We start from the raw sequence: 144,179 nt of genomic DNA, 5'->3' as shown, positions 1-144,179 counted from the left end.
CAGCAACTTCACAAAATTGAAGATGATGAAGGTGGGGCACCATTTTTCCCAACGGCACAAATCGTGAACAGCTTGCAGCACTTCACAAGTTCTCTCTTCCTTGCCACAGGCTGCTGGATCTACATGTTAACAGCAATGTACATCATTAAATTTACTGCTGTTCTGGCAGCAAAATCAGGGCATTATTTTTAAAACCAGAACAATTCACGCTGAAATTGAGAATCCATTTCAAAGTTGAGAAATAAATCTAAACTCCGTTCATTACACTGTGTAATTCACTGCAGAAAAAAATCATGTAGCACTGCCTTACAAACCAAAGATGTTGTACAGTGAAGTCAAAGAGACCTCTTTACCTCCAAAACAGCATCAAGTGCAAGAGAAACTTGGAAACTTTTCAATAGTTTGTCGTACTTCTTCAGGTGAAACCTCACTGGCTTACTGACCAAAAGATCATCCTGTAATAAAATTAACATGAAAATAAATTAGTTGCAGGATATTAATGAAAATATAAAATGCTGGATAATATTTTAGCAAAGAATGATAATATTTCAAAGAACATAATAAGAATTCATACTTTCATCATGAAATGAGATCCATTTATTTGTAAACATGGAAAATATGTGAATGTTATTGAAAAAAGAGCTTTCAGAAATGAGCCACATCCAAATGGCAACAGTGAATTGCAGAGTAAGATGCAAGTGTCGAAGTCAAGACACATTATTTAACGTAACAAAACCAAGAGTGGAAGTCCAAACAACAGACAATGATTAGAATTTACAAGTAGGCAAGCATGGGTGAGGTGGGGTGGACAGAAACAGTAAATGCATATAGCAAAGGTCGCAAATCAATATCCAGATGAACATGGTTTCAAAAAGGATTGTTTGAGGACAGTTCTGTAAAAATTTTCCTGTAAATTTTTTGTGTTAAACCTTGAAGAATTTTCTGTCCACTTTAATAGGTGTTCCATTGCATTTCACAAACAAAACCAAAATTAAGTAAATCTGATCACAAAAAGAGAAAGTTCAACATACAATGTGGAGCATCAGTTATTGGTCACATGCCAAAGTACATTATTTAAGATATTTCTACAAGTAGACAAACAAAATAAAAAAGCCATTATTATACATGCTGTATAAACATTTCACCTTTTTTGGCATGTAATCTTTTCCTTTTACGAAATATCTGTAAGATGGTCCCCTTTTCCTGTTTCCTTGCTTATTTTCATTGCGTTTCCGATGACGGATATTCAAGACACTGTTAGTCATTCCAACAACAATAGCTTCATCTTCAGGCTAGAATAAAATTTAAATTAAGGAATGTATTTTTGTAACAGTGGACTGAACCACTAGCATTCATTAATTTTCTTAACCTGCATACTGCAGAAGAAATGTGATGTTAAAATTGGCTTCACCACAGTAATAAATTTTACTGTACATTTGGTGTTATAAATGAGTAACAAGGTGTAGAGTTGGATGAACATTGCAGGCTAAGCGGCATCAGAGGAGCAGGAAGGCTGACATTTCGGCTCTTCAAGAAGGGTCCAGACCCGAAACGTCAGCTGTCCTGCTCCTCTGATGCTGCTTGCCTGCTATGTTCATCCAGCTCTACACCTTGTTATCTCAGATTCTCCAGCATCAGCAGTTCCTACTGTCTCTGAATCAATATTATAAATGGTTCAGTTGTTGTAAAATACTTTAAGTGACTCTGCATATGCTTAGAAAAGATCATAATTACCCATGAAGTTACAAATGCATATCATACTTACTGCTAAAGACAAGCTCAAAATAGCTGCTGCGTAATCCAGACTATGGACTACTTTGTACGTGGATGTACTGTAGATTTTCACATGCCTGCAAATTTAAAGTTTAAAATATTATAAGCTTATAAGTAAATAAAGCTTAATTCTTGTATTATGAATGGGAGGTTTTATAAGATGGTTATGTTTTGGACTGTCTGTGTCTCTCAGGATGCCCCAGACAAGGGGATGGTATGAAGGTGTGTTGGACTCTGCCCAGCGATATGCCAGATGATGGTCCCCCTAGCGACAGAAAGTTCAGGTCAAGATTTAGCGAAACTAAGTAGTACACTTCACACTTGTACACAGTGGGCGAGCTGTTCTTGTTTGTGTAGATTCCAGGCACTCTGATTAAAAAGAAATCTGAACACAGAGTGATTGATAATTATTCTCTCTCTTCAGAAGAATCAGAGGATGAACAGCTGATATTGTCTGTTAACTTCCAAAGAGAATGCAGATAGTAAGGTGAGAAAACAGAACCTGTGGAAATATAAGGACCTGGAAAGATTTAACCTGTTGAGGCCACCGAAAAGCATGTTTAAGTGAGCCATATAGCTGGAGATGTTTCCAGAATTCTCAGAAGACTGGGAAGAAGTTTTGACGGTCACTAGGCATTACAGCACAGCACAACAGACAGGGGAGAATACATTGGAAGCGGAGAACAATTTTGGACTGTTCCTGTAAAGACTGCAATTATGCAGAAACTGAAAAAATATGTATAAATGCAATTTGGGATGTTTTTGCAATAATTTAGGGTTTTAATGGGGTTAGGATGAGGGTTAGAGTTTGGCAACATAATGTTTAGCTAACGTTGAATTTATCCTACTTGCTAGAATAAAGTCTTACAAGTTAATATTGTGGGTTCCTTCATATTGGTCACTGTGAATTCAGATTTTTTTTTAAGTCATTGTTCTCTACCAGGACTGCAAGTACTTGGGGGGAAAAAACACTTTCATCATATGCGTAAAACGCCAACATTACAATTATATTCACCATAAAAGTTTTATATACGTAAGCTCTTCAATTACAAAATCACAGACTTTTAAAGCACCGAAAGAGGACTGTCAGTCCACTACAACTGCACGTTCTAGGAGAGTTATCCATTGCCTTTCTTGTTTTTAAATTTTTGTCCACTCCACTTTAAAAGCAACTATCAGTTTCTGTTTCTACCACCACAAATCTTGATTTGTAAACTATCAGCATGTAATCTAGCATGGTTTTATATGGACTGCATTGGAAATTTCTATTTACAAACTCAATTTTAAACAAACCAGAAAAAACCTATTTTAGAAAAAAAAACAGGAACTACATCATGCACATGCAGATACTACTTCAATTCCGTTGAATTGATAAACAGCTTCCTACCTATCAAGTGAGCCTGACAGCAGCCTCTGTCCTGAGCTATTTAGACATAAGCAGGTGACGGTCTTGTGGTGGTTTCGTAACGAAACCAGCAGCTGTCCTCCTTTCAACATATCCCACACTTTAACATACCGCCCACCTTTGTGAAAAGAAAATGCAGTCAATTAGGTGGACAAGTTAACCAACATGTACTTATACACTTGTGAAATGGTCGATGTCATGTAAAAGTTAACACCAACCTTTGGTGAAAAATTTATTCAATTTTTTCATACACCTTGTGCATAAATCAACCTGCAGCATTTGGTGAAAATAAAATGCAAACTCCCTATATTTACTACCCACTCACTGTGGAAGTTAAACTGATCATACAGTAAACTATTTGATAGAATCGCAGAAGAGCACATTGAAAGCAACTGTTCAGTTTCTCAGATCTGCACATTTCAACACATGTCAAGGCTAGCACCTCTTGAATGCATGCTACTTTTGGGGGTAGTAATAGGAGAGGTGGGGATGAATGGGAACAGTCTCCAACATGGCAAATCTGCAATCGTGAAACAATGGAAGAAGGTGGATTTCAACCTCTCCATAATGTTGTGTAAAAGCTGGCCCTTTACTTCTACAATGAAAATTTCATCTTAGAAACTCAAGCTTTATTCAGTTATCTCAAGTACATAAAAGGTATAGTTATCAAGACGGTGGGCAAGTTTCATTACAAATTGGTGAACGATAACTAGATTTCATAAAGGAATATAGTAAAAGAAATTCACAAGCTACATTGAAGTTGATACTCAAAATGTCCATAGCTACAGCAGGGCCTTTGCAATTGTAGAAAAAATTACAAAAGAAACAAAAACATTTTATGGACTGTGAAGACTGGAAATATGCTAATAAGCGTTGGTCTATTTTCCAGGCTACATGGCACCTTAAAAGGTACCTGAGGCCATAGATTGATCAACTGACAACGGAGACCATGCATTAGGGGAAAAAGATGTGAATGGCAGTCAATTTAATGAAAACTAGTAGGCTGCCTTAGCTGGCTCCTTCATGTTTGCCACCACAGCTAATTTAAAAACACCGCTCATTAAGGACACTAAATTTCTAAACAACTAAAGTATACTGACCTGCTGATACTAGAAGTCCACCTGATGGAAAAAGCAACACACTCTCTACTGGCTGTCCATGTTCCATAGTTATTACACTTTTATCCATACGAGCATCAAACATTTTCACCGTATGATCATAAGAACCTGTGAATAAGATGAATATTAGAGATTACTGGGAGACTAGATTCCATGTATAGTACAAAAATGGCACAATGTTGTTCACATTGATGCATACATTGAAGCAGTCTACGCCCAAACGTAACCAGACTTCGACAACATTCAAGCTTGGTCTGATATTCGGCAAGTAGTAATGGTGCCGCAGAGCAATATCTATCTCCAGCAAGAGAGAATCCAACCATCGCCACTTGAGATTCAATGGCATCAGCACAGCTGAATCCTCAGCTAAGCACATCCTGGGGTTACCACTGAGACATCCATATAAATACCTGTAGCCATAAAGCAGGCCGAGTCCAGGAATCTTGTCGTGTGTAATTATCCACTAAGTCCTCAAAGCCTGTTCAACCTACAAAGCAGAAGTCACAAGAGTGTAATACAACACTCTCCACCTGCCTGGATGAGTGTAGCTCTAATCAATGCTCAAGATGCTCGCTGGACCAAGCAACAACTTGATTGACACCCAAGTAACTCCCTCTGCCACCAATACACAGTGGCAGTAGCGTGTAAAGATGCACTGCAATAAGTAACTAAGGATCATTAGATTGTACTTTCCAAACTAGCGTCTCTACCACTTAGACACAGGGACACCAAAATCTGCATGCTCCCCTCTAAGCCACATAATATCCTGATTAAGCAATATACCATTACTCTTTCACTGTTACAGAGTCAAAACCTGGAACTCCCACTCCATAGCACTGTGAACATCCCACTAAATGGACGGCAGCATTTTAAAGAGGCTGTTTACCAATACCTTCACAATGGCAATTAGACACGGGTAATAAGTACTGATCTAGTCAGTGACGTCCAACTCCAATTAACTTTTTTAAAATCCCAACTCAAAGAATAGTGATTAGTAAAAAGATTTTGTTCCATTTCAACACAAGCATGTAATTGCCGTAGGAGCAACTAGAGCATAAAGAGCAGAAGCATGAAATTATATTGCACTTACAAACAGCCAAACACTGAAAAACTGACTGGAATGTATTAGCATCCAAGGAGTCAGGCACATTGAGTGAAGAGGTGATGTTGAGGAGTTGTTTGCGTAGAAGTAGAAACAAAGAAAGAAATGATTACTGAACACAATTACTTGCAGATTGTTGTTCCAATAGTAATTACATACCTGTAACAAACAGGTCTGCATTCAAATTGCTGGTACAACCGCATCGTATATAATCAGTGTGTTCTGTAAAGGAGTGAAGCTCTGTCGAACTCGGAATATCCCAAAGCCGGACTGAATAATCATCTGATCCAGACATCAAACGATATTTGTCAGAGGTGAATGCAGTGACTTGAACTGCTCTGAAAAATAGATTTTATTGAGACTCAGTGATCTTTTGTACCTACAAAATTTTTATAAAGGATAAACAAATTTATTTTGGATTTTAATCATGGAATCGGGGCTCTCTCCACTTGCCATTCTATCTGATGAAAAGTCATCAATCTGAAAAGTTAATTGTGTCTCTGAAATTCTGTCTGACCTGCTGCCTCCTAATATTTTCCTTTTTTTTTCAGATTGTTAGCATCCAAGTTATTTTGTTTTTGCCTAATTTTAACCAGATTAGAACTTCTCATGACCTGCTTTTAATGGCAGAAAAACATTACAGAAGTGAGTAAGAGGAAGGCGCAGCGGGAATAAATTCTGGATTGCTGTGAAAAGATGCTGGCAGACATAATAAGCCAAATCACCTTCATTTTACAAGATTTCTCAAAATTTCAACTTCTATGATCCAGTGACTTTCACAACCAAACATTTCAGCCATCCATTTGTTCTGATCAGCTTTACAGCTCATGCTGGAGCCATCGTTTCCTGGCCTTTGACGCATAACTCCCAGGTAAAAGTTGGAACACAAAATGAACTAATCTTCACTGGGCCAAACAAAATTTGGAACTCGGGTGTAAAAGAGAATATCTACTCTAAGCAAAATATTGCTTTACACATTTCTTCCAAAGTGAAACCTCACTTTCAAAATGAAGTCTTTTGTACAGACAAAGCAGAACCTTTGTTAACAAATGCCCATCAAAACTTTTACATGTGCATACATAACTGTACTTAGTCAGACATAAATTACCTTCTCCTTTAAATCCAGTTTCAGCAAACAACTTACTTAGTGTGTCCACTGTATTGTCTAAGAGCTGCTCGACCACCAACATCAAAAAGGCGAACAATACCATCCTCACTGCCTGCAGCAAGCAGCTTTCCATCATCCCTGTATGTACCACAATATGCTGTGTCCTTAAATCTGGAGAATGTTTTTAAGGGTTCTTGAGAATATCGACCATATATGTTGATCTAAACCAAAAAAATGTAGTTGTTATTAAACCTATCCAGCAGGACCTTCATTGCAGCAGCTGATTTAAACAATGTGTGAGAAAGGTATCAAGTCATACAAGTTACCAAGTTTCTTATTCAAAACCCTAACTGAGCACCACCTGACCTTACCCCTAGACTTATACACAATAAGATCAAGATCACAATAAGATCAAGATCACAATAAGACATCAAGATGGAAAACACTGACAGACTCTGGTCATATTACTGCACCCATCATGTCCTCTCTTTTGCAAGCAGCTCAATTTCCCAACAAATAGGAGGCCAAAGAGTGTACTGTGATGTAAAGTATGAAATCTACATTTAGGTTTGTACCACTCAGAATCATAGACTTATACAGCACAGAAACAGATGCTTCATCTTCTTTTATAATTGGCATTTTGAGGTAATGGCATATGAGTTTAGATCTAAGTGAATAAAGGGGTTTAATGATTAACTTGCCCATACTTCTGGAGCCATGTCTTTTTAAAAATCAGTGCAAAAGGGAGAATCCTGTAGGTGATAATTTGTTTGCATCGGCAGTGACAGCATAAACGTTGAGTATTAACTTGCTTTCAGCGAGCAGGATCAGGAATTGATCTTTCTTCGTAGGCAAAAACACAGCTTGGAAAGCTTTCGATTTCAGTTTGCAGAAATCTTGATTCAAGTGAAATAGTTCCTCCTAGAGAAAGGAGTTAGTTCAGAAAATTCGGAAATAATTTACCTCAGGTTTTTGTTTGAACATTCCGGACCGGGGTGCTTGGTTAGAACACTTAAGAGTTTTTACAACTTCAAATAACACTAAGTTTTGCTGTGTGACTTGTCAAGGAATGGGCTGCTAAATTCTCAAGACCATGAACTGAAAAAAAAGTTGTCAAACTACAGATGTGACAGAGAATTATCTCTAGTGTTTGAGTCCTGTAAAAGATGATGTTGGAATACATGGGATTATATTTTTACTGTATGTTTCAAAATATTTCAAACTGTGCTATATGCAAATAGGGCGGTATAGTTACACAATAGTTAGTGCTGCTGCCTCAGTTTGGGTTCGATTCCAGCCTTGGGAGACCGCGTGACTTTGCACATTCTCCCCATGTCTGCTAGGTTTTCTCTCACAGTCCAAGATGTGCAGGTTAGATGGACTGGCCATTCTAAATTGCCCCTTAGCGTCCAGGGATTAGCCACTGCATGGTGAGGGGATGGTTGGGTCTGTATTGGATGCTCTTCAAAAGATTGGTGCAGACTTGATGGGCCAAATGGGCTCTAGCTGTACTGTAGGGATTCTGTGTTTATGTAAACAGCTCTGGTTTATTCTGCTTTAATTCATTCATGGGACATGGGTGTCACTGGTTGGTCCAGCATTTATTGCCATAAGGGTAATGAAGTGTCACCCATTCTGTTGTGGGTCTGGAGTCACATATACGCCATACAAGTTTCCTTCCCTCAAGGACATTTGCGAACCATTTGGGTTTTTCTGAAAACTATTCCAGGGTCATCATTAGACCCTTAATTCTATATTTTTATTCAATTCAGATTCTAAAACCTGCCATGGCTGTATTTGAATCCATGTCCCCATATGATTACTTGGGTCCCTGGATTAATAGCCTTACAATAATGCCACTTGGTCACGTATTCTACATTATCTTCTTTTCTTTTGCATAATCAATTTCTAGTTTATCGTTAAAACCAAATTGCAGTATTGCATACTTGTGTTTCAATGAAAGTCCGCCTCAATAAATAAAAAAAATCAAGCCAAATTTCAGCCTGGGATCTGACTTGTGCAGTATTAACATCAGCTGGGATCATAAAAATACATGAGGTAGGATACTCAATTAACAAATATGGCTTCAGTGCTTTTAAGATAATAAAATGTGAGGCTGGATGAACACAGCAGGCCAAGCAGCATCTCAGGAGCACAAAAGCTGACGTTTCGGGCCTAGACCCTTCATCAGAGAGGGGGATGGGGGGAGGGAACTGGAATAAATAGGGAGAGAGGGGGAGGCGGACCGAAGATGGAGAGCAAAGAAGATAGGTGGAGAGGGTGTAGGTGGGGAGGTAGGGAGGGGATAGGTCAGTCCAGGGAAGATGGACAGGTCAAGGAGGTGGGATGAGGTTAGTAGGTAGCTGGGGGTGCGGCTTGGGGTGGGAGGAAGGGATGGGTGAGAGGAAGAACCGGTTAGGGAGGCAGAGACAGGTTGGACTGGTTTTGGGATGCAGTGGGTGGGGGGGAAGAGCTGGGCTGGTTGTGTGGTGCAGTGGGGGGAGGGGATGAACTGGGCTGGTTTAGGGATGCAGTGGGGGAAGGGGAGATTTTGAAACTGGTGAAGTCCACATTGATACCATATGGCTGCAGGGTTCCCAGGCGGAATATGAGTTGCTGTTCCTGCAACTTTCGGGTGGCATCATTGTGGCAGTGCAGGAGGCCCATGATGGACATGTCATCAAGAGAATGGGAGGGGGAGTGGAAATGGTTTGCGACTGGGAGGTGCAGTTGTTTGTTGCGAACTGAGCGGAGGTGTTCTGCAAAGCGGTCCCCAAGCCTCCGCTTGGTTTCCCCAATGTAGAGAAAGCCGCACCGGGTACAGTGGATGCAGTATACCACATTGGCAGATGTGCAGGTGAACCTCTGCTTAATGTGGAATGTCATCTTGGGGCCTGGGATGGGGGTGAGGGAGGAGGTGTGGGGACAAGTGTAGCATTTCCTGCGGTTGCAGGGGAAGGTGCCGGGTGTGGTGGGGTTGGAGGGCAGTGTGGAGCGAACAAGGGAGTCACGGAGAGAGTGGTCTCTCCGGAAAGCAGACAGGGGTGGGGATGGAAAAATGTCTTGGGTGGTGGGGTCGGATTGTAAATGGCGGAAGTGTCGGAGGATAATGCGTTGTATCCGGAGGTTGGTAGGGTGGTGTGTGAGAACGAGGGGGATCCCACCGAACTCATCTCCGCCTATCTGGACTCCATTTTCTCCCCTTTGGTCCAGGAACTCCCCACCTATGTCCGTGACACCACCCACGCCCTCCACCTCCTCCAGGACTTCCAATTCCCTGGCCCCCAACACCTCATATTCACCATGGACGTCCAGTCCCTGTACACCTGCATTCCGCATGGAGATGGCCTCAAGGCCCTCCGCTTCTTCCTGTCCCGCAGGCCCGACCAGGCCCCCTCCACCGACACTCTCATCCGCCTAGCGGAACTCGTCCTCACACTCAACAACTTCTCTTTTGACTCCTCCCACTTCCTACAGACTAAGGGGGTGGCCATGGGCACCCGCATGGGCCCCAGCTATGCCTGCCTCTTTGTAGGTTACGTGGAACAGTCCATCTTCCGCACCTACACAGGCCCCAAACCCCACCTCTTCCTCCGGTACATTGATGACTGTATCGGCGCCGCCTCTTGCTCCCCAGAGGAGCTCGAACAGTTCATCCACTTCACCAACACCTTCCACCCCAACCTTCAGTTCACCTGGGCCATCTCCAGCACATCCCTCACCTTCCTGGACCTCTCAGTCTCCATCTCAGGCAACCAGCTTGTAACTGATGTCCATTTCAAGCCCACCGACTCCCACAGCTACCTAGAATACACCTCCTCCCACCCACCCTCCTGCAAAAACTCCATCCCCTATTCCCAATTCCTCCGCCTCCGCCGCATCTGCTCCCACGATAAGACATTCCACTCCCGCACATCCCAGATGTCCAAGTTCTTTAAGGACCGCAACTTCCCCCCCACGGTGATTGAGAACGCCCTTGACCGCGTCTCCCGCATTTCCCGCGACACATCCCTCACACCCCGCCCCCGCCACAACCGCCCCAAGAGGATCCCCCTCGTTCTCACACACCACCCTACCAACCTCCGGATACAACGCATTATCCTCCGACACTTCCGCCATTTACAATCCGACCCCACCACCCAAGACATTTTTCCATCCCCACCCCTGTCTGCTTTCCGGAGAGACCACTCTCTCCGTGACTCCCTTGTTCGCTCCACACTGCCCTCCAACCCCACCACACCCGGCACCTTCCCCTGCAACCGCAGGAAATGCTACACTTGTCCCCACACCTCCTCCCTCACCCCCATCCCAGGCCCCAAGATGACATTCCACATTAAGCAGAGGTTCACCTGCACATCTGCCAATGTGGTATACTGCATCCACTGTACCCGGTGCGGCTTTCTCTACATTGGGGAAACCAAGCGGAGGCTTGGGGACCGCTTTGCAGAACACCTCCGCTCAGTTCGCAACAAACAACTGCACCTCCCAGTCGCAAACCATTTCCACTCCCCCTCCCATTCTCTTGATGACATGTCCATCATGGGCCTCCTGCACTGCCACAATGATGCCACCCGAAAGTTGCAGGAACAGCAACTCATATTCCGCCTGGGAACCCTGCAGCCATATGGTATCAATGTGGACTTCACCAGTTTCAAAATCTCCCCTTCCCCCACTGCATCCCTAAACCAGCCCAGTTCATCCCTTCCCCCCACTGCACCACACAACCAGCCCAGCTCTTCCCCCCACCCACTGCATCCCAAAACCAGTCCAACCTGTCTCTGCCTCCCTAACCGGTTCTTCCTCTCACCCATCCCTTCCTCCCACCCCAAGCCGCACCCCCAGCTACCTACTAACCTCATCCCACCTCCTTGACCTGTCCGTCTTCCCTGGACTGACCTATCCCCTCCCTACCTCCCCACCTACACCCTCTCCACCTATCTTCTTTGCTCTCCATCTTCGGTCCGCCTCCCCCTCTCTCCCTATTTATTCCAGTTCCCTCCCCCCATCCCCCTCTCTGATGAAGGGTCTAGGCCCGAAACGTCAGCTTTTGTGCTCCTGAGATGCTGCTTGGCCTGCTGTGTTCATCCAGCCTCACATTTTATTATCTTGGAATCTCCAGCATCTGCAGTTCCCATTATCTCTGGCTTCAGTGCTTTTGTAGCTTTGTCACATCCAAGTCAGAAAGTTTTGGGATCAAACCCCACTCCACAGAATATTGTACATAACCCACTTGAGCACTGGGAGGTTGCTATATCATCAGAGGTGCTGTCTTTTGAAAATTACCAAGGGGTCTTATATAAGATTGTAGAATGACAGGTGTCTTAGTATATATCTATGCATGATTTTTATCTTAGTAAATCAAGGTTATATAGTCACATCTCATTGGTGTTTCTTGGACCGTGCTATTTGCAAATTGTTTGCTTTGTTCCCTTTTTTGCACGTGACTACTTTTTAAGAATTTCTTAATTGGCTGAAAGGCATTTTGGGATATTCGGTGGTCATGGAAGATGCTTGAAAAAAAATCAACCTCTTTCTGCAAAAAGGTATTTGACCTGTCATAAACTCTACGCATTTCATTCAATCTCTGTTAAAGCTGTATGAAACTTCTTCCAAATCCTGAAGTACCATCCAGAAAAATGCCTTAATGTTAAGATCATGCAACAAATATGATCAATTATATTCCACAAAGATTCCAACATTCCACTTCCTACTGTTATAACTTTCAATTTAAGTGAACATATTTGGACATCCACATTGACTTTTTATTAATAGAAACTATTTTTGACACTTCAAACACAGAAACTGAAGGACAAGAATTTCTAAACTGAAATATTAGCAAGAGAAACTATACTTTTCATAATAGAACACTTAGGTAGAATGGTTAACAAGCAAATATTGCTTCAAATTTGAATACCTCTGGAAAATCAGAGACAGATCATCACCATCATATGTTAGCGAAAAATTACTATTTAAGCATGGTCAGTCAAATCAAATTTAATTCAATTGTTTTTACACAAACGTGCTCTTCTGCACTCACCCTTGTAGAAGCAGTTACTGCATAATTGTAGGGAGCAATTGGAGAAAAATTTATGTTTGTCACGGCACCAAACTCTTTTATTTGAACAGGACTCTGAAACAAAGATAAGATTAAGCTGTTATTGCTATTTCCATCAATGTACAGTTTCAGTGAATTTGGAGTCTTGATGGATTCCGCTGCATAAAAACATATGGTACCTCAATATTCAGTGTCATGAACAGTGGCTTTTAAATATCAAGACTGACATAACTCGCAGTTAGTATACTAAATGAACATGAAAAAATCTCACAATGAAATGTGTGATTTCACCAGAACTTAACCAGCATTTTACATTAGAGTCCAAAGTGCTGAAAAAACTGGAACTGGTGATTTTTAGGAGTGTCACAGCAAAGCATTCAGTTGTAGCTGAAAGCACTGTCATCATTGTTTGTATAATAGTGGTATTGTGGGAAATCAGATAATTGGCTTAAATGCAGAGTCTAGTTTTACAAAATCCATGAATGTTAACAATTGAACTAGAGTTTACATTAGAATGTCTGGAGACTGGAACCTGAATGGGAAGATGAGTAATGGAACAAGGATGGAAATTAATAATATGAAAGTAGAATGCAAAAGTGGAAGGTATGGGGAGAAAGGCTAATTGCAAATTGGATTGAGATACCAACAAAACTCTGTAAAACAAGTCAAACAGGCATGTCTAAAGTAATCAAATTTGAATGCATGGAGCATTTGCACTGAAGTAAATGGATTCACCAGCCCAGATAACTGTAAATGGGTACAATTGGCTTACTGTTAGGACATGGCTGCAGGATGACCAAGGATGGGAACTGAGCATCCAAGGGCATTTAATTTTTAGGAAGTTCGGTCAAAAAGGAAAAGGAGATGGGATGGCATGGATAGTGAAAGATTAATACAAGAGTGAGAAAGAGAAAGATTGATGCAGAAAATCCAGATGTGGAATCAGTCTGGGTAGAGCTTGAATACAAAAAGTTTAAAAAACATCGGTGAATGTTATCTGTAGGTTTCCAAACAGTAGTGGTAACGTGGGGAATGGTATTAAACAGAAAGAGTTGCATGCAACAATGGTGCTACAGTAATCATCGGTAACTTTAATCTACATATCGACAGGGCAAACCACATTAGCAAAAATATTATAGTGGATGAATTCCTGGTGCAAGTAAAAGACTTGTTTTAGACCAGTATATTGAGTAACAAAGTATTCAGATTTGGTTTTGTGCGATGACAAGGGTTTAATTAATAATCTTAGAGGTCCATTTAGAAAAAGGTGACCATAACATGATTAGAATTTTCATTGGATAGAAAGTGAATTAGTCCAATATGAAACTAACATCCCATATCTAAACAAAGGTATAGGACCAAGAAGATATAGGAAGTGATTTGCAATAGACAGGGTAGGGTTGACAGTGGTAAAGAGGATGCAAGAAAACTTCAAGGTGATCTAGAAAAGGTGAGTGAGTGGACGGATGGTAGGTGCAATATGATAACTAAAAAAAAACTGCAGATGGTGGAGACCAGAAACAAAAACAGAAATTGCTAGAGAAACTCAGCAGGTCTTGCAACATTGGTGTGAAGAAAACACAGTTAATGTTCTGAAGAATCATCAGGCTCAAAATGTTAATTCTGCTTTCTTCCCATAAGTGCTGCCAAAGCTGCAGAGTGTCTCCAGGAATTTCTGTTTTTGTTGCAGCTGCAATATGATGTAGATAAGGGTGAAGTTGTGCATTCCAGTAGGTGATATAGAATCGAACAGTAGGAGTTAAATGGTGATAGATTGCAAAATGTGGATGTACAAAGGGAACTTCTTACTCTTGCACCAATCTCCTAAAACAAGCATGTGGATGCAGCAAGCAGTTATGCAGGCTACAAGGAAGGCATATTGGTCTTCAGGGGAAGAGGTTTTGAGTACAGATGCAAGAAAGTCTCACAGCAGCTGTACAGGTCCTTGTCGAGACCATACCCGAAGTGATGTTTGCACTTTTGGCCTTCTTACTTAAGGAGATACATTTGCTGTAGAGGGAGTGTGGAGAAGGCTCACCAGATTGTTTCCTAAGATGGCAGATTTGTTGTATGAGGAGAGCTTGGGCCAACTCAGCCTGTATTTACTGGAGATTAGAAGAACAAGACAGCATCTCGTTGATACACAAAATTTTGACAGACTGTCTGCAGACTCTCCAAATAAACAGTAGGACATTTCAGTCACTGAATATATTTAGTAAAGAAATAGATAGATTTCTAGAGACTGACGGTATCAAGGACAACACAGGAGTATGTAATTGCAATAGCGGATCAGCCATGATCATGTTGAATGGTGCATCAGGCTCAATGGATAAACAGCCTTCTCTATCTCCTTTTTCTATTTGCACCAGCAACTATAGACTATAATATGATCATAGATAATAAAATGTGACGCTGGATGAACACAGCAGGCCAAGCAGCATCTCAGGAGCACAAAAGCTGACGTTTCGGGCCTAGACCCTTCATCAGAGAGGGGGATGGGGTGGGGGTTCTGGAATAAATAGGGAGAGAGGGGGAGGCGGACCGAAGATGGAGAGAAAAGAAAATAGGTGGAGAGTATAGGTGGGGAGGTAGGGAGGGGATAGGTCAGTCCAGGGAAGACGGACAGGTCAAGGAGGTGGGATGAGGTTAGTAGGTTGGAGATGGAGGTGCGGCTTGGGGTGGGAGGAAGGGATGGGTGAGAGGAAGAACACATTAGGGAAGCAGAGAGAGGTTGGACTGGTTTTGGGATGCAGTGGGTGGAGGGGAAGAGCTGGGCTGGTTGTGTGGTGCAGTGAAGGGAGGGGACGAACTGGGCTGGTTTTGGGATGCAGTGGGGGAAGGGGAGATTTTGAAGCTGCTGAAGTCCACATTGATACCATTGGGCTGCAGGGTTCCCAAACAGGATATGAGTTGCTGTTCCTGCAACCTTCAGGTGGCATCATTGTGGCACTGCAGGAGGCCCATGATGGACATGTCATCTAAAGAATGGGAAGGGGAGTGGAAATGGTTTGCGACTGGGAGGTGCAGTTGTCTCTGCTTCCCTAACCTGTTCTTCCTCTCACTCATCCCTTCCTCCCACCCCAAGCCGCACCTCCATCTCCTACCTACTAACCTCATCCCACCTCCTTGACCTGTCCGTCTTCCCTGGACTGACCTATCCCCTTCCTACCTCCCCACCTGTACTTTCCTCTCCACCTATCTTCTTTTCTCTCCATCTTCGGTCCGCCTCCCCCTCTCTCCCTATTTATTCCAGAACCCTCACCCCATCCCCCTCTCTGATGAAGGGTCTAGGCCCGAAAAGTCAGCTTTTGTGCTCCTGAGATGCTGCTGGGCCTGCTATGTTCATCCAGCCTCACATTTTATTATCTTGGATTCTCCAGCATCTGCAGTTCCCAGTATCACTGATACTATAATATGATCATATATTGGTTGTGCGTTTTGAACAACAAATATCATCATTTCTTATCTTACCTTGTAATTTTTCCAGTATAGCGTGTCCCTTGTGACCTTGTTCCCAAGTTTTGGGTAGTTCTGAATCACAGTTGGTTTGTAAGACGACATTGTCTTTCAATTTTCAATCGAGCAGAAATTACAGTCTTCTCTCGGGCACTGGGGAAAACAAAACATTCTTAATACAAGTTAGATTGTGGCCAGTATTGCTGTCTTACCAGGGGACTTAAATTGTCTTTTTGTAAGTTTCTTTCAACTACTACCATACAAAACTAAACATTTATAATTAACCTGACATGCTGACCAACTATCTGACTTCTGTCATCTTGAGAGTTTCTGGACATAGTTTGGAGGTCTACCATACTGTCATAAATATTGATTGTTTGGTGTACTTTTAAGCAATGTTTAATGTCAGTTTCAGCCTCTCCTTTAATTCAACAAGAATTTGGTCTACTACTGGAATTTTTACAGAAGCTCAAGTACCTACATCAAACAGTTCATCAAGAAAGAGAAGAAACTACGTTTTAAAAATGATCAGAGAAAAGGAGACAACTTCGAAAAGGATGAACCTCTTATTCATTTGGTCATTTTCACACCAGTATTAGTTGTGCTGTCAACATCTACTTATTTCTTTTGTTTCCTTAAAACCTCCTTCTGTGTGTCCCTCAATGTTATTTGTTAATCTATTTTTGTTTCTTCCTTTATATTTCTCTTTCAATTATTGCAGGGATAAGATCTTCAGGTCTTTGTTTCCAATGTCCATACTTGGCTACATTTTGCTCTTCAATTGTATTTAGCAACCATTTTGATTCCTGAATTTTTACTCTTGATCTAATTAATTTCTGTACATTTACCACCATACACACTGATGTTATAAACAACTCTATACTTAAACATGTCATAGTAAAACAAAGTCATGATGGGGAGCAGCAGAATCAAAGTAAAGTTCAAAAAAGTGCTTTTGAGGCTATGAAAAAAAGTGAAGGGATTCCAGAGATTTTAGACAGCTGAAAATATAAGATGCATTCCATTCCTGTTAACATAAATTTCTCCATAATGCAGTAACTCTCTTTCAGTTTCAAAGTTTCACAGTTGATAGGACTTGAGACCCTACATCTACCTTCAGTGGTCTTGGACATAAACACAAGATATGGAGAAATTTCTTTTCCCAGAATGTGGGAACCTTTATTGTAAGTAGTGGTTGAGGCCAGCAGTTTCAATGTTTTCAAAGGAAAATATGTTACGCATATGAAAGATAAAGCATTTGAAAGAGATGCTGAAAGGTTCAGATGATGTAGATGGAATGGGAACAGACTGATAATAGTACAATCATTAGACTAAGTAAAGTTGACGTTTCGGGTCGAGACTCTTCTTCAGAAATGGAGGAGGGGAAGGGATTGTGAAATAAATAGGGAGGGGGGAGGTAGATAGAAGATGGATAAAGGAGAAGATAGGGTGAGAGGGGAAAGACAGGTCAAAGAGGTGGGGTTAGAGCCAGTGAAGGCAAATGTAGGTGGGGAGTTAAGGAGGGGATACGTCAGTCCAGGGAGGACGGACAGGTCAAGGAGGCGGGATGAGGTTAGATGAGGGCTGAGGTTGAATCCACTTCACTAACACGTTCCACCCCAACCTTAAGTTTACCTGGACCATCTCTGACACCTCTCTCTCTTTCCTGGACCTCTCTGTCTCTATCTCTGGCATCCACCTGGGAACCAATATCCACTTTAAGCCTACCGACTCCCACAACTACCTAAAATACTTCTCCTCTCATCCACCTTCCTGTAAAAAAGCCGCCCCCTACTCCTAATTCCTTTGTCTCTGCCGCATTTGCTCCCGAGATGAGGCATTCTACTCCTGAACATCCCGGATGTCCTCTTTTTTCAAGGACTGCAACTTCCCCTCCACAGTGATCGAAAAAGCCCTCGACTGTGTCTCCTGCAACTCATCCCTCACACCCCCTATCCACAATAATACCCAAAACAGAATTCCCCCTCGTCTTCACGTACCACCTCCAAATCCAATGCATCATCCTCTGACATTTCCACCATCTGCAATCTGACCACACTACCAAAGACAATTTTCCCTCCCCACCCTTATGTGCTTTCCAGAGGGACCATTCTCTCCGGGACTCCCTTATCCGCTCCACACTCCCCTCCAACCCCACCACCCCCGGGACTTTTCCCTGCAACCGAGGCAAGTGCTACACCTGCCCCTACACCTCCCCCCTCACCCCCATCCCAGGCCCTAGGAAGACCTTCCACATCAAACAGATGTTCACCTGCACATCTGTTAATGTGATATACTGTATCCACTGTTCCCGTTGTGGCTTCCTGCACATTGGGGAAACCAAGCGGAGATTCGGGGGCCGTTTTGCGGAACACCTATGCTCGGTTCGTAACAAGCAACTGCACCGCACAGTCATGAACCATTTCAACTCTCCCCCACCACTACTCCTCGGACGACGTGTCCATTCTGGGCCTTCCATATTGCCCATGATGATGCCACCCGAAAGATGCAGGAACAGCATCTCATATTTTGCTTGGGAACCCTGCAGCCCAAGGGTGTCAATGTGGACTTCACAAGCTTCAAAATCTCCCCTGCCCTGATCACATCCCAAAACCAGCCCAGCTAGTCTCTGCCTCCCTAACCATTCCTCCCACCTCAAGCCTCACCCCTATCTCCTACCCACTTACCTCATCCCACCTCATTGACCTGTCCATCCTCCCAGGACTGATCTATCCCCTCCTTAACTCCCCACCTACATTCACCTTCACCAGGTCTAACTCCGCCTCTTTGACCTGTTTGTCTCCTCTCACCCTATCTTCTCCTTCATCCATCTTCTATCCGCCTCCCCCCTCCTTATTTATTTCAGAATACTCTTTCCCTCCCCCATTCTGAAGAAGGGTCTAGGCCCGAAGCATCAACTTTCCTGCTACGCTGATGTTGCTTGGCCTGCTGTGTTTATCCAGCTTCACATCATGTTACGTCAGATTCACCAGCGTCGGCAGTTCCTACTATCTCTCCCAATCATTAAACTTGTTTGGTCAAATTAGTTATTAATTTTTTAAAAAATGGTTATAGTGTAGGCAAGTAGGACTAGTGTAGGCAGTACAGACTAAATGGGGACAAGGGCATCTTCTGTACTTATTTTGCTTCTAATTAACCCGTTCAGAGATGTTATTACACAGCTCTGGAGCAAGTAGGACTTGAACCTAGGCTTCCCAGTTCAGGGGTAAGGACACTACCACTGTTCCACAAGAAGGACTCTTCTGTACTGTATGATTCTGATTCTATAGTTCTGATACTAACTGTTTCTTCTAAGTAGTCTTTATTACCCATTATCCAGATCGTCTACTCAAACTACTAATTCCACTTTTTTAAACACTCCCATTCAAAAGTGTTCTGAAAACTCATCATACAGACCACCTTTTAGGATACCATTTCTTAAGCCTTTTCCACCAGGACCTGTGCTCTGCTTATCTTTTTATCTATTTCCCCTGATACATAAAATACCTCTTCAAACTTTTGGTATCAAAGATGACATTTGATTGCCAGTCAGAGGTGTTACGAATCACGATTTATCAATGATATACATCACCTGTCAGGCTGTTGCACACTGATGTAACGAGAATGTCTCTTTGCAGCTTCTTGCTATGCTCCTCACAGTTCAGTATCATTAACAAACTAAGACACATCACTTTCAGTCTATTCGTCAGTCATTAATATAGTTGTTTGCACTAAGCCTTGCAGCACTCTATTAGTCATAGCCTGTTAACTTGGATGTGCCCCAATTATCCCACTCTATAAGTTAACCAATCTTCTATCCACTGCAAATAAACTACTATTTACGATGAACGAAAGCTAAATATTGGTCAAGGCACCGGGGTGGGGGTCAAAAAACCTTCCGTCCTTAACTGGAAATAGTGTAATAAGTCCTTTACATCCACGTGAGGACACGTGGGCCTCATGTTAATTGTCACATTCAAAAGACGGCACCTCCAACAGTCACGTACCAAAGTATCACCATAGATCATGTGTTCAAACATCCACAGTCAATCCATAGCTCCCTGCCTCTACGGTAAGAGTGATGGCCACTGAGTCCAAGATGGCATTTCAATGACTGAATTCACCACTAGCCTGCTGATGTTACCAGAGCAGATGTCCATCCCAAATAAATAAAGTGTCTACTCCAAGATTACCTTTATGTTGTTATTATGAAGAATAAAACAGTGCATTAAGGTACCAACACAGAAGTATTGGCAAGAATGGTTCTGGTGCTGAAGTGCTTTGCTGTTATATGTAGATTGAAGAAGCTCGAATTATTTTCCTTAGAGATTAATGGGTCAGATAGGCTGAAAAGTGCTGAACGGAGCTTAATCCTGAAATGTGAGAGGTGATGTATTTTGGGAGGATTAACGAGGCAAGAAAGTATATGATGAATGGCAAGACCCTAGGAAGTAGAGGATCAGAAGTTTGTTGATGCACATGTCCATAGATCCTTGAAGGCAGCTGCACAGATAGAGAAAATGGTTACAAAGGCATGTAGGGTACTTGCCTTTATAGTCAAAACAATGAATGCAAGATACACACAGCAGATATATGAGAACACAAACACTGCAAGTTCCCCTCAAGCCATTCACCATACTAACTTGCAATATATTGCTGCTCCTTTGCTGTCACTGGGTCTAAGTCCTGGAATTTCAACCCACCCCCCCACCAATTCCATTGTGGGTCTACCTACAGCACATGAACTGCAGTAGTTCAAGGAGGCAGTTTGCCACCTTCATGAGGACAAATAGGGGCAGACAATAAATACTGGTCTGCTTGCAATGCCTACATCGCATGAGAAAATTTTTTTTAAAAAAGCAAGAAGTTATTGATAGCATTATATATAATGTTGGCTTTTTTTGATTCCTTCACAGCATGAGAGTGTCATGTACTAAGCAGCACTTATTGCCCATCCCCAATTGTCCAGAGAACAGTTAAGAGTCAACCACATTGCAATGGGTCTGGAGTCATGTGTAGGCCAGATTGGTAAGGTTCTTCCCTAAAGGACATTAGTGAGCCAGATGGGTTTTTCCAACAATTGACAACGGATTCATGGTCACCATTAGACTCTTAATTTCAGATAGTTTTTGAATTCAAATTCTACCATCTGCCGTGACAGGAATTGAACGTGGGTCACCAGAAAGTTATCTGGGTCTCTGGATTAACAGTCCAGCAATAATACCACTAGCCATTGCCTCCCAGGCTACAGTTGGAGTATCGTATGCAATTATGGTTTCCCCGGTGTAGGAAGGACGATGGCACTCAAGAGGATGCATAAGAGATTTCTTTTTAAAATTTGCTCGTGGGATGTGAACATCACTGGCTGGGCTAGCATTTATTGTCCATCCCTACTTGCCCTTAAGATGTAGTGATGAACTGCCTTCTTGAACTGCTGCAGTCCATGTGCTGCGGACACATCCACAATGCCATTAGGGATGGAATTCCAGGATTTTGACGAAACTGAAGGAACAGCAATATATTTCCAAGTCTGCATAGCGTGTTACTTGGAGGGGAACTTGGGGTGATGATGCTGTTACCAGGTAATTAATGCCTTTATCATTCTAGATGATAGAGAATGCTGGTTTCTTGTACTGAACATGTGCAGTGGAGGAAATGGTGCTTATGGATGTAGTTCCTAACAAATGGGCCTGCCTTGTCCTAGATGGTGTCAAGGATGTTGATAGTAAGACGTTTAGTAACGATAATGCTATTCAATATCAAGGGGTGATGATTACATTGTCTCTTATTGGAGGTAGTCATTGCCTGTCATCTGAATGGCACAAATTGTTCTAAACAGATATCAGCCCAAGCTGAATATCCTTCGGGTCTTGCTGAGTTTGGAGGTGGACTGCTTCAGTATCTAAGGGGTCAGGAATAGTGCTGAACATTGTACAATCATTAGCAAACATGACCACTTCTGACCTTTGATGCAGAGGTGGTCAGTGATGAAGCAGCTGAAGATGGTTGGGGCTCAGACTCTAGCATCATGAACAGCTGCGAAATATCCTGGAGCCAAGATGACTGAGCTCCAACAAGTGAAACTATCTTCCTTTCTTCTAAGTGCAACTACAACCAGTGGACAAATTCTGCCCCACACCAATTCCCATTGATTCCAGTTGTGGTCAGGCTCATTAATGCCATGCTCGGTCAAATGTGGCCTTGACGATAGGGACAGTCACTCTCACGCCTGGAATTCAGCTCTTTTCTTCAAGTTTGGACCAAGGCTGTAATAAGATTTTTGTTGGTAAAGTGTTGGAAAAGGTTATAAGGGATAGGATTTATAATCATCTAGAAAAGAATAAATTGATTAGGGATAGTCAGCACCGTTTTGTGAAGGGAAGGTCGTGCCTCACAAACCTTATTGAGTTCTTTGAGAAGGTGACCAAACAGGTAGATGAGAGTAAACCGGTTGATGTGGTGTATATGGATTTCAGCAAGGCGTTTGATAAGGTTCCCCACAATAGGCTATTGTACAAAATGCGGAGGAATGGAATTGTGGGAGATATAGAAATTTGGATCAGAAATTGGCTTGCTGAAAGAAGACAGAGGGTGGTAGTTCCGGAAGCAAGAGATTATGGTGAAGCTGTACAAAACTCTGGTGCGGCCGCACTTGGACTATTGTGTACTGGTCAACGCGTTATAAGAAGGATGTGGAAGCTTTGGAAAGGGTGCAGAGGAGATTTACTAGGATGTTGCCTGGTGTGGAGGGAAGATCTTACAAGGAAAGGCTGAGGGACTTGAGGCTGTTTTCATTAGAGAGAAGAAGGTTGAGAGGTGACTTAATTGAAACATATAAAATAATCAGAGGGTTAGATAGGGTGCATAGGGAGAGCCTTTTTCCTAGGATGGTGACGGTGAGCACGAAGGGGCATAGCTTTAAATTGAGGGGTGAAAGATATAGGACAGACGTCAGAGGTAGTTTCTTTACTCAGAGAATAGTAAGGGAATGGAATGCTTTGCCTGCAACGGTAGTAGATTCGCCAACTTTAGGTACATTTAAGTCGTCAATGGACAAGCATATAGACGTACATGGAATAGTGTAGGTTAGATGGGCTATAGATAGGTATGACAGGTCAGCACAACATCGAGGGCCGAAGGGCCTGTACTGTGCTGTAATGTTCTATGTAAGATCAGGGAGCTGCGTAGCTCTGGCAGAACTCAAACTGGGCATCAATCAGCACGTTATTGCTGACTAAGTGCTGCTTGATAGCACTATTGATGACATCTATCATTTTACTGATGATCAATAGTAGACTGATGGGGTAGTACAAACAACAAAGAAAATTACAGCACAAGAACAGGTCCTCCGGCCCTCAAAGCCTGCGCCGATTGCCGACCTCTGTCTAAACCTGTCACATCTATTTTCTAAGGGTCTGTATCACTTTGCTCCCTGCCCATCCATGTACCTGTCCAAATATATCTTAAAAGATGCTAACGCATCCGCATCTACGACCTCCACTGGCAACGAGTTCCAGGCACCCACCACCCTCTGCATAAAGAACTTTCCACATATATCACCCATAAATTTTTCCCCTCTCACTTTGAACTCATGACCCCTAGTAATTGAGTCCCCCACTCTGGGAAAAAGCTTCTTGCTATCCACCTCCTCTATACTCATGATTTTGTAGACCTCAATCAGGTCCCCCCTCAATCTCCATCTTTCTAATGAAAATAATCCTAATCTATTCAACCTTTCTTCATAGCTAGCACCCTCCATACCAGACAACATCCTGGTGAACCTCCTCTGCACCCTCTCCAAAGCATCCACATGTTTTTGGTAATTAGGTGACCTGAACTGTACACAGTATTCCAAATGTGGTCAAACCAAAGTCTTATACAACTGTAAGATAATAAAATGTGAGGCTAGATGAACACAGCAGGCCAAGCAGCATCTCAGGAGCACAAAAGCTGACGTTTCGGGCCTAGACCCTTCATCAGAGCTCTGATGAAGGGTCTAGGCCCGAAACGTCAGCTTTTGTGCTCCTGAGATGCTGCTTGGCCTGCTGTGTTCATCCAGCCTCACATTTTATTATCTTGGAATCTCCAGCATCTGCAGTTCCCATTATCTCTTATACAACTGTAACTGTAATTGACCACATTGGATTTGTCCTGCTTTTTATGTACAGAACATATCTGGACAATTTTCCACATTGCCAGGCAGATGCCAGTGTTGTAGCTGTACTGAAGCTGCTTGGTTAGTTCTATTGCAAGAACGTTCATCAGGATGTTGCCTCAGCTGGAGCAATTCAGCAATGAAGAAATATGTGATGGGTGGGATTGCTTAGTTAGATGGCTTGGCATAATGTTCAGGTAGAGTGCACACACCCAGTCTGATTGAGGTATACAAAGTTCGAATTGGCAGAAATGTGACAGATTAGGAGAAACTTTTCTCCTTGGTATAGGGGTCAATAAGCAGGGGCAGAATTTTAAAGTATGGAGCAGAAGGCTTAGCATAGATTTGAGGACTTTTTTTCACACCCAGAAGGTCAGCGGTGTCTGGAACTCATTGCCTAAAGGATGATAGAGAGAAGAACTCTCAACACGTTGAAGTTGTATCGAGATGACAACTTGAACTGTCATAGCATACAGGGGTCCAGGCTAAGTGCTGGGAAAGGAAAATGGGATTAAAAAGAAGCATGTTTAATGCCTAACACAGACAGATTGGGCCAAAGGGCCCCTTCTCGCTCTGCAAAAACTCTACGAATCTATAAAAAAGAGATCCTAAAATTTAGCCAGACAGAAACTGTTCCCATCTGCAGGACGTCGGAGAATGAGAAAAGAATCCAAAAAATGAGCTTTCAGAAATAAAATACAGTGAGATTCTGTAATGCACGCTGAAGTGAGTGCACGCAGATTCAACCCATTGCCTAGCCACGGGGAAAAGGTTTGAAATGGGCCACACCACCCCACACGCTGCTTGACACGATCTTAAGGCAACTCCAGCGCCAGCGACCGGGCTCGCGAGATCCCTGCAACCGCTTATCACGCAAGGCCATTCGAACGACGCCCAGCTTCTTTCAAACACTAACCGTCAGCAGCACCCTGCTCACGCCGTCACTCACGCGGCTCCACTGACTGCTCTTCACCACCACCGACCGGCCACCATGTCACCCTTCACGTCACTTCCGCCCCTCACAAATCAACATTATCTGCACTAACTGACAGACGCCAGTGTTTGATGCCTGTTTCTGTCTGAAAGAATCAAATGGATTCTTCTTTTCAAAGCCCCACCACTTTTCACGTTCAAGCCGTTGGAAGCATAAGATGAGACCTCTGGCTTAGCTGAGCCGGCGTTTTCAACTTGATGGGGGAAATGGTGCCCCGCACAAAGATGGCGCTCAGAAGCTACGTGTTTTTGATAAAAAGCGCTGGATATTCTCAACAAAACATCCGTCCGCAGAACAAGAAAGAAACTTAATGCTTCAGGCGATGAGTTTTTGTCGCTGTTCTTTTATCTAAAAAAAACTTGGCCCTTTCCTGTCAGAAGAGACTGGTGCAAATTTTGAACAAACTTTATCGACACTGAAGCCAGGCTTCATGGGATAGGGAAGAGGAATCCGAGACTGGCGATGCCATTTAAACAGTGGACCTTTAGGTTGGGTCGATCCTCAAAGGTAAGTAGTAGTATTTAAAAACAAAAATCACATCGGCTTTTGTTACTTTCCGTACCGTAAATTTGAACAGCTAGCTGGTCCGTTCAGCAGCCCTGTAGTAGATGTATTTTTGAACCCATAGGCGTCCTATATCAGTATGTCTTGAAATCAGACGTGTGGTTATACATTGAGAGGGGGGCCTAAGTTGATGCAGAGCTGTAAGGAAACGGGGAGTTAGTGTTACACCTACATTGGTGCAAAGAATATTTGGGAGAGGTCTATTCATAAATCTGAAAATAGCTTCGGTACGTGTTTTCAAACTTTTGTACCTCCTGCCCGACGGAAGAGGGTGGATGAGACTATAACGGGGATAGGAAGAGTCTTTGATGAAAAGGGTCCAGACTCGAAACGTCAGCATTCCTGCTCCTCTGCTACTCGCCCTGCTGTGTTCATCCAGCTCTACACCTTGTTATCTCAGAGGATCTTGTGAGCCCGCATTGATAATTCGCTGGATAGACATCTTCAGGTCCAGATAAAAACTGAAAGAACTGAAAATTGTGTAAATCAGAAACAAAAATAGATTGCTGGAAAAGTTCAGCAGGTCTGTCAGCATCTGTGGAGAAAAGTCAGTTAATGTTTTGGGTTGAGTGACCCTTCCTCTGATTTCTGTTTCCAGATCCAGGTTGGACTTAACCCATTGGAGGGTGCTGCTCTGGCTCCATGTATGGTTCCATGTGTGTCTGCACCTGAATGGCCCTTAAGCTAGCCCATGCTGTATCCATGCTGTCTCTTTGCAAAAGCTCTGTAACTAGTTCCTCTTCTGCCTGTTTCCCATAGCCTGACCAGTGTTTTCCCTTCAGGCATTCATCTCAGATTCCTGATCACGGAATCACTGAATTGTTTTGGTGCAGGAGAAGGCCATTTGACTGATTGTGACTCCTCATACCCCAGCATGTTGTTTCTGTTCAAATAATCATCCTGTGCCCTCTTGAATGCTTGAATTGAATCTACTTCCCCCATACTCCCAAGCAGGGCATTTTCAAACCCTACCATTTGCTGTTTTCTCACTTCACGTTTGCTTCTTTTGAAAAACATTTGGAAACTGTCACATAGTTTCTCAATTCTTTTATGAGCAGGAAGAACTTTTCCTAACTACTCTGTTGAGACCCTTCATGATCTTGAAAACTTGCATCAATCTCCCCTCAGCCTCATTAACCATTACTCTTTGTTTCCTATAACTGAGCTAATTTTGTATCCATATTGCTACTGTCAATTTCATCCCTGTTCCAATGCTATCTGCCTCTCCCAGCATTTTGTGCGCCCTGGCATTATTTTCTAAAAATCTTTCCTGGTTCCAACATTTCTACTGATTGAATTTAAACCCTCCAAAGTAGCTCTAGAAAAGACCCTGAAAGGAACTCGCTCCCAGTCCCAGTCCTGTTCAGGTGCACTTTGTACAGGTGCCATCTCTCCTGAGCCAGTCCCAAGCATCTAGACCCATCCTTCCTGCACCATGTTTCCAGCCACATGTTCATCTGTCTGATTTTCCTATTTCTGTGCTCACTTGCACGTGGTGCTGGGAGTAATTTAACAATTACCACTTTATAAGTACTGTTTGCAAGCCTTCTACCCAGCTCCTTAAATTCTGATTGCAGGATCCTCCTTCCTACCAATGCTGTTAGTACAAAAATGGACCATGACCTCTGGCTGTTCGCTTTCCCTTAAAAGAATGTCCTGCAACCATTCTGTGACTACCTTGACCATTGCACCAAAGCAGCAACACACCACCTGGAGCCACATTGCAGAAACACCTGTCTGTTCCCCTATCGAAAGAATCCTCTTTGCATACTGCCTTTCCACTCGTCTTACCCTCTTGTACAGCTGTTGCACCCTTGGTTCCATGGGCTTGGCTCTACATGTATCCTACTAAGGATCCATTGCCTCACCAACATGTGGAACAGAAATATAGTTGGTAAATAAGACCTCTGGGGATTCCAGCACTTGCAGCCTGTTTTCCTTGGACTGTCTGGCAATCACCCAATCGATATCTGCCTATTTGCCCTAACTTTATGTGGCCACCTCTTGATGGACTTCAGCAAAACATTTGACAAGTTTCCACATGGTAGTCAGGTTACTAAAGTTAAATCACGTGGGATTGGGAGGAGCCAGCCAAATAGATACAAAATTGGCTTGAAGTTAGGAGACAGAGGATGGTGGTGAAAGAACGTTTTTTTTAGACTGAAGGCCGACGACCAGTGGTATGCCGCAAGGTTTAGTGTTGAGTCCACTGCTTTTTGTCATTTATGTAAATGATTTGGATATGAAATTTTGGTGATATCGTTAGTAAGTTTACAGATGACACCAAAATAGATGGTGTAGTGGACAGTGAAGAAGATTATCTCAGAGTACAACGGGACCTTGATGAGCTGTGCCAATGATCTGTGGAGTGGCAGATGGAATGTAATTTAGATAAATGTGAGGTATTGCATTTTGGTAAGGCAAACCAGGCAGGATTTTTTCAGTTAACGGTAGGTCCCTGGGGAGTATTGCCAAACAGAAACCTTGAGGGTGCAAATGCATTGTTCCTTGAAAGTGGAATTGCAGGAAGGCAGGATGGTGAAGAAGGTATTTGGCACACTTGCCTTCGCTGGTCATAACTTTGAGTGGAGGAGTTGCGATGTTATGTTGTGACTGTACAGGACATTGCTGAGGCCACTTTTGGAATACTGCATACAGTTCTGGTTGCCTTCTAAAGGATGGATGTTGTTAAATTTGGTGGGTGCAGAAAGGATTTACAAGGATGTTTCTGGGGCAGGAGGGTTTGAGCTACAGGGAGAGTCTGAATAGTGTGGGGCTTCTTTTCCTTGGAGTGTCAGAGACTGAGAGGTGCCCTTTATAGAGGTTTATAAAATCATGAGGGGCATAGATAGGGTGAATAACCAAGGTTTTTTTTCCCCTAGGGTGGGGGAGTCCAAAACTGGAGGACCTAGGCTTAAGATGAGAGGGGAAAAATTTTTAAAGGACTTGGGGCGGAGGAATGTAACTTTTTTGCACAGTTGTTGGTGCATGTATGGAGCAATCTGCCAGAGGAAGTGGTGGGAGTGGGTACAATTCCGACATTTAAAAGGCTTCTGTATAAGTGTGTGAATAGGAAGGTTTAGAGGGATTTGGGCCAAATGTTGACAAGTTGGCCAAGGTCAGATTGGTGTGGATGAGTTGGACTGAAGCATCTGTTTCCATGTTCTATGACTCTCTTGCAATGTCTCTATGTAGTTCTTTGCTTTGTGGGTGTACCCCAGTGACTCTGACCACTGTTCAAGCTCTGAAACCTGGAGCTTGAACTTGTACAACTGATGATACTTTCTGCATATCAACTTGTCTAAATCACAAGAAATGCTTATGACTTCACATATGCCACAGGAGGCTTCCCGCTTGGCCGAGCTTTTAGTTACTTTAACTTTAACCTTACCATTTGTATTACAAACTGAAGATGTGTAGAAAGTACCCTTCAGCTTTGCTCACTAATCAGTTGCTTCTCATGTGTCTGTAAGGTTTTACTTCACCTTTGCTAGTTTAGAAGAAGAAACCAGAAACTATTTATGTTCCACACAGGCTACGAGGGGTTTTACAAGTTAACAGATGCTCAGGATATCATGATGGAAAGGCCTTAGATATTGGCCTATCTCTTTTTATCCTCATATTTTTACCAAAAATGTACTTTGTTCATAAATTATCCATAAGCTCATTGTTCAACAGCTCAAATCAGAGCTTGTAGAAAATGTAATTTTAAAAATCACGTTTTATTTGAGCATTGCACTCTTGGGTGCCCTCAACCAAAAGCCAAAATTGGAACGTTTTACCAATATGACCAGAAAATGTATACATTTTAAGATAAGTTATGAGGAGTCTATAAGTTAATACATTAGGTCCGAGATGCACTGGAAGATCAATGTATTTCAGGCAGATGAAAGAGCATCTTTCACGTGTATCTCTCTCTAGACTTTTTCAAGGCACGTTCCGAAGAATGTGTCAGTGGTCTTTTCATTTCTCCTCTCATTTATTTTCATTTTAAAAATATATTTTATTCACAAAAGTAATCCATAAGTACATATGAAGATTCTAAATCAGTTCTGGGCAATCTTTGCAAGGCAGAAAAAACAAATAAAACATTGGAATTTTGACATTTCTCAGAGCTTCTCTACAGTTGCAAAGAAAAAAAGCATTTTATACTTGAGCATGAAACAATTTATGTTCATTTTGATGCACCGAGAAGGTATGGCAACTGACGGACCCTTGTTGTACTTTGACAGAAAGACCTTATGGTGGTCTTGGCACTGTGCCTTGGCAGCAGCTGCATGAAACTTCAGTGCATCCCTCAGCACATAGTCCTGGACCTTGGAACAGTCAGCAACATGTAATTGAGTTCAAATCTCTACACTAGAAGACCAACAAGTTTCGGGCAGACCAAAGATCATCTTTCACCAAGTTGGTGGTCCTCCGGCGCAGTCAATGTTTGCCTCTCTGTGTCCAGTATTGCACAGAGCCCTATATCACGGAGTTGCTGGGACAAACCTTGACAAAAACCACTACGTCTCTCTCCAGACCTTCTTTGTAAAAGCACATTCCAGAAGGAGATGTGTGACCGTCTCTTCACTCACGGAGCTGCTTCAAGGGCAGCATGCGGTGGTGTATAGAGACTAATGGCATAAATTGGCAGAACCTTGGTTTATTATCCAAAAGGTTGGTTAATTGACATATAACCTATAAGTCGATTTAAAGGCACGTAAAAACAATTCTGGAATATTACCAGTCTTTCTGCTGATACAGAAACTTTGCATTATTGGACTGAGACATCAACCTATATCTGTGCTGTCAAGATTTGGACTGGTACGGGATTTCACAAACTTCTGACTCAATGGTAAGAGTTCTACTAAATGAACTGATGACTGCTAATTTCGTATATCTTGCATTGTCTTCATGGTATTCTTTAAATTGTTAGATTCAAGTGTTCAAATTCATGTATGCTGAACTGCTGTAATTCAATGTTGTACCAACAGATGGAGTAGCAGATTGTTCCAACTGAGCAGAGCCGGAATGTCTGCAATAGAGAACCTAACTGCTGAAGCTGACCCTTCTCGAGATGGAAGCGAGAATCAATCCTCCTTTGCTGAAGTTCCATATATCAAGCTGGAGCCTCATGCAGAAATTAATGAAAATGGTGGTCCTTCCCAGAATGTTGCCATGGGAATGAAATTTGTCCTACCGAATAGATTTGATATGAATGTCTGTTCTCGGTTTGTAAAATCTCTGAATGAAGAAGAGAGTAAAAATATTCAAGATCAGGTGAACTCTGATCTAGAAGTTGCCTCTGTACTATTCAAAGGTATGTAATGTGCAAGGATTTTAGTTGGTTTCGAGAACTCAAAATATTTGTTTACTGATCTACATTGACTTGCAGTTAAACCATGTACAATTTTACTTTAATATTCTCAGTCTTGTTTTCAGTTACCTCATGATTTGGCCTCAACATGTCTCTGCTATTGCTCATGTCCTCATAATCTTCTAACATATCTGTGGCTCTTCAGCATCTCTGTTTTTAATTACTCCTTGTTGCCTTCGGTTACCTAGATCCTGAGCTCTGGAAAGTTCTCCACCTTTCTATCTTGCATTCCTCTTTTAAGACATTCCTTAAAACCTAACACTTTGAACAAGCTTTTGATCATTAACCCCAATATCATCTTCTAGCCCTGTGTCACATTTTGTTTTATAATATCTCTAGGAAGAACCTTGGGGCTTTTTATTAATTTAAAGGTGCAAGTGTAAAAACAACTTGATATTAATGAACTGAGAGTGAAATAAAGCATGCCCCTTTTACAGGACTGATGAAAACAAAGAGGAAAGATGAGGCCAACAAGAAAAGGTTATTTATAGATAATAGATTATGTTTATGTTTATGTTTATTATAGAAAAGGTACTTGTGAATTTGGAAATGTGGAAGTTAACTCGTAAAAGAAAACTGAAAATGGATGAAATTCAAGGATAATATACAATGGACATGACAGTTAGGCTTTGAAAAGACGTGAAAGTGTGTGTTTTAATAACATATGAAGATACAACCAGATCAATGGAGTACAAGTGTTAAAAGCAGTGATGCTTAGGATCTAAGTGGACCATTCAGTGCTGGTTACGATATTACACAAAAAGGTGTACATGTTGGAATTGTAGAATCTCTGTAGTATGGAAGCAGGCCATTTGGCCTATCGAGTCCATACCAACCCTCCGAAGAGCATCCCACACAGCCCCACTCTGTACCCTATCCCTGTAACCCTGCATTCCTCTTGGCTACTCCACCTAACCTACACAACCTGAATTGTGGAAGGAAATCAGAGTACCTAAACGGATGTGCAAGCTTCACGTAGTTGGACACCCGAGGGTGGAATTGAACCGGAGTCCGTGGTGCTGTGAGACAGCAGTGCTTACCACAGAGCCACCGTGCTACATAATATTCCGTATTTGAAGAGATTTGATTAATAGTATAGAATATTTGTTGTAGGGCATGTTACTATTTGTGAATTATAAGTTTAAAATAGATATTTCAAATGACTTTAAACAAACTCTATAAACATTTGGAATTCTGCATTCAACATGATACAATTGATGAACAGGAACATAATAAGAGGCTTTTACTTCCATTTTGTTAGCTATGGTAGCTCACAAAGTCATAAGATTGTGGATTCTTTTCACACCCCAGGACTTGAACACAAATGACAAAGTTGACATCTATTTCAGTATTGAAGAAGTGATGCACTGTTAGAGCTGCTGGGCAGAAGATTTAGGGGATGATGGATTACTAACCCAACATTCTATTATTCTTTTAATTGTCCTATGTATCTGAAGATCTGAGCCTTCAAAGCTGCTGCTCATTCTCCTCCGTTACAATCTTACATTTAGACTGCAGTTCCAGTTTAATTACTTGTTATTATAACTTCTGCCCAGTTGCTTAAACAATCATCTTTTTCAATTTTCTGCATGTATCACCATGTGTAGTATCATCTGTAAACTCAAATACCTTCTTTCTATTCCCAAATTCTGAATGGGAAGTTTGGGTGCTAAAGTGGCAAGCATCTGTGTGGCTTGCTGACTGTATAGCATTTTGGGATAGATTTGAACGTTCTCAAAACAGATTCACTTGCATAGAGACAAAAGAAGACCAACTGTCGTCTTTATTTTTTTTTGCATTGTGCGGGCAAGGAAAAGAGGGGATGTTGTTACATTATTCTGTAGCCTGATCACTGAGTAGAAGAGAGGGACAAATAAAAGCAATAATTTAAAGTAAAATAAGTCTCATTCTGATTAACAGAAATTGCTGGCAGATCCCAGCAGGTCTGGCAGCATTTGTGGAGAGAAAGCAGAATTAATGTTTCAGGGCCAGTGAGCCATCTTTAGAACTGCCACTAGATCCATAACATTAACTTTGCTTTCTCCCCATAAATGCTGCTAGACCTGCTGAGTTTTTCCAGCAGTTACTGTGCTTGTTTCAGATTTCTAGCATCTGCAGTTCTGTTGGGTTTTTTTTAAGAAACGTTCTGACTATTTGGGAAGATCAGTTTACATATCTCAACCCAGCCCTCAACCACATTTCAGTCAATCCTACATTTCGTACATGTAGAAACTGTTGTAATTTGCTTGTAATTGTAATTAGTGTGTAAACAGATTAGTGTGTAGCGATAGTTGGAACTGCTGATGCTGGAGAACCTGAGATAACAAGATGTAGGCCTGGATGAACACAGCAGGCCAAGCAGCATCAGAGGAGTGGGAAAGCTGATGTTTCAGGTCTGGACCCATGTTCAGAAAAAGGGTCCAGACCCGAAGCATCAGCTTTCCTGCTCCTCTGATGCAGATTAGTGTGCAATTAGTTTTTGAATAAATAAGGCCAATTTTCAGCTGTTAACTTGTTGTTTGCAGCGGAGTGCAACATACACACCTCTGCTTCCCCTGGAATTCAAGTAAGACATGTCTACACACCATCAGTGACCAAGCATTTCTCACCCATTAAACAGTCGACAACTCTGACTAACAAACATCGTGGCAATGAAATCTCTGCTGCACCTTTACTTTTGCACTGTGAGTCTTGTATAAACAGAATTTATTTTCATCCAAATGATCTAGGATTTGACACTTGCTAAACGTAATTTTTAATAATAGAGGTTTATTGCATGAATGCGTGAAGACAAGGTAGTTCACTAATATCGAAGTCCAAATCGCTTGTTACTTTACAAAAGAATGGGCCAAATGTTTTTACGGTTAGTTTTTGCATTCCCTATACTTTTAACTGAATCTATCAAATTCCATTTCTCTCGTTTGTCCTTTTCAGTAGCTAGCAAAATATTCAAATTTGTTTGCAGGCTTCCAATGTGCTCTCTTCATTTAGCCCGTATGTGTATGTACTGGCATGAGGTGATAGGCTCCACAGTGGTTGAGGAAAAACATAAATTAAAATGAAGTAGTTTTGTTTATCATCTATTGTAAGGAAAATAATGCTTTAATTGAAGCTTTGTGAAATAAGTTGCCTTAGCTAAATAGTTTAACTGGTTTCTATAGGGCATTAATTTGTTAATGTGTTTTTTACAGCTTTGTCTGTACATCAGTTGGCTGCACAAGGGGAATTAATATATTTGTCAAGCCGTATAGAGCAAGGTAAGTTCTTATAGCTTGTGTTCTTATGATGTACAAGTTAAATACATAAGTTATAAAATTACTTTGATGTCTGTTGATCTTGTGTATGAGACTTGTAGACCTGAAGGAAATCCTCTAATTTATTACTTTTCTAGACAATCTGCTAAACATGCAGGATGAGCAAGGCTTTACACCATTGATGTGGGCAGCAGCTCATGGGCAGATTGCTGTGGTGGAATTTTTATTACAGAATGTAAGGAATTTACTTTTGTTCTTTTATATAAAAGTTTTAAATTAAAAAATAATTATGTAATTATTAGAGAGCAAAATAAACAAGTTAGACTTAGGTTCTCTTTTATTTAATGAGTGGAATAGACAATAAAGATGTCTATTATTTTGGGTTGTGTGTTAGTTAATTTACTGATGGTGAAATTGATGTTGATTGTGATCGTAAAATACCAAACCTGAGAATAAATGCTAAAAACTTTAGCTAATTGTCCACACCCATTTAATCTGCAACATAACTTCAGAAATCATCATTAAAGTTTTTATAATGTAGTTTATTAGTGCCAGTCTAACATTGAGATAACAACATGTAGAGCTGGATGAACACAGCAGGCTAAGCAGCACCGGAGGAGCAGGACAGCTGACGTTTTTGGTCGAGACCCTTCTCCAGAAAAACATTATGACTTGTAATGCACCTGTTCTACAACATTTTGAATTTAGAGTTCATTTTTGTTTCGTTTTCATTTATGTCCTGTTCTGAAGGTGTTTTCTCAAGTACAACTTAATGGTGCAAGCTTAAAGAATTATTGTTAGATGATTCAACAATCTCTTTTACAACAGAGATAATGGGAACTGCAGATGCTGGAGAATCCAAGATAATGAAGTGTGAAGCCGGATGAACACAGCAGGCCAAGCAGCATCTCGGGAGCACAAAAGCTGACGTTTCGGGCCTGGACCCTTCATCAGAGGATGAAGGGTCTAGGCCCGAAACGTCAGCTTTTGTGCTCCCGAGATGCGGCTTGGCCTGCTGTGTTCATCCAGCTTCACGCTCTTTTACAACAACCCATTTTTACCTCAACCCATTCTGCATACAACTGAGAGAGCCTTGAACCTGAGCCTGTCTCAATACAGTTGTGCTAAAATTGCATCTCCACTAAAATTTAATGAGCTCAGCTGGGCATTCAATGATCTGCATGGAATAGCACTATAATAGTACTATATTTACCGACAAGGGTATTGAGGAGCAGCTGGATTTATTTTGGTAACTTTTTTTAAAATCAATCTTGACCCAATTGATTGCAGATATTAGCTAAATGTTCAACTCAGCAGTAAGAAGGAAAAGTAGACTATAAAGTTTAACAAAATTCACTAATTTCAAATAAAATTGTGTGCAAAGGATGTCCTTGCTTTTAATTGTTCTTCGCGATGTGTGCATTTTGGCAGGCTAGCATTTATCACCCATTTTTAATATCCTACAGATGGTGTGGCCTTCATAAACTACCTTTGTCCACGTGTAAAAAAAAATTGCCACAGCTTGTTAGGTAGAAAGTTCAGGGATTAGATTCCAGCGATGAAGAATATTGTAATATTTCCAAGTCAGAATGGTATCTAGGCGAAGTTCTTTATGTACTTGTCCATATAAATAAGTGGAGGCTGAAATTTTTGGAGGTGCTGCCAAAGAATCCATGGCAATTAATGTAGTATATTCTGTAGATTCTACAGTGTGGAGAGAGCATTTTAATTTTAGCTAGTGAATGCTCATTAACTATCTTATAGAACACAGAACAGTACAACACAGAAACAGAACCTTTGACCCACCATGTTTGTGCCAACTGCAATGCCATTCTGAACTAATCCAGTCTATCTATTGCTCTATTCCCTACCTATTCCTGTCTGTCTAAACTCCTCTTAAGTTTTGCTATCATATCTGCTCCTCACTATTCCACAACTCCAATTTCCATGTCATCTGCAAACGAACTAATTAGACTAACTAGATTTTCATCCAAATCATCTGAGGTCCCACCACTGATCCTTGTGGAACATCACTGGTCACAGGCCTCCAGTCAGAAAAACACTCATCCATGACTACTCTGTTTTCTATGACCAAGCCAATTTTGTGTTCAACTTGTCAACTCACCATCGATGCCATGTGACTTATTCTTACGCACCAGCCTACCATGTGGGACCTTGTCATATGCTTTTGTAAAGTCTATATAGACAACATCCACTGCTTATCCTCATTAATCTTTAATCTTATGTTGGAAGACTTGTCATTGATTGAGTACCTTGCTGCAAATTTATTTAATTTCTTGAGGCTGATATGATTAGCAACCAACAACAACAATTTTCAAGTATACCAAGTACGACTTAAGCCAATAGATGCGATACTGCATCCCCGCCAGCTCCCTGTTGATTGATTTTATTTGGGTTATTTGCCACCCTATACTGAACAACTTCTTAAAATCACTTCTTGCATCCCATTCCTGATGATTGCAGAATTAGCCAAAAGGAGTGTAAATGGCTGGCAAAAATCTTGTTTGTTGTTATCCAAGCTTCTGTCCTTTGGACAAGAAGTTAAACCCCAACTCTACCTGCTATTTCAGGTAGATTCCATACATTTTTTTTAAAATTCACAAGATATGTGTGTCACTAGCAGAGCCCATCGCTAGTTGCTGTTGAGAAGGTGGTAGTGAATTGCCTTCTTGAATCTGTGTAGTCTGTAGGGACACCCACAATGCTGTTAGATAGGGAGTTCCAGGATTTTGACTCAGTGACAATAAAAGAACAGCAATATATTTCCAAGTCTGGATGGTAAGTGGCTTAGAGGGGAACTTGCAAGTCATAGTTTTTCCATGTATCGCTTATACTTCAAGATGGTCGTGGTTATGGTTTTAGAAAATTCTTCAAAGACCACCAGGGATTTGAGGTGGGATGGTGGGGGGTGGGGGTTGATCTGCTAATATCTATACATCAATTAACATCACAAAAACAAATTATCTTGCCATTAACCCATTGCCATTTTTGGGAGCATGCTATGAGCAAGTTTCCTACATTACATCAGTGACTACAGATCTACAGCATTTCATTGGCTGTATTGTGCTTTGAGGTGATCATGAAAGGTAAAATATGAATGCAAGCCTGTGTCATGTTTCCTTCTTTCTGGAGCTGAAGTTTTCAGTGCCACTAGTTGTTGGGCCCATGTCGTTTTCTGTGTCTTTTAATTTAGTCATGTCGTGACATCACATACGCAATCTTTGAATATGCCTTTTTCGTTTTTTTATATCTACTAAAATAGCTGAATCCTGAAAATGTAATCTACCCAAACTGATGTTTATATATTGTAAGTAATTTTATTTCTAACTAGTTAATTTATGACTTTTGCCTTTCTAAAATGTGTACCCTGTCTGTCTTTTGACTTAAGGCCATCGATTAGTTTTATGCTTCTGAAGTTAAACTGCAACTTGTGTGTTTCTTTTTGAAAGGGAGGTGATCCACATCTTTTAGCAAATGGGAGAGAGAGTGCACTGTCACTTGCCAGCAGTAAAGGCTACTCGAATATTGTAAACATGCTGCTTGACTATGGGTGTGATGTGAATGAATATGACTGGGTAAGTAATATCAGGAATCTATTGGCCAATATTTTTCCTTTTTAATTTTACTTAAAATATTAGTTTTATGTAAAAACAAATTCGGTAGAAAGTAAAACTGCCAGCTGGGAACAGTTTATGTTGAATTTATTGTCATTTATCAAATAAACCCTTCTAGTTTCTCTACCTTCTGTTCATTCAAAACATATGTTCTGAGAAATTTGGAAGCCATTGCTGAGCCTGACAATCTAATATAGCTGAAATAATATCAGTACGGGTGGTCATTAACCTCAAACTTCAGCAATTTTACATTTCAGATATACATGCTAATTAAGGTTTCCCACGTTGTCAAGTTTAATTTCTCTTAAGGGTTTGTGGATAGAATAGGCATGATTTTCCACTCACTGTGGTGTCAAAAGCAATGGTGAGTATGAGTTAATTGGGCAAGCGTCCAAAAATCAGATTCTCGCTTTTGAAATAAACTTTCTCAATTAAGTCCTCGCTCCTTAGATAGATAAATTAACATGCCCTTTCCAATAAGTTATGTCCAATGAAAAATGCAACGCTTCAGAAACTCCATTGCATCATTCAGCTGTGAGCTGACGACTTTGATCCTGTGCCTTAGATCCAGGTGAGTACATAGATTTTGCTGCCTCCTTCAGTTATTTTGGAATGCTCCTTGCCTATGTTTTTTTTCTTAGAAATGCAATAGGTGACTATGCATTAGTTAACATACAGTGTGTTTTTGGGCCGTTGCTGCACCCAACTGTGTAACAATGACTCATCAGCTTCTCAAGTGGCAGTTCAATATAGAAGACAAGACAGCTTGTTGCTGAAGGGGAAGCTTTGGCACAGAAGGAAAAGTAGGAATATGTGGCCATGGGAAATACATAAACATGATATTGGGCGGTGGTGGGGATGGGGGGGAATGAAGAGAATGCATGTTGCTGTGTGACAGTGCTCTATCAATATCATGAGTGTTGCCTGTTCCAAGAGCTTACACAGCCATCATGCTGCATGCGCATGAAGAACATGGCCTGGTGTGAAAAAGAAAGGGGAGGCATAGTTACTGGGGTGAAAGTAGACTATGGTCAGTCAGTGCATTTTCCTTGGTGCCCTGCTCAGGTACAACACTCCCCTCTGTGGGGCTATAACCTAGACCTTTATGGGGAAGGATTTTAGGAGTGAAATATCTCTTTGTTAAGACTGTGTGTACTTTCTCTTACTGTCCTGCCAGACCTGCTGTAAGTTGGGGATATTAGATGTCAAACCAGCAGTTCTATGGCCTTCTGCAAAGGGACCATTGCAGAAGACAGCAAAAAGAACTCCATCTGTGACAATAACGGCAGCAGCCAAACAGCCTTCAAACGAAGAAGCAGCAGGACAAGAGCCCTAACGCAGAATAGGGCTCTTGTGCAATACAGGATCTATGATTTTGGGTGCAGCTATTTGCAAGAATATCTGAACTATGCTGTCACACCAATGATAGCTACTGGATGAGGACCTGCAGTCATAGGACTGGGTAGCCCAAAAGGTATCAGGTGTCTTTAACTTCTTTGCCAGCATGTCATTTCATGGAGCTACTGGAAACCTCCGTGGCATTAAACAGTCCACAACTCATAATCACATTGGTATGTTTTCTTCGCACCAGCTTACCAATTCATCTTTTTTTGCCCCTTGATACTTAGAGTCAAATAATGGGGCATTCGCATGCTTAGCTGTTGCTGGTTTCTTGCAGGGGCAGGGTGCTAACAAATGCACCTAAATAGCAATCAGAGCTCCCCCATAATGAACCAGCAGTCTTCCTCAATAGAAAAGGATTCCAATCCCCTAATGTTCAAATTATTGATGATCGCAACAGCCAGATTTTGCAGGTCTAACTTAGATACCAGGAAAACGCCATGTCATGTACATCCTGGATCACTTACAGGTGGTGGGCCTTATGAAAGACTTTCTGCCTGTACACTTATGATTCTTGGGCAACAAGAAATACCCTCTACACACCTGGCTGCCTGAACTGATTGCATGACATCATGCACTACATCCTAAATAGGGTGTCGTGCATCATCATAGTCTGCCGCACCATCCACAATCTCACTCGCCAAAGAGGGATGTATTGACAGAGCACATGATGCAGAAATGAGATGAAACCTCTGAGGAGGATGATGAGGGTGAGGATTGTAATGTGGATTAGGTGGTTTATCAAAGAGATGAAGACAGGGTAGTGGTCTGTTGAGCCCAAGAGGCCATAGAGAACGTCACAGCTGCCAGCTTCCAAGATGAATTGTTGAGACCTTTTCTGTTTTTTTTTATCATTTCATTTGCATATTGGCTGTGAACTCTCTGTCTGCAGTATGCCATGTTCCTCTTTGACTTATTTTTTCTAATTTATCCATGCAATAAATAGAAAGCGGGACATAACACCAGCGCTTCGTCGGAGGCTCACTGATGATGTTACCTAGAAATGGTCTGAAAATTAACCTCCCAGCTCAGCGAGCAAACTCACATCCAGAACCTCAACCTGAGCTACAAATCTTGTCAAAACTCGCTATGCAATAAAATCTTTGACTTTTCCATTCAACTGATGCTGTAATATCCTCACCTCAATAAAAGCTACAGTGTATATCTAAACTTTGCCCTGGATGCCTTGGATCAACTTTAGTGTTAAAACTGTTGTGATACGTGGACCTCTTTCACTACCTTACCCTGCTGGATGTTTCTGTTAAAATGGTCCCTGGTGAATACCTAGACGATAAGACAAAATAAGGAATAGGAACAGGAGTAGGCTGTTCGGCCCATGAAGCCTGCTCCACTATTCAGTACGATGATGGGTGATTTGACATTCCTCACGCCCACCTTCCTGCTCTTGCCTCATAACCCTTGATTCCCCTACTGATCAAGAATCTATCTATCTCAGTCTTAAATATGCAAAGGGACTCTACTCCCATAGCTCTGTTGCAAGGAGTTCCACAGACACTGAACCCTCTGAAAGAAGAAATTCCTCCTCGTCTTAGTTTAAAATTGGCTCTCTTTCATTCTGAAACTGTGTAGCATTTACCCTGTAAAGTCCCTTAAGAATCCTATATGATTCAATGAGATCATCACCCATTCTTTTAAACTCCAGTAAGTGGAGCCCCCAACCTATTAGCCTTTGCTCAAAAGACAGGGCTCGTCCTGAGAATTGTCTGTGAACTGCCTCCCCTGTAATATATTTGCTGAAATAAGGGGACCACAACTGCTCACAATACTCCAACTGTAGAAGTTGCTTGTGAGACCACATCTGTAGTAAGACTTGCCTACTCTTTTATAGTCCAACATCCTTTAAATAAGTGCCAACATTCCATTAGCTTTCTTGATTACGTTCTGTATCTGTGTGCTGGCTTTCTGTGTTCCATGTATAAGTACCCAAGTCCCTTTTGTGTTGCAGCAATCTTCAGTTTTTCTCCATTTAAATAATATTCTGTTCTTTTGTTCTCCCTTCCAAAATGAACAACTTCATATTTTCCCTCACTATACTGTATTTGCCAACTTTTTGCCCACTTACTTAACCTATCAATATGCTTTTGGAGGTGTCCAACATCCTGAGACTTCCTAAGGAGCCACTGGTCCCAGAAGGTGTGCCTGTTAAATGGACATCTGAGGCCCTGGTTCCTCCCCTAGACCTTATCATTGGCATCATGTTCCCCAAGGTTCACTTGTAGCACATAGACTGCATTCTCTAAAGTGAGGTTGTGAGACTCCATGTTGGATGGGATGACCTCTGGTCACCCACTTTGTTAATTATGAGAGAAGAACCAAGGCATAATGATTGAAATGTAACATATCTTTTTGCTGACTGAAGATGCGCCACATCTTTCACTTCAAAGAACCTTGTGTGATCATACTGGACAATAAGACCACAATAGAAATTAGAACAATACAAGTGAAGATATATTTGCAGAACTGCTTATTCTGTACAGTGATTAAACACTTATACCTTGATGTGCCCTTAGAAGTTTTCTTTCTCATTATTTCTAGGTGCGGGCTCACTTCTGCACCTGGAGTAGAGGACACATGCTGAATGGCATGCTGTGGTGACCTTGAAGACTTTGGCAGGCACTCCTGAGGATTAGAGCCCAGATCTTTTCCTGCTGCGAGTTTCCTGTGTGGGTGCAGGTACAGACTCTGTACCCCGCGCCCCCCCCATCCCCCTCCCCCAGCCTGAATCACTGAAACAAATGCAGTTGCTGGTTGTGAGGAGGTAGACGGGCAGGGCATCTCTGGAGTGAATGAGATGAAATTGCCTGGGTGCCTACCTGCTGCTCTTTCTCCCTGTCTGTTCCTCCTGGCACGTTGCCTCACCCCATCACTGCACACTGATGCATAGTACCATAGCTAGAGGAATGGTGTACAAATCTGAGGACAAATCCAGCAGTCACTGACCATACCGCTAGACCTGGACCTCCAAGGCAGTAGGTATCCTTTCCATGGACGTATCCAAGCCCTCAAATGTGGGAACCATTACAGTCGTGAGAAAGTGAATGGCCTCCTCCATCCTTCGTTTGTAGTAATGCCACTTACCCTTGCACAGAGCAGACAATAACTGACGTTCCTGCTCTGCTTTCCAGTCCAATCGCACCAAACCTCAATGCGATCTTGGCCCCGACTGGCCGGGTCTGATCAGATGGCCTCTGGGTGCAGTTAACAGAGAAGTGGATGCTCATCCACCAAATAAGAGTCAATCAGTGCCTCAAAGGCAGTAACTGGTAATCTGAGAGCCAGGGTGGACTTCTTGGAGGCGTCCCTAGGGTTCTGGGAGAGCCATCTCAGACTGGGGGGAAGTTCTTACTTTGCAGTGAATGAAGTTCTGTCCTGCTGGTCTTTAAATATGGTGCCTGGGAGGTCCAACTCTCATTTGGAATCCTCAGATCTCCTAGTTTGTTAGCCACATGATTTGCTGATTGACTCACGCAATATTTCACTTGCATAGGAATTGAGTTGAGAAGCACGTGATCGTTGAGGTAATTCATCCCAGGCATTGACGAATATAATGTTCAACATTATACTTTAATTTCAAAATGGAAAATCTCAAGCTGTATGTTCAATAATCAATCCCAAGACTTTATAAGACAAATAAAATCTTAGAAATATATTAAGTTAAATTAGAATTTTAAATGGTTGCATTATTCTATCTTTAAATCTTATTGATTTAAATTCTGCTTAGTTATATTTTCTGAGATAACCTATTGTAGATAGGGTTAATACAACTAAATAGTTTGAAATGGTTTCTGTATCTCTGAACTCCATTACTCCATATACGATAATGTATAACATCTAGGTAATGGGTATCAGGTTACCTGCTTTCAAAGCTGCAGAATTTCAAACAATGGTTTTTCAAACCATTCTTTCTCATTTCATTTCCTAGTTTTTGAAAGCATGAAAATAAAAATATTTGGTCCTAACAATGTCATAGATTGACAGTTTATGTATTTGTAGACTGATGATTAGTCACTTACTGAGTGACCATTTCTACAATCATAATTAATAGGTGTGCAGTCAGTCAGTTATTTATATAGAAGACCATCAAGGAAAAAGACCATGATGGGAGTTATATACAGGTCAGGATGCGGGGCAAAAAGTAAATCAAAAGATAGCAAAGCCATATTAGAAAGGTTGGTAATGGGTCCCAAAGGAAGGAATGCATGGAATATGTATGAGGTGAGTTTATTTGGAGCAGCTTGTGGTAGAACCCACTAGGAACAGTCAGTTCTGGATTTGGTGATGTATAATGAGACAGACTTGATTGGGGAGCTTAAGGTGAAGGAACCCCAAGGGGACAGTGACCATAATATGATAGAATTCATCCTGTAGTTTGAGAGAGGAACTGGAATCAGATGTAACAGTATTACATAGATAAGCTGCAGAGCTGGGCTGAGAGGTGGCAAATGGAGTTTAATGCAGACAAGTGTGAGGTGATGCACTTTGGTAGGAGTAACCGGAAGGCAAAGTACTGGGCTAATGGTAATATTCTTAGTAGTGTAGATGAGCAGAGAGATCTCGGTGTCCATCTACACAGATCCTTGAAAGTTGCCACCCAGGTTGACAGGGCTGTTAAGAAGGCATACAGTGTTTTAGCTTTTATCAATAGAGGGATCGAGTTCCGGAGCCAAGAGGTCATGGTGAAGCTGTACAAAACTCTGGTGCGGCCGCACTTAGAGTATTGCGTACAGTTCTGGTCACCGCATTATAAGAAGGATGTGGAAGCTTTGTAAAGGGTGCAGAGGAGATTTACTAGGATGTTGCCTGGTATGGAGGGAAGGTCTTCCGAGGAAAGGCTGAGGGACTTGAGGCTGTTTTCATTAGAGAGAAGAAGGTTGAGAGGTGACTTAATTGAGACATATAAAATAATCAGAGGGTTAGATAGGGTGGATAGGGAGAGCCTTTTTCCCAGGATGGTGGTGGCGAGCACGAGGGGGCATAGCTTTAAATTGAGGGGTGAAAGATATAGGACAGATATCAGAGGTAGTTTCTTTACTCAGAGAGTAGTAAGGGAATGGAATGCTTTGCCTGCAATGGTAGTAGATTCACCAACTTTAGGTACATTTAAGTCGTCATTGGATAAGCATATGGACGTACATGGAATAGTGTAGGTTAGATGGGCTTGAGATCAGTATGACAGGTCGGCACCACATTGAAGGCCGAAGGCCTGTACTGTGCTGTAATGTTCTATGTTCTATGTTATTTATTCACTACCATCATGGAGGCTTTGTACACAAAAATTGTTCAATGGCTGTTTCTCCATGAATTTAATAGCTCCTTTGCTGGAAAATATAGTCACAAGTAGAATTTGTTACTATAGAATTTTACATGTTCAAATATTCCTCTAGTAATTAGTGAAATGTAAGCCTTTTGGTATATTACTGCGAAATTCATGTAAAAGTCATAAAGTTATGATATCATATTACCTATTTGAATATATGTGAAAGTGGTTGTGAGTTTGTACCTATGGAGCCAGGAGTAAAATAAATCAGCAAGAATTCTAAGTGAAAGTGAATACTAATGGTATACTGTGATAATCTAGGAAGTATGATTGTACATTTTATTTTTTCTGGGCTGCAGCCTGAATGAAGTGGAAGGTATATCAGCTGAACTAATGTTACATTCCTTATTGAATTAACAATATAAAATTGATAAAACATCAAAGATGACCGAAAAGTGTAGTATGCAAAACTGAACTTGAGTATTTGTAATTTCAAGGTTTACGCTAGCATGTAAGCTACAATTGGCTTTTGATTGTTTTGGATTCATACAGCTCATAAGAAACTCTTTAAGATTCAGGATGTCAGCTACTGGTAGGCAATATTGGAAAAACATGAATGAGAATATATGATTAAGTACCCACTATGGTTTGGGTTACAATGAAATACACCGTTATTCCTAGAGATCAGAATTTTGCAGACGTTTGAATCATTGTGTAAAGAGCTATATTTCATCCAACGTGAAGGCTGACGGCAAAGAAATGCAACATGTTTAATGGTTGTACTTCTCACCAAACTATTCATAAGGAGCTCTTAAAGTCTGCTGACCACTAAGCCTTGGGCTCAAATGATGCTGAGGAGCGATCAACGGATCAGGAACGTAAACTCTGAATTTTTTTTTCTTCGCAGATGCTGCTAGACCTGCTGAACATTTCCGGTAGTCTCTGTTTTTGTTCCTGATTTACAGCATTTGCAGTTCTTTCGATTTTTGTTTCATGACCCATACTGTTTTGAGGGAAAAAGTCAGAAGCCACTCAACACCAGGCTATTGTCCAACAGGTTTATTTGAAATCGCAAGCTTTCGGAGCGCTGCTCCTTCTGTCAGGTAAAGTGAGGGAGATAGAGTGAATCACAACAGTCCAAAGCACCTGAGAAATTAATCTTTCTGTATTTAAGTGTCACTGGCTAGACGGACATTTATTTCCCATTCTGAAAAAATATTGGTGGGATGTGAGTACCACTGGCTAGATCAAGCAATTATTGCCCATCTCTTGTTGCCCTTGAGAAGGTGGTAATGAATTACTGCAGCCCATATGCTGTATGTAGACCCATAATGCCATTAGGAAGGGAATACTAGGATTTTGACCCAGTCACACTGAAGGAAGGGTGATATATTTTCAAGTCAGAATGGTGAGTAACTTAGAGAGGAATTTGTAGGAGGAGGTTTTCCAATGTATCTGCTGTCTATGTCCTTCTGAATGGAAGTGGTCATGGATTTCGAAAGTTCTGCATAATGAGCCTTCTGCAATGCATCCTGTTGATGGTACTCATCGTTGCTACTTAGCAACTGTAATAGAGGAAATGGATATTTCTGGATGTTTTGCCAATCAAGTGGACTGCTTTGTCTTGGATGGTGTCAAGCTTCTTGTGAGTTGTTAGAGGTGCTCTCATCCAGACAAATGGAGAGCATCCCTTCACATTTCTGACTTGTGCCTTGTAGATGGTGGACAATGGGGAGTCAGACAATGGTCATGGGCCTTCATGAACTGCATTTTATCGAGCAAGTGGCTTGTTTGGACATTTTCAGAGAACAGATAAGAGTAAATTCTGATGAAAGCTGGTTAATCTGAAGTAGTATTACTCTCCAAAGATATTGCTTAGTATTTCCATTACTTTCTGATTTCATTTCAAATTTGTATCATTTGCAGAATTTTTCAATTTTTTTAAGGAAAAACAGTTTAATGTGGGCCTGGCCATAAATGAAGGCCAGTCCAAGAAAGAACAGAATACTTTCTTGATGGCATTAGTTCAACCAGTTGAATTTTTACAACAATCCAACCACACCATGGTCACTTACACTAAGCATTAACAGTCATCTGATCTTAGTCAGAAATGAGTGTGATAAATTTTTGTTTTTTAAATTTGGGTAACGTATTTAGTGAAATTTTGAAAATTTTATTGCTCTGTTTCTATTTGCAGAATGGTGGAACTCCTTTGCTTTATGCCGTACATGGAAATCATGTGAAATGTGTGGAGACTCTGTTGGGTGAGCTAACATAACACCTGATAATGTGGTTTTAATCTGCCCTGCAAATTATTCTGTATAAGGTATTTGATCCTCCTGTATGAAATATGGGCTTCGGCTGTTCACAACTTGTAAAATATTGTTTATTAAAAAATCCTAATTTTTTTTTCTTAATCATTGCTGCAAATTCTCTTTTGAAACCTTTTTAATAATCCCCACCTCCTTTACCCTCTCTTCCAATGATAGCTGCGATGAGTTAATGGACACCTTTGTCACCGAGATTGAAATCAACCAATATGAACCTCTGCTGCCTTTGTTCATTTTGTGAAACCACTGGTACCAAATTTATGCTAAAGTATATTCTGTATATTTCTCTGTTATTTACAATTGCTCCTTGTGCCTTCTCCAAGATCGCTTAGGTCACAAGGCACACCTCTACCTCAGTTGACTTAATTCCCACTACAAACTGTTGATAACACACGTTCCCCTCTTAATCCCCATGGTAGCTGGTTTTTGTAAACTGTTCTCACTCTAGATGTTAAAACTGATTCAGAGATAGTAGGAACTGTTGATGCTGGAGAATCTGAGATACCAAGGTTTAGAGTTGGATGAACACACCAGGCCAAGTAGAATCAGAGGAACAGGAAAGCTGACATTTTGGGTCTGGACCCTTGTCAGAAAAGTTGAAGAAGGAGGTGGGGGAGGGGCTAAGGAGCAAACAGTAGGTGGGGTTAGAGCCCGAAGAGAGAGAAGAGCAGCTGGATAGACAAAGGAGCAGATAATGATCTGGCTAGGAGGGTGAATAGCTGTTAATGGGGACTGTTAGTGACTAACACTGGGTAGTGTGTAATCGCAGACTGTGTGATAGCAAGGCCTGATGTATGGGGTAGGAGGCTAGGACATGGGAGAGCTTAGGCCCTAAAATTATTGAACCAGATATTGAGTTCAGAGGGTTGCAGGGTTTCCGAGGAGAAATAGGGTGTTGTTCTTCCAGCTTGAGCTGAGCTTTGCTAGAATGCTGCAGCATGCCTAAGACAGAGATTTTGGCCAGGTAACAGGCAGTGTGTTGAAGTGGAAGGCAACTGGAAGCTGTTTTCTGTGGGCAGAACGTGGATGTTCTTCGAAGCTATCATCCAATCTACACATTGTTTCCCCAATGTAGAGGAACATAGGAACCAGGAGCAGGAGTAGGCTATCTTGTGGCTAATGTTTTCATGGCCTCAGTTCCACTTACCAACCCTCTTACCATAACCCTTAATTACTTCACTGTACAAAAAACTATCTATCTTAGTTTTATAAACATTAATTGAGGAAGCCTTATTCACTGGGCAAGAATTCCACACATTCACAACTCTTTAGGTGAAGAGGTTCCTCCTCAATTCAGCCGTAAATCTCTTCCGTCTAGGTTTGAGGCTATGCCATCTTGTTCTGGTTTCAACTGTCAGTGGAAACAACCTCCCTGCTTCTATCCTGTCTACTCCCTTTGTAATTTTATATGTTTCTATAAGATCCACCCTCATCCTTCTAAATTCTAGTGAACTTAATACCACCCTCTTCAGCTTCTCCTCATAAGCCAACCCTCTCAACTCTGGAATCCTAGTGAATCTCCTCTACACCCCCTCCAATGCCAGTTATTTCTTTTTCAAGTAAGGACCCCAAAACTGAATGCAGTACGCCAGATGTGGCCTCACCAGCACCCTATACAGCTGCAACATAACCACACTGCTTCTAAACCCAAGCCCTCTAGCAATGAAGAATAAAGTTACACTTGCCTTCTTAAATACTTGTTGTACCTGCAAACCAACCTTCTGCAATTCATGCACAAGGATACCCAGATCCCTCTGCTCAGCAGCATGCTGCAATGCTCCACTATCAACACTCAGTACCAGCAGTATGTACTATTCACAAGATGCACTGCAAAAATTCACCAAAGATCTTCAGGCAACACCTTTCAAACCCTTGATCACTTCCATCCAGGAGGACAAGGGCATCAGACATATGGGAACACGACCACCTCCAAGTGCCTCTCCAAGTTACTCACCATCCTGACTTGGAAATATATTGCCGTTCCTTCAGTGTCACTGGGTCAAAATCCCAGAATTCCCTCCCTAAGATTATTGTGGGTCAACCCACAGCAGGAGGATTGTAGCAGTTCATAGAACGTAGAACATTGAACATAGAACAATACAGCGCAGAACAGGCCCTCGATGTTGTGTCGACCTGTGAACTAATCTAAGCCCCTCCCCTTACACTATCCCATCATTATCCATATGCTTAGCCAAGGACTGTTTAAATGCCCCTAATGTGGCTGAGTTAACTACATTGGCAGGCAGGGCGTTCCACGTCCTTACCACTCTCTGAGTAAAGTACCTGCCTCTGACATCTGTCTTAAATCTATCACCCCTCAATTTGTAGCTATGCCCCCTCGTACAAGCTGAAGTCATCATCCTCGGAAAAAGACTCTCACTGTCCACCCTGTCTAATCCTCTGATCATCTTGTCTGTCTCTATTAAATCCCCCCTTAGCCTCCTTCTCTCTAATGAGGATAGACCGAAGTCCCTCAGCCTTTCTTCATAGGGCCTGCGCTCCAGACCAGGCAACATCCTGGTAAATCTCCTCTGCACCTTTTCCAATGCTTCCACATCCTTCCTGTAATGGGGCGACCAGAACTGCACGCAGTATTCCAAGTGGGGCCGCACTAGCGTTTTGTACAGTTGCAGCAAGAAGGCAGCTCACCACCACCTTCTGAAGGGTAACTAGGGATGGGCAAGAAATGCTGGCCAGCCAGTGACACCCACATTCCACAAATAAGTAGAGAAATAAAACTACTGTTCAAATACTTGTTACAGAGATAGTAGGAACTGCCGAAGCTGGAGAGTCTGAGATAACAAGTTGTAGAACTGGATGAACATAGCAAGCCAAGCAGTTTCAGAGAGCAGGAAAGCTGACATTTCTGGTTGAGACCTTCAAATTATTGTCCTTTTTACTGTTATTCCTACCAAAATGGAGGACTTACATTTATCAACATTGTACTCCATCCACCAGACCTTTGCCCACTCGCTTAAACTACCTATAGTCCTCTGCAAAACTTTGATTCTTATGCACACTTTGCTCTACCACTCATCTAAGTGTCGTCTGAAAACTTTGACACACTACTGGGGTTCCCAACTCCAGGAGACCACATCGCGAGCAGTGAATGCAGTAAATTACATTCTGAGGAGTGCAGGTGGGCTGTTGCTTCACCTGGAAGGTACGTTTGGACCTTTGGATACTGGGGAGGGAGGAGGCAAATGGGCAGGTGTTACACCTTCAGTGGTTGCAGGAGAAGGTGCTGTGGGACTGTGGGTGGCGTTGGAAGTGAAGGAAGAGTGGACCAGGATGTCCCGGATGGAAGGATCCCTGCGGAAGACGGACAAAGGAGGGGTTTGTTTGTTTGGTCGCATTTCGCTGGAAGTTGTGAAATGGCATCTCCTAATATTCTGGATGTGGATGCTAGTGGAATGGTAGGTAAGGACAAGTGGAACCCTATCATTGAGGAAGTGAAAAGAGTAGGTAAGGACAAAAGTGCAGGAGATGGATTGGACTAGATTTGAGGATCCTGTCAACAACAGTGCTGGAGGAATCCTTGATTGAGGAAAAAGGTGAACATTTTGGAGGCACTTTTTATCAAAGTTGGCCTCACCTGAACATTTGTGATGGAGACAGAGGAACTGAGAGAATGGAATAGAGTGTTTACAAGAAGCAGGGTGCGAGGATGTATATCCAGGAAGTTGGTGAGTATCTAGTAGATGTTGATGGCCAGTCTATTCCCAGAAATGGAAACAGAGATGTTGAGGAAGGGAAGAGAGTAGTCAGGGATAGGGCAGGTGAAATTGGAAACAAAATCGATGAACTTTTCCAATGCTGATGAGAGAGGGAAGCACCACCAATGATATCATCGATATATCGGAGAAAGAGTTGTGGGTGGGGACTGGAACAGGACTGGAATGGGGAATGTTCCACATACCCCACGAAGAGACAGGCAAAATTGTGGTCATCCCTCTGACCTGAAGAAAGTGAGAAGAGTTAAAAGAAAAGTTGTTGAGGGTGAGGACCAGCTTGGCCAAGCGAAGGAGGGTTGTGGTGGCAGATGGGGATGGTTCAGTCCTTTGCTCCAGGAAGAAGTGAAGAGCCCTAAGCCCATCGTTTTGGGAGATGAACATGTAAAGGAATTGCATGTCCATTGTGAAGTGGACCTGGATGGAGCCTGCAAACTGGAAGTTTTGAAACTGGCGCAAACCATCAGAGGAATCGTGAATATACGTGGCAGGGACTGGACCAAGGGAAGGAAGACTGAATCGCGGTAGGGAGAGATGAGTTTTGCTTGGCAGGAGCAGGCTAAAACAATGTGTGTGCCAGGGTAGTCCTGTTTGTGGATTTTGGAAGAAGGTAGAAGTGAGCTGTGTAGGGCTTGAGGACTATCAGCTAGGAGTTGAGTTCATCGGATGAAATGAGGTCAGTTACTGTAGTTGATACAATGGCCTTTTGTGTCATGGTGGGATCATGGTCCAGGGGAAGAAAGGAAGAGGTATCTGAGAGCTGATACTCAGTTTCTGTGATATAGAGGTCAGTACGCCAGACTTCAACAAGACCACCCTTATCAGCAGGCTTGATAACAAAGTCAGGGTTGGATCTAAGTGCATAGAGTGCAGTCAGTTCAGAATGAGAGAGGTTAGATTGGGTGAGAAGGGGCAGAGAAACTGTGGCAACCAGTGTCACATCAAGAGTTCTCGATGAACAGACTGAGTGCAGGTAAGAGGTCAGAGGGAGGGGGCCAGGTGGAGGGAAAATATTGAAACTGGGCGAAAGGGTTGAGGGACGGGAAGAGAATCCTTGTCCAAAGAAATGGGCACTGAGGCAAGATGGCAGAAGGAGAATTTGATGTCATGTCATTGCCCAAAATGAGTTAAGGTGGGAACGCAGAGGAATAAAGCTAAGTCCATTGGGGAAACGAAGCATAGAATGGCGACTGCTTTGCAAAACATGCACGTTCTGCTTGCAAAAAAGATCCTGAACTACCTGTTGCCTGCACTTCAACGTACCACCCTGCTCCCTGGTCAACATCACTGTCTCCGGCTTGCTACGGAGTTCCAGTGGATCCCAACACAAGCTGGAGGAACAACACCTCATTTTCTGCTTGGGGACCCTACAGCCCTCTGGACTCGATATTGAGTTCACTAATTTCAGGGCCTAAACTCTTCCATGTCCCAGCCCCCACCCCGCATGCTGGGCCTTGTTACCACATTGCCTACCACTACACACCCCCTGTTGTTAATTGCTAACAGCCCCCATTAACAACTATTCACACTTCCAGCCTGATCGTTAGCAACTCCTTTGTCTGTCCAACTGTCTTTCCCTCTCTTTGGGCTGTATCCTAGCGTTTACTCCCTACCCCACCCACCACCTTCTTTTCTGCATATAAACTGATGTTTTCCCAGCCACCACCAGAGGAAGGGTCACCAGACCCAAAACGTTAACTCCGTATTCTCTTCCACAGACACTACCAGACCTGCAGGGCTTTTCCAGCAACTTTGTTTTTGTTCCTGATTTACAGCACCTGCAATTCTTTTGGTTTTTATAAAGCTGAGACCTTTGCTGATTACAGAACGTTCAGCAATGGAGAGCAGAAGGCTAGAAGGAATGGTGAATATCTAACAGAAGGTGGATAGAGTCAGATGGAAGAAACGGGGGGAAAGTTCCACAGGGCTGTGGGTATCTCTGAATTGTTGCATCTTGTGGGCCTTGATGTCTGAAAGGACAAGGAAAAGGTTTCTTGTTAGCATGGTCGATGAGCTGGAGGATGAAGTGGAACTGCAGATTAATGTAGCCCAGAGCCAGTGTTACCAGTAAAAGGGACTATTACTTGAACGATAAAAAATTCCAGCATGCTGCTGTGCAGAGGGACCTGGGTGTCCTTGTGCATGAATTGCAGAAGGCTGGTTTGCAGGTACAACAGGTAATTAAGAAGGCAAATGCAATTTTGCCCTTCATTGCTAGAGGACTTGGGTTTAGAAGCAGGGTGGTTATGTTGCAGTGGTATAGAGTGCTGATGAGGCCACATCTGGAACACTGTGTTCCGTTTTGTTGGCATTGGAGTGGGTGCAGGGGAGATTCACTAGTTTGATTCCAGAGTTGAGATGGTTGGCTTATGAGGAGAGGCTGAATAGACTGGGATTAAGTTCATTGGAAGTTAGAAGAATGAAGGAGGATCTTACAGAAACATACAAAATTATGAAGGGAATAGACAGGATAGAAGCAGGGAGGTTGTTTCCACTGGCAGGTGAATCTAGAACAAAAGGGCATAGCCTCAAATTTAGAGGGAGGAGATTTAGGGCTGAATTGAGGAGGAACTTTTTCACCCAAAGGGTTCTGAATGTGTGGATTTCCTTGCCCAGTGAACTAGTTAAGGGTACCTCTATGAACGTTTATAAAACTAAGATAGGTTTTTGAACAGTAAAGTAATTAAGGGTTATAGTAAGAGGGTTGGTAAGTGGAACTGAGGCCATAAAAACAACCATAATCTTATTGAATCTTATAGGATTGCCTACTCCTGCTCCCGGTTCTGATGCTGCTCTATATTTGGGAAACGATGCATAGACGGTAGACAAGTGGAACTGGGGCCACAAAAAGGTCAGCCATGGTCTTATAGAAGGGCCAGATGGCCTACTCCTGCTCCTGGTTCTTATGTTCTTATGCCCAAACGCTTCACCACATTTTCCAATTAGAATATCATTTACCACATCTAATGCAAAACTATTGATGCTACATATTTCATTTTCAGTTTAAATGCAAGCCACTGAAATTTTGTTGTTGATTCTCATCTATCCTACTCTATATGCTGTCTATTTCATCACAGAAGTACAAACTATTCAATTAGTTGAGTTATCAAGGCCTTAAATTGAATATCATCTTTAGATTTCAGTAATTCTTTGATTTGACAAGTTCTTGTTCATTTTGCAGAATATGGTGCTGATCCAACTGTTGAAACTGATTCTGGATTCAATGCTATGGATATGGCTGTTGGGTTGGGTTTCAAGAATGGTAGTTACTAATTTTGATTTTATTATTTAACATAGTTGAAAGTAAAAATTAAATCACTTCTGGATGTACATTACTCTTTTTTTCAAACACTGTGTTAAATATCCCCGTATTTAAAAAAAATTCTCAACAAGCAGAGCGGAGTAATTGATGATACATTGTTCCCTCCCTCATTCATAAATTGCTTGAAATTTGTGTGCAACAGGATAGCTTACCACATATTTCAAGTTTAGGGCTAGTGGCTTTTAGTCAGCTACCATTGATACTGGGAAGATTCAGGAATTTATTGTAGTTTCGTTCTCTGAATTTCTCTCTCATGCCGCAAGCATGCTGCAACTTTTATTTTGACATATCTCTATATGATATGACTCAACTCAGAAACTAAGTTGAACAGGACATGAGCCTGCACCTTTTGACCCCTCTAAATATTAGTGTTCTAGGGCACAATGCCATTCATCATCAATACAAATATTTTTAGTTTGTGTTATACTCATTTCACTGACAGGTAGGGCCACTTTTGTATAATGTGCTGCAAAAAATACTACTGTTTTCTAATTAACACCTTCTACAGGTTTGTAGTGAAGGAAGCAGTTAGATTCCCTGCATCATTCAGTCGTAGTTGGATCTATATCTGAGTATTTTTTAAACTTCTTAATGAGTTCTTAAGCTGCTTAAAATGGTTCTTAATAAGAGAGTTCAAAAGTAAAATAGTGCTAATAAATAACATCAGGAATGTTTATCTTAAAACTAATTTTATTTGGTGATATGATTTACCAGAAGATATAGCAGGGGTATACTATTGTTAAGCATCCTAAATTCCTTAGTTGCCCCTGCATGAAGCCATCATAACATCCATGAGGGCGACACATTCCAGAGGAGACTGGACCTAACTATGACCTGACTTAGGAAAATGGCTCCCTGGATAAACTTGTTCTTTGTTACCCAGTTGGCTTAAGGATGCGGTAGTATCAGCAAAAGTTTCAGAAATGAAGCAGCAAACTCAAATGTCACAGTTTAAATAAAGAATGATATAAGTCGTTTCTAAAAAAGGTTTCAAAAAAAACAAATTAATTTAAACATTAAAATAACATTCAACAATAACAAAAATATTCTTCACAAAGATATTTGGAAGCATTGCATTTGTGATTAGACAGTTGGCCAGAAGGATAGCTTTGTCTTCTTTCTTGGTTGGCCTTGATCACAAATATACTATTAACTTCAACTTTGAAAACATCACTCACTGCTCGTTTTCAATATAGGCTGCGCAAGAGGATCCTGAGTCCATGTGTTTTGGGAATTTTTATTTTCTTTGAAAACTTGGATTCTCTCTTTTTTAACAGCTCTGCAGTCCATTTGAAACAGACCTTGAAGACAGTTCAAACTCTGCCAAAAATAATGCTACACACCAGACCATAGCATCCTGAATATTGAACTCTGGCACCTGTCTGTGAGACTGATTTTTAAATCCACTAGTTGTTTGAGTCAATTTCCATGTAGCACTCGTTTGCAGTGCTGGAGAAGCAGCAACTGCAAGTTGGATTTTTCTTTTGAAACTTCACCCAGTGCAGTACTGTGGGTGCCTAACTGTATTGTACAAATGATTCCAACTTCAAAATTTGGGATGGAGTTAAAAGTCGAGGTAAACCAGTGGCTGGTGGGTGAAGTTCTACACCATTACTTTTCCAGCAGCGTAACAATAGCCAAGAAATTTGGAGCTATTTTGTTCGTTATTTTGCATCTCTTTCTAGGAAAAATAGCAAACTAAATTGTTTGATGCAAAAATTTATTTGAGCTGTTTAGTTCCTCCATAAAGTGCAGCATGTAATATTGATCCTTCGATTAACATTAGAAAAGTTTTGGTACTTGCAATAATTATCTCGTGAGTAGCATCACTAAGCAGAACTCTGTCTTCCTGTATTTTGTCATTTCTTTCTTACTAAGTAAATTTAATTATATCGTACTTCAAAGTGTTGCATTCTTGCTTATTCATTCTTCATTGTTCATGAAAGCAGTGTTGCACTGTTTATTTTAGAACAAAGGAACCAATCTATTTTCTAATTCAAAAATCTTTTCCTAGTTCAACAGGTTATTGAGGCTCATTTGCTGAAGTTGCTGTTGAAGATTAAGGAATGATTGCTGACACCTCTGGCAGTCACAGAACAATCAATTATTTGAACTATTACATGCATCATCTGACTTCCTTGAGGGAGCGCTTGAAAATGTTTATATTTGACAGTATATCAATTGATATTCTGATTATAATTTAGAAATGGTGGATGAATGAAAAGATTATTCTTGATCCAAGTTTGATTGTGATGACTGTAGACTCACAGCTGGTGCACTCAAGGTTTGCTTTAAAATACATTTATTTAATAAATCATCATCATTGAATTGGAAAATACGGCTCTGTTATCCAAGTGCCATAAATTGAGCCTATTTGTTTGAGGTACTGAAGGAAAGTTAGACATCAAGATTATTTCCGTGGGGTAAAAAAAATTTTATACAGAGGTAGAAGGAGTCCTTCTAACTGCTTTAGTATTGGGTAGGAACCTTAGTGAATAATCTTCAGATTATTTTGTAAATTTGTTGTGATTTTTAGGAGTTGAAGATTTACTGATCAATGATTACCCACGCCACCCCCCCCCCCCCCCCCAATATAGGTTAGGGGTGAGGTGTGGTGAGAGTCTGCAAATGGTATTTCCTTAGGTGTGAAATGTCAATGGAAATTTAGGGTTAGTTCACCCATCAATGGCACACTGGTAATCTGATGCCTGAATAAAGCAAGTCTACAATGTCGACTATTAATCAGCCATTTTTTCTCACTGGTTGTGGGCTTGTATTACCTAGGGAAAGCTGGCATTCCCAAGCCATATTCCAGAGTGTCCTGTAAACCAGCCTCCCTGTGTATATGATGGTCCAAATTGGTCACAGTAGGAGGTTTACCTGTTAAACATGCTGTGAGACTCCGTAGCCATAACTGGAAGAAATCTAGTTCCCAGTTCTATTCCTTGATATTCCATTAGGAAGTTGGACTAGCTGGTCAATAAGTAACACTCACTGTGGTACTATGTATAGCTATGTCTCAAACCTTCACTCTGCTGATTGATGTTAAAGGTATCCAGAAAGGTGTTTACCCTGAGAGTTGGTTTCCATTCTTTTGAAACAGACATTCTACATGGCTTAGAATTTTAAACATGATGGTGTTTCTGATCCTTTTCATACATGTGGCCAACCTCTAACCTTTGACATTTTGGAATTTTGTTTCTATTTCTGAAATTGTCATCTTAATTTCTCATTATTCTTAATTTCTCATTAATCTCCTCCTTCCTCGGAGCATGCAGTTTTCTAAAATCAGAAGAGGGTTAGCTCCCTATCACATTGTGATTTTTTTTTTCTTTTATGATTAATTATTCTCAATATAGATCTTGACTATGTTCACCTGTGAGCAGTTCCGCTATCTTACCTGCTTTCCTGAACAATTTGATAACTCGTTCTTTGTCTCGGGGTTTAAGGCAGCATGTATTAACTATATTATTTAGAGAATTCTAGCATAGAATTTATGTGTGGCCCTGTTTGGTTAGAACAGTATCATCTTCACTAGGTTCAGTCATTATTTCACACCAGATTATTCCACCACCTTTTAGTGCATTATAATTGAAGAATTGTAGAATTGTTTCATTGTGTCATTGACTCAAACTGTCTTTGATAATAATATAAAAATAATATGTTTGAAAGTTGGCATTTTATACATGTGTTGTGTCATACTTCTTTGTATTGTAAATTGTATTGAGGTTGAGTATTGTAGTTCCAAATTTTCTGAACCAGCAGACTATACAATGAGGAATAATCATCAAGTCAAAGATCACTGATTGTTCTGTGTATTAGCATCACTACACCATTTGCTGATTAACCAGTGCTTGCTAATGTTATCAATGGCACCTTCCATTATGTCCCTTTCCTTTGTCCTTCAAAAATGCCACCACCATCCCGTTCTCAAATGGCTTTTGATTCCTCTGTCTCTTCCAACTAGCATTGTATTTCCAATAAAAACCGAAGGATCTGCAGATACTGTTAATCAGGAACAAAAACAGAAGTTTCTAGAAAAGCTCAGCAGGCCTGGCAACATCTGTGAAGGAAAAATCAGAGTTAATGTTTTGGGTCCGGTGACCCTTCCTCAGAACTGATGGTAGCTAGGAAAATGTCAGTTTATATGCAGAAAATAGAGAGGTGGAGGGGCTAAGAAGCAAATGAGAGGTGGGGATAGAGCCCAAAGAGAGAGAAGAGCAGTTGGATAGACAAAGGAGTGGATAACAATCTGGCTAGGACGTTGAATAGTTGTTAATGGGAACTGTTAGTCACTAACAATAAGTAGTGTGTAATGGCAGACTGTGTGATAACAAGACCTGGCATGTGGGATAAAGGGCTAGGACATGGGAGGGTTGAGGCTTTAAAATTATTGAACTTGATATTGAGCCCAGAAGGCTGCAGAGCCCCCGAGCAGCAAATGAAGTGTTGTTCTTCCAGCTTGCGCTGTGCTTCGCTGGAACACTGCAGCAAGCCTGAAACAGAGATTTTGGCCAGGGAACAGGCAACTGGAACTGTTTTGCGAGCAGAACATAGATGTTCTGCGAAGTGGTCACCCAGTTTATGCTTAGAGGAGAGGCGAATATGTGTCTGGTGGTGGCATCATGCTGGAGGTAGCAGAAATAGCGTCTGATGATCTTCTGGATGTGAATGTTGGTGGGATGGTGGTTAAAGATAAGGGGAATCCTATCGCTGTTGTTGGAGAAGAAGAGAGGGAGTAAGGGTAGAAATGTGGGAGATAGGTTGGACTCGGTTGAGGGCTCTGTCGACAACTGTGCTGGTGTATCCTTAGTTGAGGAAGAAGGTGGACATTTCAGAGGCTTTCGTGTCAAAGTTGGCCCCATCTGAACATATGTGATGGAGACGAAGGAACTGAGAGAATGGGATGGAATATTTTCAGGAAGTAGGGTGCAAGGATGAATAGTCTAGCTAGCTGTGGGAGTTGGTCGGTTTATAGTGGATATCAGTAGCCAGTCTATCCCAGAAATGGAAACAGAGATGTTAAGGGAGGGGTCAGAGATAATCCAGGTGAAAATTAGGACATGGTGAAAATTGCAAGTGAAATCAGTAAACTTTTACAATTCCAGATAAGAGAGGGAAGCAGCACTGATGATATCATTGATATTCCAGAGAAAGACTTGTGGGTGGGAGCTGGAATAGGACTGGAACAAGGAATGTTCCACATACCCCACAAAGAGACAGGCATAACTGTGGCCCATCCAGGTACCCACCCCTCTGACCTGAAGAAAATTAGAGGTGTTGAGGCTGAGGACGAATTCAGGCAAGCAGAGGAGGGTGCTGGTAGGTGGGGTTGGTTCAGGCATTTGCTCCAGAAAGAAGTGTAGCGCTCTAAGACTATCCTTTTGGGGGATGGATGTGTCAAAGGGATTGCACGTCCATGGTGAAGAGGCGGTGACTAGACCCTACAAACTGGAAGTTTTGAAACTGGCATAAAGCTTCGGAGGAATCATGGATGAACGTGGGCAGGGACTGGACCAGAGGAGGGAAGACTAAGTCAAGGTAGGTAGAGATGAGTGCTGTGGGACAGGAATGGGCTGAAACAATGGGTCTGCCTGGACAATCCTGTTTGTGGATTTTTGTAAGGAGGTAGAAGCAAGTTGTGTGGTGATGGGGGACTATCAGCTTGGTAGTGGCAGCTCACCAGATGAAATGAGATCAATTACTATTGTTGATACAATGGTTTGATGTGTCATTGTAGGGTTGTGGTCCAGGGAAAGATAGAAGGAGGTATCCGAGAGGCAGTGCTGAGCCTCTGCAACATAGAGATCAATACGCCAGACTACAGCAGCACCACCTTTATCAACAGGCTTAATAACAGTCAGGGTTAGATCTAAGCGCATGGAGTACAGTCAGTTCAGGTATGTGTGTGAAAAACAATTGCCACACTTAACACTATTTGTGCTGCTTCTGTGCCATCAATGAAAATTGGAGTTGAGGCCAAGATGAGATCAGCCAAAATCATGTTAAATGGTGGAGCAGGCTCCAGTGGCTGAATTCCTACTCCTGCTCCAAGTTCTTATGCTCTTCTCAGTGAAGAGGGCAGGAGGACATGCCAGCAGCAACACTAGTCATATCTAAAAGCGAGATGTCAACCTGGTGAAGCTACAGAGCAGGATTATGTCATACCTAACAGTATATGCAGCAAGTGATAGACAGCTGAGAGGGTACGACAAGCAGATCAGATCTAAGCTCTGCAAACCTGCTATATCCAAACATGAATGATGGTGGATAATCGATCAACTCACTGGAGCAGCAGGGTCCACAAACATCCCTTCCTTAATAATGAAGGAGCATCAATGGAAAAGATAAAGATAATTTGTAACAGTCTCCAGCCAGAAGTTCTGAGTTGATGATCCAGTCAGGAAATCCCCACCATGACGGATGTCAACTTCTGAGCAATTTGATTTTCTTGATATCAAGAAATGGCTGAAAGCACTGGATACTTCAAAACCAATTAGCCCTGATAACAGAGATAATAGGAACTGCAGATGCTGGAGAATTCGAGATAACAAGGTGTGGAGCTGGATGAACACTGCAGGCCAAGCAGCATCATAGGAGCAGGAAAGCTGACATTTTGGGCCTAGACCCTGATGAAGGGTCTAGGCCCAAAATGTCAGCTTTCCTGCTCCTATGATGCTGCTTGGCAGGCTGTGTTCATCCAGCTCCACACCTCGTTAGCCCTGATAACATTTGTCAATAACATTGAAGACATGCATTCTAGACATGACTGTGCCCTGGCAAAGCTATTCTGGTATGGCCATAATAACAGCATCTACTTGATTAAGTGTAAAGTCTCCTAGATATACCCTGTACACAAAAAGTAGGACAATTCTGACCCAGTTAATAACTGCCTCAACAGTCTACTCATGAGCATCACTAAAGTAATGGAAAGTCTCATCAATAGTGTTATGAAACAGAATGAGCTTAGCAGTAACCTGCTCACTGACACTTGGTTTGGGTTCCGCCAGAGCCACAGATCCAACTTCGTTAAAGCATTTGCTCAAACATAGACAGAACAGGTCAATTCCAGATGTGAATTGGGACTGACTACTTTGACATTGAGGCTGCATTTGATGGAGTGTAGTATTAAGTAGCCCTTGCAAAACTGGAAATCAGTGGGAATCAAGAGGAAACCTTACTGTGGGCTGGAGTTATACATGACACAAAGGAAGATGGGAGGCATGGTGGCCCAGTGGTTAGCGCTGCTGCCTCACAGAGGAAGGGACCCAGGTTTGAATCCACCCTCGGGCGATTGTCTGTGTGAAGTTTGCACATTCTCCCCGTGTCTGCATGGATTTCTTCCCACAGTCCAATGATGTGCAGGTTAGGTGGATTGGCCATGTTAAATTGCTCACAGTGTTCAGGGATGTGTAGGTTAGTTGGGTTATAGGGGGATGGATCTGGGTGGGATGCTTTGAGGGTCAGTGTGGACTTGTTGGGCCAAAGGGTCTGTTTCCACAGGGATTCTATGAAACGATGAATGTAGTTGTTGGAGGTCAGTCGTCTCAGCCACAGAACATATCTCACCCATGGAGTGTGCCAGAAGCTGTTGGGGATTGCTGGTCAAGATGGAGGCCCAGAGGAACTGGAGCTTCCAGGTGCTTGCCTTGTCGTTGATATCAAAAAATTATCATAATTTAGTTTCACTCTGTCGCATGGGAGAATAGTAATTTACATATAAATGATAATGGTAATAATAAGATATAAATTTAAGCAAATGTGCCCCTCCCGCTCTTGACTCACTGTTAAAACCTTGGGTGGAAAATTCGACTTATTTTCCCAACATTGAGAATCTCATTTTTCTGACCTTGTCATATTTTCCCAAATGCTTTGCCCATGTCATTCAGTCATTGGGCAGACTCCATTCATTGTATGAAAATGATACACCCATTTGACCATTGTGGCAGGTTCTTACTGATTGAGGTGTCCATTAACCCCAGGCATATACTCTTTCTAGCTGTGCAATTTTTTCATTTTTATACATACAATTACCTGTTGAAAGTAATTATTGAATCTGTTTTCTCCAATCTTTCAAGCAATGCATTCCAGATTATAATTATGCTTTTTTTGTATTATCTTCATTCTGGCTTTAATTTTTATTTATCCCTTAAATATGTGTTGGCTGATCATGTACCTTCAATTGTCAATGCCCTGAGAGGCATGGAAAGTGTGTGGGGAACAATAATGAACTCACCCTGTGTGTACTATAATGAGCCCTGTTTCAGACAACTAGATGGTATCGGCTTTGTTTTGGTTTGGATATGAAAGGAAATACAGAAATCATATTTCACAGAACAAGTAAGGTTTAGGTCTCATTTATTTCTTTACTCCAGAGCTAGAAAGCTAGAAAGAAACCTAGTGAGAAAGAATTTGGGACAGAAGACACTTTGCTTTAGTAACGAAGTACAGCACAGTGTTCACAGTGTTGCCTGTAATTATCAGTAAGTATCTTTAATGCTGCTCACTCAGTTTGGATTATTTGTTCATCCTGTAATTTTTCATTTTACATTGGGTGTATTTGACATTCTATTGGCAAAATTGTTCATATGGACCAGAAAAGGCAGGCTTTAGTTAGTTGAAGCAATATTATTACCATTATTCTCCACCTCAGCTTACCTGTATACAAGTATAGGTAAATTAGATACTATTCATCGAAATAAATCTTATAGCTTCATTATTACTAAGAGATATTTAATCCTCTTTAATGTGAAATCTCAAATATAGAAAAATGCACTCATTAAGTAGTTGTTTTATTTCTTAACATAGATAATACAGAAAATAGGAGCAAGAGAAAGTCAGAGATAACAAAGTGTAGAGCTGGGTGAACACAGCAGGCCCAGCAGCATCAGAGGAGCAGGAAAGCTGACGTTTTGGGCCTAGGCCCTTCTTCAGAAATGGGGGAGGGGAAGGAGGTTCTGAAATAAATAAGGAGAGAGGGGGAGGTGGATCGAAGATGGATAGAGGAGAAGGTAGGTGGAGAGGAGACAGACCGGTTAAAGAGGTGGGGATGGAGCCAATAAAGGTGTGTTTAGGTGGGGAGGTAGGAAGGAGATAGGTCAGTCCAGGAAGGATGGACAGGTTAAGGGGGCGGGATGGGGTTAGTAGGTAGGAAATGGAGGTGCGGCTTGAGGTGGGAGGAGGGGACAGGTGGAAGGACAGACTAGGGAGGCGGGGATGAAATGGGCTGGTTTTGGGATGCAGTGGGGGGAGGGGAGATTTTGAAGCTTGTGAAATCCACATTGATACCATTAGGCTGCAGGTTCCCAAGTGGAATATGAGTTGCTGTTCCTGCAACATTCGGGTGGCATCATTGTGGCAGTGCAGGAGGCCCATGATGGACATGCTGTCTGCAGGGGATGGGGAGTTGAAATGGTTCGCGACTGGGAGGTGCAGTTGTTTAGTGTGAACTGAGCGTAGGTATTCTGCAAAGCGGTCCCCAAGCCTCCGTTTGGTTTCCCCAATGTAGAGGAGGCCACAACGGGAACAATAGATGCAGTATACCACATTGGCAGATGTGCAGGTGAACATCTGCTTGATGTGGAAAGTCTTCCTGGGGCTTGGGATGGGGTTAAGAGGAGAAGTGTAAGGGCAGGTATAGCACTTCCAGCAGTTGCAGGGAAAAGTGCCGGGTGTGGTGGGGCTAGAGGGGAGTGTGGATTGAACAAGGGAGTCACGGAGAGAGTGGTCCCTCCAGAAGGCAGATAAGGGTGGGGAGTGAAAAATGTCTTTGGTGGTGGGGTTGGATTGCAGATGGCAGAAGTGTCAGAGGATGATACGTTGGATCCGGAGGATGGTGGGGTGGTACGTGAGGATGAGGGGGATTCTGTTTTGTTTTATTTTATTGTGGGTGGGTGTGTGAGGGATGAGTTGCCGGAAATGCAGGAGACATGGTCGAGTGTGTTCTTGACTACTGAGGTGGGGAAGTTGCAGTCCTTGAAAAACGAAGACATCTGAGATATATGGGAGTGGAATGTCTCATCCTGGGAGCAGATGAGGCAGAGGCAAAGGAATTGGGAATAAGGGATGGAATTTTTGCAGGAATGTGGGTGGGAGGAGGTGTATTCTAGGTAGCTGAGGGAGTCGATAGGCTTGAAATATATATTAATTTCCAGGTGATTACCAGAGATGGAGACAGAGAGATCCAGGAAGGAGGGAGAGGTGTTAGAGATGGTCCAGGTGAACTTAAGGTTGGGGTGGGAGGTGTTGGTGAAATGGATGAACTATTCGAGCTCCTCATGGGAGCACGAGGCGGTGCCGATATAGTCATCAATGTAACGGAGGAAGAGGCGGGGTTTGGGGCCAGTGTAGGCACAGAAGAGGGATTGTTCCACATAACCTACACAGTGGCAGGCATAGCTTGGACCTATGCGAGTACCCACAGCCAATCGCTTTGTCTGTCGGAAATGGGAGGAATTGAAAGAGAAGTTGTTGAGGGTGAGGACGAGTTTGGCTAGGTAGATGACAGTGTCAGTGGAGGGGGACTGGTCAGGCCTGCCGGACAGGAAGAAGTGGAGGGCCTTTAGGCCATCTGCATGGGGAATGTAAGTGTATAGGGACTGGACGTCCATGCCAAAAATAAAGTGTTGGGGACTGGGGAATTGGAAGTTCAGGAGGAGGTGGAGGGCATGGGTGGTTTCATGGACATAGGTAGGGAATTCCTGGACCAAAGGTGAGAAAGTGGAGTCCAGATAGGTGGAGATAAGTTTGGTAGGGCAGGAGCAGGTGGAGAAAATTTGTCGACCAGGGCAGTCAGGTTTGTGGATTTTGGGAAGGAGATAGAAGCGGGTTTGGGGAATGATGAGGTTGTAGGCTGTGGGTGCGAGGTCACCTGAAGTGATGAGATGGTAGATGGTTTGGGAGATGATGGTTTGGTGCTTGGGGGTGAGATCATGATCAAGGGGGCGGTAGGAGGAGGTGTCAGAGAGTTGGCATCTAGCCTCAGCAATGTAGAGGTCAGTGCGCCACACTACAAGTGCGCCTCCCTTGTCTGCGGGTTTGATGGTGAGGTTGGGATTGGAGCGGAGGGAACAGGGGGCTGCATGTTCTGCAGGGGAGAGGTTGGAGTGTGTGGAGAGAGGGGTGGAGAGGCTCAGGTGATTGATGTCATGATGGCAGTTGGAGGTGAAGAGGTCGAGGGAGGGTAGGAGGCCTTGGGGTGGGGTCCAGGGAGAGGGGGTGCGTTGGAGATGGGAGAAGAGGTTAGTAGAGGGAGGGTTAAGCTCACGGCTAAAGAAGTGTGGAGGTGGAGGCAGCAGAAAAACCGCTCAACGTTCAAGCGTGACCAGTATTCGTTGGTGTGTGGGTGGAAGGGAACAAAGGTGAGCCCGTTACTGAGGACTGACTGTTCATCATCAGTGAGGGGGAGGTGTGGGGGGATGGTGAAGACTCCATTTGAGCCTGCTCCAACGTTCATTATAGTCATGGCTGACAGCCTGTTCCTTTTTCTCCATATTCTTTGACCTCTTTAGCCACAGTGCAATATCCATTCTTTGTTTAAATTATTCATTGTTTTGACTCAATGGCTTTCTGTGGCAGCGAATTCCACAGGCTCGCCATTGCCTAGGTGAAATTTCTCTTCATCTCTGTCCTTCATGGCTTAGCTTGTGTCCTAAGACTTTGACCCCGGCCGTCAGGAACATCCTTCCTGCATCCACCCTGTCTATTCCTGGTTACAATTTTATAGATTTCTATGAGATCCCTCCTTATTCTTCTAAATTCCAATGAATATAATCTTGATTTCTTAGATCATTGAACATATTTTCTTGAAAGGTACTCAGGTTCTGGTTCCACTCTCCCTGTCTAAACATAGCCAGAGTATTACCTGTAATTGGTTGATGCTTCAGATCCAGTGACCCTTCTGAAGAGAAGGATCACTGCACCTGAAACTTTAACTCTACATTCTCTCCACAGATGATGCCAGATCTGTTGAGTTTCTCCAACAATTTCTGTTTCTTGCTTCAGATTTTCAGCCTCCACAGTTTTGTTTTATCACCTAAACTTGCTTTTCTTCCTACTCCAACACCGTTATCTCTAGCATCCACTGAGATCTATCAACATGCCAGACAGTACCTATACGTTGTCCCACCCCAACATAATTTGGAATCTTCACTTTCCACATGTACGATGACATAAACCAACTCTCTCTAAGCTTTATTTCTCTGGACTCTTCCACTGGTTACTAAATTAACAGACAGTTGATCTGAAAGCCTGTACTGTAAGAGTAGAATTTTTCTTTAATTAAGTATAGCAAAAACCAAATCAATGTCTTTGCTCTAAACAAATCCCAGTCCCTAGCTGCCTCATGCCTTTCTCAAGCAATTGTCTAAGTTTAAACTGGACTAATCACAATGGTAATGTAACTTTTGACCTCAAAATAAACCAATGCAATCTTCCAGTTTCTTCTTCACCTGTAAAATATCTGGCTCATCCAATTCTGGCCGCTTTAGTATGGTGATTTTTAATTGCTCCACCTTTCGTAGCAGTGTCTTCATCAGCCTAGGCTTTGAACTCTGGTAATTCCTTTCCAAAGCTATTTACTAAGTGCCTCTCTCGTGTCCTTGTTATTTGCGTTCTGTTTTTAACTTCTTGATGTACCTTAGGACCGTTATTGTATTACAGATGCTGTATCAATGCATGGAATTGCTGTGTAATGTGTGGAATTTAATCAGAGCGACTGATTTACGTCTAAGAGAGATAATGGGAACTGCAGATGCTGGAGAATCCAAGATAATAAAGTGTGAGGCTGGATGAACACAGCAGGCCCAGCAGCATCTCAGGAGCACAAAAGCTGACGTTTCAGGCCTAGACCCTTCATCAGAGAGGGAGATGGGGTGAGGGTTCTGGAATAAATAGGGAGAGAGGGGGAGGCGGACCGAAGATGGAGAGAAAAGAAGATAGGTGGAGAAGAGAGTATAGGTGGGGAGGTAGGGAGGGGATAGGTCAGTCCAGGGAAGACGGACAGGTCAAGGAGGTGGGATGAGGTTAGTAGGTTGGAGATAGGTGCGGCTTGGGGTGGGAGGAAGGGATGGGTGAAAGGAAGAACAGGTTAGGGAAGCAGAGACAACTGCACCTCCCAGTCGCAAACCATTTCCACTCCCCCTCTTTAGATGACATGTCCATCATGGGCCTCCTGCAGTGCCACAATGATGCCACTTGAAGGCTGCAGGAACAGCAACTCATATTCTGTTTGGGAACCCTGCAGCCCAATGGTATCAATGTGGACTTCACCAGCTTCAAAATCTCCCCTTCCCCCACCGCATCCCAAAACCAGCCCAGTTCGTCCCCTCCCCCGACTGCACCACACAACCAGCCCAGCTCTTCCCCTCCACTCACTGCATCCCAAAACCAGTCCAACCTGACTCTGCCTCCCTAACCTGTTCTTCCTCTCACCCATCCCTTCCTCCCACCCCAAGCCACACCTCCATCTCCTACCTACTAACCTCATCCCACCTCCTTGACCTGTCCGTCTTCCCTGGACTGACCTATCCCCCCCCTACCTCCCCACCTATACTCTCTCCACCTATCTTCTTTTCTCTCCATCTTCGGTCCACCTCCCCCTCTCTCCCTATTTATTCCAGAACCGTCACCCCATCCCCTTCTCTGATGAAGGGTCTAGGCCTGAAGCGTCAGCTTTTGTGCTCCTGAGATGCTGCTGGGCCTGCTGTGTTTATCCAGCCTCACATTTTATTATCTTTGATTTACGTCTAAGTTCTTTTTGTGATTCATAAATTTCAGGAAATTATACAGTCCTTTAGAGGCTGGATTCTGCAACCGCGTCCCTTTTCTCCTGCCATTACATTTGAAAGCAATTTACATGATTTTGGCCACTATTAACTCAATTTTTCTGGGTTCTCAACATAGCCAATAGGATTGGACCAAAATTTACACTGGAGTCTCAGCAGTCAGAGTTTGCAGATTATCGATGGGCAACTTTGCTGATTTAAAATTCTACTAATTTCTCGTGGATTTCAATTTTCTAATTACCAACTTCTTTTTCAAAGGCCTCAGTCTTTCTCCAGGCGCCTGTTTCTCAAGTGTTTGCCGTATTTTTCCCTGCCTTGTGCAGGTCAGTCATATTGTGGAAACGTTCGTGCGTTGCTGGGTGACGAATGAAAGTAGATTCCTTGACAAAAGAGTTGGTGGAGTATACAAATCGGCGCAGCTCAAAGGCATTCATTTGGTTCCACAAGAACACGACGTTTTAATTTCTTCTTGGTGTTATACCTGTAATAACATGCATATCAGCGCTGGTATGCAATGAGCTCAAATAGAATTAATCCGTCACGATTCAAGGTAATGTGTTTACTTCAAAAGTATTCGTAATTGCAATTTTAAAAGTTTGGTTTATTAACTAAATGTTGTTCCTTGTTCAGAACTGACGTGTGAATGAACGTGACTATCAGCGAAATCCTTTATATCTCAATCTGGCAATGCTATTTAACTAGGTTTCATAAGCATTTAGTTAAGAGTGAATGTTCTTGAAATGTAAGTGGGGAAAGGTGAGTTTTTTTAAAAAAAAGGCATTACGTTGCATCAGAGATAATGGGAACTGCAGATGCTGGAGAATCCGAGATAACAAAGCTCATCCAGCTCTAAACTTGTTATCAAGGCACTACGTTGTTTTCTTTTTATCAAAACACTATAAATATGCAATAACAAATCTTTTCTATATCATGGATCACAAAAAGAACAACACTGACTCTTTAAAACAAGAAAAAAATAAGAGATCATAAAGACGTCCCAAAACCAACGTCTTGGAACAATTGAACGGATATCGACAATACAACATTTCTGTGGAAGCTTCAAAACAGTAGTGCTGATTGGATTTTTTTTAGTGCCAGTTTAATAATTGTCTTTGGTTAATTCTGTTTGTTAACCCCCTAACCTGAATCAATAATGCTAGCCTTCCTCCTTTCTTCCCGCTATTTCTGAACACCCCTGTCTAGGGACGTTTAATGGCCAGTCTTGCCCTTTAGTGATTTAAAAAAAAAGGCTGGAGAAAGTGAACAGCTTGACAGCATCTGTGGAGAGAGAAGCAGAGTTAACACTTTGAGTTCACTCACTTCTTTGTAAGAGGCAGCTAAAAGTCAACCATATTGCTCTTGGTCTGGAGTCACATCTAGACCAAACCAAGTAAGGATTGCATCCTTCACACTGCATTAGTAACCGGATGGGAGCATCTGAACCTGCGTCCCCAAAGTGTTAGCCTAGACCTTTTGGATTACAATCATGCCACTGCTTCCCTGTGTGTTGTTTTTTCTGTTTAATGTTCTCCCTTAATCCCTCAGATCCCAATTCTTTTGTTTTCTGTACAATTATTTAAATTTATTAAATTTGCTGTCTTTTTATTACCTTCCTATTGTCATAGTAGATTCTTTGGTTGATCAGTCATCCTGCTCCTTGTCCTGTTCTGAGATGTCTCTGATTTCATGCAGAAAGTGATTCAATATGACACCAGAAATTAGGAAATGTGCTCACTAGAGCTGGATAAAACTTTGTGTTAACAGCTTCTCTGATGCATGTGGTGAGCATTGTTCTTCACTCTTCCTTTCTCACTGTCTGTAAAATCTGGGCCAAAAGTATTCAATCCCAATTGAGCACCATAATCTACCTTAGTAAATGTGATTGACTGTTTCATAAATGCACAAACTTGTATCATATAAAGCATTTTATAAATACAGAAAGTTTCAAAGCAATTTATGGGCAATGAAATAACTTTGCATCATCACAATTGAAAAGTAAATAAACATGACCCATAAACAGTAATGAAATAAATTACCAGATCATTTCTTTCTGGTGGTGTTAATTGAAGAAAAAGTATTGGCCAGGACATGAGGACTATTCTATTGATCAAAAAATGCATGAGTTTTATTTATATTTGCTGCAGAAAGCCAGTGAGGTTTTAGTTTTTTTTGTCTTAAGGCAGGATCATCAATGCAGCACTTCCTGCTGTTCTGTACTAACCAATGAAGTGGCAAGATTCTTTAATGCAACTATTTCTCAATAAATCTTCCATCTTGGGCAAATACAAGTAAAAGAGCTAGTGAAAGTGAATGAAAATCTTGTTAGATAAATAAATAGTTATTTTCCTTATTGGTTTAACAGAATGGTTCCGATTTTTCTGACAGAAAAACTATTGAAATTTGTCTCCCTTAATTCTTTTTGAAGTTGACTGCAAGTTCAGTGGTCAGTGCATATGCAGTTAATGAAAGTCAAGAATCTGCTGTCAGTGATTCTATTATTTACCATGGATGCCCTGTTAAAGTCCCCCCTGCGCCCACACATCAATGAATTCCACTCAAGTCCAGATGTCAAACCCTTTGCCTGTCACTTCTGTGCCTATTTCTTTAGCTGGGAATCTAACCCATCCTCTGCAGAGCCCTTCTCCCACCTCCGACAAACCTCATCCTCCAGGACACCACCCCGGGGCTTCCTACCCTCCCTCAATCTTTCATTTCCAACTGCCATCACAACATTGATCACCTCAATCTCTCCGCCTCTCTCATTCACTCCAACTTCTTACCCCACAGAACACCTCCGTTCCCTCTACTCCAACCCAAACCTCACCATCAAACCTGCAGATAAAGGGGGCGCAATACCGATATGGCAAACTGACCTTTACATCTCTGAGGCCAGGCACAAACTCTCTGACACCTCCTCCTACCACCCCCTCAGTTATGACCCCATACCTGACCACCAAATCGTTGTTTCTCTGATCATTCATAACCTCATCACCTCAGGTGACCTCCCACCCACAGTCTCCAACCTCATCATTTCCCTAACCCCCCCACTGCCCACTTCTATCTCCTTCCCAAAATCCACAAACCTGGCTGACCCACTGTCTCTGTCCACTCCTGCCCCATTGAACTCATCTCCACTTATCTTGAGATAACAAAGTGTGAAGCTGGATGAACACAGCAGGCCAAGCAGCATCTTAGGACCACAAAAACTGATGTTTCAGGCCTAGACCCTTCATCTGAGTATCCCTCTGATGAAGGGTCTAGGCCCGAAACGTCAAGCTTTTGAGCTCCTAAGATGCTGCTTGGCCTGCTGTGTTCATCCAGCTCCACACTTTGTTATCTCGGATTCTCCAGCATCTGCTGGTCCCATTATCTCTGCTTATCTTGAACCTGTTTTCTCCCCCCAGTCCAGGAACTCACCACCTACATCCAGGACACTACCTGTGCCCTCCGCCTCCTCCAAGACTTACAGTTCCCTGTCCCCCAGCACCTCATTTTCACTATGGACAGCCAGTCCCTGTGCACTCGTATCCCCCCATGCTGACAGTCTAAAAGCCCTCCGCTTCTTCCTCTCACGCAGGTCAAGCCAGTCCCCCTTCACCGTCAGCCTCAGTGGCTTAACAGAACTTGTCCTTGCCCTGAATAACGTCTCCTTTAACTCCTCCCACTTCCTACAGACTAGGGGGGTGGCTTTGGGCACCCACATGGACCCAAGTTTTGCCTGCCTCTTCATAGGATATGTGGAAGTCCCTTTTCTGTTGTTACACTGACACCATCCTTCACCTCTTCCTCCTCTACATTGACTGTATCAGCACTGCCTCGTGCTCCCATGAGGAGCTTGAACAGTTAATCAACTTTACTAATACTTTCACCCAAATCTAAAATTCACCTGGACCATCTCTGATACCTCCCTTTCCTTCCTGGACCTCTCAATCTCCCATCTTTGGTGACCGCCTCGATACTGACATCTATTTCAAGCCCACTGACTCCCTTAGCTACTTGGACTCTACTTCCTGTCACCCACCCTCCTGCAAGAATGCAATCCCCTACTCCCAATTCCTCTGCCTCCGCCACGTCTGCTGCCAAGATGGGGTGTTTCACTCCTGAACATCCCAGTTATCCTCCTATTTCAAGGACAGTAAAATTTACAATCTAAATGCCCTCAACCACATCGCTTACATTTCCTGCACCTCTAATCTCACACCCCCTCCCTCCAAAAAAAATAAAGACAGAGTTCCCCTTGTCCTCACTTATCATCCCACCAGTCGCCATATCCAATGTATCATTCTCCACCACTCCCACCACCTACAATCTGACCTTTCTCCATACTCCCCACTAACCCCGCCATCCCCAGCACTTTCCCTGCACGCACATAGTGTTTCACCTGCCCCTCACCTCCCCGCTTACCTCCATCCAAGGCCCAAAACAAACCTTTCATATTCGACAGGGGTTCACCTGTACATCCGTCAACTTGGTCTAACGTATCCGCTACTCCTCTACATTGGTGAGACCAAGCGGAGACTCCGAGACCGTTTTGTAGAGCATCTGCGCTCTGTATGCAACAAACGACAACACCTTCCAGTCACCAACCATTTTAACTCCCCCTCCCACTCCCTGGGTGACATGTTCATCCTGGGCCTCCGTCAGTGTCACAGTGATACCACACGCAAACTGGAGAAGCAACTCCTCATATTTTGCCTTGGGAGCTTACAGCCTGATGGCCTAAACATGGAATTCACCAGTTTTAAAATCTCCTCAGCCCTGGCCTCACCCCATGCCCAACCCTCCCTCTCATCACTGCCTCCTTGACCTGACAAAACCTGTCATCTTCTCTCCTATGTTTCTGCCCCACCCATCCCACTGACCAACCCTACCACTCCCTACCTGCATCCACCAAACACCATTCCACCTACCTTCCCGGTTTCCAGGTCCTCTCTTTATTCCCATGCTCCATGCCCCCTGCCCCATTCTGAAGAAGGGTCCCAATCCAAAACGTCAATTTTCCTGCTCCTTTGATGCTGCCCGTCCTGCTTTGCTACTCCAGCTCCACACTGTGTTGTCTCTGAATCCAGCATCTGCAGTTCTTACCATCTCTGATTGACAAGAACTGGCCTGTCTATTCTAACTGTCCTGCAGTAAAACCCATCGAAAAAGTTACACCTTGTTGAACCAAGTTGAACAGAGTTTTTTAATGGATACTATTAGGAAAATTGTACAACTTTAAGTTTAATTTATATTTTGCTTTTTTGTGTTTAAAAAGGGGTTCGGGGCATATAAACATGCTAAAAAGGAACAAGAGTAGGGCACTTAGCCTTCCAAGCCTGCTCCACCATTCTTGCATACATCTGATAAACTTTCATCCACTTAGTGTAACCAAGACTCACTCTGTTGCTGCTTTAAAAATATTTAAAGGTTCTGCATCCACTGCCTTTTTGAGGAAGGGCATTCTAAGGACTCTCAACTCTGAGAGAAAATGTTTTGCTTCATCTGTCTCAAATAGATGGTCCCTTATTTTTAAACTACCACTCCTAGTTCTAGATTCTCCCACAAGAGGAAGAATCCTCTCCATATCCACCCAGTCAAGTCCCCTCAGGATCTTGTGTTTCAATTAAGTTATCTCTGACTCTTCTAAACTCCAGAGGATACAGGCCTAGCTTGACCAGCCTTTTCACATAACGCAATCAGCTCATTCTGTGTATTAATTTCATAAACTTTCTCAGAACTGGGAATTATATTCTTCTGTAAGTATAGTGACACAGAACTCTGAGGTCTCCTGTATATTCGACACATAACCTTCCAACTCTTGTATTCAGTTCCCCTTTGCAATAAAACATGACATTCTATCAGCTTTCCTGATTACTTGCTGTACCTGTATAATAGCCTGATGTGATTATTGCACCAGGGCATCGCTTGCCATTTAGATCATTGCTTTTTAAAAATTTTTTTCTGCCAAAATGGACGATTTCACATTTTCCCACATTACACGCCATTGCCAGACCTTTGCCAACTCACTTAACCCATCTATATCCCATTTTTCTGAAGAAGGGTCTAGGCCCGAAACATCAGCCTTTCTGCTCCTCTGATGCTTGGCCTGCTGTGTTCATCCAGCTCTACGCCGTGTCATTCTCTATATCCCTTTGTTGATTCCTTAAGTGTCCTTCACAATTCACTTTCCTACCAGTGTCATCAGCAAATTTTAAATACATTCAGCCCTTTCATCCAACTCATTTATATAAATTGTAAGGAGTTCAGAGCCCAGTGCAAAACCCCATGGCACAGCCTGAAAAAGACCCATTTAGTCCTACTAAGATAACAAAGTGTGGAGCTGGATGAACACGGCAGACCAAGCAGCATCTTAGGAGCACAAAAGCTGACCTTTCGGGCCTTGACCCTTCATCAGAAAAAGGGGATTGGGAGAGGATTCTGAAATAAATAGGGAGCGAGGGGGAGACGGACCGAAGATGGATAGAGGAGAAGATAGGTGGAGAGGAGAGTATGGGTGGGGAGGGGATAGGTCAGTCCGGGGAGGACGGACAGGTCAAGTGGGCGGGATGAGGTTAGTAGGTAGGAAATGGAGGTGCGGCTTGAGGTGGGAGGAGGGGACAGGTGAGAGGAAGAACACGTTAGGCAGGTGGGGATGAGCAGGGCTGGTTTTGGGATGCAGTGGGGGGAGGGGAGATTTTGAAGCTGGTGAAATCCACGTTGATACCATTAGGCTGCAGGGTTCCCAAGCGGAATATGTGTTGCTGTTCCTGCAACCTACGGGATCATTATGGCACTACAGGAGGCCCAGGATGGACATGTCGTCAAAGGAATAGGAGGGGGAGTTGAAATGATTCGCGACTGGGAGGTGCAGTTGTTTTTTGCGAACCGAGCGTAGGTGTTCTGCAAAGCGGTCCCCAAGCCTTCCCCAATGTAGAGGAAGCCACACCAGGTACAGTGGATGCAGTATATCACATTGGTGGATGTGCAGGTGAACATCTGCTCGATGTGGAAAATCATCCTGGGCCTGGGATGGGGGTGAGGGAGGAGGTGTGGGGGCAGGTGTAGCACTTCCTGCGGTTGTAGGGGAAAGTGCCGGGTGTTGGAGGGTGGGGGGTGGTTGGAGGGGAGTGTGGAGCAGACAAGGAAGTCGCAGAGAGAGTGGTCTCCCTGAAGGCAGACAAGGGTGGGCTTGGAAAAATGTCTTTAGTAGTGGGGTCGGATTGTAGATGGCGGAAGTGTCGGAGGATGATGTGTTGTATCCAGAGTTTGGTGGGGTGGTATGTGAAGACGAGGGGGATTCTCTTTTGGTGGTTATTGCGGAGGTGGGGTGTGAGGGATGAGTTGCAGGAAATGCGGGAAACATGGCTGAGGGCATTCTTGATCACCGCGGAGGTGGGGGGGGAAGTTGTGGTCCTTGAAGAACGAGGACACCTGGGATGTACTGGAGTGTAATGCCTCCTCCTGGGAGCAGATGCGGCAGAGGCGAAGGAATTAGGAATAGGGGATGTAATTTTTGGAGGAAGGTGGGTGGGAGGAGGTGTATTCCATGCAGCTGTGGGAGTCGGTGGGCTTGAAATGGACATTGGTTTGTAGGTGGTAGCCTGAGACAAAGACAGAAAGGTCCGGGACTGTCTGCTTCCTGTTAGCCAGCCAAACTTCCTTCCTCGCCAACATGAGACCCCCTAACAGCATGCACTTTTAATTTCTGCAAGACCCTTTGACATCTCACCTAATCAAATGCCATCTGGTAGTCACTGGTTCCCATTTGTCCACAGTGTAAGTTATTTGTTCAAAGGGTTCCAATAAATTGGTTAAACATGATTTCTTTTTGACAAAACCACGTTGGCTGTGCCTGATTAGCTTATACAATTGTCCCATTATAACATCTTTGAAAATAGCTTCTACAATTTTCCCTTTGACAAATGTTAACTTAACTGACCTGTAGATTTCTACTTGCAATATCTGTTCCTTTTTGAATAAAAGAGCAACCTTAGCTATTTTCCAATCAAAAGGAACCTTCACTGAATCTAATGAGTTTAAGAAAATGAAAATCAATGTACTAATCATTTCACTGGCTACTTTCACCGCAATGTTCACCCCTCAGTTCATTCTGCTTCACTCTATTCCTGCTGCTGCACCAACTTGTATTCGTTTATTTTTCTGGAGTTTTTTTATTATGGGTTTGATGCTGGAGGCTTGGTTGTTTGCATACATTTTTAATAAAGTTTTCAATAAACTTAGCTAGGTTTCATTCTCCAGTTGAGCATGTCCAGTATTAATGTCAACTGGGATTATAAAAATACTAATTTCACAATTATTCCTGAGCAGCTTGATTGGCCCTGTGAAAAAAACAAATTTCATATTTGTAGAATATCAAATTTCTCCATTATGATTAATGTTGCAATGTAAATGAGAAAGGTACCAATAATAATGCCCCACTGTTCAACTGTCCCAAAACTTATAAATCCCAATTAAACCACTAAAATGACCAATTTGCCTGATTCACTGCTAATTAAGACAAAAGCAATTTGCACCATCTTTAATCAGTAACAGGGAAATAACTTTATTATACAACTACAACACAACAACAGAGAAAAGGAAGAATTTCTATCAATGTCTATACATCTTAAGCTATGCCCCTTCAAACATCCCAATACACACAAGCAATCACAATTAAGACAGAAAAAGGGCAAATTGTTTGTTTGACACAAATATTATGAGTGAAAAAAGGAATACAGACAGGATAAACAAAATTCTGGAGACCCAAAAGTCTGGATGGGTTAAATTGGCTCACATAGTCTCTAGCAATGTTTTTTGTAGGGTGATGATTAATCTTCAGTTCAATAGTTGATTGTGTGGACCTAAGTTTATTTTTAATGTAATTCTTACTTTTGAGCTTTATAGGTTTTTCTGTCTATACCTCAATTAGAGAGAGGGCAAAAGAGAAGAGAGGTGGATACTTTAAATTGTAGGCTCTAGATGATTCTCTCACTTGATTTCACACTTTTAACTCTCTGCAGCTCACCAATCAGAGGCTTGTCATCAAACAGGTTTCCTCTCGAATGATAACAAAGTGTGGAGCTGGATGAACACAGCAGGCCAAGCAGCATCTCAGGAGCACAAAAGCTGACGTTTCAGGCCTAGACCCTTTCTGAAGAAGGGTCTAGGCCCGAAACATCAGCTTTTGTGCTCCTGAGATGCTGCTTGGCCTGCTGTGTTCATCCAGCTCCACACTTTGTTATCTTGGATTCTCCAGCATCTGCAGTTCCCATTATCACTTGCTCTTGAACGACTCTTGGCGGTGCCGTTCAATCTTGGATTCCTTCACTCACTGCCTCAAAAAGCAGTTTGTATTGTCTAAGTCAAAAATACACAGCGCTTCATTTTCAAATTGAAAAATTCCCCGACTATTTCAGTTATAAAGCAATTTAACTTTTATTTCAGTTTATAGTGCTGAGAAAATTTAGTTTCTTAGGTAAATACCAGCATTTTTAAAAATACTGTTTTAAAATTTGTTATTTCACCTTCTACTTTAATCCCAGATTATGTGTAAACTCTTTGATTCACATTCTGTAAAATGCTTTAATTCAAATTTTAATTCAAAATTTAAAAATCAATCCATTTTATTTCTTGCTTCACTATTTGTGGGAATTTTGAATGTGATCAGCTGCCTATACCACTTGATGGACATTTGAGCATCATCTGAACTTGCTGTAATTTCAAATTTACAGGGAAATCCGACGGATAATTAAATCTTTATGAAAAGCTTTCCCTGAGGTCAGCAGTGATTGCCATCACTTCATCATGATCCTTGAAACCCTAGCTAATGTATTTTGTAGTGCCTACCTGTCAAAAAAGGCTTCAAAGAAATGAATGGACACCACATGGCTTAATTCTATGTAACCAGGAGTACAGTACTCCCTTACTATTACACTGAAATGTTAGCACATATCAAGGGTTCCAGTCTCTAAAGTGGGACTTAAATACTCTATATCTCCTGACAGACAAAAGTGGTACCTCTGAACCAAGGATGTCATTTAGCTTTCAAAAAGGTCTCAATTGTCATTTTAAAGGCTCTTTAATTTTTCAGCTCTCCTTCCCATTTTGAGTTTCTTAAACAGGTTTGTTTTCATCAGGTTTAGCTAAAAGTTATTCTATTTTATTCACCCTCACAAAACATTCAGTTTTGGGCCCAGCTCTTGTGGTTGGCAATAACCTTCTTGTGACTCAATATCTTCGCTCAATGTTATTTTAATCAACCTCTTCAGATATGTTATGACATCTGGAACAGGTGGACATGAACTTGTATGTTCTAGCCTGAAGGTTAGGGGTACTACCACTGCTCTATAAGAACTCTACCATCTTGGTTTTATTTTTCAATTTACAAGCACAGCTCATCAGGGCAATAGAACAATAACAGAAGTGAAGAAAAGGTAGGGACAGAGTGATGGACGAGACCAAATCAAAACGGAGTTGCTTATGATGATAATGCACTCCAACCCTTATGGTGCCCATCTCTGAGAACCCAGCTTTTTATTTTAAATAAACCTAATCACCCAATATCAAATAACAAATGAGTTCAGTTTTTTTAAACCCACCACCAATTTAACTGTTTTCCAGTACATCTAATTACAAAATTAACCACAGAGGAAGTTAGAACTGAACTTTTTTTTTATTTATATCAGCCCATCACAAAATCTGCCATTTGACTAATCAAAGAAGGAAACAGATGTCCACCAGGGTCAAAATTATTTGTGAATAGCCTGAGCAGAAATACTCTAAGACACCTTCTAGGTATAGTGGGATTTGAAGCTAGACCTTCTTGCTTAGGGGTTAGGGGCACTACTGCTGCACCACAAGATCCCTAGTATCTAGGGTTTTTAAAATCCAAACATGCTGTTATACAACTGAATTTTGTTTTTTTTTCTGCCCATCACCCACTTGGTACTTTTTCGTCTATTGAACATCACCAGTAAATCACTCATATTCTCCAAGTGAATTATTTGCATGCAAAGCACATTAAGGGCAATGCAGACTATCAATGATGAGGGAGAGGTAGAGCATCTGGATTAATAAATATATATTTTAATATTTTCGTAATCAACCAGTTTAGAGGCATTAGTATGTTCCTCTGGAACAGGTGAGACTTAGATTTGAACTGCAGCTCCTGATTTAGAGGTAGGGATACTAGGTTACAAGAACCCTGGAAATGATTTGAGCTCGTTGTCAAAATCCAGGATTGAATTATGGGCCTGCAGATCGTCAGTCTTATAACTCTACCAACTGAGCTATTACGGTCAAGCCCCATCATGGGTTGATCACTCACAGCACAAAATAACCATCAGCTGCTCCAAACTGTCAGACATCCAGTTGGCAGGAGGCCAGCATCTTACCCCATGGCAGCCCAGAGGTTCATTTAATAAATACACTGATATAACATTTCTTACAACCCCATGTGCTCCTAAAGCTTTTTAGACCTAATTAAATATGACCTTATCCAGCATTGTACCACATGTGTTGGAAATATTTCATCCAATTTTTGAAACATACACCATAAAGAGATAACAACTGGAAAATAGCCTATGATTCCAGTGCATCAAGAATATTTTTTCCCTCAAACAATGGGATACCTAACAGCCCTGCACATCCCTATTTACTAATAGAAATAAAATAATTGCATGTTCCTATCATTACATTAAAGGTAGCTACACTTTAACATTGTGTGTATTACTAGGATATGAGTCTGGAACAACATACTGTATTTAGCTATAATAAAGCTTCTTTTCATTTGGTCATTGGATGTGAGTGTCACTGGTTAGACCAGCATTTAATGCTGGTAGCATGCAGTGCATCTTGAAGATGATACATACTGTTGTTATTATATGTCAGTGTCGAAGGGAGTAAATTGCCAATCAAATGGGCTTGCATTCCCCTGCATGATGTTGAGCTTCTTGAGTGTTGTTGCAATTGTACATATCCAAGAAAGTGGGGAGCATTCCACCACACTCTTGACACAGCAGGGAGACAGAAATTCCTGCTTCTGACCTGGTCTTGTAACCACAGTATTTACATAGCTAGTTCAGTCTGTGGCCAATGATAATTCCCAGGATGTTGATAGTGGAGAATTCAGAGATTCTAATATCTTTGACAATCAAGGGAGATATTTAGAATTGTTTTTATTGGAGATGGTCATTGTCTGACACTTGTACGGCAGAATGTTACCTACCACTGATCATCCCAAACTTGGATGTTAACCAGATCTTGCTGCTTATGGACACAGGCTGTTTCAGTATATGAGGAGACATGAATGGTACTGAGCATTGTGCAATCACCAGTGAAAATCCCCACTTCTTCCTTTATCGATGAAGTAGCTAAAGATGTTTGGGCCATCTTTACTTTGAGGAACTCCTGTAGTGATGTCCTGCGATTGAGATAATTAACTTCCAACAACCACAGCCATCTTGCTTTTATCTAGGTCATACTCCAAGCAGCAGCACGTTTTCCTCCCAGTTCCCATTAATTCAGTTTAGCTACGGTTCCTAGATGCAGTTGTTGGTCGAATGTTGTCAAGGACAGGCACTCTCTCCTTACCTCTAAAATTCAGCTCAGTTCACCTCTTTTGTCCATGTTTGGGCCAATACCAAAGTCAGGTCAGCAGTTCATTGTCCTGGGCATAACCCAACTGAATGCCAGTGAGCAGGTTATTACAGGGCATTGCTACTTAATAGCACTGTCAGTGATCACTTCCATCACTGTACCAATGATTGAGAGTGGTCTGGTGGGGCAGTAGTTGGTTAGTTGAATTTGTCCTGGTTCATGTGGTAGGATTGGTTTTTATGTGCAATTTTCCACATTGTTGGGTAAACGCCAGTGTTTTAGCAGTCCTGGAACAACTTGCTTAGAAGTGCTGCAAGTTCTGGAGTATAAATGTCCAGGATTATTGCTGGAATTTTGTAAGCCACTTAGTCTTTGGCTGGTTCATGATAGAATGAAATCAATTGGCTGAAGATCTGTGATTCTGGGAAAATCTGGAGGAGGCTAAGATCTATTAACACTTCTGGCTGAAGATTGTTGCAAATGCTTCAGCCTCATCTTTTGCACTAAGGTTTCTAAGAGATTTCCAATTGTTTCCTAAAGGAATGATGGTATAAGGCCTGAGCCTATAGTCAGAATAGGATATGAGCTAGCAAGAATATGATGTAAGATAAGGTACTGTCAACTAATATTTCCCAGTTACCCTGGGATGTTAGGGATGGTTAAGAGATGCTGTGGGTTTAGAGTCACATGTTCTTTTCCCTAAAGGTCATAAGTGAACCAGGTGAGTTTTTTTATGACAATGGTTGTGTGGTCACCATAAAGCTTTTTTTTTACTCCAGATTTTTATTGAATTCATATTTCAACATTTGCCATGATAGGATCTAACCCTTAACGCAGAGCATCAGTCTGGGATTCAGGATCGCTAATCTAATGACATTACCACTACACTACTTTGGGTCGCAGGCATTACCTTGAGGAGATCCTGTGGTGACAACTTGTGGCTGAGGTGTTTGACCTCCAGTAGCTACATTCAAATAACTTCATTACAGAGTGTTTACCCCTAAATAATATAATTTTACTGATGCCATTCTTGGTCAAATGCATCCTTGTTACCTAGGGCAGTTGTGCTCAGCTCACCTGTGAAACTCAGCTTATGCCCAATGTAGTATATATAAAAATCTATGTAATATTCTGTTATAATGTGCACTACTTTTTAACTGAACATTTCAATATTCATCAAGACACAGTTCCAAAATATACAGGAATGGTTGTTGTCAGAGAGAGACAATATATGGAGACCTTTCTGTCAATGATATTAACTCTGTTGGATTTGAGTCCAATTGAAGCAGTGCATTCAAATTTTGGAGCAGAAGTTTGAATGTTTTTAACTTGCTGCCAGCAAACCAAGAGCTCAAGTCTCAGCAGTTTGCAGAAACCAGACAGATGCCAGCTGCTCACTCAGTTAATGTTAATGAGTCTCAGTGACCAATTCTGGAAATTGTTAACCATTTAGTTTTGTCATGGAGGGTGATAGGATAGGAGCCATATATTAATAAGGAAAAATTCTGTGTTGATGAGTCTGCTCGCAAGCAGTAATCCCCATTAATATGCATGTCACCACTACCTTGCCAACACTTTATGTTGGTGACCAACACTTAGTTGAAAAATGCAGCTAGTTGTTCCTGACATCAAGATAGGCCTTACTGGAATTCTTACAATGTTCCCAGATTCCTCACCACAGTCCACTTTGCTCAGGCCCCTATAATATTCTGCCCACTGTGTCTCTTAAAAGGATACTGACAGACTGGCCATGATACACAACAACAGATGCCAACTACTCACTCAGTTAATGTCAATGAACCCCAGTGTCCAATTTCAGGATGGCATGAGGCCTTGCAGTTGGTGAAAATTTTGCCTATTTCAGACCCAGTAAAGAGCCTAAACCAATTTCAACAGCTAAATCGTAACAAATAAATGTTTGTACCAGACTGTCCACCAGAGGGCAGCAGTTATTGCCTTTTTACTTCTAATACTTGGTAAAATTATTGAGTTGGATTTTAAATATTCTGCTAATGCCAGTTTCAGCACATTAATTATTCTACTAATACAAGCACTGAATGAAATAGCTCCACAGAGGCCAGTATCCCATCACCGAGTCACCCTTTATTTACATGTGCATAGTACTTGACACTGATCCAGCACCCTCAGTGCCAGCTCCCAGAGTGGACAGAATCTCTGACACTCCTGTTTATATCTGTCAGCCAGGGTGCCCTGATTGGATCAGATTAACAGCCCCAATCAGGGAACTCATATTCTGTGGGGTCCACCTGGCTGACCTTGTTACAATCACTACACTAACAAATGGCTCATTTCCTGGTACCACTTCACAGGGGTAGTATGCTGGAAATTGAGCTCCAATATGTCTGGAAACATCATAAAAATAAAAGTTAAAGATTTTTTTCAACATGTGTGAAATTCCCCAATTTAACTGTCTGATAGATTCAAGTTAGCAAAATACATGAACCAGGTTTCAGTACTGAGGAAGAATTACTATTTATCACAAATAAGTAGATTCTAATTACAGATTGAAAAAAGAAACTGTCTAACCCCTTCGAGAACAAAAATGTACAGGCAGATGTAGACAAAGAAAATGGTGTGGAGTTTAAAAAAAAACTGGGAAAGCCATTCAATGGCCTCAGTCCACAGTGTTCACTGAGATGATCTTTTGCTAGTGCTATTCGGGTGGATTTAAACCAGCTCAGAAGGGGGATGGGAAACTGAGGTGTAGTTCTAGTACAGAGGAGGATGAGAGTAGGGAGGATTTGGACAGGATCTCAATGTCACAGGAGTGTGCTGGCAGACAGCAAGCTGGGTTGAAGTGTGTCAACTTCAACACCAGGAGTATCCAGAATAAGGTGGGTGAGCTTGCAGCATGGATAGGTACCTGGGACTTCGATGTTGTGGCCATTTCAGAGACCTGGATAGAGCAGGGTCAGGAATGGATGTTGCAGGTTCCAGGGTTTAGATCTTTCATTAAGATCAGGGAAAGTGGTAAAAGAGGGGGAGGTGTGGCTTTGTTAGTCAAGGACAGTATAACGGTGGCTGAAAGAACTTTTGATGAGGACTCGTCTACTGAGGTGGTATGGGCTGAGGTCAGAAACAGGAGAGGAGAGGTAACATTGCTGGGAGTTTTTTATAGGCCCCGCAAAGTTCCAGGGATGTGGAGGAGAGGATCGGCAAGTCTATTCTGGGCAGGAGTGAAAGGAACAGGGTGGTCATTATGGGAGACTTTAACTTCCCTAACATTGACTGGAAATGCTATAACTCTAGTACGTCGGATGGATCAGTTTTTGTCCAATGTGTGCAGGAGGGTTTCCTGACTCAGTATGTTGAAGGGCCAACAAGAGGGGAGGCCACACTGGATCTGGTACTTGGTAATGAACCAGGCCAGGTGCTTGATTTAGTGGTAGGTGAGCACTTTGGAGAGACTGACCATAATTCAGTTATGTTTAGTTTAGCGTTGAAAAGGGATAGGAACGTGCCACAGGGCAAGAGTTATAGGTGGGGGAAGAGCAATTATAATGCGATTAGGCAAGACTTCGGAGGCATAGAATGGGTTAGCAAAATGCAGGGGATGGGGACAATTGAAATGTGGAGCTGGTTTAAGGAACAGATATTGCATGTCCTTGATAGGTATGTCCCTGTCAGGCAGGGTGGAAGTGATAAGGTAAGGGAACCGTGGTTTACTAAAGAAATTGTATCTCTTGTTAAGCGGAAGAGGGAGGCTTATGTGACAATGAGACGAGATGTTTCAGATGAGGCAATGGAGAGTTACAGATTAGCTTGGAAGGATTTAGAGAGAGAGTTAAGAAGAGCAAGGAGGGGACGTGAGCAGGCATTAGCAGGTAGAATAAAGGAGAACCCCAAAGCTTTCTCTCGGTATGTGAGGAATAAGAGGATGATTAGTGTAGGAATAGGGCCAGTCAAAGACAGAAGTGGGAAGTTGTGTATGGACCCTGTGGAGATCGGAGAGGTGCTAAATGATTATTTCTCATCTGTTTTCACTGAGGAACAGGGGAATATTTTCGAGGGGACGACTGAGTTACGGGCTACTAGAATTGAAAGGATTAAGGTTAGTAAGGAGGAGGTGTTATCAATTCTATAAGGTGTGAAGGTAGATAAATCCCCTGGGCAGAATGGGATTTTTCCAAGGATTCTCTGGGATACTAGGGAGGAGGTGGCGGAGCCTTTGGCCTTGATCTTTGAGTCCTCATTGTCTACAGGTTTAGTACCAGAGGACTGGAGGATTGCAAATGTTGTGCCCTTGTTCAAGAAGGGCAGTAGGGATGGCCCAGGTAATTATAGACCTGCGAGCCTTACGTCTGTTGTAGGAAAAGTTTTGGAAAGGATTAGAAGAGATAGGACTTATAATCATCTCGCAAGCAACAATTTGATTGGAGATAGTCAGCATGGATTCATCAAGGACAGGTTGTGTCTCACAAACCTCATTGAGTTTTTTGAGAAGGTGACCAAGCATGTGGATGAAAGTAGGGCAGTTGATGTGGTGTATGTGGACTTCAGTAAAACCTTTGATAAGGTTCCACATGGTTGGCTATTGGAGAAAATACAGAGGCACGGGATTGAGGCAGATTTAGCAGTTTGGATTAGAAACTGGCTTTATGTAAGAAGGCAATGAGTGGTGGTTGATGGAAAATACTCAGCCTGGAGTCAGATCACTAGTGGTATGCCTCAAGGATCTGTTTTGGGACCACTGCTGTTTGTCATTTTTATAAATGACTTGGACGCAGGCATAGCTGAACAGGTTGGTAAGTTTGCAGATGACATTAAAGTCGGTGGAGTGGTGGACAGTGTGGAAGAATGTTGCAGGGAGACTTGGATAAACTGCAGAATTGGGCTGAAAGGTGGCAAATGGAGTTCAATGCAGATAAATGTGAGGTGATTCACTTTGGGAAGAACAATAGGAAGGCAGAATATTGGGTCAATGGAAAGATTCTTGGTATTGTGGATGTGCAGAGGGATCTTGGTGTCCATGTACATAGATCTCTGAAAGTTGCCACCCAGGTTGATAGTGCTGTTAAGAAGGCTTACGGCGTGTTAGGTTTTATTGGTAGAGGGATTGACTTCCGGAGCCGTGATGTCATGCTGCAACTGTACAAAACATTAGTGCAGCCTCATTTGGAATATTGCATGCAGTTCTGGTCGCCCCATTCCAGGAAGGATGTGGAAGCATTGGAAAAGGTGCAAAGGAGATTTACCAGGATGTTGCCTGGCCTGGAGCGCAGGCCCTATGAAGAAAGGCTGAGGGACTTGGGTCTGTTCTCATTGGAGAGAAGGAGGCTAAGAGGGGATTTAATAGAGACAATACAAGATGATCAGAGGATTAGATAGGGTGGACAGTGAGAGTCTTTTTCCAAGGATGATGACTTCAGCTTGTACGAGGGGGCACAGCTACAAATTGAGGGGTGATAGATTTAAGGCAGATGTCAGAGGCAGGTTCTTACCACCAGAGTGGTAAGGGTGTGGAACGTCCTGCCTGCCAATGTAGTTAACTCAGCCACATTAGGGGCATTTAAACAGTCCTTAGATAAGCATATGGATGATGATGGGATAGTGTAGGAGGACGGGCTTAGATTAGTTCACAGGTCAGTGCAACATCGAGGGCCGAAGGGCCTGTTCTGCACTGTATTGTTCTATATTCTAACTTGAAGAAGAGAGATTGTCTTATCCCGAACGTCCTGGTCAATATTTATCATTGGAATAAAATCACAAAATCAGATATTCATTCATTATCACATTGTTATTTTTGGACGTTTGCTGCGTGCGTATTAGCTGCTGTGTTTCTAACATTACAACAGTGTCAACATTGCAAAATGATCTCATTGATTGTATAACACAGTGTGGAGCTGGATGAACACAGCAGGCCAGGCAGCATCAGAGGAGCAGGAAAGCTGGCATTTCAGGTCGGGACCCTTCTTCAGAAATGGGGGAGGGGAAGGGGACTCTGAAATAAATAAGTCGGGGGGAGGCGGTGATAGCAGGTAGATAGTGGTGGGGATTGGTCAGTGAGTTGGGAGGAGCAGATAGGTGGGAGAGAAGCTGGACAGGTCAGTGAGGCGGGATGAGAGGGGTTGCTGTTCTTGGGATAAAGTCGGGCGTGGAGAGATTTTGAAGCTAATAAAATTCACATTGAGACCATTAGATTGTAGGCTTCCAAGGCAGAATATGAGGTGTTGTTCCAGCAGTTTCTGGGTGGCATCGTTGTGATACTGGAGGAGGCCCAGGATGGACATATCGTCCGGGGAGTAGGAGGGGGAGCTGAAGACGGTCGTGACTGGGATGTGTTGTTTGTCACAAACTGAGTGTTAGTGCTCTACAAACAGTCTTGGTTTCCCTGATGTAGAAGAGGCCACAATGGGAACAGCGGATACAGTATACCACATCAGTGGATGTGCAGGTGAACATCTGTTTGATGTGGAAGGTTCTTTTTTGGGGCCTGGGATGGGGGTGAGGGGGGGAGGTGTAGGGGCAGGTGTAACACCTCCTGCGGTTGCAGGGAAAGGTGCCAGGAGTGTGGTGGGGCTGGAGGGGAGTGTGGAACAAATGAGGGAGTCACGGAGAGAGCAGTCCCTCTGGAAGGCAGATAAGGGTGGGGAGGGGAATATATCTTTTGTAGTGGAGTTGGATTGCAGGTCACAGAAGTGGCAGTGAATGATGCGTTGAATCTGGAGGTTAATGGAGGAAGGGGAAAGGCAAAGACAAAGGAAATTCCGTCTTTGTATTGCATACAAGGGGTGTGAGGGCTGGAGTGTGGGAAATGCAAGAGTTGCGGTTGAGGGCGTTTTCAACTGCTGAGTGGGGGATGTTGCGGCCCTTGAAAGATGAGGACATCTGGTATGTTCGGGAATGGAACACCTCATCTTGGGAGCAGATGTGCCGGAGGCGGAGGAATTGGGAGTAGGGGATTGCATCTTTGCAGGAAGGTGGGTGAGAGGAGCTCTAGGTAACTATGGGAGTCAGTAGACTTGAAATAGATAGCAGTTTTGAGGTGGTCACCAGAGATGGAGACACAGGGGTCCAGGAAGGAGAGAGAGGTATCAGAGATGATCCAGGTGAACGTGAGGTTGGGTTGGAAGGTGTTAGTAAAGTTGATGAACAGTTTGAGCTCCTTGTGGGAGCATGAGGCGGCGCCAATACAGTCATCAATGTAATGGAGGAAGAGGTGGGGGAATGGGGCCAGTGTAGCTGTGGAAGAGGGACTATTGCACATCTTCTACAAATAGGCGGGCATAGCTTGGGCCCATGTGGGTACCCATGGCCACCCTCTTAGTCTGTAGGAAGGAGGAGGAGTTGAAGGTGAAGTTGTTAAAGGTAAGGAGGAGTTAGGTAGATAAGGGTGTCAGTGGAGGGAGACTGGTTGGGACTGTGGGAGAGGAAGAAATGGAGGGCCTTTAGACCATCTGCATGGGGAATGCAAGTGTACAGGGATTGAATGTCCATGGTGAAGATGAGGTATTGGCGACAAGAGATTTGGGAGGTTTGGAGGAGGTGGAGGGCATGGGTGGTGTCCCGGATATAGGTGGGGAGTTCCTGGACCGGGGGAGAAAATGGAATTGAGATAAGTGGAGATAAGTTCAGTGGGGCAGGAGCAGGCAGAGACAATTGGCTGACCAGGACAGTCGGGTTTATGGATTTTGGGAAGGAGATACAAACGGGCGGTGTGGTTTGGGGTGGGAGATCACCTGAGGTGAGGAAGTTATGGATGGTCTAGGAGATGATGTTTTGGTGGTCAGGGGTCATTATCAAGGAGGTGGTAGGAGGAAGTATCGGAGTTGGTGTCTGGCCTCGGCAATGTAAAGATCAGTGTGCCATACCACAACTGCGTCTCCCTTGTCCACAGGTTTTATAGTGAGGTTAGTGTTGGAGCAGAGGGCTGCATGTTCTGTGGGGGATAGGTTGGAGTTAGTGTGAGGGGTGGAGAGGTTGAGGCAATCGATGTTGCGACCGTAGTTGTAGATGAAGAGGTCAGGGGAGGGGGAAGGTGGGAGGCCTAGGGGTGGTGTCCAGGAGGATGGGGAGACCGTTTTGTAGAGGACCTACGGTTGGTTCACGACAAACGACAACATCTCCCAGTCACGATCTGCTTCACCTCTCCCACCCACTCCCTAGATGACATGTCCATCCTGGGCCTCCTCCAGTGTCACAACGATTGCACCCAGAAACTGGAGGAACAGTACTTCATCTTTTGCCTTGGAAGCCTACAACCCAATGATCTCAATGTGGATTTTATTAGCTTCAAAATCTCCCCACCCCGACCTCATCCCAGGACCAGCCTCCCCCATCCCCACCTCATTGACCTGTCTGTATTCTCTCCCACCTATCTGCTCCTCTCACCTCACTGAACAGTCCCCACCACTACCTGCTTACTATTAACACCTCCACCCCTCTCTATTTATTTCCCCCATTTATATTCTCCCCCATTTCTGAAGAAGGGCCCGGACCCAAAACGTCAGCTTTCCTGCTCCTCTGATGCTGCCTGGCCTGTTGTGTCCCTCCAGCTCCACACTGTGTTATTCTCAGACTCCAGCATCAGCACTTCTTACTATCTCATCGATTGTATAGTTCTTTAAGACATCAGGTGGTCATGAGAAGCATTATCCAAATGGAATTTTTTCCCCCCCACTTACCTACAACAAATTCTGCAAGACATACTAGCACAAACTTGAGTGCCAAGACATGTTGTCCACAACTGATTTATGCAAATTTACATATCAGTATCAAATTATGGAAAGCCTATTCTACTTTCTAAATAATTTTGTGCTTTTTTCTTGTAGGGTAGTGATGTGACTTCTGTTTCATCTGACGCATATTCTCAGTTTGGTTCACAAATGTCTTTGAATCATTATGAACGTGAAGGTAAGTCATCATTTATTTTAATGTGTTTCAAATCAGGATTGTGAAATTAATTTTATTTTAATGTGTAAACAGTTTTATACATTTCTAAAGTATGTGAATCTGAAAATGCACGTACTGAACAATCCCAAGTGCACTAAGAATTACGCTAATAAACGATTTAAGATTATTAGTTTAGCTCGCAACATGGCTCACTTGTGCTTGCTAGAAACTACATACGTTCATATTCAGTGCCCTACTCAATAGAAGAAAAAAGAACATGCACCCTTTTCAATTAAACAAACATTTGGGAGACAAACTGTTCTTTGCATTTCCCATGACAATGTCTCAACCAATCCGAGTCAATGTTCTGTTCTTCAATTAAAACAAAACCTCGGGAGAATAACAGTTCCTTTGTGCATTCTCCATGGAAATGCCTTAACCAATCAATAAAAGGGAATCATAGTCAATCATAAGCTGCCCTCCACCAACATAAGATACCTAAAAAACCAAGGAGATCACTAGGGAGGTTATACCCTAATAACTCTGGAATTTAAATTGAATAAATGATTGGGAGGGGGAAGTCTATGGTTGTTTTCCGGGAATGCTGAGCGCAATTGAAACTTCCTTGTGGAAAATGTAAACACGAAGCAAATTAAAGCTTCACAAAACTCATTACAGCATGCTTGACCTGCTTACTGCATCAATTCGGTATTTATAATTTCTGATGTTAGACTGATATTTATGGCCTTTCTAAATGTGGCAGCTGGTTAACTATCAAGTAAGTTGAGTTATGAGTAGTTTTATGCAATAAGCTCCTGTGTGTTGGGAAATACATTGGAATTGCTTGAAATCATTTTAACATTAGTTCTATAGTGAGCCTAAAAGAGGGATCCTGTAGAGTCTCAATTTCATTTTAGATGCCAGAAGCATGAAAGCAGAATTCTCAGTTACTGCACCATCAATTCTTATAACTTGCTAATTGTATTGATGGAAGAATCATGTCAATAATTTTCACACAAGTAAAATAGCTAAAGACTTCTTGTTAAATTGATTTAATGGATTTAATTTTCTAAGATTAATGCAATACCTGTGACACAGTTTCATCATAAGTCATGCCCTTAAAATGATAGCAGCATAGGACACATCCGTTTGTCTCATTTAGTCAAGCAAAGTAGCAAAAAAAAAGCAGTTGAGTCTGATGCTTAAGTCCCAACACTCTTTTGAAACTGTCAAAATAAGGGTCACTGGCACAATATTTCTGAGTTTCCAGAACTTCCACACCAGTATAGTTTAAAGTAAGGTGTTTCTGAACCTGAAAATGTTTATAGATAGGAATTTCTTTTGTCAAACACCTTTTACTTGCTTTCCTCTGCTGGGCTAGGACACAGTATTCTGTACATGCATTGAGTATTAAACAAGTGCAGGTATGGCATTCTCTGTGGATATCTAGGCACTAATGACATCAATGGATATGGGAATGTGTAGGAACATGGCATCGAGTTAGATGGTAAGCCATTATGTAGAACAGAAAAGCAGGCTCAATGGACTGAATGACTAATCCTACTTCTATGTTCCTATATCCTCCTATGCCCATGACGGGGGAGAGAAGCCTGTGCATTCAGGTATGAAGCAGCAGGCAGCCCACTGGATATTGTAATCGTACTGCACATACCATGTCCCCTTCTCACCTCCACAGTGATATACAACCAACAGGAATGAGGATGTTTCTGTCTTGTTTTGCATTTTACGAATAAGGCATTAAGACAACACTGACACTTATTGCAGGAAGTCCTTCAGCTGCATTCAGATGTCCACAACTGGCTGTCTATCACCTTCAACATATATGCCATCAAATGTCTTCTATTCATACAGCTCTTTTTGTAACACCTTTATAGCACTTAACAACCCAATGGATACTTTTGAAGTGTAGGCACTGATGTAATGTAAGAAACTTGGACATCCATGTGCACACAGTAAACTCTTATAAACAACAATCATATGATGACCGGAAAATATTTGTTTTTGTGATGTTGATCAAATGAGACATATCAGGCAGGACACCAAGGATAACACTCCTGATTTTGTTTGAAATAGTGCCAATAGATCTTTTACATTCACCCTAAAAAGCAGATGGGGCTGCAATTTGATATCTCATCCAGAAGGCAAGACCATCATCTGCGCAGCACTCCCTCCGTCCTGCACTGGAGCAGTGAGTGGCTAAGAGCTCCAGATTTTATGGATCCATCTCCAATGAAGTGGTTTTCACATATCTGAGGTTGTCTGCTGCCAGGATACTATATGTTCTGTGTTTTCCATCAACAGTTTTCACAAATATCAACCTCCCTGCTCATAGCTTGCCAGTACCTCTGGCCCCAGAACATCCCCTCCCCACCTCCAGGCTGCATCCTGATTCTTACTGCACGATGCCCCATTCCAAATTCTTTCCCAAGTGTTGGTCACTATGTTGGAGTATCAGACTTGATTTTTTTTTCATTCAAGCCCTGAGGTAGGATATGAACACAGAGCCTTATGACTAAAAGGCAAGAGTACTATAAAATGAGTTACAACTGTTATTTGGGACAGTTATGGACACTATTCAGGCAATCAGACCCAGTGTAGAACATTAGTGATAATGGGAACTGCAGATGCTGGAGAATCCAAGATAACAAAGTGTGGAGCTGGATGAACACAGCAGGCCAAGTAGCATCTCAGGAGCACAAAAGCTGACGTTTCGGGCCTGGACTCTTCATCAGAGAGGGGGAGGGGGAGAGGAAACTGGAATAAATAGGGAGAGAGGGGGATGTGGACCGAAGATGGAGAGAGGAGAATATAGGTGAGGAGGTAGGGAGGGGATAGATCAGTCCAGGGAAGACGGACAGGTCAAGGATGCGGGATGAGGTGGTAGGTAGGAAATGGAGGTGCGGCTTGAGATGGGAGGAAGGGATGGGTGAGAGGAAGAACAGGTTAGGGAAGCGGAGACAGGCTGGGCTGGTTTTGGCTCTTCCCCTCCCTCCACTGCATCACACAACCAGCCCAGCCTGTCTCCGCTTCCCTAACCTGTTCTTCCTCTCACCCATCCCTTCCTCCCACCTCAAGCCGCACCTCCATTTCCTACCTACCACCTCATCCCACCTCCTTGACCTGTCTGTCTTCCCTGGACTGACCTATCCCCTCCCTACCTCCCCACCTATTCTCTCCTCTCTACCTATCTTATTTTCTCTCCATCTTCAGTCCACCTCCCCCCTCCCTATTTATTCCAGTTCCCTCTCCCCATCCCCCTCTCTGATGGGTCTAGGCCTGAAACATCAGCTTTTGTGCTCCTGCGATGCTGCTTGGCCTGCTGTGTTCATCCAGTGTAGAACATTAATCTGGTCACTGGCATACTTAACCGGGAAGTAAGGGAATGCCAAACTTTGAATAATATGCTATTGAGATGAAATCATGGACTTTTAGAAAGTTTTAATTGCTTTCCCAAGAGGCAGGGTGTATTCAATGGCAGTCAGATTGTTTTGCATGATTCCAGAGAACCAATTACATTAACAGGAAAGGCTTTCACTACCCCAGTGTGTCAAACATACAGAGTATCCTCTGATTTAACATTGCAAAACTTTGGAAATTGTCACAATCCCTTCATAGGGAAAATGAGGTGTCCTGTATGACCTACTCAGAGAAGGAAGTCACCAAAGGGATAATAGCTGGGTGACAAATATCTGAGAGGAATATTTACGGATGGCCTGAGTGGCAGCAGAGGACAATACAACAAAGCATCAAGAGCATTTTTTGCATTTGGACAAGTTATAAAGAGTACTGCAGTATGCTCCAGATCATGTCACAAATGTTTAAAGCATGCTGCACCCATCACAGCTTTACCATTTAACAAAGGTTACTGCAAGCCAGTAGTGTAGTCATAATGCCATTGGATTAGTAATCTAGAACCCCAGGTTGACGTTCTGGGGACAATGGTTCAAGTCCCATGAAAGCAAATGTGAAATTTGAATTCAATAAAAGCTGGAATTAAAAGCCAGCATATTGGTGACCATGAAAGCACTGTTGTAAAAATCCACGTGTTCATAATGTCCTTTTAGGGAAGGAAATCTACCATCCTCACCTGGTCTACATGTGACTCCAGTCCCAGAGCATTGTAACTGACTCTTAAATCCCCTCTGCTCAATTAGAGTTGGGCAATAAATACTGGCCTTGTGAGCAACATGCACATTCCTTGAAGAATTTTTTAAAAATGCTTTAATATTGCTGGCAAGAAGACTGTGGCTCTGCTAGCCCAGAACCGCATGAAGCAGAGCATCATGACAGCTTGAACTCAGAAATCACTTCACAGACTCCTGCAAAGAGCAACACCTAATGCTTGATCACTTGCCCAAGCTCTGAGTTCCTCACTTCTACTTATATTGGTTGATCCTGGCAACTTCAATGCTTTGAAGTCTTTCCCAGTCTATTGGCAAGACAGGATACATCCCCCAGAAGTAGTGTCACAGTAGGATACAGTCTTTGAAGTTTACATTACACGTAGACAGAGTAGTTAAGAAGATGTGTGGCATGCTTGCCTTCATTGCTCAGACCTTTGAACATAGGAGTTGTGATATCATGTTAAGGTTATAAAGGATGCTGGAGTACTGTGTCCAGTTCTGGTCGCCCTGTTATAAGAAGGATATTATCAAGCTGGAGAGGGTTCAGAAAAAATTTACCAGGATGTTGCCAGGGATGGAAGTTTGAGTTAAAAGGAGATGCTGGATAGACTAGGACCTTTTCATTAAAGCACACTAGTTTGAGGGGTAACCTTATAGAGGTTTATAGAATCAAGAGGGGTCTAGATAATTTGAATGGCAGATGTCTTTTCCTTAGGGTGGGAAATTTCAAGACTAGGGGGCATATTTTTAAGGTGAGAATAGATGAGGTACAGTTATAACATTTAAAAGACTTTTAGATAAGTACACAAATAAGAAGTTTTGGAAGGAAATGGGCCAAGTGCAGGCAGGTGGGACTGGTTTAGTTTGGGGTTATGATCAAAATGGATTGGTTGGACCAAAGAGTCTGTGTCTATACTGTATGAAGACAGAATTGCCCTGCGCGTCCCCAGCATTGACTTTGGACTCCATTACATGTTAGGCGAATTTAAAGGTTTAAGAGAGAAGCAAGTGAACAACAAGTTCTGTCTGATCAATGCAGTGAGGAAGTTTGCTGGTTTAGAGGAAACAGAACAGTATGCACATAAAACACATCGGGCTCAGCAGAAGCAGCCACAGAAACATCAGCTTGACCTCAGAGCAATACTGGAGAAAATGACAGACATGCAAAATGGAGATGGAGACACTCAACACAAGCATTCAGGAGCTGCAAATCATGAGACGACCATTTCAGAAATAAATGTTATTAACTGTATTGTAGTAAAAGAACCTAAGCAGGACATAGTCGAAACCAAACAACCGCTGAAGCAGCAAGTGAACGGGCTCCAGGCTTCAAATAAAATGAAAAGGAGAGAGAAAAAAGGGAAAAGACTATATAGTTGTTAGTACAGGTTTTTAAGGAGAAAATATATTGGACCAACAGAAGCCTAAAACTTTGACAGAATAAGAAGAATCCAGGGTGCAAAATCAGAAGCTTCAAAATAAGCTGGATGATGCTAAGCAACAAAACTTGGCCACAGTGCATCAAGATAACTAAATCCTGGAACAGCAACTGCCGTACACGAAATAAAAACTTGATAACAGAGAAAGGAACAAGCGATTGATGACTGTGGCAATCATTGGCACCTCCAGACAAAGTCAGCATCGTGAGATCTGGATGCATCCGCAAATTAACTGTATGTTCTAGAGGTTCATAGCTCACTTGCTACAAATAGTTATACTTTCTTTTTGAAGTCACATGACACAAGGTTATAGTCCAAGAGGCTTATTTAAAATCACAAGCTTTTGAAGTGCTCCTCCTTTGTCATGCAAAGTGTTCACCTCAGTTGACAAAAGAGCAGCACTCCAACAGCATGTGATTTTGAATAAAACTGTTGGACTATAACCTGGCACCATGTGACTTCTGACTTTACCCACCCCAGTGCCACATTGGCACATCCACATCATTGCTCTTGGAAAGTTGGAGGTTGTATGTAAACCTTGCCTTTAAGGACTCCATGTGTGTACACAATAGTGTCAGTAATTTTGGTGTGGATTGACAAGCAGAACGTTGCACAGAAATCAGCTTTATAAACTAACCCGGAGAGTTAAAGTACAAGTTAGTTAACACAGTAATCAATCCATCACATGCAATTGATTATTAACTAAATGACAGGTCCAAACAACGTCCCAGCTGTAATGGTAAAGACTTGTCATCCAGAACTGGAAGCATCTCTATCAAAATTTTTTAAGCTCCAACACTGGAATCTACCTAACAATGTGGAAAATTGCCAAGGTCTGTTCCTGTTCACAATAAGCAGAACAAATCCAATTCAGGCAACTACTGCCTGATCAGTTTTCTCTCAATCATCAGTAAGATGACAGAAGGTGTTGGCTGGGGCTGTTGTGTGCAATGAACCAGATGGCCTGGGTTAAAGTCCCATCTCCTCCAGGGTACGGACCCAGGAGCTGGTTGATTAGGAAAGTATGTAGAAAGTTTTGTTGCCAGTGCTGTCATGCAGGACTTAGTCACCAATGACCATCTTTTAGATATGATGTTAAACCAAAACTACATCTGTCTTTGTGGAAGTAGTTTGAAGAGGCAGGGGACTTATCCCTGGTCAAAATCCTATTACTTGCGTCATCACTGAAACAGATTACCTGACCATTATGACCTTGCTGTTTGTGTGAGCTGGATGTGTACAAATTGAATGTCACACCTCCTACATTAAAAGAGTGATTAAACGGTCATGTTGGGTGTAAAATGCCTTGGGACTGGTGGCCATGAATGGCGCTATATAAATGCAAACCTTTTTTCACCAATACTCAGTCTTTGCTCCACCAGAGCCATTCAGCTCCTGACCACATTGAATCCTTGGTCAAAACATGGACAAAAGAGCTAAATTTCAAAGGTGAGATGAGACAGATTGCCCTTTAATGTGAAAGCAACATTTGACTGTTGTGACAGTGGCAGTATAAAGTGGGTCCTGGGATTCGGGCAGTAGGAATGACCTATTCTGCACTTCAAAATCAGATTGACAAGCTGAGGAAGGAGGAGAGGTCGAGCCTGATACTATTGGCACATTAAAGATGGAATATGACAGAGAAACAGCAGTAGCATCACAGTCAGCTTGATTGTGAGATATGTGAAATTGATTTATTTGAGAAACACTCTGTGATATGTAACCTATCTTGTGCCATTGTTCTGTAAACATTCACCATTGTCCAAATCCCACAGAACCAATTTTAGTGCCTCCACCTACACAGATATCCAGGGCCCTCAGAAAAAAGTTCTCATACAACAATCATTTCCCCTTTGTAGGAGAGACTGGAACAGCTTAAAAATAAGAAATTTCCCATTTAAGATAGACAGTTTTCTCTCTCTCTCTCTGTTGTGGTCTATGGTATTCCCTCCCTCAGAGAACAAGAAAGATGGGAGTCGTTAAATATATTTAAAGATTGAGTTTGACAAATTCTTGATTGACAAGGGATTCAAAGATAATGAGGAGTAGACAGAAATGGACAGTTGAGACTACAATCAAATCATCCATGATATTTTCAAATGGTAGAGCAAGCATGAAGGGTTGGCTGGCCTCTTGCTCCTAATTTGTATTGTTTTATATATGTTCATATTACCTGTGGTATCAGTTTATATTGTATGAAGTATAATTTCTTCAACGGAAAAGTAGCCAACTGCAAAGAGGCATGGATGTCAGTGAGGATTACAACAAGGAAAAGATTAGCAGAGGGCTGATATCTAATATTAGCAATCCTCCAGCAAAACCTACCACTGTCAGAGAGAAACTGAAGAGATTTTGAGTGAATTACTAAAGAATTTGAGTGAAATATGAAAAATGATTTCAGTTCTTTTGATTTATTTTAAAAAGACATCCAAATGGTGAGAATCCTTCATTTGTATTAATTTAATGTACTTTGGTTTTCTAACATTTTAATTCACCAATTATAGAGTAATTGTTAACTAACAATTTTTTTTGCAATAAATTTGAAATGATGTCGGGTGATGTTGACCCCTACATATTTACAATGTACAAATTCCAGCATTTGAAAGCTGACCTATCGTATAACCCTTTCTTTTTAAGACTGCAGGAACTGTTTTCCCAGGAGATGCCTCTTAATCACAAGTGTAATCTTACTCATTCTTGGAGCAATGGCAGCTGCTTTGGTCTGTGTGATTATATTTGGAATACCACCCAACCAGCTAAGTATGTAACCATAATATAAATGTGTTCAGCTTGTTTAAAATAAATATTGTTACATTAAGAATGATCACCTGGTAGTGATTACAACATAGAAGGTTCAGATGATATTAATCATGGGAGTGAAACTTGAGCAGCTTATTCCCCTCCTCCACGGAGATTAGATACAGCTTTGAAAGCAATTTTTTTCCTGTAGTATACGTTATGTACTTTGTAGTTTCATCCTACTATGCCACTGTATCCAACATTGGAAAATCCAAAAGGTGACAGAATAGAAGTATTAAAATGTTAACATAATTAATATTGATGGTGCCACTATAGCAAGTTTGTCAAGAAACCGCCTGAAGATCAATGCTGTGAATTTATTTGCCTGTCCAGCATGTATTGTGAACAATTATTGGAAATGTCGTTCTGCCTCCTCCAATGACTCAGTTGGTTAAGCCATTCATGCCTGAGCCAAACAAACCAGGAAATGTCTGTATCTAGCCTGTGGGGAGGCACTGGACTTAGTTGGTGTGACAGTAATGGGCTATAATGTGTCACATATGACAATGTTTTGCACATGTTCTTCCACTTAAGGGCAGACTTTCACTGATCAATTGTGTCTATTATTCTCATGAGTATGAACATCTGAAAGTATTTTAGTATTGTGTCTTGCAGCTTCAGTGCATTGTGATGACTGGATTTGATAAATTACTTCTCTGCATGCTTGTTATAAAATTTGTGCTACTTATTGCCATTTGTATAAGTCATAATGAATTATAATTTTCATGATGGCCTTTCTTCTTGCAATGTGTTTTACAAAATCAAACTATCATTGCCCATTTCATATCTCAAACTAGAAGGAAGGGCCTGTAATACTGAACATAATTTAGTTAAAAAAGTAAACTACTGCTGTGCATTAACTAATTCAATGACCTTTCTTTGTGGGGATAGGTTATTGGTCCTAGCTAAGCAGGTCTCTCAAGAATTAGCATGCATAGACTGTTTAGCCCTTAAGCTTGCTTTATTGTGTCTTGTATTAAACCTCAACTCTACCTTCCCATCTGCTTCCCATATCCCCAAGAGCTCCCATTCTTGAATATATTCAATGATATAGTTTCCACATCTCTTGTTTGTCCTCATCTCAGTCCTAAATTGTTGATGCTCTCTCCTGAGGCTGTGCCAGTTTCCTCAAACATGGGAAACATGCTCTCAGGCAAACTATTTGGTAGGAGCTTCTTGTATGCTAAACTGTAATGAGGATGCTTGATTGACACCCCATCTACATCCATTCACTTTACCGTTTTTTGCCATTCCTTAACTGTCACTGGGTCAGAAATCTGGAACTTGCTCTTAACAACACCATGGATGTACCGCCTCAATATAGATCACAGCAGTTTGAAAAAATGGCTGTCCACTACCTTCTCAAGTGGTGAAGGTAGTTAGTGAAACCCTCATACTATGAATGAATAATTGGAAAAAAAACTAAACTAGTTAGTTTTGTAATATTCCAGAGTATTGTAGATGATTGATTGATACATGAAGCATGTAAATAGAAGCTGAAATTATTCCCAATAAAAAGCTGGATAGTCAGTACTTAACCTGTACTATCCTGCTGCCATTTTGTGTTTCACTGCTCACTAAACTCTAGTATTACCTCTGTATCGATTTAACCCTCATCTCCTTATACCTAAATTCCCAGGCTTTAGATAAATGCCATATATCAGAAAACCTCCAACTTGATTTTTTTATTTCGTTCATATTGTAGACCCTCAGAATGGAGACCTGGCAAAAACTTGCCTGTGACGTATTTTAATCTGGGGAGGTTATTGCAGTGTAGCCAAGAGGAAACTCTCCCAATTTTATCATCTCCTGTTAGCACTTAAGCAGGATTTATAACTTGTTACTTGTTAATCAACCTGTTCAGCTGCAACATGACACACCATCCATAACCATCAGTTCCTGAGTTGGGACTTAAAGCTGGAGTGTACGGCACAAAATAAGGAAGTTGATTTCTTCTGGTTTTCTTTAGTACTTTGGTTTGAATGCTTTTAGGGATGGTGATGAGTTTCCGTGAGACTGACACTTGTTTATCAAATAAATCCTGAACTCTGCATTTAATATTCCATGTTCATTAAAGAAAAAGTGTAACATTTCTTTACAATGTGTAAGCCTTTTAAATTACTTGTATATTCTCAATCGATACATAAAGCATATTACTTATTTATACTTAAGGCAAGGATTGCATAAAAAGAAAAACTTTGATAAAAGTTAAAAGCAAAAGAACAAATCAATTTTTACTCTTATAAGATTGTCCTTGTAAATTAAAATTTAGTCTGGTCTCACTTGTAGGTTCTAAGTTTTTTACAAAGTTAGAGGAACAAGATTCTGGCACTAAAAGGATATAAATAAGGAAGAAAATGGAGATTTGTATTTATTTCCCAAACTCTAAGGATGGTCCTAAATTACTCTGCAACCAATGAAGCACTTTTGAACTATTGTCAATATTGTACTCTAGGAAAATGTAGGTGCATTTAATGGGTGTCATTTGCAACTTTCCACCATCTTCTATTGTTCACACACACACAGGTATGTAGCTGGTACAAGGAGGGTATAGTAACAGACAGATGAGCATCAATCTGTGGACAGAAACTTCTCAAATGATGAGGGATTTTCACAGGGCTATATTGAGGTGCTTAGAATTTGTCCATAGAAGCAAATAGTTTATGAGGTGGTCTGTAGCTGAGTGTGCATAACTCAAACTAAAGTTAGGTGTGGTATCTTTTCCTATCACAAGTAAAATCGACGGCAGAAATTCTTAGGGTGGGAAGCTTTGGTGGTCTGAGTAACATGGGCTATTTTGAGATGCGTGGCAGAATCGGATCAGAAGTTCTTCAATGCCTATCTCAACAGCAAGATTATCTTTCTCCACTTTTATTGTTTTACACAGAGTCAGAGTCATATGGCATAGAAACAGGCCTGTTCGCCTACCATGTCTATGATGACTAACAAACACCAGACTACACTAATCCCATTTACCTGCACTTGGCCCACAAACTACTATGCCCCGGCATTTTGAGCACTCAACTGGATGCTTCTTGAATGTTGTGAGTGTACCAGCTTCCACCACCTTTTCAGGCAGTGCATTCCATATTTCTACTGTTGTCTAGATGAAATTTCTGTTCTCATATCTCCTCTAAACCACTTACACCTCACCTTGTCTTTACAGCAGACTAAGATTCTCATGATCTACTCTGAGGTATACAAAATTATGAGAAGCATGGACAATCAAACTCCTCAGCCTCCTCTGTTGCAAGGAAAACAAACCTGACCTATCCAGTCTCTTCTCATAACAGACCTTTTATCCCAGGCAGCATCCTGGTGAATCTCCTCTACACTGTCTCCATTGCAGTCACATCCTTCTGATAGTGCGGCATCTGGAACTGCACACAGTTTTCCATTTGTAACCTAACCAATGTTTTAATAAAGTTATAGAGTCATGCAGTTATATAGCAAGGAAACAACATTCAATCCAACTCATCTGCACCAACCAAACATCTCAATCTGACCTAGTCCCATTTGTCAGCATTTGGCCCATATTCTGCATACCCTTCCTATTCATGTACCCATTCAGATACTTTTTAAATGTTGTAATTTGACCTGCCACCACCACTTCCAATGGCAACTCATTCATAAGAACTAAGAACTAGGAGCAGGAGTGGGCCATCCGGCCCGTTGAGCTTGCCCCGCCATTTAATAAGATCATGGCTGATCTTTTTGAGACTCAACTCCACTTACCCGCCCGCACACTGTAACCCTTAATTCCTTTACTGTTCAAAAATTTGTCTAGCCTTACCTTAAACACATTCAGCAAGGTAGCTTCAACCACTTCACTGGGCAGGGAATTCCATAGATTCACAACCTTTCGGGTGAAGAATTCCTCCTGACCTCAGTCCTACATCTGCTTCCCTTTTACTTGGATGCTATGCCCCCTAGTCCTAGTTTCACCAGCTAGTGGAAACAACCTCCCTGCCTCCACCTTATCTAGTCCCTTCGTAATCTTATATGTTTCTATAACATCTCCCCTCATTCTTCTGAATTTCAATGAGTATAATCCCAGCCTACTCGGTCTCTCCTCCTAATCCAACCCTCTCAACATTCCATACAGGTAAACTGCCCTCTGCCATAATGCACTAGCAGACTCTTAAAGGATGGACTGGATCACCAACAGGTGGTGGGGCAAACAACAAGAGAAAAAAATAATTTATTTGACCACTTCCTCAATCGGCTTGTCTCAGGTGCATCTGCCCATAATAATACCGATAAAAGCAATCCCTGCACAGTCGTTATGGAGACAGTCACTTTGAGGATACCCTCCATCATGTCCAAGTGGCACTCCCCATTGAGCTAAACAGAATAAATTTTGAACAATTCAGCAAATTAAAACAGGGAACCTGTGGAGGTGCTGCAGACCATTAGCAGCAACACTATTGCATTCAATCGCAATCTGAAACCTCATGGCTTGTATGCCCCCCACTCTACCATTACCATAAAGCTGGGGGATCAAAAACAGAAGATGCTGGAAAAGCTCAGCAGTTCTGGAAGCATCTGTGAAGAGAAATCAAAGTTAATGATTCAGGTCCGGTGACCCTTCCTCAGGACTGATGGTAGTCAGGAAAATGTCGGTTTAAATGCAGATGATAGGGTGTGGGGAGGGGGAAAGGAATAAATGATAAGTAGGAATTGAGTCCGAAGGAGAGAAGAACAGTTCAACAGAAAAAGGAGTCGATAATGATCTGGCTGGGAGGGTGCATAGCTGTTAATAGAGACTCTTAGTGGCTAACAATAAGTAATGTGTAATGGCAGACTGTGATAACAAGGCCTGGTATGTGTGGTAGAGGGCTAGGATATGGGGAGTTCGGGCCTTAAAAATTATTGAACTTGATATTGAGTCGAGGACTGCAGGGTCCCAAGTGGAAAATGAGGTGTTGTTTTTCCTGCTTTCAAGTCATCTACAAACTTATTAATTATACATTCACCTTCTACATTCACACCCAATTTGCTAATGTACCTAACAAACAGCAAGCGTCCCAGCAGCGATCCCGGCAGTACATTGTTGATCACAGGATGCCAATCACAAAAATAACCCTCTGGTTTGCAAACTAATTTTGGATCAAGTTTGCCGAATTTGCTTTGGATCCCATAGGCTCTTACCTTTTAGACCAGCCTTTCATGTACAGCCTTGTAAATGCCTTACTAAAATCCATGTAAACTACATCAACTACACTACCCTCATCAATATATTTAGTCACTTTTCAAAAAAAAAATTAAATTAATCAGACAGGCCCTCCCTCTACAAGTCAGTGTTGATTATCGCTGAACAATCCCTGCCTTATCAGGGATTGATTAATCTTGTCCTTCAGATGTATTCTCCCAATAGTTTCCCTACAATTGACACCAGACTAATTGGTCTGTAATTAGAGATAATGGAAACTGCAGATGCTGGAGAATTCCAAGATAATAAAATGTGAGGCTGGATGAACACAGCAGGCCAAGCAGCATCTCAGGAGCACAAAAGCCGACGTTTCGGGCCTAGACCCTTCATCAGAGAGGGGGATGGGGAGAGGGAACTGGAATAAATAGGAAGAGAGGGGGAGGCGGACCGAAGATGGAGAGTAAAGAAGATAGGTGGAGACAGTATAGGTGGGGAGGTAGGGAGGGGATAGGTCAGTCCAGGGAAGACGGACAGGTCAAGGAGGTGGGATGAGGTTAGTAGGTAGATGGGGGTGCGGCTTGGGGTGGGAGGAAGGGATGGGTGAGAGGAAGAACTGGTTAGGGAGGCAGAGACAGGTTGGACTGGTTTTGGGGGTGGGGCGAGGGGACGAACTGGGCTGGTTTAGGGATGCAGTAGGGGAAGGGGAGATTTTGAAACTGGTGAAGTCCACATTGATACCATATGGCTGCAGGGTTCCCAGGCGGAATATGAGTTGCTGTTCCTGCAACCTTCGGGTGGCATCATTGTGGCAGTGCAGGAGGCCCATGATGGACATGTCATCTAGAGAATGGGAGGGGGAGTGGAAATGGTTTGCGACTGGGAGGTGCAGTTGTTTGTTGCGAACTGAGCGGAGGCTCTAGATGACATGTCCATCATGGGCCTCCTGCACTGCCACAATGATGCCACCCGAAGGTTGCAGGAACAGCAACTCATATTCCGCCTGGGAACCCTGCAGCCATATGGTATCAATGTGGACTTCACCAGTTTCAAAATCTCCCCTTCCCCTACTGCATCCCTAAACCAGCCCAGTTCATCCCCTCCCCCCACTGCACCACACAACCAGCCCAGCTCTTCCCCCCCACCCCCAAAACCAGTCCAACTTGTCTCTGCCTCCCTAACCGGTTCTTCCTCTCACCCATCCCTTCCTCCCACCCGAAGCCGCACCCCCATCTACCTACTAACCTCATCCCACCTCCTTGACCTGTCCATCTTCCCTGGACTGACCTATCCCCTCCCTACCTCCCCACCTATACTGTCTCCACCTATCTTCTTTACTCTCCATCTTCAGTCTGCCTCCCCCTCTCTCCCTATTTATTCCAGTTCCCTCTCCCCATCCCCCTCTCTGATGAAGGGTCTAGGCCCGAAATGTCTGCTTTTGTGCTCCTGAGATGCTGCTTGGCCTGCTGTGTTCATCCAGCCTCACATTTTATTATCTTGGTCTGTAATTAGTTGGCCTATCCCTGCTGCTTATCTTAAACAAAGGAATCTCAATAGCTATCTTCCAGTCACCTGGCACTTCAGCTGTGGATTTGCAAGAAGGGAGTGCGGAATACATAAAACCATAACTGGGAATTGTGTTATGTGGATGTACAAGAAGACCCTGTTTCAAAGTGGACAGGCATTACAATAACAGTATAAGGTCATCTCACCTGCCAGGGACTGTTTTGGAAAAGTAGGATGGTGTAAGCTCATTTGACGGGCTGGGTGGGGACTTTAGGAAGTGTGAAAGCTGTGGAGTTTATGGAATGAACTACTGGGAAGGTGATATGGATATCTGGGGGCTCACAGGAATATTCTTGCTGAGGCTCAAAGCTACTGGCAGAAGAGCACCTACTCTCAACGTCCATTGTGATGCAAATTGAAAATGTGCATTGGGTGAAGAAATTGGCTGTAACCACATTGGGTGTGAGTAAGGTAAGTGAATTGTGAAGGGGGGGTCTTCAGCAAACTCAAAGTATAGGGCTGTTAAAGGAAAAGAGTACAGCACCCAGGCGCACAGACGGCCTACTCTCTGGTCATTGAACAACATTGACCCTTTTTGTCCTACACCTCCCTGGCACAGCCATTGTTTTGACATCTATACTTTGCATAGAGACAGAGCCAAATACTAGAGGTGTTGAACCAGGTGGGACAAAGTTGTCACTATCACCCAGGTGTACATTGCTTCCCCCTGTTTCCAGATGGTGCATTTGGCTGTCCACATCCATCCATCTACTGAGCCTCATCAGCATTTGTTCCCATCCTTAACTGTCCTTGAAACTGAGTGGCCAGTTATTTCAGAGGGCAGTTGAGAATCAATCACATTGCTATGGTCTGGGCTTATATAGAGGCAGTCACGGTGAGGATGTCAGATTTCCTTCCTTAAAGGACATTGGTAGATGAGACATGTTTTTACAACAATCAATAATAGTTATCACAGTTCACAGTCACCATGACTGATATTGTCTTTATCAGTAATTCCAGATTTAAGAATTGAATTTCCATCAGCTGCCTCAATGTGATTTCAATCTATGTGCCTTTGGATTACTAGCCCAGTCATATTACCACTGTGCCAACAGCTCCCAAAACACAGGCCATTATCCAATCCATAGGTTAAGCCGAGTAGATAAAAGGGAACCTGTAGATATAATATACTTGATTTTCCAAGGGCATTCAATAAGGTACTACACAAGGCTACTTAGTAAGTAACAGCCCATATTTTTGGTGGTAATAGTGTGGATAGAGGTTTGGCTAACTATTAGAAGACAAAGTTTTGATAAAGGGACAGCTGCAGCTTGTAACAAATGGAGTGTCACAGATCAGTGCTGAGGCCATCATTATTTACAATAGATACTAATGACTTAGATGATAGAAGTGATAGCACTCTCGCCAGATTTGCAGATTACACAAGAGATGTGATGTCAAGCCATGAGAGTGGCACATATACAGAGGGATATAGACAAGTTCAGTAAATGGACAAAAACTTTGCAGATGTAATATGATCTGAGAAAATGAGAGATTATGCTCTTTGGCAGGAAAGGCAGAGGAGCTGAATATGGTTTAAATGGAAAAAGACAGCAAAAAGCTACAGAACAAGAGATTTGGAGGTCATTGTACATATCATCAAACATTTGCATACAAGTCCAAGTCCAGCAGGTAATGGGAAAGGCAAATGGAATGTTGGCCTTTATTTCAAAGAGAGTGGGGAGATCTTGCTAAAATGATACAAGACATAAGTCATACTACAGCTAGAACACTATGAATAGTTTTGGTTCTCTTAACAGAGAAGGAGTAGTCTTTTTTCCTGTACTAATTAAAATTTAGAGTCACAGGCAACCTTCATGAAATATGTAAGATTTTTAGGGGTTTGACAGGGTAGATGCAGAGCAGTTGTTACCCATCATGGGGGAGACTAGGACCGGAGGGTGTAATCTCAGAGAATGGGGTCACCCATTTAAAACAAAGATACGAAGTTTTTTAAAAATCTGTCAGAAGATAGTGTATCTGTAGGGTTAGGGTTATCTTTATCTTCATCTTCATCTTCATCTTCAAGTGGAATTCTACACTGCAGAAGGCTGTCAAGGCTGGATTGTTAAAAATATTAAAGGCCGAGATAGACAGATTTCCAATCTTTAAGCGAATGACGGGTTACAGGGTTAAAGCAGCAAAGTGCTTTTGAGGATCATCAGATAAGCCATGATCTCATTGAATGGTGGCGTGAACTTGATGGACTGAATGGCCACTTTTGCTCTTACCTCTTAAGATCTTACAGGTTATCCTGTGGGGAAGGGTTAAACAGGTGGGGTTTGTGTCCACTGGAGTTTAGATGAATGAGAGGTGATCTTAAGAAAACATGTAATTGACTAGGTAGACACCAAAACGATGCTGCCCCTTGTCTGAGAGATGTGAACTAGTGGATACAGGTAAGGTGTCTCGCATTTAAAATGGAGTTGAGAATTTTATTCTCTCTCTTGGAGGGTCTTGAGCCCAGAAAGTGGTAGAGGAAGCATCGCTAAATATTTTTAAGGCTGATGTAAATAAATTCCTGACTAATGAGGAAATCAGGTCAGAAGTTACAGGACTCCAGTGCTCTGAAAGTTTGTGATTTCAAATAAACCTGTTGGATTATAGCCTGGTGTTGTGACTTATGACTTTGTGACCCCATCCCAACCCCAGTACTCCTACATCATGAAGAAATCAGGGTTATTGGAGATAGCTAAGAATGTGGCATTCATGCCATAATCTGATCAGTCATAACTTCATTGAATGCCCAAGGCCAAATTGCCCACTCTTGCTCTTGGTTAAAAAGAAAAGCTGGTCTCCATTGGGAGCAGATGAACAGCCACTTCTAATCACCAAGATGCATGCAGGTGTGTAGCCGGAATGATTGCTAGCAGTCATTTTAAGTTGTAACCTCTTGCTGAATTATCCTTTGATCAGCTATTGCTAGAGCACACATCTGCACCTTTTACCAAGATTGCATCTTAAATAAAAATGGGTGAAGTCAGCATTGCAGCTTAAAATCCTGTCCAGACTTCTTCAGCTTATTTAGCACCCAGAGAAAATTGACACCCGTCTGGTGTTAACTCCTCTTGGGATTCTACTGACAAGTTATTTCATACCATGGAGGTGAAATAAAGAAACCAGCTGCTTGAACAGGTGGTATAATTATTCCTTTTGACAGTATTAATCAAAATACATTTTTCCCCATTTTTGCTTTCTTTAGCAACTCGATTGTGTAAAACCACCTTAAACACAAGTGGCTTTTTGTGTGATGACCATAAAACCTGCATTATGTCCACACACGTGTGCAATGGTAAAATAGACTGCAGCAATGGAGAGGATGAATCAAACTCATACTGTGGTATGTATCCCACTCAGTGTTGGCATTGAACAAGTTGATACCTGTGAACAGTTTCTTAAATTTTTAAACTTACTCTTAGCTTTGTTCTAGCTTTATTATAAGAAGCAAGTGAATGCACAATATTTACTGCTATGGAGAAAGATACAATTACATAATTCACTTCTGTTATGCTTAAGCTTGAAGACAGTGTGGGTTAGCAATCCTTCAGATTCCTGTTGCTAGTTTATTATTAACTGAATTCTTGTTTCCTTTCTGTTGCTGTTTTCATCTGTAATTTGACAAATCTTAATGGTCAATATATCATCTGATTATCCACAGTATTAATGTTTATATGGAAATGAATAGTAACATACTTCAATGTGGTGTCATATTAGAATTCTCTATAGAGTTCTGCTTCTTTACTGTAGGCTTGCATATCTGAATTTCTCTCTCCGTGTATCTGACCTTTTTATTTTCACTTGTGTCTGAATTATTGTCTCTTTCTTGGTACCTGAAATTTCACTGCCTTTGTTTTTCAATTTTCATCTCTTTTGGGTATTTGGGTTCCTGACTCTTTCTTCCTGTTTCTGCTTGAACTTCAGTTCCCTTGATGATTTGCATTGAACTCAGCTAAGCTTCCTTATGTCTGAACTCTTTCTTCATCATTACTTGGCATCAACTTTCATCCCTGTTTCAGATGCATAGAGGCAGAGAATTCCCAGCCCCACAAACCTGACGTGGAGTGTAGGCGAGACTGGATGATCCAGAAACGGCAGAAAAGACTGCTGGTTCCCAAGACAGGCTGGGCAGAAAGCCCACCTTTGGGGCTCTAGCACAAATGTATTGAAAACAAAAAAAAAAGCAAATATCAAATAAAAAAAAGTTATTCTTCCAGCTCTCACTCTACACACCTCCCACAGTCCCCTTTACTGCCACACACTATCTGTACACCATCAACATCAATCCATACCACCAATGCCCTTTACCCAACCCATGTCATGTGATAACCCCTGTGCATCCATTGCCATCTATCCTCCATGGTCTATCATGTCCTCTATACCACTGTTTCCTGTTACACATCTCCATGTTTCGTCGCAACCAATTTAGTGTGAACATGCCAACCCATAGTTCCACTCTTTACCACTTCATCTCCCATGCCAATTCTATTACAACCATACATGAGAAAAAAAGTTACTTTCAAGTTCTTTGTTTCTATTTTATCAAAATGCTTCCTCATACAAAAAACCCATTTTGACATCCCCGATGTATAAATTTGACACATTAACAGTTCTGTAGTTCCAAGGGGTTTGTGCAACTTTTAAACAGTTTTCTGTATTGTTAACAAACTCAGCTGAGTGTATCCCAGCAGATCAGGAAAGACTACACAGAAATTCTCCCCCATTAGCTGCAATTTTAGGAAAGATGTACAAAGGTAACATTGATGATTAATTTTTGACCATTACCATCCCCTCTATCTCTTCTGACCAGGAGACCTACCTAAAAGCCTCCCCACACACTTAGTTTTTACATGTGGCAACCAAAAATCCTGGACCTATATAGATGAAAAGTGTGATGGAAAAAACCATTGCGGAGATTGTTCAGATGAATCAGGTAATAATCAAGTACTTTTAACATTCATGCACAATACAACTTCACTACAATTTGACACTGGATGTGGGACTAGTTCATGTTGGTAATCTGTAAAATGCATAACCAGATTCTTCAAATCAATTTCTCTTATCTATCCTACACTTCCATAAGTCTTTTTAGGAGGTATTTCTCTGCCTGGTATCCCAGCAGCTGGGTACCAACTTAACAGCTCTCTCAACTAGATCTTCCAGAAAGACAGCTTGTTGGTCTGTTCCATTTTATAGTTGAATTGGAGTACAGGAATGAAACCATTAAGGTTGATAAGGAAATCTGTATTGAAGCCAGCTCTCATACCTCAAATTGACTATTGTTGGATACAACTGAGTCACAGAATTGTTAGTGTACAACAAGGCTATTCAATCCATTGTTTCTGTACTGGTTCTTCAAATGAGCATTTCATTTAGTGCCAATTTCCTGCCACCTTCCAGTAACCCCACATTACTTTTCAAATAGTCATCTAATTCCTCAATCGAACCTGCCTCCACTGCACTTTCAGGTAATGCATTTTAAATCCTAACCACTTGTGAAAATAATATTCTTCATCATTTTTTATTTAAAAACTAAATTTGTGCTGTCTCGTACTTGATCCTTTCTCAAGTGTAACCAATGTCTCCCTATTGAACCTATTGTAAGACCATAAAGTCCACTTATGATTTTAAAATGCCTGTTATTTGAGATCTCCTTTCAACCTCTTCTCTGAAGAACTGCAACTCCCAAATGGTATCTTCATTGATTTGAAATCCTGCTCCCTTGAACCATTCTCCTAAACCTTTCCTGTACTCTCTCCAGTGACTTCATATCCTTCCTGAAGTGCAATACACAGAAATGGAAACAATGCTTTAGCTGAGGCCAACCAAGTGTCTTATAATGCCAATGTTCAAAGGGGACAACAATTTTATACCATGTGGCAAATGGATTGGAGTTTGGATTGGCCAAAGTGTTTCCATAAAGAATTAAAACAGGGAGTAGTTAGCCCAAAAGCTTTTGTTTGAATTCAATGAAAGTCACGTAGACTTTGATCATCACATTCCACAGGGACTGTGTCAAGGAAGAGTCCCACATTCTGATGAATCACTAACAGTACATGGAACTGTATGAATTCCAGTGTATATATTGATAAGTGAAGGTGGGCTTGTGGTAGACACTAATAGAGAACCCCCACATCTAGAATGAGTGTTTGTCTGCTTTATTTCAAGGGTGAATTTGAGCAGAGGATGGAACCTATTAAAAGAGTGTAAGGAAATTCTTACATATAGTTGCAGATTTAATATAGCAACTCTCATTTTAACAGCAGGCAAAGCTATGCCATTATGTAATGACTACCTCAATCAGATCATGGCTTATTAACATGAAGCAATGGCCCAGTGGGTATTACTGCTGGATGACTAATATAGGGACCTAGGTAGTGTTCTGGGGACCTGGGTTTGAATCCCACCACAGCAGGAGGTTGAATTTGAATTCCATAAATATCTGGAATTACGAGTCTAATGACGACAATGAATCCATTGCTGATTGTTGGAAAAAATCATGTGGCTCACTGATATCCTTTAGGGAAGGAAACTGCCATCCTCACCTGGTCTGGCCTACATGTGAGCAATGTGGTTGACTAATTGCCTTCTGGGAAGTTAAGGAGTGGCAGTACATGCTGGCCTAGCCAGCGATGCTCTCATCTCCTGAAATGTTTATATACACACACACACACCCCCAAGTCTGCCACTACTGGTCTGCTTTTAAGTGTTCTAGATAGGTAAGGTGTCTCAAATTATAGCAAAAGATAAAGCAAACTGTTTCATACTGCTACTAAAAAGCAGCAGCATCTCTGGTGGTTGCCACCAGAATGCTGCTTTCTTGCTGGCAATACATGCTGCCTAATACATCTGCTACATGCATTTCAGTGCTGGCATGATGCCAGGTGCTTAGCCTGTTTCAAACAGCACATTCATTAGCCAGTTTCCAATAGGCTGAATACCAACCGTGCTCAACCAGCCTGTTGTTTCAAACCACAGAACACAGTAATCAACATCAGATACTTTTCTGCAAGTGGTCAGAACTTCAATCCCAAATGTGGCAAGAGGTACCAAATAATCAATTCAAAATTATCAGTCAACGTAGCTCACATATGCTTGCTAGAAGCTATAAATATTTATGTGCATAGAGAAAGGTATTAGTCCAGGCATCACATCTTTTCAACAAAATCTTTGGGGATACTGTTACTTGGGACGCAAGTGGCTTGAAATTAGAAGTTCTTAAGTATGTGTCATATCATTCCTGGATTTTTGCAATATTAACTGGAACACGGTCTGCCAGCTGGTAGTTTAAAGAATAGGAGTTCCCTGACTGGGGCCATTAATGTGGTCCAGTCAGAGAGCCCTGGCTGACAGATGAAAACAGAAGTGTAGGACATACCGCCACTCTGCTAGCTGACTTTGCATAAGGCTATACTAAAGTCAAGGACTGTTCATGTATAAACAGAGGGCCTTGGTATACCAGCCCCTGTAGAGTTATTTCATTAACCAACCCTGGAAACCACCCAACACTCAGCAAGCACTAGAAATTATTACACAACTAACCTAAAAGTAGTAAATAATTCCATTAAGTAGCACTTGTGGGAGGGGTATTGTCTTGCTGAATTGTGTTCAAGTGTACACATTGATGGTATAGCCTGAAAAACTGAAATGATAAAATAGCAGTGTTGGTGACAAAACAGTGTTAAACCTTAAAGTTTCCACAAGAACAACATATGGCATAGACCAGATATCTGCACACATCTCAGGAACACCATTTTGATGGCTCAACAGCACCTGTAGCACTAAAAGACCAGGCACTAGAGAGATGAATTTCATGCCCAAGACCTGCTCAGTAACTAATTATGAAGGTAGGAAACAGGAGTAGCGAATCTCGAGTCAGTAAAAGCAAATGAAGCCAGGCAGCAAGAACATCAATGTTAGGCACGAGAGATCTCAAGCCAGAAGTCCACCAGAATAAAAAGATGAAAGCAAAGTATTGTACATGCTGGAAACCCAAGATTAAACAAAAAATGCTGTGGAAACTCAGCATGTCTGGCAGTATCTGTGAAATGAGAATGTTTCAAAATGTTAACTGTTTCTATCTCCACAGATGCTACCAAATTTGTTGAGTTTCAGCAAAATTTCCCGTTTTCTTGCAGCTAAATGATATTCAGTTTCTTTTGACTATGGGCAAGGTGACAGGATAATCTGTTTTAACAATACCTGGGTACATTTATGGCTTTAATAAAGTATTAATAGACAGACATCACAGAACAATTGATTTAAAGATAGTATAATTTGAACGTTTAAAAAAATCAACTTGTCAATTTGTTTTAAAGAATTACTTTGCCCTGCCTGTTCTGGCTGGAAATGTGTCACTGTCTTCTTCGCTGACTGTGACTGTATACCCAAGAGTCGCTGCAGAGACAACATTCAGGACTGCACTGACATGAGCGATGAAAAGAACTGTACAAAGTGACGCTTGAATTAATTTCTATCCTTAATCTTGGGATTTCTTTTGCTATTAAAGTTTTAAAAAACAATTAAGGGTAAAGTACATCTGATTATGTTAAATTCCATGCTATATTAATAGTATTGTAAGATAATACAACTTCTAACAATTTTATAATTACATTATCTATTATAACTTTATGTAGCAAATATAATTCGACTGAAACTTGTTTTATTTAACTGCTGACCAATTTTGTCTTTACCTATTTTAAAGATTGCAATAATTATTGCATCACATTCCAAAAAGGATTTCAAAAGAAACTGAGAAAATAAAATAGATGATCATTGGAGATTTGAAAGCAAGATCAATTCTCATTCTTCTAAAACTCCAGATTGTATCAATTCAATGCCCCATCATAGTACAACCCTTTGCAGGAATCAATCTAGTGAACCATCATTGTACTGCTTTGAATGTACGTATACCTTTCCTTAGATGAGGAAATCAAAACTGCACAATATTCCAGCCGTACTCTAATCAAAGCTCTATACAACTGTAGCAAGACTTCTTTATTCTGATGTAATCCTGCAAAAAAAAGTTCCATGGAGAAAAACTCGAGGTGGGCATCCTTAGGAGATACTTCACAGTATGGTTTTCAGTGACTTGGAGACAGAAGGACAGCAGATGCTAGAAGGTTAAAATCAATAAATGTGAAGCTGGAAAAGCACAGCATGTCAGACAGCATCTGAGGAGTCAAAGTCAATGTTTCGGGTTGAAATCCTTCATCCTGACAAAGGGTTTTTGGCCCGAAACATTAGCTTCACTGCTCCTTGGATGTTGTCTGATCTGCTGTGCTTTTCCAGCTCCACACTTTGACTCTAGCTTCCAGCATCTACAGTCCTTACTGTCTCCAAAAAATTCAGTTGCCTTTCTAAATGCTTCTTGTATGAGGTCACCCAAATCTCTCAGAAATAAATATTTAAAAGTTCCTCATTTAAAACATATCATTTTTCTTGCAAATTAAGTGACAGAAACTGGTTGTTTAGTGACATTGTGCATGATCTATATCATTTAAAAACTTTTCACACTTTTTGGAATTATGGCATTGAATCCTCTTTTCAGTCTGTCTTATATTTCAATTGTGAATAAAGATTTTAAAAAACACCGAATGTTACTTTATTTTTTTTAAAAAAATCAAACCAGAAGCATGCCTTCAGACTGCTTCAGAACTGTTGCAGTTTGTAACTTATTCATTACATACATTTTCAATATCATGCAATGGCAGCTTTACTGGTCTGGTTTCAGATTGTGTCACAACTACCCATTCTAACTAGCCAGTGGATTGAAGGTTTGCCATATTTCAGTAACTGCTCAGCAGCAGTTGGCCAACCAACAGTCAAGCCTTCTTTTGCAGCACTCCCCAAATACATTGTCTTCCCCATGCCAGAGGCAAAGGCAGCAGGTGCATGGACACAGTATCACCCGCACATTATCCACATCCGTCTTCAAATTTCGCCAGTTTAGGCAGCTTCATTATTTCTTGGTTAAAATCCTCAACATCCTAACAACATTACAGGAGTACCTTCAAGTCAACTGCATCAGATCAAAAGGGGTAATTTATAGGATGAATACAAACATTAGAATTATCAACATTAGGCCTTTCAGTCCCTCAAGCCTGTTCCTCCTAATGTGTTTGCATTCCAAATTCCTCTTTCCCACCTACCCCTGATAATCTTGAATTCCTTTCTTAATGGAGAATCAATCTCTCCCTTTAAAATATTCTACAATCCGCATCCTGACAGAGTTTTAAAGCGATACTACACACAAAAAAAATCCCCTCATTACTGGCCTAAAAGGGCAATACCTAATTTTAAAATCAGTGCTTTCTTATTCTGGACTCACCCGGAAGAGGAAACATCATTTCCAGATCCTTATTGTCAAGGCTATCAAATCAACCCTTGCTTTGCTAAACTCTGGTGAAAACAAGACCAGTCTGTCCAATCTTTCCTTGTAAGATAACTCACATTAGTTTCAATTTAGTAAACCTCGTGTGAATTGTTGCCAATGACAATCCTTCGTCAAATAAGATGACCATATGCACACTCCATCTTTTGGAGTGATCTCATCAATGCTCAGTATAACTGAAGCATAGCATTCTTATTTAACTGGACATGACAACTATCCTGGCTCCCCCCAGCCACAGACATGCACAGGAATTCCTACAGGCATGGTTTCAACCCATAATGCAAATCAGCAAAGATATGGAATTAGAGCCCATACACAAATCCATGCAGAATAGAACTGGAAATGACACCACACAGCAGACCAGATCTCAAATACCAAGCAGAGTAGAACATTTCACTGGAGGCAACACTGGTGATGTCACCCAGCATGGTTATCAAACATCTGTATGATAACCAGCCAGTTCAACGAACAAGCCAAAAATGTCAGCTAACCGACTTTTGGTGACTCATGCATCAGAAGACCTAAATCCCTCTGCACCTCAGTTCTTGATGGTTTAAATAATGCTGCCTTTTAAATTTCTCCTGCCAAAATGAACTTTCTAGGCTTAAAGACTTTCCAGTGTGAAGAAATTTCAGAATGTTAACATCATGGGTCTATTCGTTCATTAACCACCTCTTTTAAGGCTCTAAGATGAAGTCTATCTGAACCCAAAACCTTTCAACTGATTGCATTATCTATAATAAGATTGATAACCCAGTAGTATTTAGAAATGCATAAAATGATCAAGCAGAGTCAGCATTGCTTCATGAAGGGAAACTCAAACCTAAACAAATTTACTAGAATTCTTTGGAGCGATAACAAGCTGGATAAATAACAGGAATGCAGCAGATGTAATATATTTTGATTTTTGGGTGGGGTTTGCTAATGCACCACACATTAGGCTACTTAATAAGCTAAAAGCCCATATAGTGCTGGAAGTAATATGAGCATGGATAGCACATAAGGACCAAGAGCAGGAAGATGCACTTCAGCCCAAGTACTTCTGCCATTCGATATACACGTTGCTGATCTCATTCCAGCAACAACTCTACTAGCTTGTTCAAGTTCCATAAACCTTGAACCTATTAATTCCAAATCAGGTTGTCCCCTCCTCAATTTTACACAATGTCCCAGCATTTCCAGGAATTCAAAGATCCTCAAACAGCATCTTTGAAACCCACAACCACTACCATCTTAAAGGACACGGCGCAACAGAGGGCCGAAGGGCCTGTTCTGCACTGTATTGTTCTATATGGGTACACCACACACCACCACCTTCAAATGCCCCAAAGCCACTCACCATCCAGAAATATATTGCCAATTCTTTCACTGTCATTGGGTCATTATCCTGGAATTCCCTTCCTAACAGCATTGTGGGTCAACCCACAGCAGGTGGACAGCAGTGGTTCAAGGCGGCAACTCTTTTGTCTGAGCTTTGTTTAATGTAACTGAGACTAATTTGTTGCACTCCAATTAAATTTGAGAATTTGGCAGGCTATGATCACTCTTCCCTACAGGATCCTTTACCATGATATCATGAATTAATCCCAATGCATTACACACCCAGGGTAGCCTACTCCGTTTGGTTCTCCAACATATTGCTCCAATAAATTATCTCCAGTACATTCCATGTACTGTCTCACGAGGCCACCCTTGCCAATTTTACTAACCCAGTCTCTATGCATATTAAAGTCACCTGGTCATTCCGGTATTACCTGGTCATACTGTGCCCTGCTCCAAAACTACTGTTTGGGTCCCATGGATTACTCCCACCAGGGTCTTCTTTGCCCTGTTACTTCTTATTTTCACCCAGTTATTCCAAGTCTTGACTTCCAGTGTTGACCTCATCCCACAAAGCTACACCACCTTTTGCTTCATGCCTGTCCTTCCAGGATACTAAGTATCCACGAATACTTAATTTCCAAACATGGACTCTTTGGTTTTATTCCAAATTCTTTGTACATTTGATTTAGTCTTTTAAGTTTGTTCTATTATCAACTTTCCCTGATCTTGCATAATTTCTTGGCACTACAAGATGTCTCACACATTCTGTCCCTACCGTGTCTTTTGAGTATATCTGAAGGGACAAAAAAAATGCACCAGGCAGGCAACACATTTTTCAGGGCTCTCAATCCACAATTATTCCAGATAACAAGCCTAAACTGTGCAACCTGTCTTGATAAGACAAATGTCTCACCTCTGGAATCAATCCAGTGAATGTCCCCTCAGCTGCTTCCATTGCAACATCCCCCCTAAGTCTGGGGATCCAAGTATGTACCATTCCAGATGTTGTCTCACTAATACCTCAGTTGCAGAACCCATTCCTACATTTATATTCTATTCCTTTAGCAATAAATGCCAAGTCTTGGCCAACACTCCTGCCTTCTCCTTTAATTTGATTCCCTAATTTTCATACAATTGTCCTCTTCCCCCAATACTGATCTTAAGGCCATATCTACAGCCCTAGTTATGAGAATCATCTGGTCCCAGTCCAGATACAGCCCATCCCAACAGAATAGCTCCCTCCTTCCCAGTACAAGTACAGATGACCCATTAATTTTAATCAATTTCTCCCAATCATTGAAAAACACATTTACCTCTTTAATCTTAATGACCCTGTGCCAATTACCTCATGACCCAGAAATTAATAATCCAAAGATTAATACCTTTTTTGTTTTGTATTTTAATTTAGTCACTAGCTGCTCATATTCCCCCTTCCCACATTCTAAGTGGACCACAACTGGAAACTTTTCCCTCCCACTCCAAGTTCCTTTGTAGTCCAGATACAATATTCTATACAAATGCACCAGGCAGGCAACACATTTTTCAGGGCTCTTAATCCACAATTCTTCCAGAGTACAAGCCAAAACTGCGCAACCTGTCTTGATAAGACCCATGCCTCACCTCTGGAATCAATCCAGTGAATGTCCTCTCAGCTGCTTCCATTGCAACATGACCCCTGGGGATCCAAGTATGCAATATTCCAGATGCTGTCTCATTAATACCTCAGTTGCAGAACCCATTCCTACATTTATATTCTATTCCTTTAGCAATAAATGCCAATATTCCATTTATCTTCCCTTTTACCTGCTATATCTCCATACTGGTTTTCTACAATTCATGAACAAGGACACTCAACTAGCTCTGCACCAAAGCAGTAGGAAAGGAACTGAATTCTGAAAAATGATGCATATGACACTAATCAAACAAGTCACTGTTCCATAGATGGAGTCAGACTTCATGGGTGCTGTTGAAGCTGCCTTGAACCAAGCAAGTGGGGAAGCAATTACGTACAAAATAAAATTAACAGCAGATCCCGGAAATGTGAAACAAAAAGGCAGCCAGCAGGTCTTGCTGTATCTGCAGAGAAAGAGCTAACATTAAACTCAATGACTCTTCATCAGAAATCAACATGAACAATATTTCTGTGAAAATGCTGCTAGGCCCTCTGAGTTTCTCCAGCAGTGTTTCTGTTTTGCATTTAATCACACTGTCTTAGGCCTTGGAAATCACAGGTAGCCAATGGGAGCAAATTACTCACTCATGCAAAGCCTGTGACCAGCAATGGCAATTCCAATCAATGTCAAGGATATAACATTGTTAGATATCATATTTGTCATAAATTGACATCACTTGGAACCTCTGTGGTGCAAATATTACTTACCACAAGGCTGCTTCAGTGCCTAAGAAAACAATGAAAACAACACCAGCAGTGGATCTGAGATAATGGGAACTGCAGATGCTGGAGATTCCAAGATAATAAAATGTGAGGCTGGATGAACACAGCAGGCCAAGCAGCATCTCAGGAGCACAAAAGCTGACGTTTCGGGCCTGGACCCTTCATCAGAGAGGGGGATGGGGGGAGGGAACTGGAATAAATAGGGAGAGAGGGGGAGGCGGACCGAAGATGGAGAGTAAAGAAGATAGGTGGAGAGGGTGTAGGTGGGGAGGTAGGGAGGGGATAGGTCAGTCCAGGGAAGACGGACAGGTCAAGGAGGTGGGATGAGGTTAGTAGGTAGCTGGGGGTGCGGCTTGGGGTGGGAGGAAGGGATGGGTGAGAGGAAGAACCGGTTAGGGAGGCAGAGACAGGTTGGACTGGTTTTGGGATGCAGTGGGTGGGGGGGGAAGAGCTGGGCTGGTTGTGTGGTGCAGTGGGGGGAGGGGATGAACTGGGCTGGTTTAGGGATGCAGTGGGGGAAGGGGAGATTTTGAAACTGGTGAAGTCCACATTGATACCATATGGCTGCAGGGTTCCCAGGCGGAATATGAGTTGCTGTTCCTGCAACCTTCGGGTGGCATCATTGTGGCAGTGCAGGAGGCCCATGATGGACATGTCATCAAGAGAATGGGAGGGGGAGTGGAAATGGTTTGCGACTGGAGGTGCAGTTGTTTGTTGCGAACTGAGCGGAGGTGTTCTGCAAAGCGGTCCCCAAGCCTCCGCTTGGTTTCCCCAATATCAGAGATAATGGGAACTGCAGATGCTGGAGATGCCAAGATAATAAAACGTGAGGCTGGATGAACACAGCAGGCCAAGCAGCATCTCAGGAGCACAAAAGCTGACGTGTCGGGCCTAGACCCTTCATCAGAGAGGGGGATGGGGGGAGGGAACTGGAATAAATAGGGAGAGAGGGGGAGGCGGACCGAAGATGGAGAGTAAAGAAGATAGGTGGAGAGGGTGTAGGTGGGGAGGTAGGGAGGGGATCCCCTCCCTACCTCCCCACCTACACCCTCTCCACCTATCTTCTTTACTCTCCATCTTCGGTCCGCCTCCCCCTCTCTCCCTATTTATTCCAGTTCCCTCCCCCCATCCCCCTCTCTGATGAAGGGTCTAGGCCCGAAACGTCAGCTTTTGTGCTCCTGAGATGCTGCTTGGCCTGCTGTGTTCATCCAGCCTCACATTTTATTATCTTGGAATCTCCAGCATCTGCAGTTCCCATTATCTCTGATATTGGGGAAACCAAGCGGAGGCTTGGGGACCGCTTTGCAGAACACCTCCGCTCAGTTCGCATCAAACAACTGCACCTCCCAGTCGCAAACCATTTCCACTCCCCCTCCCATTCTCTTGATGACATGTCCATCATGGGCCTCCTGCACTGCCACAATGATGCCACCCGAAGGTTGCAGGAACAGCAACTCATATTCCGCCTGGGAACCCTGCAGCCATATGGTATCAATGTGGACTTCACTAGTTTCAAAATCTCCCCTTCCCCCACTGCATCCCTAAACCAGCCCAGTTCATCCCCTCCCCCCCACAACCAGCCCAGCTCTTCCCCCCCACCCACTGCATCCCAAAACCAGTCCAACCTGTCTCTGCCTCCCTAACCGGTTCTTCCTCTCACCCATCCCTTCCTCCCACCCCAAGCCGCACCCCCAGCTACCTACTAACCTCATCCCACCTCCTTGACCTGTCCGTCTTCCCTGGACTGACCTATCCCCTCCCTACCTATCTTCTTTACTCTCCATCTTCGGTCCGCCTCCCCCTCTCTCCCTATTTATTCCAGTTCCCTCCCCCCATCCCCCTCTCTGATGAAGGGTCTAGGCCCGAAACGTCAGCTTTTGTGCTCCTGAGATGCTGCTTGGCCTGCTGTGTTCATCCAGCCTCACATTTTATTATCCAGCAGTGGATCTCTCCACTTGACCTTTTGATGGAGGATCATTGATCAGAGCTCCTACAGGTCTGTAACAGGCCATTTGGTGCACCAACTCCAACCCCCCACCTACCCACTGAACTACCCTATCCAAGTAACTCTGCATTTACTGGTTAATCTACTTCACCAGCACATCTTTGGCCTGTGGGAGGAAAACAGAACCCCATGAAAACACAGGGAGAATATGCAAACTCCACTGTTAACAAGGGCTGGAACTGAACCTAGATCCTTCGTGTTGCCACCAAACTACCCAAGCAGTTAAAAAACATTATACTAGTAACACTACTGAGTTTTGAAGTTTCTGATAGTGGTAGTATTCCTCTCTCTAAGCCAGGAAGCCAGAGTTCAAAGTTCCAGCTGCTCCTGAAGTGTGTAATAGACATCTCCGGACAGGTTGATTAGAAAGTATCCTCAGGAGCTGGACTGTTGAGGTGCATTGGTATAGTTCCTACCTCTGAGCCATGAGGCCTAGGTGTACAGTGCACACATTCCAAGTACATCATACATAGCTGAACAAGTTGATTAAAAACCATTTTTAAGAGTACCTGCAGCTGTTTGCTGGGACTGAGACGCTTGACTTCCAACATGCACTGCAATCATGGGCAGAGACCATGAAACCAATTCCATACAATTAAGTGAGAGAAGCACAAGCAAATCACATCCATTTGTCAATATTCTTTATATACTGACATTTTCCTTATTTGTCCTTGATCCATCCACTGGAGACTTTATTAAAAACTCAAGTGGTTATCATCCTACAATCTAAAATAATTTAGATTATTTATCAGTCAAATTCAATCTCTTTTCTGGTGCATTCAGGCAGATTATTCAAGTCTGTGTTAAGTAAACTGGTCAACCACAAGTGCTGATCATAAAACTGCAAGTATGCCACCTGCAGTTTAATTTCACCCAAAGAATGAGGATCATTTAAACACATCTTTTCCTGAGCATGCAATATCATTGAACATTGAGTGACTACCAAATTACATGAAACAAATTTGAGAGACATTATACAAGACTTTGTAAAACCCCGACACTTTAAATGTGTTTTGGACTATTTAATACCTTCATGCATATTAACTCAAATTTTGCATTTAAAAAAGTAGAGTAAATGCTGAGAATATATAACTTTTTTCATAGTTATATTGTAAAAGAAATTATCACATGCAAATCTCTCATTCATTCAATTACATTTTCTGGGATGCAAACAGATGTCCATTGTTTTTATTCCATGAACTTGTACCATATTTACTCCGAAGAGAAATAGCTGTTATAGAATGAAAAATATTAAGTTTACATTGCACAAACCAAATGCCAAGTTACACAATGAGAATCCCTTTGCTGTTAACATCAAGTAAACACAAGATTCTCATATGCTTTGGGAAAAATGTGAACATTATACACATATGGAAAGCTAAGACATGTACTGTAAAGCACGAAAGGGCAGCAATTATACATACAAGTTGGCAGCTCCTACTAAGACCCAATTACCAAGTTGTAAACATTAACAAATAATAGCTATTGGAATTTCTGAAAAACTTATTTACGAATAATCCCCTTTGTCACAAATGGGCATTTAATTTCAAATATTCGGATGCCTAATGCCAAAAAGCCATTTTCAGTCAACCATTTTATTTGATTACTGAACACTTTTATTTACTAAGAGAATTTACATGTTTTCTAAGACGTTCGTTGGAGCACAGTAACTCAGGCTGATTGGTGGCAACAACTAGGAGGTTGTCTATTACAACTTTAGCAATATTGTTTTCAACACGTGAATGTGGTGAAAGCACTTACATCTGGTTTGCAATTATCCTCCCAAAAAGAGTGAAAAAAAATAGTGAAAAGCTGGTATGCTCCACTTCACCTATTTCAGTCTTTCCAGAAAGGTCTCAAGTACATTTTCATACATTTTAAGTTCAACCTCACTGATTGACGAGTCATACTTGGAAACTGAATTGGACTTTGAGGAGAGGAAAGAAAAAGGGAGCAACAAAAGCATTATAGTTCAAATGTTGAAGAAACGATTAGTAAATTTTACAGTGCATCTGCTCCATATTCTTTCAGTTCTTGTAATAACTCAGCCATCCTTTTGCCTCTGACAGCAATTTCAGCATGCAGAAAGATAATTCCTGTATCAAATTCAGAGTTGAGCAATATTTAAACCATAAAAATAGCTTAAATTTTTAAACCTTAATGAATTTACCATATCTAAATTTTCAAAGCACAATTCAAACAAATCACTTGTTATCACTTGTTTCCATTTGTTAAACTATGGTAATTTGGGGTCAGTAATCCAGTACAGTTCACCTTCTAGTAATTTTTAATACTTAATCCACAGAAATCCAGAAACAGGAATGCTATTATAATGTCAGCTGGCTTCTCAAACTGACATCACATATTTCAAACAAGTGACAAATCAATCAGTAGTCCACATTTCTGCAGACAACTGAGAAATATGAAGCAGATCAAAAGTTAAATATTTAAATTCCCATAAGTGGAAAAAGTTACGTTTTTCTAGCTTTGGTTTTACCCAAACATTTCTACAATCTGTAATTAAATACACCAAAATAGACACTTTTCTCCTTTATTTCCAATCCACAGTGCTAGATTCAGTCTGACTCATTTTGTTTTAACCAAGCTGCAAAGTTAGTAAACATTCCATTCATACCACTCCGTATTAGAAGATCTGCCATGGTTAAAAAAAGTAAGTCTGCCACCAAATGATTGCAAAACCATGAAATATCACAATAAAAAAGCAAGATTACAAAAGAAAAAAGAACTAATACAAAGGGTAACTCCCTGATGCCAGTTCAAATTTGCATCTTCAGATGTCAACTTCTGTTCAACTTGCTTCGTTCTTTGAAGCTTCATCAAAATTTTCAACTAGATCTACAAGAAAAAAAAAGTTATTAAAGTAAACTTAACATTGCATACAGAACTTCTATATTCCACCATCTACATGGACTTTTCATTCTCAGTCATCCTTAAGTATAAATACTACTGAAACTAACCAATGGACATGCATAAATTTTCAGACGTGAAATGCCTAAAGTTATGCACAGACTATAAATGCTGTTTTTAACACCATTTCAGTTCACGTTTTGGTATTTTAATTCTATTACTTTGGATAGTAAAAAATTAATTCTAATACTTAGGACAATCAAAATTAATCCGAGCACTTTGGTGATAACTAGGGAATTTTACTACAGTTTTTTTCAACATTGATGAGTACATTTGAGTTAATGGTTCTTGACAGCTCTGATTTTATTCATTGGCACCAATTTGACGCAATGCCACTGACATTCGTATATCTGAGGAACACTCAGTGCACTTTTACTCGGTGCTAAACTCACCACCTTTTTGTACCTCCTTGTTGCTTAGTCTGTCCTCTTGATCAAGGGACAGTAAAGTGAAATGGAGGGGGGCAGCGAAGATTTGGTACCCAATGTTGGAAGTGGTATACATTAATCTCAAGATATCATAAATTGATTCAAAGCATTTGTGAATTAAATCCTTTTAACATTCTTAATTGCTTGCTGGCAGCTATCTGTGATATTAGGGCAGTGCATGTGCCCCAACAGTCAGAGTAACAGCAAAACAGAATGCTCGATATACTTGGTTCGGGCAAGTCTTGGACAGAAACAGAATTTAGTGTGCGAGGTTGATGACTATCAGAATCGACCTGAAAAAATTTATTTTGGTTTCCCCACACAGATGTTACCTGGCCTGCTGAATGCTTCCAGTGTTGTTTCTTTTTCTTAGCAAAGTTTGTTTCAATATGGGTCCAGATTTTGTTTTAACTGCCAGTCCTTATGTTGTTACGTGCTTCTTTACTAGTGAATGGCAAAACTCAGAATCCAGCATAAAGATCCTGGAAATTGCTTTAGTGGATTACACAGGAATTGAGTATATTCACTTAAGATTAAAGGATTACATATGTAATGACTGAAAGAATGATAAATCATTTGGGATCTTCTCACTGAGTTTACTGCTTGTCAAGTCTGATTATAAACTGTCGGTGATAATTTTTAAATTTCTTTAGGCCTGGTGTTTCAATGGTTAGCATTGCCGGCCTTACAGCAATGGGATCCTGGTTCAATTCCAGCCTCGGGTGATTGTGCAAACTCCACACATTTTCCCTGTGCCTGCTTGAGTTTCTTATCACAGTTGAAAGTATGAGGGATTGGTGGAATGGCTGTGCTAAATTGCCCATAGCATCCAGGGGTGTTTCGGTTAGGTGGACTGGCCATGTGAAATGCAGGGTTCCAGGTTTCGGGTGGGGTGCTCTTCAGCGAGTCAGTGTGGACTTGTTTGAATGGCCTGTTTCCACACTAGGGAATTGTTATATTATACCTGGAACTTCATCATCATCCTCTTCACCAGTAGCAAGTGGTGCTTTGCTGTCTACAGCTGCAAACAAAATAATTCTTTTAGTAAAAAGCCATCATTTCAATTACAATTCAATTAATTGTCATCTAATAGATAAACCACTGAAGTGCAACTTAGATTTTTCACACACTAAGGGGCTAGAAAAAAAAAATATAAAAGCAGTGACCCATTTGGTTCTTCATGCTGGCTCTCAATGATTTATCCAAGTATTTGAAATATTTATCCACCGACCCACTCTCTGCTCTTTTTTGTCGTCACCGGGCTAGATTCCACCCTGCAAACACACACAAACCTGGCATGTTGAGTCATAACAGAAACTGACTGCTTAGGCCAGGTTTGCCATGCCAGCCAGGTTTCCTAAACAATTTTGAAAGTTGCTACTGAATCTGCTTCTTTCATCCTTTCAAGCAATGCTATCCAATTGCAAAGTTTCTGATTAAAAAAACGTGTTAATACTCCTTCTGGTTCCTTTGGCAGTTGTGTTTAAATCCGTATCCTCTGATCATTTACTGACATCCTTACGAGTGGGTCATTTCTCCTTTATTTATTCTAGCAAATTTTTAAAAAAAAAATAATTCTGAGCCCTCAAAACTTTCAATTACATTCTTTGCTCCAAGAATAATCTCACTTTCTCATACATTTGCAAGTTGTTCACTGCTGGTGTTGTAGCTTACTTTCTCAGAACCAATTCAACAGTAAAAAAAAAGATCACAGCAACTTCAGAAACATTTACAGAAAAGTAAATGCAGCATTTGCTCGGCAAATCCCACAAAATGGAACGTAATGAATGCAATGATGATCTGCTCAGGCAATACAGTTTCTTCTCAGTGCAAAGTCCGAGTGAACTTTTACATTCAACTAGCAGCAGATAGACAAGACCCAGTTCAGAATCTGTGGCAAAAACAGTGCACTCCCAACAATGCAGCATTTGTTTAGTCATCATCTGATAGGTCTGTCTAGTTCTGTACTCAAGTTCATTGTGACTCGGGCAAAAGTACTGAGTCAACTGGGCCATGATAACCACAGCACATTTCAAATTTGAAATAAGTCTGGCAGAACAGGGTGCCCGAACATAAAAGTATCATAAAGTACTCGAATTAGTGACAATGATGCACTGAAATATGAAGTGCTAACAATTTAATCAAGCTCTACAAATATTCATAAGGAGAGACAAAACTAAGAGACCAAACTACTAACGTTGTTTAGGTAGTGACTCTGCCAGCCGCCTCAAGCTGGTCAAACTATCAGCTCCAAGTTGATTCAGGATACTGGGCAACATCTCGGTCAGCTGTTTAGTCTCTGCATGCCCTGTGATCGTAAATGTATTTGCAGCAAGCGAAGCCTGAACTTTAGGATTATTGAAATGAATAACTGTTCCCTGGTTTGTGAACATGTTCACCTGCAAGAGATTTTAAACATTCTAAGTTGCCATAAAAATCAAATGTAGTGAGTTCAGCTATAACGAGTGTTCCTTCAATGCAAATTGGTTTTGACACGATTGAAGAATTTAGACCACTATTTGTAACGCAAACTTCCCTTATTTGTATTAGCTACAACAGATTCTGGCCCCATTAGTTTAGATGGTGTGGTTTTCTTATAATTAGAGATTGCACATGAACAGAACTATCGCAGTATATCACAATCATGCAATGCAACCTTTCCCATCTGTGAAGTTGTGGCTTTTACTGCTGTATGGATTTTGAAAACATTAACAATGCCTTTTTACAGGCGGCAGCAAGGAAATTCCCTCGAGTTCAGTGTGTATCCATCTACGGCTTAGAAATGCATCTTGACCTCAAGCGGAGCTAAGATGTGCATCTTCAATAACAGGTATTTTCAAATATTTTCAATTTGAGCTAATCATTCCGCCATATGCGTCTGGGTAGGATGCTCCAAGGGTCAGTGTGGACGTGTTGGGCTGAAGGGCCCGTTTCCACACTGTAGGGATTCTAAGATTCATACCACTAAACACCAATTATCACCACCGCCACTACCAAGTTCTCCAACCTGGAGGGACTAAAGAGTCAGATGGAAGAGCAACAAAAAAAATTTCAGAAGGACCGCTGGACTCAGTGTTAACTCTGCTTTCTCTCCACAGATGCTGTAGTCCTGCCGAGTTTCTCCAACAATTTTGGTTCTTGCGTTAATCACGTACTCTTTATTAAACAGAAACAGACAATTCAGCCAAATTGATCTTATCTTACATCCTCCAATCCTACATCTATGGTTTTATTTCTTTTTCCCTCACCTCAACAACTCTCAATTGAAAACTCCACATCCTAAACCCTCAGGTAAAATGTTCCTTCTGAAATGTTAGTTGCATTTAATTACAGCATACTGGCTGTACAATCATTTTCCTATGCAATCCAGACAATTCATCTCATTTATCCCCCCAGGAGGTAAATTTTAGAATTCCCTGTCCTAGAAAGCTTTGGAAGTCAGTCATTTTGCCCAAGACAGGGATCAACAGAGTTCCAGACATTAAAGACATCAAGTAGTGTGGGGATAGCACAGGTATGTAGAGCTGAGGTGGGTTAGCTATAGTCTGGTTGACAAGTAACACAGGCTGGACAGGCCAAATTACTACTCTAGTTCCTATCTCATTAATCATTTCTCATTTTTGACCTCAAGTGGTAATATCTTTACACCTAGCAAAAAAGTTCAATATATTGGCATTAATGTTAATCAGAACGGATTCATCCAGTAATCTTCGTAGCATAAAATTCACTCACTGCCCATTGTTTTGTCATATTTATACAAGTGGCAGGCAGTAACAGGAAATCAGCACACTTTACAGATCAAAATCACCAAATTCACTCATTGGATGCATCAGCTGTGCCCACAATTATGATAATGTACAGAGATAATGGGAACTGCAGATGCTGGAGAATCCAAGATAACAAAAATGTGAGGCTGGATGAACACAGCAGGCCCAACAGCATCTCAGGAGCACAAAAGCTGGCGTTTCGGGCCTAGACCCTTCATCAGAGAGGGGGATGGGGTGAAGGTTCTGGAATAAATAGGGAGAGAGGGGGAGGCGGACCGAAGATGGAGAGAAAAGAAGATAGGTGGAGAGAGTATAGGTGGGGAGGTAGGTAGGTAGATAATGTACAGCTCTTTTAATGCAGGAGGTAAAATATCATTCAACATCCTGCACTCTAACGCTACAATAAAAAGTCTTAGTTTTAAGGATCCAATTTTGCTTAACTTGAAAAGATAATCACTATTTCAAAACTACAAAATGCTCTCAGACTTGCTTACTTAAAACTGGAGAATCTGAATTATTAAACCATACCAGCATTAACCAAGGCATCTCAACTGTACACATCAAAATTAACCTAGTGACCGCACATGCAACAGCATTTATTGCTTAAAGCTAAGACAAGGGATTAAGGAAAGAGAAATCATTAATATCAAAACAAGGTGACCATTTGATCTTCAAAGTATACAGCAATTTTTAAATCTTCAGCTTTTAGGAGATAAATCAAACCGTAATCAGATTAAGGAAAAAAGAAAATTCTGACTGACTGACGATCACTGGCTGAAAGAATTTTTTTTGCAAGTACCTCTTCAATGCCAGAAATATTATTCACACCAAGCTTTTTTAAAGAGAATTGGAGTTTTTTGTCATCTGCTGTTGCTGTTCTGTGGACAACTTTCTTCTTTCTGCGGGCAGTACCCTGGATACAAGAACAAAGAAAGACCTCATTTGCTCAATTCAACGTATAAACTTGCTGGATTCAAACATTAACTACTGAAACACTGCACCTAAAGTACAGTTCTACTTGCTGAAAATGACCTCAAATTCCAAACATGTACAACATCCAATGGACTAAATGCTATTTAAATGAACCTTAAAAAAACTAGACATAACATTTGAGGTGTTGCATTTGCCAGATCATCCCAGATCCAGAAACAGACTTGCACAGAAGAGATCTTCAGGCACCTAAGATTTACATATGTGCGAACAGTAAGGTAAGTTATGGAGTTAATAACCCATGGTAGTCATTAATACTATGATATAAAATGATCAAAGATCAGACCAAGACCTGGGAAACAGAAAAGATAGTAGTGATAAATTCACTCGCTCTACTCAAATGGAAGAAACCACAAGTTCCAATTACAACTGCACAAGCTCATTGCCAAATAAAAGTGTTAACGCACAGGATTCTCAAATTTATACATGCTCAACTAAATTATGCCCAAGCAAATTCCTTGCTCAGGGTGAAGCGGTGCCAATCCAGGCGAGTTTCTAACTGTAGTCCAGATAAGCTTTTCAGGATAAACTAGAGTAGAGTACAGTCTCACCAGGTCTTGGCTGAAGTGGTTCTGCATCAGGTACAAGATTTCCCAACTTAGCAACACATTTTGCTTGCCCAACAGTCAACTGACAGGATTGAACATGAAATAATCAACACTCTGCCAACAAGGACAATAGGCTGCAAAAACAAGCTGCACAAGAGGAACTGTTTACATTAAGCCCGAGATTTGCTCTCTGCACACATTTTTGACTGATAAACTTGCACGTGAAGAATTTGGTGAAAACTTTAATGTAGTTGCAGGATATCCTATAATTATTACAAAACCAGCAAGGTCTGGCAAGACATTGCACATACACATGTACTTAACCATCCAGAAACAAAGCAACATGCAGTCCAAAACCATCCACTAAAACCCAACCAATTTACTGGCCACCAGCAGACAAAATCCAGACATGACAACTACTGAGTGAATAAAGACTGAGTGACAGACAAATGCTAAGCTCAATCTTAATGCATAAATTTTTTATACTGCAGGTTTGTGCATAATTTTTTTGGATATTTGTTTGTATAAACCTATGGAACACTTTACTTCCTAGGTACAGTTTCTTATATAAATCACAAATATACGAGCACACATGAAGTACACCAATCTGTATTGCAATAGGCATTTTCTACTAACGCATGGTGCCATTTGACAAAACCACACAGTTAATTTCTTTTGGACAGCTTTAAGGCATTTATAACCCATAATTATACAAAATTTCACAAACTTATCAGATTAGACCAAAGATAATAGCGTATTTAATTTTCACAATGACTTGAAGATTCAATTTTAATACTGTAAGAAGCGGAACGATCCAATCCTCAAACTTCTGAAGATTGAACAGAAAACTTATCTTTAATCTAGGGCACCACAATTGCCAAATATCTCAAAACTGAAAGATACTGGATCAGAAATCTTAAGTGCCCGAACTTATCCTTAGTAATATTAAGTAAAGGATATTTAACCTTTATGCAACCGCATCCTATTCTGAAGCACGTTCAAGTTGCAAAATATGTCACCTTAATTTTTCACATACCAACAAGGTGTACAAATGAGAATTTTAAAACATTAACATCTAAAGAGAGGATATACTGGTCACAAGTTAGCAGTTAAGCCAATTGCATATGACCCAAAAAACATGCATTGGAATCAGCAGTTCTTCTGGCCTGGTTAAATTAAAATTATATACAAGACGATGAATAATGATTTCAAGTGCAAACAGTTGGAGACAAATTTTATTAATCATTGAAAACTGTTGTCAAAATTAAATGGAGAAAATAATTTAGAAAAGTAGTGTTAAATTGTCTCCCTTTCTTTGGTCTTCTGCTGTCATTATCAAAGGTGTAATACCTCAAATTTCTCCTGATGTTCTGAAGTAAGATTACTGTCTTGATAAGACTCAAGCAAAACAGTGACATTAACACAAAGCAGCATGTTGTAATTTCTTATGTTAGGTTGCCGGGATGTTATGGAATTTTTAAAGTTACTGCATTTAAGATTACGATTCTGACTAAAATGCACCATGGACAAAGTCAGAAAAAAGTAGATACTGGTTTACCTTTTTATTAACTAGCATGGTACATACCAATACCATAGATAAATCTTCCAACTGAAGGGATCAATGGAGTGTGGTAATGTCACTGGACTAGGAATCCAGAGACTCAGGACAATGCTCTGGGGACACAGGTTCAAATCCCACCATGGCAGCTAGTGGAAGTGAAAGCTAGTATCAGTAAAGCTGATCATAAAAGCAGTTGATTGTTGTAAGAAAAAAATCTCTCAGGAAAGGAAATCTGCCATCCAGTTTACAGTGATCCCAAATTCACAATAATGTGGTTGACATTTAACTTTCCTCTGAAATGGCTGACCAAGCCACTCAATGGGCAATAAATGCTGGGCCTCAAAGAGTGAAAGCAAAACTTTAGAATAGTGTGACCACACACAAATTGACTATACTAAAATGCATGTCGCTTCCAATTGGTATAAATTTAAGATCATACTTCAAGCAATCGTTACCTTAAGCAAACGTACAATGTAAACAATTGTTCAGATCATAGCCACAATTTGCGAGTAGTTAACTCGTGGTATCTAAATATATCCATTGTGTACTGAATTATATACAAAGCTTCTTTTGGCTCCATGAAAGACAGAGTACGAACAAACCTTTTGCTAGAGGTTAATAAAACGTGATTTTTAATAATGGATGATAACAGACCTGCTATATAAATTCTGAAAATTAATCTTTCTCCTCCACACCAACCTGTTCACTTATTTTTAATTTGTTCACAAGGGGGCAGTGGCAATCAACCTTCCTGAACTGTTGCAGCGATGGGAATTGGCATACCCACAGTACTATTAGGAAGGAGCTTCAGGAATATAGTCACAGTCAGTTGTACAGCACAGAACCAGACCCTTCAATCCAACTCATCTACACCGCCCACATATCCTAAATTAATCTAATTCCATTTGCCAGCAGTTGGCCTAGATCCCTCTAAACCCTTCCTCTTCATATAACCATCCTAATCCCTTTTAAAATGTTGTTCTTGTTGCAGCCTCCACCACTTCGTTTGGACACACGCACTACCCTCTGCATGGAAGAGTTGATCCTTAGATCACTTCTGGATTTTTCCCCTCTCACCATAAACCTATGCTCTACCCTGGGAAACAGACAATGGCTATTCACTCTACCCATACCCCTCATGATTTTATAAACCTAAAAGGTCACCCTTCTGCCTCTGACCCTACAGTGGAAACTGCCACAGCCTATTCAGCCTCTTCCCAATAGCTCAAACCATTCAACCCTGGTAGCATCCTTGAACACTTTTCTCTACTTTTTCAGGTTTACCAACATCTATCATATAACTGGGAGACCAGAACCGAACACAACATTCCCCAATATTCCATCATCTGTGCTCCCAGTCCAGTGGTACCCTTGAGATTTCCAGGAGATCCTCAAATTTCCAATCTTAACTAAATCTGTGATTTTTATCTATCAACATCTATTATCTATGACCCTGCAGTCAGCTTTCAAACCTGTAAGCTCTGTCTGAACTTCTCTATTCTTAAATATTTAAGGAATATAATACTCAAAATCATTGACCAGTTCAGGATTGTCCTAATATTTAACTGACTTAGTGCTAATTTTTGTGATCACACTCCTGTGAATTGCATTGCCTTTGAATATACTATTATGTTAAAGGCACCATATAAATGTAAGTAGGCCATTCATCCTATCAAGCCTGCTCATTTAATACTACAATGACCAAAAGGCACTTGTTGTTATACCTGTAAATCACTGACATTTTAGGTATGTCAACCTTTATCTTGTCCAATTCTTTTTTAAATGCTGTGACTGACTTTGGCTTCCATACCACCCAAATTCTAACCACACACATAACACTGTCTCATACTGCCAATGACTATTTTTTGCCAATCAACTTAAATCTGTCCTTTGATTCACGACACTTCCATTGAGCAGTCTCCAACTATTCCATACAAAATATCAGTTTGAACAACTCTGGCAAATCTATTATTGACCTTTATTTCTCCAAAGTAAAATTTCTCCCATCTAGCAACATAACTGAAGTCCACCGCATTCCCTGAGCATTTCTGTAAAATGTTCTATATCCTGGATTGAGTTTGCTCGTTGAGCTGGAAGGTTACTTTTCAGACATTTTGTCACCATTCTAGGTAAAATCAGTGAGCCCCCGAAGTGCTGGTGTTATGTCCCACTTTCTATTTATCTGTTTAGGTTTCCTTGGGTTGGTGATGTCATTTTCTGTTCTTTTTCCTCAGAGGATGGTAGTTTGGCTCCAAATCAATGTTTTTGTTGGAGTTCCAGTTGGAATGCCATGCTTCTAGGAATTTTCGTGCGTGTCTCTGTTTGGCTTGTCCTAGGATGGATGTGTTGTCCCAATCAAAGTGGTGTCCTTCCTCATCTGTATGTAAGGATACGAGTGATAGTGGGTCTTGTCATTTTGTGGTTAGTTGACGTTCACGTATCCTGGTGGCTAGCTTTCTGCCTGTTTGTCACTTGTCACAGTTCTTGCAAGGTATTTTGTAGATGATGTTCGTTTTGCTTGTTGTCTGTATAGGGTCTTTGAAGTTAATTAGCTGCTGTCTTAGTGTGTTGGTGGGTTTGTGGGCTACCCTGATGCCAAGAGGTCAGAGTAGTCTGGCAGTCATTTCGGAAATGTCTTTGATGTAGGGGAGAGTGGTTATGGTTTCTGAGCCCAACAAACCCAAACAGACAAAACGGGCTCAGAAACCATAACCACTCTCCCCTACATCAAAGACATTTCCGAAATGACTGCCAGACTACTCGGACCTCTTGGCATCAGGGTAGCCCACAAACCCACCAACACACTAAGACAGCAGCTAATTAACTTCAAAGACCCTATACAGACAACAAGCAAAACGAACATCATCTACAAAATACCTTGCAAGAACTGTGACAAGTGACAAACAGGCAGAAAGCTAGCCACCAGGATACGTGAACGTCAACTAACCACAAAATGACAAGACCCACTATCACTCGTATCCTTACATACAGATGAGGAAGGACACCACTTTGATTGGGACAACACATCCATCCTAGGACAAGCCAAACAGAGACACGCACGAAAATTCCTAGAAGCAGGCATTCCAACTGGAACTCCAACAAAAACAGTGATTTGGAGCCAAACTACCATCCTCTGAGAAAAAGAACAGAAAATTACATCACCAACCCAAGGAAACCTAAACAGATAAATAGAAAGCGGGACATAACACCAGCGCTTCGTTGGGGGCTCACTGATGTTACCTAGAATGGTGACAAAATGTCTGAAAAGTAACTTTCCAGCTCAGCAAGCAAACTCACATCCAGGATAAAGAACATTTTACAGAAATGCTCAGGGAATGTGGTGGACTTCAGTTATGTTGCTAGATGGGAGAAATTTTACTTTGGAGAAATAAAGGTCAATAATAGATTTGCCAGACTTGTTCAAACTGATATTTTGTATGGAATAGTTGGAGACTGTGCTCAATGGAAGTGTCGTGAATCAAAGGACAGATTTAAATTGATTGGCAAAAAATAAAGTCATTGGCAGTATGAGACAAAGTCTTACGTGATGTGTGGGGTTAGAATTTGGGTGGTATGGAAGCCAAAGTCAGTCACAGCATTCAAAGAAGAATTGGACAAGATAAATCTTCTCAAAACATGCTGTTCTATACCCTCCATAGATTTCACATTTTTCCTTAAAATGTGGCGTCCAGATTGGACACTGTTCCAAAATGATGAACTGAATGCTTTTAATCATAACTTTCCTGCTTTTGTAACCTATGTCTTCTCATTACAGAAGTCCAGGATCCCATACAACTTAGAGGTAGTAGGAAGTGCAGATGCTGGAGAATCTGAGATAACAAGGTGTCGAGCTGGATGAACACCGCAGGCCAAGTAGCAGAGGAGCAGGAAGGCTGACGTTTCTGAAACATCAGCTATCCTACTCCTCGGCCTGCTGTGTTGATCCAGTTCTACACCTTGATACCCATGCAATTTAACTATTTTCTCAACCTGATCCGCATGGGCTCAAGTGAAAAACTTATACCAAAATTGCTTACCTTTCCACCAATACGCACTTGAGCTTGCAACTTGGCAAGCTTTTCTTGATTCATTGTAATTTCTTTCATCTGAAATGACAATACACAGCTTGAACACGATCAGGCTTAGTATTAAAAAAGCTGCATCCCACTTCACCAGTTTCAATTCAGTTTACCTCCTGAATAAGATCTAAATTTTCAGGTTCAAAATGTAATCCAAAACAAGTAAAGCTGCTGATACCCTCACATTTTCTGTTCGTGTGCAGAAAGGCTGGTGCCAAGTCAGTCAAAATTACTATTTGGGCAGTTGAGAGTTCTGACAGCATAGCTACAGTAGGGTGAAGAAGTGGTCAGGTGCAGCATCAAATTTCTGCTGAGTTATCTTAAATATTCAAACGTTGAAATTAAGTAAATGCACCAACATAAACCCTGAAATTCAAGATACAGATCTACCTCAAATCTCTTGAGCTAGAGTACATACAACACCACTTAATTTGAGGCACATATAAAACAAATATAGCAGCACGCCGAAACCATGTGAAACGCTTTCACATTTTAGGGTGAAATCAAGTTAATGCGCTTGCAGTTTCCAAAGACAGAAAAATACAATTAAATGAAATATTAGCATAAATTCATCTTATTTGGTGAGGATTTAAACGGTAATTAATTAGAAAAATTAGCAGTTAATATCCTAGATACATTTGTCTCAACCCCACCTGACAGCGTCCCCGTTTTCGTCGAGCACAGGGACAAGTGAACTTACTCACAACGAAAACTATTACCCGGTAACAAAATACCAAAGAATAACATCCCTAGCTCTCTCCAAGACGGAACAAATGGGGAAGAACCGAACTCAGTTCTGTAAGACGAAGCGAAACTCGTCCATGACGAAAACGCATTTTCAGAAGAATTTTTACTATGAAGAGAGACCGCCCTTTGAAAGAACGGGTTCGCCACTGAGACACAGGCAAAGTGCTGGAGGTGATCCCCACCCGGGCTCTCTCGGGCCTAGATCACGGGTCCTCCAGTACCTCGAGTTACAGGCTGGGAACACTGAAGCTGGGAGGTAGGGGATAAAGGGGGTGGGTGTACGGCAAGGTGATTTACCCGCCGATGGGGATGGGGAGAGGGAAAGGCGAGGGGGGAACCCGCACCAAACCGGTGGATCGGCAGCACCCCGAGTCCGGCCCGCGCTGCCACCCGTACCGAGGACCTGGGCGAAGCCCAACAACCGCCCCGCCAGTTCACGGTGACTCGAAGCGGCAGGTTGACAGGGAGTAATTTCTCTCCACCCCCGGCCGAGCCGGCTTACCTTGAGAGTCCGGTGGGTCGTGTCTGTCCGTTACCGGAGCCGCGGAAATCGCAGACACGAGGCAGCCAACAAGATGGTGGGCCAGAGGGAGAGCGGATCTGACGACACCGCAAGTAACGCCTCGGCCCCAGCCCAGGGGCGGGGCTTCCAAGTCAACCGGAACCATTCAACCCGTCCAGTTCTGCCAGCCCCACGAGAGGATCGTGTCCCATTAACTGTCTCCCGCCTCCGTTACCATTGATTTTCCTGTCTATCACAAGTCTGTCATCCTCAGTCTTGAAGACCCAGTCTGCATTGTTCTCTGGAGAAGAGAATTCCAAATATTGTATCCTGAAAGAACCAAAAATCTTCCTCATCTCTCTTTTAAATGCGTGACACCTTCCTCCATGGACGTCCAGTCCCTATATATTTTTAATACCCATGCAGATAGCCTAAAAGCCCTCTGCTTTTTCCTCTCCCGCAGGCCCGACCAGTCCCCCTCCACTGAAATACTTAAACAAACCCCTCCTTACCCATTGCCGTGGGTACCCGCATGGGCCCGAGCTCTGCTTGCCGCTTTGTAAGATACATGGAAGAGCCCCTCATCTGCAGCTACACTGGCATTTCCGCCAACTCTACCTCCATTACATCGATGACTGTATTGGCACCACCTTGTGCTCCCGCGAGGAGCTCGAACAGTTCATCCGCTTTGCTAACACCTTCCACTCCAACCTTAATTTCACCTGTACCAGCTCTGATACTTCTCTGTCCTTCCTGGACCTCTCTGTCTCCATCTCTGGTAATCCTCTGGAAACTGATATCTATTTCAAGTCCACCGACTCCCACAGTTATCCAGACTACACCTCTCACCCACCTTCCTGCAAGAATGCTATCCCCATTCCCAATTCCTTCACCTCTGCTGCATCAGCTCCCAAGATCAGGGGTTCCACTCCCAGACATCCCAGATGTCCTCGTTTTTCAATTACTGCAAATTCCCCCCCTGCAGTTGTTCAAAACACCCTCGACTGCATCTCTTGCTTTTCACACACCTCAGCCCTCACAACAACCCCCCCCACACAATAAGTACAGAATTTCCCTTGTCCTCACATATCACCCATCAACCTCCAGATTCAACGCATCATTCTCCGCCACTTCTGCCATCAGCAATCCGACTCCACAACCAAGGATATATTTCCCTCCCCACCCTTGTCTACCATCTGGAGGGACCGCTCTCTCCACGATTCCCTCATCCATTCCCCACTCCCTACTAGCCCCACCACCCCCGGCACCTTTCCCTGCAACCGCAGAAGGTGCTACACCTGCCCCTACACCTCCCCCCTCACCTCCATCCCAGGCCCCAAGAAAACCTTCCACATTAAACAGATGTTCACCTGCATATCTGCTAATGTGATATATTTTACCCGATGTGGCCTCCTCTGCATCAGGGAAACCAAGCAGAGGATTGGAGACCGCTTTGTGGAGCACCTACACTCAGTTCGTGACAAACGACAACGCCTCGCAGTCGCGAACCACTTCAACTCCCCTCCCATTCCTTGGACAACACGTTTCATTCTGGCCTCGTCCTGTCACAACAATGCCTCTGAAAAACTGTAGGAACAACATCTAATATTCTGCATGGGAACCCAACAACCCAATGGTCTCAATGTGGACTTAACAAGCTTCCTAACCCCAACCTCATCCCAAGACCAGCCCCACTCTTGTCCCTGCCTCCTTGACATGTCAACCTTTTTTCCCACCTATCTGCTCCTCCCATCTCACTGACCAAACCCCACCTCCACTTCCCACCTACACTCACCTCATCTCTACTGGCCTCATCCCTGCCTCCTTGACCTGTCTGTCTTCCCTCCCACCTACCTGCCCCTCCCTCCTCACTGACCAGTCCCCAGCCCAACTCCCAATGTACACGCACCTTTACTGGCTTCATCCTGCCTCCTTGACCTGTCCATCTTCACTCCACCTAAATGCTCCTCTGTCGCCCTTCTAACATTGCCTCCCTCTCTCTCTATTTATTTCAGAGCCCCCTTCCCCTCCCCTATTTCTGAAGAAGGGTCCAGACCCGAAACGTCAGCTTTCCTGCTCCTCTAACGTTGCTGGCCTGCTATGTTCATCCAGCTCCACACCTTGTTATTTCCAACTGCCTCCCCTAGTTCCTCATTTTGAGAGAAGACTCTGTCAGACTCCTCTGCCTTGTACATTCCCTTATATTAAACCCCAAACCAAATTTTCTTCAAAGTAAACCATTCACCCCGGAAGCACCTTCATGAACTTAAGAGTCATAGAGGTCTCCAGCACAGAAAAAGATTCTTTGTGCCGATCAAAAACAAACAACTAATTATTCTGTACTCATTTTCCAGCACTTAGCCCATAGGCTTGCATGTCTTGTCATGGAGTGCGCATCTAAATATTTCATAGATGCAATTAGGGTTTCTACATCTACCATCCCTACAGGCAGTGACTTCTATATTTCCACAACACTCTAGGTGAAAAAATCTGTCCTCACATCCTAAACCTTCTGCTCCTTTTCTTAAATCTATGTCACTGGTCTTTCATCACTCTACCGACTTACTCTGAATTACCTTTAATATAAGTGTATTACTTTCTGTAAAAATGGAACCAAAACAGCAAACATTACTCCAGGAGTTGTTCACCAGTACTGTGTACAAATACAATAAGATCTATCCACTTTTGTACTCTTATCCCAGTGATATAGAAGGCAATCATTTGCTACTCAAACACTTGCCGTATCTGAATGATAACTTGTGCGCAAGGACACTCCTTCTGTACCATAGCATTCTGTAATCTTGCTCTCTCCCTCAAACTGAATGAAAATTTCAATCATATTGTGACTGTTGCTATCAAGTGGCACCATCACTATTTTAATTAATCTGACCTCATTGCACATTGCCAGGTGCAGTGTGGTCAGTTCTATATCTTGGCTACTTTTGCAAGTCTGACTTTTCCAGTCAATATTCTGCCTGATGTCTATCTTTTGAAAAATGTGTTGTCTGGAGCTTATTCTCCCTTTTGTTTTTATTGTAACAAACACAACAACATGTATTGTTCTTCCTTGATTATCAAGACGTATCTTTTTTGTCCTATTTTAAAGTTTTACAGTCATATTGTGACTGTTGCTATCAAGTGGCACCATCACTATTTTAATTAATCTGACCTCATTGCACATTGCCAGGTGCAGTGTGGTCAGTTCTATAACGTGCTGTTCTAAGAAATTATCCTAAATATATTTTGTTTGAGATCTTTATCTTGGCTACTTTTGCATGTCTGACTTTTCCAGTCAATATTCTGCCTGATGTCTATCTTTTGAAAAATGTGTTGTCTGGAGCTTATTCTCCCTTTTGTTTTTATTGTAACAAACACAACAACATGTATTGTTCTTCCTTGATTATCAAGACGTATCTTTTTTGTCCTATTTTAAAGTTCTCCTAGTCCATTATACCTCTCCTTTGTTATCATTCCCATGACCATCACTTGTTGTATTGCGTCCCTCTATCTCTCCTGTTTCCCCCTTTTTGCTCCCTGTTTTACTTATTCCTGTTGTAAATATTGCTGACAGGACCAACATTTATTGCCTATTCCTAGTCACTTAGAATTGCATTGAATGTAAAGTACAAGAACAGCCCATTCAGTCCAGATTAATTGCATTATTTTCCATGAGTTTCATCCCCACATCTCCATCCAACTCTGTCAACATAACCCTTTGTTCTTTTCTTCCTTCCAGTATCTTTCTTTCCCTTAAGTGTATCTGTATTATTTACCTCAACTACTCCTTAAAATAGCAAATTCCACCTTTACGCCATTCATTGGGAACAAGTTTCTCCTGAGAGGGTGGTGGTGGGGGGGCATCCTTTTCAGTTTGATCAATTGACAGTCACGTTAAGCCAGATTTGAAGGTTATTATGGGATTTAGGGAAACTGTGTAATGATATCAATTTTCTGCTAGGTTTCTATACAGTAACTTCATCATTACTTTGGCTGACACTAGCTTTTTATCTGCAGATATGAAAATTAAATGAAAATTATCAAATTACCATGGAATTTAACTCACCTTCTCTTGACTACTTGCCATATAACATAACCACTAAGCCACCAGATCTTGATATCCTTCTCCTGTTTTGTACCTTGACCTTCTCCCTCTCTTTTCCACTTGCCCTGTTTCTCTTCCTAACTACCTCTTCACCTCTTCCTAATCACTGTCTACTGGTCTCTACATTTTCATTTCTTCTTGATTTTTCTCCGTTTTTGACAGTGTATTTCTTTTCTTCATCCCCCTGTTGTTAGTGGGAAAATGTAAAGCTTCTTTAACCTTTCTTCCTGGAATTCCCTGCAAAGAAACAATTGTTTTGCTCCCCTTCAGAAGTTCATTTTACGAGCACTTACTTATGTACATCTTCCCCTCAGGAACTTGCCTCTTTCTCTTTAAATGTTAATCTCATTCCCTTCCAGCAGAGGATGCTCACAGGCTTCAATCTTTTCATGAAGGGAATTCAACAGAAAAAGAATAAGGAACTCCTTGCAGCAGGTACTATATTCTGAAGTGCAAATGTGCTATATACTTTTGCTTTCTGCACTGGGAGTGCAACCATAATGATTCATTATTACCTCAATAGTCTAACGTACTAGTAGTCATTTTTGAGTCACCATTATGAGCTACATGGATGCAAATTACTTAGCTATGCATCTTACAGTCTTTTTCACAAATCTTTTATAAAGGCTTATATATTATTAATTTTTCAGTTCATACAGTGGATAGTGTTGGTGTACTTGCAGTGGTGGGTTTTGTAGCTTTAAAGTGTAGAATTCTTCCAAAATGGACTAGATTTTATAACCCGCCCCACCAGAAGTTTGAAGGTGAGGGGCTTTTAAAATCCAATGAGCCACCAAACAGCTTGCCCCTAATCTGTCCAAAGTTTTACTGTTGGAGAAGACAATGGGCAGCCTGCCCACCCTTGAGCCTCATTCTGCTATGCTGCTATTTTAGCCACAGCAAGTGAAATTAGCAGCAACCAAGTAGTCAACAGCCAATAGAGCACAAACTGGTGTTGAACAATGGTTGGGGACACTCTTTGCAAATCCACTGTGCACATTGGTGGCACTCCCCCACCCCCCCACCCCAACTAGGTTGTGTCATACTTGCCTCTTTGCCTTCCCAAGCTACCCTCTCAAATCATTCCCCAACTCCTCTTCAAACCCACCCCCTCCAGCCTCCAACAGGGTCTGCCAGCCTGTCATCAGCGATTTTCCATCTTTACCTTAAGTCTGGGCTTCTCTTCACTGAGACTGCCTGTAGCTCAAACAGTAATCACACATCACATTTGGTGCTGTTGGGATTACAGGGTCGGCTGCCACATCTGGGCAAGACTTTCTTTGAAGATGGGTCCAAGTATCTTGCTTTAAAGCAATTAACACTGCTTCAGGCATTAAATTATTGAAGTGTGGGTGTCAGTATGATCTGTGTGCTTGCCAGTTATTGTTAAAACAGGTGAGCTCAGAGTGCTATTAAAGTACAGCCCCCAGTCTTAACTTTTGAGTACACGGCAAATTGTATTTGCATTGTGAGTTTTGAAATTCCGATTCCACATGATTTGATGAGACAATTCAGTAACAATGATATTGTAACTGAATAATAGCCAACTTTACAACATCATTATTCTGGCATTATCTTCATTTTTCCACTTGTGTAATTTAACATTATATTTCACAGCTAGCCATGATGTAACCTCCACATCTTTGTCACTATTCAGAGGATCATGTTTCTTGTTCATGGTTCATTTTCAATGAATGCATCCCATGTACACTGGACAGCATTATAAACAGTGGAGGAGATGACCATGTTTGCCATGCAGTTATCATGAATGAGGTTAGCAGGAGAGTTAACCAACTGTTGTTTGAATAGCAATCTGGATTTGGGCATGCTCATTTTAATGTCCATGGCATTAATTTGTGTCAATGATCTATTGAACATTAATAGGAATTCTCAGTTAATGTGACATTTTCTGTTTTTTAATAAAATTGTATAGAATAGTGTTCACCATTTTCACTTCACTTTTTAATTAAGTTTCTGTTGATGTTCAATTTCCATTATTGTGCAATTAATGTAATTGTTTCCTGAAAAATATTGCCTGTACAAATGAGATAAATATTAAAAGAAACATATCTGCAAGTTGACAACTAGTGACATTTTTGAATATTAACTATTGAGTAATTATTTTCACTGACATGAATGTGCATATTTCTTAAGTAAAAGAATACACACCTTCATTTCAGTGAAGATTTTTATATATAAATATAATAAATACGTACAGTTTTGTGCTACTCCACATGAGCTAATGAACAATACGATGGGCTATTAAAACAAATAGATCAGATTAGTTGTAGCTGGTCTGTTATCAAGTCTGTTATTCTAACTTAACTAATGTACTATTGATCTCATTATCCCTGGATGATTAAGAGAAAAGTTAGTCTGTGCTTTTTGACTCTGGATGCTAGTGTACTCTGTACATTGTTTGACTGTCATTCGACATCAGTTACCCTGTACAGTTCAATTAACTTGCCTTGATTATGGCAAATAAAGGGAAATTTGTGCTTTGCTTTGCAAACAGCGACCTGGAGTTCCTGCAGAGGATGGTCAGCGGTCTTCTCTAGAAACAACAGAGAATGCCTGAACACCAAAACCTGCATTCCTGGTCTGAGATTACCATCCGATTCAGTGCAGTCTCCACGGTTCAAAGAAATGACCACCATTGTAGGAATAATGTTAATAATCTTCTCTGCTCTTCCACACTTAAGTACCCCCAACTTCTCTCAGCTGCCTTACACTCACCCTAACTCCTACAGCAACCACCTCCCACCAAGGCATCCTCTGTTCTTTCTTGTAATCTACCACTCTCGATATTGCATTCAACATCTTCCTTCACTCTCTGTCCTCAATACCCTTCACTTGTAACCCTGCAAGCCTTCTGCTTACGTAATTGGGACACTTCGTAACTTTTCCACCATCTGCACCAGCATTAACAACTGTGCCAGTCACTTTCATCTCAATTCTTCCCTCACTTTATTTTCAGGACACTCCAGAGTTGGCTAAGCCATCCACCTCCACCCTGCCTGCCACCTTTAGCTCTATAGGAGTCAACATTGAGGGGAGACCAGACTCTGAGCAGAATACATTCAGTATGTGAGGGTCCTATCGACACAAATATCCCCAGGGTGACTCAGTCAAAACTCCAGGCGAATGGCCTCATATAATATCCCAGCTGATATTGGATCAATATCTGAAATGTGGCTTGCTCAATTTATTTTTATGTAGCAAAGCCATCTTTCACTGAAATATAGCACACAATGCTGTAGATTTAGTTTTAAACAATAAAGCAGTGTTTATAATGCAAAAAGAGATAAAATAGAATAAATCAAGTTAGCTTTAACTCCCTGTGAAAGAATCCAGAACATTCAGCATAAATGCAATCCCATCTATCTGAACACTATCACTTCACTATGCTCAAGCATCAGAGAAAGTCTGCTTCTCTGCACATCTGTGGGTTTATCTTTACTGTTTCTCTCAATTCCAAATTTTGAGAATCTGATAACCTTTTTCTTAGACAGACAACTGAGCTTAATATTTCTTAGCTTCAAATAACCCTTTTAGGGTTCTAACCAAACACTTATGGTCTCGAACTTTCAACTAAAACCCTTACACTAAGGTAACCTATTTTCTAACTCTTCTGAACTTACTTCTTTCTCTCGGGGAAACTGTTTCATGCTTGTCATTTGAATCAGGACTTTTGTGAGCTGAAAACAAAATTTTCCAAACTATGAGATAACAAGGTGTGGAGCTGAATGAACACCACAGGCCAAGCAGCATCTTAGGAGCAGGAAAGCTGACGTTTCGGGCCTGGACCCTTCAGGCCCGTAACGTCAGCTTTCCTGCTCTTAAGATGCTGCTTGGCCTGCCGTGTTCATCCAGCTCCACACCTTGTTATCTCAGATTCTCCAGCATCTGCAGTTTCTATTATCTCTTTCCAAACTTTGAGTTCTTTTCCATGAGCAAACAAAATATTTTGATACTTCTAAACTAAATGCATGCAAACAGTCCTCAATGTTTACTTTGTCTGTGGTAAAACTCTCCCATTGCAAACAAATTCCCATCT

General features: G+C 41.8%; 4 protein-coding genes across 6 annotated transcripts in view; 2 read left to right on the top strand and 2 right to left on the bottom strand.

The window, feature by feature from the left end:
- The window catches only part of utp15 (UTP15 small subunit processome component), a 37,079-nt gene extending 11,814 nt beyond the window's left edge, over positions 1 to 25,265 (bottom strand). The window contains exons 1-10 of the mRNA XM_059644797.1: positions 25,089 to 25,265; positions 16,033 to 16,170; positions 12,544 to 12,636; positions 6,543 to 6,727; positions 5,558 to 5,736; positions 4,279 to 4,404; positions 3,161 to 3,296; positions 1,766 to 1,850; positions 1,146 to 1,292; positions 354 to 455 (exon numbers count right to left, since the gene is read on the bottom strand). Coding sequence (XP_059500780.1) covers positions 354 to 455; positions 1,146 to 1,292; positions 1,766 to 1,850; positions 3,161 to 3,296; positions 4,279 to 4,404; positions 5,558 to 5,736; positions 6,543 to 6,727; positions 12,544 to 12,636; positions 16,033 to 16,122 — 1,143 coding nt within the window. The 5' untranslated portion in view covers positions 16,123 to 16,170; positions 25,089 to 25,265. The remainder of the gene's footprint in view (positions 1 to 353; positions 456 to 1,145; positions 1,293 to 1,765; positions 1,851 to 3,160; positions 3,297 to 4,278; positions 4,405 to 5,557; positions 5,737 to 6,542; positions 6,728 to 12,543; positions 12,637 to 16,032; positions 16,171 to 25,088) is intronic.
- ankra2 (ankyrin repeat, family A (RFXANK-like), 2) lies at positions 25,255 to 57,726 on the top strand. Of its 2 annotated transcripts, XM_048527087.2 has the most exons (10): positions 25,255 to 25,673; positions 29,963 to 30,570; positions 30,710 to 31,035; positions 33,618 to 33,776; positions 34,284 to 34,349; positions 34,484 to 34,581; positions 37,817 to 37,942; positions 46,858 to 46,924; positions 53,903 to 53,983; positions 56,058 to 57,726. In XM_048527087.2, exons 3-10 carry the CDS (start codon positions 30,747 to 30,749, stop codon positions 56,111 to 56,113), a joined length of 942 nt encoding a protein of 313 aa, XP_048383044.1. In that variant the 5' UTR covers positions 25,255 to 25,673; positions 29,963 to 30,570; positions 30,710 to 30,746; the 3' UTR covers positions 56,114 to 57,726. The 2 variants fall into 2 exon arrangements, with proteins under 2 accessions (XP_048383044.1, XP_048383043.1); XM_048527086.2 differs by lacking the exon at positions 29,963 to 30,570 and having other exon boundaries at positions 25,263 to 25,673.
- A 10,308-nt stretch (positions 57,727 to 68,034) lies between these two features.
- On the top strand, positions 68,035 to 113,878 carry LOC125451122 (low-density lipoprotein receptor class A domain-containing protein 1-like). The gene is made up of 6 exons (XM_048527887.2): positions 68,035 to 68,377; positions 89,199 to 89,280; positions 97,481 to 97,603; positions 107,560 to 107,697; positions 109,165 to 109,287; positions 112,673 to 113,878. Exons 1-6 carry the CDS (start codon positions 68,342 to 68,344, stop codon positions 112,810 to 112,812), a joined length of 642 nt encoding a protein of 213 aa, XP_048383844.1. The 5' UTR covers positions 68,035 to 68,341; the 3' UTR covers positions 112,813 to 113,878.
- Positions 113,879 to 121,559: 7,681 nt separating this feature from the next.
- On the bottom strand, positions 121,560 to 136,150 carry btf3 (basic transcription factor 3). Of its 2 annotated transcripts, XM_048527696.1 has the most exons (6): positions 136,021 to 136,150; positions 134,730 to 134,798; positions 128,393 to 128,506; positions 126,024 to 126,225; positions 124,791 to 124,847; positions 121,645 to 123,326 (listed from the first exon to the last, which is right to left on the bottom strand). In XM_048527696.1, the coding sequence occupies exons 2-6, from the start codon at positions 134,796 to 134,798 to the stop codon at positions 123,280 to 123,282; spliced, it is 489 nt and encodes a 162-aa protein (XP_048383653.1). In that variant the 5' UTR covers positions 136,021 to 136,150; the 3' UTR covers positions 121,645 to 123,279. The 2 variants fall into 2 exon arrangements, with proteins under 2 accessions (XP_048383654.1, XP_048383653.1); XM_048527697.1 differs by lacking the exon at positions 128,393 to 128,506 and having other exon boundaries at positions 121,560 to 123,326.
- Positions 136,151 to 144,179: the final 8,029 nt, after the last annotated feature.

Source organism: Stegostoma tigrinum, chromosome 3 (genome assembly GCF_030684315.1).
Source record: "Stegostoma tigrinum isolate sSteTig4 chromosome 3, sSteTig4.hap1, whole genome shotgun sequence".
In the NCBI taxonomy this organism is placed as follows: Eukaryota; Metazoa; Chordata; class Chondrichthyes; order Orectolobiformes; family Stegostomatidae; genus Stegostoma; species Stegostoma tigrinum.
Note: the sequence above shows the minus strand (reverse complement) of the source record. Positions and strands in the feature narration are given on the sequence as shown.

Bases quoted from the DNA above. Each gene is read 5' to 3' on its own strand.
- ankra2 (XM_048527087.2), top strand. From the start codon at position 30,747: ATGTCTGCAATAGAGAACCTAACTGCTGAAGCTGACCCTTCTCGAGAT. The intron at 31,036-33,617 runs GTATGTAATGTG...TGTTGTTTGCAG, and splicing joins TGCCTCTGTACTATTCAAAG to CGGAGTGCAACATACACACC. The intron at 33,777-34,283 runs GTGAGTCTTGTA...TGTTTTTTACAG, and splicing joins TGCACCTTTACTTTTGCACT to CTTTGTCTGTACATCAGTTG.
- LOC125451122 (XM_048527887.2), top strand. From the start codon at position 68,342: ATGAGCTCAAATAGAATTAATCCGTCACGATTCAAG. The intron at 89,281-97,480 runs GTAAGTCATCAT...TTTCTTTTTAAG, and splicing joins GAATCATTATGAACGTGAAG to ACTGCAGGAACTGTTTTCCC. The intron at 109,288-112,672 runs GTAATAATCAAG...TTTGTTTTAAAG, and splicing joins AGATTGTTCAGATGAATCAG to AATTACTTTGCCCTGCCTGT.
- btf3 (XM_048527696.1), bottom strand. From the start codon at position 134,798: ATGAAAGAAATTACAATGAATCAAGAAAAGCTTGCCAAGTTGCAAGCT. The intron at 126,226-128,392 runs GTACTTGCAAAA...AATCTCTTGCAG, and splicing joins ATATTTCTGGCATTGAAGAG to GTGAACATGTTCACAAACCA. The intron at 124,848-126,023 runs GTTAGTAGTTTG...TTTTGTTTGCAG, and splicing joins AGAGTCACTACCTAAACAAC to CTGTAGACAGCAAAGCACCA.